The sequence below is a fragment of the Camelus dromedarius genome, chromosome 9 (genome assembly GCF_036321535.1).
Source record: "Camelus dromedarius isolate mCamDro1 chromosome 9, mCamDro1.pat, whole genome shotgun sequence".
Classification (NCBI taxonomy): domain Eukaryota; kingdom Metazoa; phylum Chordata; class Mammalia; order Artiodactyla; family Camelidae; genus Camelus; species Camelus dromedarius.
In genome coordinates, this window is record NC_087444.1 from 4,450 (window position 1) to 148,628 (window position 144,179).

Here is a 144,179-nt window from a genome sequence, read left to right on the forward strand (position 1 = left end):
AAGGTAAGCAATATGATCAACAACAATTGTAAAATACAGAAAAATCACGTCATCCCATCCACTTGATTCACCACAAGCTTTAAACAAATTCCACTCCTACTTCATGGCATAAACACTCGTGAAAATAGGACTAGGAACACATTATTCAGTGTGATACAAAGCAGTATAAAAAACACACGGTAAATGTCAATCATCTGGAACGAGGCCCAGAGAGTTCCTTTCACCTCTGTTATTCACTATGGTACAGGAAATTCCAGGCAAATCCGGGATGAAAGAGAATAAACATAAAATTGTTACATATAAAAGGACGTCTATTCACAAACACAGTTGACATCATTTTACAGATATATCTTGAAAGCATGAGCAATTCATTGACTAGCTCAATTTTTAAACTGTGAGCAACTCAAATACTTCAGCAAGTAGATGATACAAAGTATCAATGAATCAAAATTTGTCTACATGTACACATTAACAATGAATGATCTCAAGAATTTAAGAGAATTGTATTTTACATGATGTCAGTATTACTAAAATAGTTGAGTCAATTTAATCAAGGTACAAGACTAGTAAATTAAAATGGAAAAGACATCACTAAAAGAAATGAAATACAACCTTTAAAAAAAAAGAAGACATCCCATGTTGGTAACAAAACTAAATATGGTGTGAGTGCCCAAAGCGATCTAGGGAGACAAGGTAATTTCTATGACAATTTTGGAATAAACACAGAAGTTGATTTTAACATTCGTATATAATTTTAGGAACCCCAAAAAGACAAAACAAACTTGAAAAGGGAAAGCCAAAGATAGAGCTTCATATTTTCAAATTTCATGTCAATACAAAGCAATATAAAAAATATGATATTGCAATAAAAATATAAATATAGGTAAATGGCAGTACATAAGAAGCCCGAACATAATCCCATTCACTTAGGATCAATACATTTTTGACAAGCGTGAATATTTAGGGTTTTTTTTTTAACTACTCTTCCACAAATGATGCTGGGTAACTGGCTATCCACATGCAGGGGAATACACCACATATACAATTAACTCAAACTACATACATTGGGATATGGCCGATGGTTTTATATTACTGATTGTAGTTAAAAACATTTAAATCACCAAGAATGAAAGAGACACCTCCTAAATACATGGAGGACGTGGCTAGGTCGGCAGAGGCTCCTACGTGGCCAGATTGCCAGCTAGAGGTGGATGTACGCGTGGTTCAACAAGTGCTGGCACCCGCTTCTACTTTTTGCGATATGAGCAGGTGTAAGAATGACGGGAGAAATTGTGAGAAGCTGCTATCATTCAGTCAGAGCAATGTGTTGAATGACCCAATTATCAGTGGGACAAGTCAGTTTCTGGGTCCCCCAATTGTCCTTAGTATAACTAAAAAACACATGCACCGGATATGCGTACTACACATGCATACGCTGTTATGACAACATCATAGATTTGGTCATCTCTGAGGAGCGCTCCAGGTCTCTCTGTCTCAGCGGGGATTGATGACTTTACAGCAGTGCCTACTATTCCAGTTCAAACAATAATATGGTGATATAAAATGCCAATCTTTGTGACTTGTTGAAAGTTGTCAACAAGTTGGTTTGTGAACTTAGGTGGAAGTAGTTGACCAAGCCTTAGACTGTTTGGCCCCTTTTGGGTCAAGCTCTGTGGTGAATCAACATACTGAAATGCAAATTCTAAAAAAAAAAAAAGCAGCTTCAATTTTGCTAGGGCTTCTCCTGCAAATGTTTTCTAGATGACTGGAGAAATAACTGGAAGCCAATTTACCAGAAGATTTCCTGTTAACTAAAATGTGCTATGGTGGAAGCCCACCAATCTACCAAGTCTTTACTTTAATTAACGTGTTTGATTTGCATTCAACTGATGTAGTACAATCTCTTGCAATCCATATTTTCAGAAGTTAAATTGTACCTCCTTGAACATTTGAAAGCCCTTGGTGTATATTAACCTAAATTCCTACTCCAGCACTGATAGAATGGGCGTTAAGGGCAGTAATAGTGTGACTATTAGGATTAGTAACCATCAGATGGTTGTTGTCTATGCTTAAAATCTCATTTTTTTTTAATTTATTCATAAAAGTAGAAGAAGTGATATGCAGAATTTTAGCCAGATGTACAAATATATGTTGAACAGTGCTGTGAGGACTGTTAGTGCTGGTAGGTTGCTGTTACTGGTTTCTGTTATATCTCAAATGATTACTCATTTGAGGAAAAACCCTGATCCTGGTGGGAGGCCTCCTAATAAAACATGATGCTGGGGATGAGGGTCGTGGTTGCAAGAGTTTTATTCCACATGTATGATAACGACAGAGTTGTGGTCCATGAGCAGAGCGTGAATAGCAAGACGACAGTGTGGAATGATATAAGTTAGTACATTTAGGGTCGTCATGGTTGGATTACACACTGTAATAGCTGTCATCCATCCTCTATGGACAACTGACAAGCAGACTATAAATGTGGTAGTTGGGTTTTGTTAGTCTGCCTCGGCTGCTGACGATAATTCATAACACACCTGTGAATAACAGTATGCTTCGGGGGGCGGGTGTCGAGATTTGCTGTAACACTTGGGGGTGCACATTCATCACGTTAATTGCATTGGCCCTGCTGTGTGGGGGATGCCCTGTGTAGCTTCAGTCACTCAGAAAAGAAACATGAGAAGTCCAACTTTGTGACTAGTGCTGTTGTTTAAATGGTGGATCCTGTTGGATAAAAAAATTTTGTACTTGTCCATGGCTGGAGTATATTAGATTAAAAGTAAAATCCCACATAAATAGTATGGATGTGGTGGGTTGTGTTAGAGAACAGTTGTTGGGTGCTTCTATAACTTGTGCATTCAATTTTCTTATTAGAATGGAAATACTTGTACAATGTCAGCTTGCTAATAAAATCATGGAATGGTCAGTAGAATGATAGTAAAAATAGGGTTTATTAGCATAGTAAGGATATCAAACAACACTGATAGCTCACTTGGGGGCCCATCCATCACCACAGAATGTGGTGTAACGTGGCAGCATGAATACTTTTAAGTTCTTAAGGGAACGATCAATTCCTGTGATTCTAGGAATAAGAGTTCTTAGACCTCTTTTATTTACTTTTCAGATAACTCTTTTGTCAAACATATCAATGTTTCGGTGGGATGCCCGATGCACTGATGGGTAGTGAAACATACACAGGACTACTGTTAGTGTTAATTTCTTTTTTCATAGGAGATGTATAAGTTGATCATCTCAAGATTGTGGGTAGGATATTCAAAGTCCAAGGAAGGAGATTGTTAGGAGGAGTGTTTGAATGACAACATTGGCTGTGTGTAATTTGTCTGTATATAATTCTGTTATCTAGGGATTTGAAATGCTCCTAAAAATAGATTATGAAAATATTTATTATCATGATATAGACCTAACCTGCTATAAAGGCCAGAGAAAATAGACCTGCTACATAGTCTACGTTGAAGCTAGATACAACTTTTGAGTCTCCTTCTGTTAAGTCAAATGGAGCTCCATTGATTTCTGCTACACTAGAGGTAAATAAAAATCTGACTAGGAGTTGGGAGGGGGAAATTAATCAGATATTCTTGTGTAATGCCTGAGAGTATAAATGATCTATTTATCAGTAGGAATGATAAACCAATAAATGCTAGTTTACTTCACATGAGATTGTCTGTGCTGCTGCCCACAGAGCTCTGGTGAGTGTGTGTTTTTAGTATGAAGGTAATGCAGATCAGGGGGTGGAATACATGGCTAGGTTTAATACAGCCAGTATGAGAAGTATGCCTAGGTTCACATGAGCAGACAGTGGCTAAGGTATGGGAAGAGGAGCTCCTAATGTGGAAGCCATGGTTAAGGCCAACACTGGTGCAACTATATGTATATAATGTACATTGATGTATTATCTATAATTTAACACTATATATAATATAATATAATATATATGTGTAAATTGATGTATTATATATGTAAATTGATGTATTATATATAATTTAACACTATGTATATAATGTAATATATATATATATTATATATATTATCAACCTATTATAACAGATTATAAACCTATTCTTAGGAAGAGGACTTAGGCTTCAGGAAATAAAGGTTTTGGTTTGATGCAATCGCTGAGTTCTGCTACCCTAACAAACCATGTTCTACAGTAGAGTATGTAAAAATTATTTAAATTGTATTGTATCACCAATTAATTTGAAGGTGATTTTGTAAAGCGGCCCTTAACTCTCCTGTCCTCTCATACTGGGACAAATGTATAAAAGGTAGAAACGAATCAAGATTACTCCAGTCTGAACTCACATCTCACAGAACTTTAATCATTGAATAAACCATTTACAGCAGTTGCAACATTGGGATTTTCTGATCCAGTTCTGAGGCTATAAACCCTATTGTTGAAATGAACTCTAAATTTGGATTGAACTGTTATCCCTAGAGCACCACGTTCTGTTAATCAATGTATTAGATCAATACATGCCACAGCATTTTCAATAGCTGGTCTAAATGTTAATCACTTGCAATTTGGTGTTTGTTTTATTCACCGGGGCCACCAAAACCAAATATTTTAAGCCATTAAAAGCTATGTTATCCCTTAATATTCAGTTATTTACTTTATAGGTTAAATGCTTAAAGCACCATAGGATCTTCTCATTTTATATGGCTACTACCTCTTATTGGGAAGGTCAATCTCACTGATGAAAAGCGATAATAAAACCTTGTGGGGCCATCCTCCCAACTCCTTATGTGCAAAACAAATGATCATGCTACTTTGGCAGGGTCGGGGAACCACGGCCATTAAACATGTCCATGATCAGGCAGTGCCTCTAAGGCCAGAAGTGCTAGAGGAAATCTTGTTGGTAAACAGGCAGGATTTGTGGTCACCACGTTCCTTTTACTTTTTTTTTTTTTTAATCTTTCCTAGAAATTCATACCTGTGTTAGATTAAGAATTGTTTTTATAAATAATTAAATATTGATTAGGGTTTATTTTACAGTAAACTATCAGTAACTTATTCACTCTGATATAAGTGTATGCAAGGAGAAGTATTTCTCGCTGCCTATATGAAGAGTATTGCTTTTACTAGTTAATAGATTAGTCCAGTATTAAATTATGAGGGTTTTTTTTTATATTGGAATTGTGATGAATGTGTTCTTGACCTTGAATACTTGCCATTTTTAGAGGGAGGTGGCAAATAGGTTCATTTGTTTCTTTAATGGAGGTCCTGGGGATTGAACCCAGGACCTTGTGAATACCTTGCATACACTACCACTGAGCTATACCTTCCCCAACCTTGAATACTTTCTTAATGGGTGGCTGTTTTTAAGCCAACTGCAACATTGTTTATATTGGTTCTCTAGAGTTTTTATCCTGTAACTAAAAACCTGTCCCTTTTTAAAAACATTAAAAATTGTATTAGAAGTTATATTCTTAATTAATAATTAAAACTGAACTAAAAGTCTTTTCTGAACAACCTGCTGCCAGCAGCCTTGTTAGGTTTACTACCTCTACTCATGGATCTTCCATTTTACATATAGATGAGTCTGTTCCACTAAACTGTTCCTAAGTACCTCATCTGGGTTCAAGGTACTTAACTTATTTCATCATTCCCTAATGGTACTTTATGCTACCAGATTTAAATGTCTATCTTCTATACTTTAGATGTTAAATGAATCTTTAATTAACTCATGACAGTTAAATTTGGTAGGAAGCCTCAGCTAGTTTTAGTTCAAATTTTTCATGAAGTATGGAATCGACTGGGTGTAAATCAGGTGCTTTTTTTAAAACTACACTTTGATGTAACCAAGCACACTCTCCAGTGTGCCCACCTTGTAAGAACTCTTCTCCTTTTTAATGTCTACTACTTGTTAATGGGTTATGAAAATTTATCGCTATTTGAGGAGGGTGACGGGCTGAGTGTGCCTGCTTTCTGGCCTGACTGTATTGGGCACTCTTAATTTACAACTAAGTTCTCCCTTGGTATTTCATCACAATTTTGTATATATTATTTTGTACTCAAGGTAGAAAATGAAACCCTTATCTTCCCACCCCATAGGTTACACCTAGAACTAATGTTCTTATATCTGATCATTATGATCACTGTTGCTCCTTTGGGGGGTTGCTGAAGATGCTGGTACATAGACATACAGACTGTGTTCATGAGAGTGGTGAGGTTTATCAGGTTTTGTGGATTATAAACACCATAGGAAGCACCACGAATCCTTTTTGTTTTTTGTATTATGCGAGTATTCATCTGGCCAATAATTTTGATTTGGTTTGTTTCCCTTGAGTGACTTCAGGGCTCATCCACATTGTAGCATGTGTCAGAGTTACCTTAGTTTTAAAGGCTGAATTCTACTTAAATGTGTAAAATAATTATAATTATTTTATTTTGATTTAATGATAAGAATAGTTGGGTATCTACACCCATACTAATACATGGACACTACTTTGAATCTTTACTGACCTGTAATAAGGAATGTTAAAGTCATTTTAGTAGCTTATTTTCACTTTAGTTATGGCTTTGCACACCGTAGCTTGGACTTAACTTCATTTTGCAATACTCTTTAGCACACGTCACACTGACTTTCTATCATTTGAGGTTCATGTTATGACAGTGGTACCTGGCATGAAAATTTACCAACCCTAATTAGTTATGATAACCTAGTCAAACTTTCATTTATGGCTTAATTTTTATCAGTCATTTCCCATAGGGGCATGTTTCAGCGAGGCATTGAAAGCTACATCTAGGGTGCTTGATACCTGCTCATTTTACCCTTTTAAAATATTTAGAGGGCATTCTCATGGGAATATAGAAACTTGCATGTGTAATTTTATTACAAGTTATTAGAAAGGCTCAAATGAAATCTATGTGTTTATGGAGTTAGTAAACTCGTCCAGGCATTTTCACTGCCTTGCTTTAATTATTAAAGCTACAACAACAGGTTGAGTAGGATTTTCAACATACGAGATTTATGTATTTAACTGATACCTTGGTATTTGGTATAGTAGTCCACATTGTGTTAAAATTACTATTAAAACATACAATGTTTCTTTTGCAGACTGTTACCATGTACTGTATTTTTAATTTTGTTCAAAGTAAATAGCAGATCTAGGGGTATGCCTATCAATATAAGCCTTACATATCTAAGCAGTTGATGGATACAGTTAAAAGGCCACTTTGTAGTTATAGTAACTGGTTGGGTGAAGTAAGGGCAGTATCTTTGTTAGATGAGTCAGTTGAATCTTACATAGTTACATCCTTTGACTTGTTTGGGGGAGTTGGCAAGGTGATAAGGACAGACAAAGTATGAGATTAAGCAGTAAGTAGAGGGGTAATAAAGCAAGCTATTTACTGATTTGCACATGGATGTGTAATTACTGAATGTCCTGTGACCACTGACTGAATAACACATTATGATGGTCGATGATGTTGGTAAATAGTATTCAATTTAAACTGAGCTACAGGTTACTTGGGTCTGCTAAGGTCTTGATGACCATAACTGAGTCACAGCTTTCCCCCAACAACTATCATTCGGTTCAGCAACTTCCCTCATATATATGCATATATGGCAAAAAATTTAACCCAGGTGTCCAAACAAAAAATGCTACACTACACTAATAATCATGGCAGCATGGTTTGAAACAGCTCAAAGGTAGAAACTATTCAAATGTCCATCAATGGATGAAAGGATATGCAAACTACAGTGCATCAATAAACTGATATAATTCTGCCATTGAAAGAAATACAGTAAAATGGTGCAGCCACTGTGGAAAACAGTATGGTGGTTCCTCAAAAATTTAAACATAGAGTTAATGTATCACCTGTTGATTCAACTTCAGGGTATAAACCCAAAAGGTTAGAAAGCGGAGACTGAAAAACATTTCTACAGCCATGTTCATACCAGCCCTATTCACACTGGCCAAAAGACATAAGCAACCCAAGTGTCCACAAATGGATGATTCCATGCACAGAATGTAGTATATACACATTTAAATAGGGTTCAGCCTTTAAAGTGAAGGTACTTCTGACACATGATACAACGTGGATGAACCTTGCAGTCATTCAAGGGAAACAAACCAAATCAAACCAAAAAACGACAAGTATTCTATGATTCTAAGATAACGTATCCGTATAAGTCTAATTCAATAACAAAACGTACAATGTACTTGCCAGGGGGTTAGGCGTTCCTGCCTAATGGATACAGTTTCACTTGGGGAAATGAAAAAGTAGTGGAGATGAATGCTGAGAATATTTCTACCACAATGTAAGTGTAGTTAATATCCAAAAACTACATGACATAAATGTAATGAAACTATATACTTAAAGCAGTTTAAATGGTAAATGTTATATGGAATAAATTTAATCACAATGAAAACCATGAAGTACTGATATTTGTCACAACATGGATGAACAATGAAAACATCCTAAGAAGAAGAAGCCATACAGAAAAGGCCACCCAGATTACACGCATCTTGTGCCCTTTGATTCAATCAAAGTTGGGAAAATAAGGAAAGTCTCAAGAACAGTTCCAGGAAACAAAAAAACACTGGATCAGATTGGGAAAACCCATTGCCATACAGTTGGAGCAGGTGCTGACAGTGGAACTGAGCCTGTGGACTGCATTATGAAGTGAAAACCATAATGAATCCTCATTTGGGTGATATGTGGTGACACAGAGAGAGTGTCTCTACTCAAGGTAAAAACACACTAGAGATTGTCATGAAAAGTGGCATATGTGCTACATTAGTGATGAGTGAGAAACCTGAGCTTACAGATGAAGAGTACACTGCACTGCTACTGCACATTTTCTGTATGTTTAAAATTATTGTATGTAAAAAATTATTTAAAAGTAAATAATTTTTTTAAATCAACCATGTTAAAATCATTACAGGAAAGCAGAGAAAACATCAAACTTCACTACAGAGCCCAAGCCTTCTCCAGTTCCAGTTGATCCAAAAGTTAAGCTGATCACCCTTGCAGGAATCTACATATTATTAAGAGACACCATAAGATAATGTCATAAGCCACTATGTCTTGGTTGTTGTGAAGGACTTCGATGTGATAAAAAAAAAAAAAAGTGGCAATTTTGAATTCTACTTTTCCACATCAACATACCAAAAAAATGTTAAGAAGTAATAACTAACTTTAGTAAAGCTACATGATATAATATCAATATACAAAAATCAATCGACTTTCTATACACTAATAAAGAAGTTTCAGAAAGAGAAATTAATAAAGCAATTCCATTTAACAATTGTACCAAAAATAAAATAAAAAAATACCTAGGAATAAAATTAACCAAGGATGTGAAAGGCCTACACAGGGAAAGTTAGAAAACACTGATAAAGAAATTGAAGAGGATGCACACAAAATCAAACTTCTGCATGTGCACTAGAAGAACATTACTATAACATTCACAAAGCCTAAGCAGTGTACACATTAATTGCAAACTCTACCAAAATCTACTAAATGGCATTTTTTTCACAGAAACAGAAAACAAGAAATCCTACCATTTGTATGGAACAAAAAAGAACCTGGAGTAGCCTGAGAAACCTCAAGAAGGGAGAACACAGTTGGAGGCATCTCCCTCCCTGGCTTCCCATGACATTAGGAAGCTACAGTCACCAGCAGAGATACAGTAAGATATTGGCACAAAAACATGCACATGGACCAAAGGAACAGAATAGGGAGCACAGGAATAAACCCATCTTTAGGGTGCCATTAATTCATGGCAAAAGAGCCAAGAACACTAATTGGGAAAAGGACAGTCCCCTCAATAAACGGTGCCAAGAACTTTGGACACCATACCCCCAAACAATGACACCAGACACTATCAACACCTAACAGAAAATCAAGTAAATTTGAAAATTTTCCATATCAAGCCCCTGCTGGATCCTCTGAAAATGGACCTCCTTAGTTGTAATCACACACAGGAAGCCTCTCCCCACTTTTCCCTCACTTTTTACTCCCACAGTGATGCCTCCTGGTGATTCTTGGAGATGTCTGGCTCCTGTCTGGGTGGACTTGGCTGGTCGAGTGTTGTCCTGAAGCTGAAGCCACGGTGGGTCCTGAGGAGATCCAGCCTCCACCAGCCCCGCAAGGAGCCAAGTTCCCACAGGAGCCAAACCCCCCAGTGAGACACGTGCACCTTGAGGGTCAGAGAACAGGTGTGGTGCCACCCGCTGCCCAGCTGGGAACTGCAGGCCACAACCACTCAGTTTTTACCACTCACACCAAGACGTACTCTAAATTGTTCACAGACAATTATAAAATACACATCTGGGATTATCCTAAAAGGAAACCTGTAAGGAAATCAACATAACCTTGTCTAGGTGACGAACTTTTACAAAAATCCCCAAGTCTATCCACAGAAGTAAAATTTAAATCATGGAATTTAAAAAATTAAAAATTTAAACTCTGTTTATGACCTTATCCAGAAAACCTAAAGACAAGACACATACTGAGAAACATAAATTTACAAAACACATAACTGATTGAGGATTTGGACTCAAATTACACCAAGAACTTTACAACAAACAACCCCAATAAAAACAGGTAAAGATCTTAACAAACACCTCTCCAAAGAAAACACACAGATAGTAAATAAGCATATAAAAATGTTCTCAAAAATCATACACCAGCAGGAAATTGCAAATTAAAACAACGATGATATAACACTGCACACTTATGAGAACCACGAAACTCTAAAAAATGACATTACTTGTGGTTGATGGAAGATGAAGAAAAACAGGAACTCTCCCTCACTGCAAGTGGAATAATTGTGTGGCTACTTTGAAAGACAGTTTGGCAGTTTTTTCCAAAGCTAGTCAATGCTCGCCTGAGAATCCAACATTGCACCTCTAGTATTTAGATAATTGCTTTGATAAAGTGTCCAAACAAAAACTAGCATGCAATTATTCATAGCAACTCTACTCATAATGGTTAAAAATTTTAAAATATGAGGATGTCTTTCTGTGAATGAATACATAAGCAAGTTGGGGTACACCCATGAAAAGAGGGCAAATGACACCCTAAATTATATCTCTTTGGCATGAAGATTACAATGGGCAGACTTCTTTAAAAATAAGACACATGAGACTCTAGGAAACCCAAATCAAGACTGCCTTTTGTGAGGCAAATTTACATTTATAAGGGAAATCTCCATTTGAAAAGTAATCTCCCTTTCTGTACCAGGAATAAAAGAAAGACTAAATCTCAGAAAACTTATCAATAGAGAAGGCTAAGATTTAAATCTATATAATGAACATAACCTTCCTTTCTTTTGGTATTAGAGAAAGATGGCATTTCGGGTGATGTCGTGGGCCGTCTCAGGGAACTACTCAATTTCCTGGGCACCTCCCAGGCTCAAAGCAGGCACCCAAGTCCTCGAACTTGTTTGTACAATTATGTGAAGGTAGCTCACACCACAGAAATGTGTGCTTGAAATGATTTCAATTAAAAGTGTCATATGTATTTTTAATCACCATGAAAATCATGTAGGAATGTAGAACTGATACAATTTACACTATTCACAAACACTGAAAAGATCCCTAGTGAAAAGGGCCGAAGAGAAAAGTTCTCCATGATCACATGGTCACCGTGTGTGCTTCACATCCATCAAGGTTGTCAAAGTGAGAGTCTCAGTAACAAACCCAGAAAAAGAGAACAAGCAGCTGGACCAAGTGGTGACAGCTGAAGGGGCTGGCGGGTCACACAGTGATGCGGACGCCACACGGCTTCTTCACTGGTGGGTTATATGACGGCTCCTCAGGAGACTACCCCTGTTTGGGGTAAAACACCCTACAGTATTTTGTATAAAGTGGCAACTGTGAGTAGTTTTTACCATCATAGACATTACTGGAAAGTCCATTACTTTTCAGAACAACCATATCAATACCACAGCAGAGAAGCTGATAAGACAGACATCAAACCTTGCTATAGAAGCCAAGACTTACCAGAGTTGTGATGCTGATCACCCTTGTAGGAATCCACTTGTTATTAAGAGGCACTGTGGGATGAGTATACCAGTAGCCAGCAAGTCTTGGATCCTGTGCACGACCTGGGATGCAGGAGAAACAGTGAGATTTTAAAATTACAATTTTCCACAACACTTAACAAACAGTTGGTAAAATAATTCATTAAAGTTCAATATGAAATCAATGTACAAAAATCAGTTGCATTTCCATACACTAATAATAACCCATCAGAAGTAAAATTCAAGGAAACAATCACATTTATAATTGTATCAAAAAGAACAAAATATCTAGGAACAAATTTAACCAAGGATGTGAAAGACCTGTACTCAAAAAACTGTAAACCATTGAAAAAGAAGTTAAAGAAGACACAAATAAACAGAAAAATATTCTGTACTCATGGATTGGAAGAATTACTGGTATTAAATTATTGATTCTACCCAAACCTATCAACAAATTCACTGAAACAACAATATAATATTCAATGATATGTTTCATTGAAATAGAAATAACAACCCTACTATTTATATAGAACAACTAAGGACCTTCAACAGCCAAAGAAGTTCTGAGAAAGAAGGACACAACTATAGGTGTCTCCCTCCCTAGCATCAAATTGTATCACGGAGCTGTAGTAACCACAACAGTGAGGAACTGGCACAAACACAGACACACGGATGAGAGGAACAGCATAAAGAGCCCAGAGATAAACCCGCATGGCTGTGGTCAGTTAATTCATGAAAATAGGTCCAAGGACATACAAAGAGGGTGGAACATTCTCCTCAATAAACATTGCCAGGAAAATGGGACACCATGCACCAAAGAACATCACTGGTCAACATCTCCACTGCACACAAAACTAAATAAGACCCCACAGTTTTCCCCATCAACCTCTTTCTGAGGTTCCTCTGAAGACAGAACTCCCTTGAACAGTCAGCCGCATACAGGAAATTTCTCCCCACTTGGTCTTTTTTTACTCTTATGGTGCCTTTTCACAGCAATGCCCAAGAAAACTCAGCCCATGACAGCATGGACACAGCCCCACTGTCTAGAAGACAAAGCCCTGACAGTCCTGAAGAGACCAAGCCCCTGCCGGCTGTGCAAGGGGCCAAGTCCATGGGTAGAATGCACCTGTGCCCTGTGGGTCAGAGGTGGATCTGGTGCCCCGCTGTGGACCATAAAGAAAAGTTCAGGGGATGCTGAGCTCACAAAGCCCAGAGACCTCATCCTGAATGCAGTTCTGCTCTACATAGTGCCTTTGGAAATCCAAACTGAAACACAGCCAAATAGCTCATTATGCTGTCTCAAAAACTGGTTAAGGAGCAATTAATTAAAAAACGTATAGAATGAAGAGAACATAGACACAAACTTTACAACTGATAGCAAAATTCACTCAAGTTTGCCCATAGACAAATTTAAATGACAAAACTATAAAAATCTTAAAAGGAAAAGGGAGAAAATCTGTAAGACCTTGGGTCTGGTGATAAGTTTTAACTCACAACAACAAATGCCTATCTACAGATCAACACATAATTAATAACCTGGACTTTATAGAAGTATAGACGTCTACTCTGTGAAAGGTCTTATTCATAAAAGAAAAAGAGAAACCACAAACTAGGAGAAAGTATTTGCAAAATGCGCACCTGATAAAGGATTTGTACTCAAGTTATACCAATAAAATCTAGAACAAACAGCCCCAGTAAAAGTGGATAAAGACAGAAACAAACATCTGGCTAAAGAAGGTATACAGACAGAAAATAACCATACAAAAATACATTCAAGATCCTAGTGGAAGACAGGTGCAGCCAACTTTGGAAGACAGTCTGGCAGTTTCTTCCAAAGCCAAACAGTCTCAGCTTAGAATCCAAAAAAAATCATCTCTTGAGTTTAGACAACTGCTTTGAAAAACTTTTCAAACAAAAACGAACATCAAGTAATGCACAGGAGGTCTATGCATAATGGCTTAGAAACTCAAGTGATCAGTACGTCCTGAATTATTTGAGGCCAAGAGTACAACAAGTAGATAGGTTTCTGGCAGATGTTCTGGATGACTTTATCAGATCAAAACTTAGGATTTGATTTCAGGCTGAGATATGATACAATAGGTCACAATTTCTGAATGGGCTCCTGGCTCCATTTGACAGAGCTCTCTTATCAATACCAACTCCATGTTGATTTTCCTTCAAAAAGAGAAAGAATCAGTCTGGAGAGGCTACATATGCACTATGTGACCCAATTTATGTGAAATTTGGGGAAAGGGAAAAATAAGATATGGTAAACAGATCATGCGGGAGTTTTGAAATGTTCCATATGATACTTCATGGTGGACATTTGCCATTATGCATTTGTCTAAACCCATAGGTTTTTATGACCCAACAAGTCAGTTAAGTGATCGAGTAAGTGGTAGTGTCACAGGGTGGAATGCAGGATGTAACACAGGCTCTGTGTTAGAAATGTATGAAAACACTCGCTGCTGCTGGTGGAGAAGGGGCCAGCCTCAGTAACTGCAGGAATGAACAGAACGTGTAGACTACAGGGAAAACGTACTGCACGTAAACAGTGGGCTCTGTAAGATCCATCCCACACAGGTAGGAGCTAAGAACGCTGAAACCACTCATCTGGAGCAGAATGAGAAATGAACTGAATGGGTGGAAGCTAGTGGGAACCAGGATTCTACTGCCTGACTGGGAGTTACAGATAAGTGGGGGGGGTGTACACTGTCCATATGATAATGGATCAAGCTGGAGGCATCAGTATAATACCGTTTTCTGCTTCATATGAATACAGACATTTCCACATATAAATCTTTGTAATTAGGAGTGTATACTATTGGGAAGGGGGAAATTTCACTCTCTCTCCCTCTTGACTTCTTGTGGCTGGACTACTAATAAAACTAACGCAAGACAGTGCCACAGGAGAAAAAGAAATTTTAATTCCTACACACAAAAGTCTCATAGAAATGGGAAGTAAGAGGTAGTGAAAACAGGCAGATTTTATACATCTAGAAAACTATAAATTTATTAGGAATTCACAGCCCAAAGAAATGTAGCTTTTGGGTACTCAATGAAGAATCTGAACAGAGTTTGGGCTTGGGGTTGTAAATTTAAAAAGTTACAAGTTATGTTTATATGTGCCTCTGAACCTTTCACATGACAGGCTTATTTCCTGCTTTTAGGGAGATAGAGCGGGGGTCAGAGTGTCCCTCTTGCTTTGGCCACTTCTAAGTAACTTAAATTTAAAACACTATGTGGTTGTGGCAGATGGGTTGTCCCTGAGCAACAACAATACACTAAGGTGGGAACACATGCACACATTTCCTTGCATTGTCAGGTGAGAGCATTTTCCGTCCATATGTAAGTTCTTAATATCATTCTCTAAAAAGGAATCAGGACTCTTTGAAGAAATGGCTTATACTAGGACTGAGACAGTCAATATATGAGCCAGGATCATCTTGAATCTTGTATCAGAAAGTAAGGAAGTACCAGGGAAGAAAAAACCCCAAAATATGGAATGACCTCAAAGGAAACAGGAGCCAATGAAAGAGTTCTCAATAGCCAAAGCAGGAATGAACTGAGCAACCAAACCTGTAGTGTTGGATTATAACCAAAAGATTTAAATAACTATCCAGGTGTCCACAATGGTGAAGTTAAATGATGACATAGTTTTGTTTTGTTTTGTTTTTAATAAATGAGATTGAATACAAAACTCCTATGCAGAAGTGTTCCTAATAATCCATGACATCCATCAAGGAGGTGGAGCTAAAGCCCCCTCTCCTGAAGTGTCTGTTCCACATTGTGACCTCCTCCAGATTAGGTCAGAAGCAAGAAAAGTCTGAGATCCCACTGCTGCACATGTATCCAGAGCAACACTAATGTGAAAAGACACATGCACTGACTGATTTTTTACCACAGTGGGCAACATTAAATAGCGGGGAAAATTGTGTTTTCAACAAATGGTGCCAGGCAATTGTCTATCCAGTGAAATTTTTTTCATTTCCAAGAGAAATGAAATTGGATCCTTGCTTCATACCACATGCAAAATTAACTCAAGATACATAAAAAGCTTAAATTTAAAGAGTGGTAAAGTGACAATCAGCCCTCATCTGCTGATTCCACATTTGCAGAATCAGTCACCTTCACAGATAAAAAATTAATAATAATCTGAGAAAGTTCCATTAAAAAAAACTTGAATTTGTGGCATGCCAGAGACTATTTAAATAACATTACATTTTCTTCACAATTATTTACGTACCATTTACATTGTATTATTTATTATAAGTTATCTAGAGATGATTTTAAACATACAGGAAGATGTGCTTAGATTATTTACAAATACTACCCCTTTTTATATAATGGATTTGAACACCAACAGATATTTAGTATCCACTGGGTGTCCTGGAACCAACACCTCACAGATAGGGAGGGAAGCTGTATAAACTCTCAAAGAAACAATGGGGATAAGTCATCATGACCTTGGATTTAGCAATTTTTTTTATATCTGATAGCAAACACAAGCAAGGAAAGAAAAAAATAAATCACCTTTCCTCAAAATTAAAGACTTTTGTACATCAAAGATGCTATCCAGAAACTGAAAAGACAGCACACAAAGTCAAAGAAAATACTTGTACATTATATACTTGAAAAAAACTTTATCAAGAATATATCAATAACTTTTAAAACTCATAAAAAGACAAAGCAAATCCATTTTTAACATGGTAAAAGGACTTAAATAGACCCGTCTCTATATGTAAGCTAAAAAAAAAGTACAGTATATGGTATATATATATATTTACATGCAATGTAATTTATATGTGCAGTCAAACAGTAATAATTCCACCTAATAAAATGAAAAAGAAACATGCCAATAAATTTAAAAATTAAATATATTTTTTTAAATAGACCCTTCTCCAGACAAGACAAATAACCGACAAGCACATGAAAAGATGTTAAAAATCAGTCATGATAGAAATGTAAATGAATACCATAATGCCGTCCCTCCCAAGCACACTAGGAGCCCTACGATCAAGAAAATTAAAAACAACAAGTATTGGCAAAAATGTAGAGAGATTGAAACTTTTAAACATTACTTGAAAAATTGGAAAATGTTACACCCCATGTGTCCAGTTTGTCATTTCCTCAAAAAGATAAAAAAAGTACAGTTACGTTATGGTTCAACAAGTTCACTCCTAGATATAGACCCCAAAACATTAAAAACAGGTGTTCAAACAAAAAAAGGCACACACATATTCACAGCAGCACTATTCACAGTGGCCCTGAAGGTAGAACAATTGAAATGTCCATCAAAGGCTAAATAGATAAACAATAGGCTACATCCATAAACTGCCATGTTATTCTGCCATATGAAGGAATAAACTGGTACAGCCAAGGTGGAGAACCATATAGAAGTTGCTCAAAAACTTACACATGGGGTTGACATGTGATCCATCAATGCCACTTCAGGATATATGTTCAAAATATCTGAAAGCAGGAACTGGAAGAGAAATGAGTACACCCATATCCGTGGCAGCACTAATCACAACAGCAAAGGGTGGAAACAACTCACCTGTCCATCAGCAAGTGAATGGATAAACTACATGTGGTGTACACACAGTGGGGTACTGCACAGACTTAAAAACTAACGAAATTATGACATGCGCTGCAACGTGAATAAATCTTGAAGTCACTATGCTAAGTGAAATAAGCCAGACACAGAAGGACAAATATTACAGGATTCCCCTTGTACAAGGCATCCAGAGAAGTCAAATGCAGAGATAGAAAGAGTGTCACTGCCAGGGGCTGAGGGGAGTCAGTGTTTACTGGATACAGGGTTTCACTTGGGGGAAGTGAGTAAGTTCTGGAGACGGTGAGGCATCTGTACAACAATGTGAATCTAGTTAATACCATAGACCTGCATAGTTAAATGGTTTAAGTGGTAAATGTTATCTTCTGTATTTTTAATGACAATGAAAAATGTGAATGAATCACTAATGATTCAAATTGGATAAAGATTGAAAACATTCTAAGTAAAAGGAGACACACAGAAGAGGCCACCCATATCGTATTCATCTTGTGCACCTTAAATCCATTAAGATTTTGAAAAAGAGGGAAACTCTCAGTAATCATTTCAGAAAAAGAAAACTGGCACAGAATGGAAAAAGGATTTCCATAAGTTGGCGCATAGGGGAAGGCTGAAGTGGGCCTGTGGACGGGGTTACAAGATGAACCATGCAATCTCTTCACTTCGGGTTTATGTGCTGGTTCCCTGGGGGAGTATCCCAGTGTTAGGTAAAACCCACTGGAGTGTTCCATGTGAGGTGGCAAATGTGAGCACTGCGTAATGCTATTTAAAGTATTTTATATGCAACTTTATAACAAAACTTTATAAGAAACTTTATTAGAAACTATATTACTTTTGAAAACAACCATGTCAATACCACACCAAAAAAGCAGAGAAGACATCAGATTTCCCTATTTCCAGTTCACCCAAAGTGCTGATGCTCGTCGCCCTTGCAGGAGTCCACATGTAACTTAGAGGCACTGTGGGAAGATTAGGAGCCACTGTGTCTTAGGTATTGTGGGGGACCTGGATGGAGTCCAAACAGGGTGACTTCTGATTTCTAGTTTTCCACATCAAACCATCAAAAAACTCTTAGAACTAATAAATCATTTCAGTAAAGCTACAAGGTACAAAATCAACACACAAAAATCAGTTGTCTTTCTATACGTTAATAATGAAACATCAGAAAGAGACTTTTTTAAAATCCCATTTACAATTGCACCCAAAAAATATCTAGCAATAAATTGAATCAAGGCTGTGAAAGACCTGCACACTGAAAATTCTAAGACACTGAGGAAAGAAACTGAACAGACGCAAATAAATGGAAGGATACCCTGTGCTCACGGACAGAAAGAATTAATATGGTTAAAATGTCCATTCTACCCAAAGCAGTGCTCAGACTCAAAGCAAGCCTCGTCAAATCACTGTGCCCTCCACCAGAAAAAAACAGAACACTGTGAATTGACTATACTTCAATAAAATAAAATAAACTTCAGTGGTATTTTTCACAGAAATGGAACAAACATTCCTAACATTCATGTGGAAACACAAAGGACCCTGAACAGCCAGAGAGATTCTACAAAAGGGAAACAGGCTGGAGGCATCTCCTTCCATGGCTTCACACGGCATTACAAAAGCACAGTCACCAAAACTTTGTGGAATTGGCACAACGACAGGGAAAAGGACCAGAGAGAGTCTGCAAACAAACCTACGGGTGTGTGGTCAATTAACTCACAAGAAAGGAGCCAGGAACCTGCACTGGGAAAAGGACAGCCTCCTTACCGAATGGTGCTGGGAAAACTGGACACCACATGGCAAAGAAGGACATGGCACACTCTCTGCACCACACACAAAACCTGACTAAACCCCACAGCTTCCCACATCCAGCCCTTCCTCCCCTGGGGCCTCTGAGGAGGGCCTCCCCTCAGCAGTCAGCCCCTCACGGGAAACCTCCCCTCACTTTCCCTCATTTTTCTTTCCTCCTCACCTTCCCTTCAGTGCAGCACCTCCTATTGGGCCCTGAGGAGGCTGGGCTCCAGTCAGCGGGGACATAACCCCCTGTTGTCCCAAAGCCCCAGCAGGTCCAGAGGAGAAGCGGCTCAAGTCAGCTGCGCAGAACGCCAGATCCTCAGGCAGAACGCACGCGAGTTCCCGCCACAGCTGGGGGAGGCGGGCTCTGGGCCCCACCAGCCAATGGGAAAGCGCGGACCCAGCCGCCCTCACAGCCATTGGAGGCCATGCCCTGACAGCGGCTCTGCTCAATCCTTTAAACTGGAAATTCAAACTGAAATAGAGCCATCTATTCTATCTATAGAATCCATATCTTCTCCAAATACTTAAGAAACAATTAACTGGAAGCCATACAGAATGAAGTGAATGGAGACACAAACTTTAAACCTTACACCCTTGTTTACTGAGCTTTCATGATAATCTGCCGTAAATGACTTCCTCCCTCCCCAAGGCCTTGCTTTTGTTTTTAGCTGAAGGTGATATTTAAGGTGATGCCTCTGGCCATTTCAGGAAGGGAGTCAGTGTTCATGGGTGTCTCCCCTGTATACAGGAGGTATGCATGTTATTCAACTTGCTTTTCTTTCTCCCTGTAATCTGTCTTATTAGGGGGTGAGGGCGGTGTTAAACAAGAACCTAGAAGGGAAGAGGGAAAACTGATTTTCCTCCCATACACATGCAATGGAATACTACTCAGCAATAGAAATTAAACCGTCAACCCACAGAAAGGCACAGGTAAGTCTTACTTGTATGTTACTAAGTGAAAGAATCCAGTCTGAGGAGGCTGCACACAGTAGGACCCTATTTATGACAATCATGGAAAAGGCACAATTATATACATAAGCAGATCATAGGGTGGGGTTGGGGCGCTGAATTATCCCATGTGAAACTTTAGCTTGGTGTCACTGTAAGTATGTCTAAGCCCACACCTTTGTACAGCCCAAAGGTCAATCATAATCTACTCAAATTTAGCTATTTAGGGTGTACCAGCATCGCAAGATGGAACACACAATGTGACAGAATCTAACTGTATTAGAAATAGGTGTAAAAACTCAGTCGGTGGTGGGTCAAAAGGTGCTGACCTAAGTTAACTTTGGAAATGCACAGAATCATTCTGCAAAGGCAGAATGGACCATTGTTAACCTGTGGGCTTTATATTACAAAGTTCTTTTCAGGGTGTAGTAGCTAACAATTCTGAAACCACTGTGAATGGAACCTGGAAAAGAGAAATGAGTTGATAAAGGGCAGGTGGTGGGAGCCAGGCTTCTCACTGTGGGAATGGGAAGTCACAGATAAGCAAGGGGAGAGCCTTGGCCCCCATATTCCTGAATCTGAGCTTCCTGGACAGATGGTGTGGGGAGTGGACTGGGAGGGGGAAGGCACAGTTCTTTACCCTGGGAAGGTCCTGCAGATGTAGGAACCTCACACCCCTTCCTTCCCCCATACCTGCTGGAAACACTCAGGCCTTTGAAATCAGCTAATGCAGCTTTTAAGACATTCTCACCCCCAGGCAGCTAAAGGAGCATGAGGGTCTTGCACTACCCCAAGCTGTCCCAGAATCCAGGCCCTGGAGGGTGGATCCAGGATGGAGTGCCTGGATCTCTGACCAGCAGTCCAAAGCAAGGAAGAAGACCAGTCCTGAGGGCAGGGGTCTCCTGAAGCCTGTGAACCCGGTGCCCTGATGGGATTCATTCCCTGTGGTGACATGGGCGGGGCCTGCAGTGGTTCTGTTTTCCACCTGTGCCCCTTGAATGAGGTCAGGGCAGAACTGGACTCAGGGATCCCCTGGCAGTGTTTCAGTCTCACACAGTGGCTTTATAAAGGAACAGGAGAGTGAAGCTGAGCACCTGACAGCCAATTCTCTCTGGCTCTGAGCTGCTTCCATCAGGACCACAGTCCCCTGCATGGAGTCTACTGTAACCCACCTGCCGTGACCTGGGCTCTCCCCTTCCTCCCTGGACCCCTCTCCCAGGCCTGATGCATCTGTCCAAACACTGTGTCCCCCTCTCACTTTGGGGTTAGTATGTCTGCTGTAACCCACCAGCCCCCACCCAGCCTCTCCTCTTCCTCCCTGGACCCCACTCCCAGGCCAGATGCATCTGTCTAAACCCTGCATCACCCTCTCACCTTGAGGCTGACAGGCTCCACACAGGACTGTTGTCCTGCCGCTCCCCACACCCCAGGAGGCAGCCCCACCTTCCCTGTTTGCTGAGCCAAGGCACCTGGGGCTTCCTAGTCCCCCACTTTCCTTGTGCCTTGGTGACTGTCAGCTCTTCCTCCCAAAATCCCAGGTGGTGTTTTGCAGAAATTGACAACCAATCTAAAATTCATATGGAAAAGGCAAGGGGCTCAGACTAGATCAAGGAATCCTGAAAAAGAAAAACAAATTTGTAGGTATGGAAAGCCAGGCAGAATCCCATAGTTGGTATAAAGACACTTGAAGCTGAAGACACCTGAGATTTAGATGCAGGAAAAAAAGCCTGCTTGGAGCTCTCCTTATCTGAATAAAAGCAGAAATTGCTGAGGAATGACTACGGGTATCAATTACCTCATCAGAGTGGCTTCTATTCCCAGAAGAGAGACCAACAGTCAACCTACCATAAATCCCTTCGGTGGAATGTTTTAGGACCCGGAAGAAGAGGCAAAGACCACTCATCTGTGTACAGACACAGATTATGTGTGCAGACATAACAACATGGGTACAGGTCCATGTAGACAACGGATTATGCTGCCATCAAGCCATCAGCCACTGCAGCAGCCCCCTTGCAAAGGTGCACCCTGAGGGGAATTTAGGATGGGAAAAAAAAAAAAATACTGACCCTAGACAGTTAAGACCCATTTCAAATGAATAATTTCAGTGAGCCCAGATTCTTGAATCTTCCCATGCACAGAAAAACACTAAGATCCTTAACCTGAGATGTATGTTTTTCATTATTAGCAATATTTTAATGTTTGAAGACTTTTTTTTTTTTTCCAGCAAATCTCTTACATCACCTGGCTCCTCCCTTACCTCTTTGGAGCAGTTCCTCAGAGCTACATGAGGAGCTCTTTCCAAGCTATAGTCCTCAGCCACATCCCCAAGTAAAACATAATTCCCAACTTCTAGGTTGTGCTTTTTTTCATTAGACACCTGCAAACATGAGCGTATCGAATGGGGCCTGGGGCTCCTTTCCAACACTTCCCAAACATGGTTCCACAGAGCACACAAATGGAGAACTACCGGCATCTGGACCATAATCAGCTTTCATTAACAATAAGAAGTGAGCTGCCCACGCCTTTCCAGAGCTACATCTTCCTCAGCCAGCATCCCGGCCCCTGTCTTACTTCTGCATTGCCCTGTTCCTTGTGCTCACATTCCAGAGCTAGCACAAGACAGAAAAAGATGGCAGTACTGAGTCATTCACACTTTTCTTAAATTGAAAGATAGTCCATTACAATGTTGTGTCACTCTTGGGGCACAGTGTAATAGTTCAGTCATACATATACATACATATATTCCTTTTCATATTCTTTTCCATGATAGGTTACTGAAAGGGTATTGAATATAGTTCCCTGTGCTCTACATTAGAACTTGTTTTTTTATACATAGTAGTTAGTATCTGCAAATCTCGAACTCTCAATTTATCCTTTTCCACCCCTTTTCCCCTGCTTCATTTCTATAAGTTTGTCTTCTATGTCTGTGTCTGTTTCTGTTTTATAAATAAGTTCATTTGTCTTTTTAAAAAATACTCCACATATAAGTGATATTATGTGGAATTTTTCTTTCTCTTTCTGGCTTACTTCACTTAAAGTGATACTCTCCAGGTCCATCCATGTTGCTGCAAATGGCATTACTGTGTTCTTTTCTATGGCTGAGTAGTATCTCATTGTATAAATATACCACAACTTCTTTAACCAGCCATCTGTTGATGGACATTTAGGCTGTTTCCATGTCTTGGCTGTTGTAAATAGTGCTGCTATGAACACTGGGGTGCATGTGTCTTTCCAAATTAAAGTTGTCTCTGGATATGTGTCCAGGAGTCATTCACACTTATTGGTGCCTGTAATGCCTGGGCCTGTGTTAGGCAACAGGCAGCCAGAGTCAAACTTTAGATAATTTGTACAATAAAGGGGCAGGTAATTTATATGATAAAATAGACTATTGCTGCTACTCTAACATTCTCTTCCCAAATCTAAGGGGACTCAAAGGTAAATAATGAAACAATTAAATGCTTTGGGAGTGGAAGCAGAGAGCAAAACTATATCTTTCTGTGGCTGTCTCTTTTTTCAAGTCAAAAATTTCCACTTTAAAGGTGAGGAAGTTGAAGCCAGAGAGAAGAAAATCTGCATGTAAGGTCCAAAGCAGTGCACTGAGATCTCTGACATAACCAGCCTGAGACTAGCCCATTGCCATCAGCAACCAGAAAGATGACCAAACATATGAAGCAAATGTTCTCAGAAACTGCACATCAGGCAGAGAGGACTGTGATCCTCGAGGGGAGAGATATAAAATGGTCCTGCTGTGATGGCTTAAATAGGCCCACAAATTCCTTGATCATTTCTTCAAGAGGGAGAGCCTAATTCCTCTACCCTTGAGTGTGGGCTGAATTTGGAGTTTTGCATTTAACAGAAAATCCTGTGACATAGCCAGAAATAGAAAGGAAAATGCTATATGATATTGCTTATATGTGGAATCTTAAAAAAAAAAAAAGTCACAAATGAACTTAATGACAAAACAGAAACAGACTCACAGACATAGAGAACAAACTTATGGTTACCAGGGGGTAAACAGGGTGGGAAGGGATAAATCAGGAGTTCAAAATTTGCACTTCTTGGGGAGTGATGGACATGTTAGCTATCTTGACTGTAGTGCTGGTTTCGTGGGTGTATACATCTATCAAAATTCATCAGATTGTACATTTGAAATATGTGTAGTTTGCTGTACAGGAACCATACTACAGAAAAGGTGTTAAAAACTAAAAATAAAATAAATATTAAAAAGCATGTGATGTTTGAACTTTGGAGAACAGGTCTAAGGCACAGGATATACCTCCTTGCTGTCTCTCTTGGCTCACAGACTCTGGGGGATGCCTGGAGCCACACACTGTGAGTACACTCAAGCAAACACATGCAGGGAACCAGGAGGAACTGCCTTCCACCAGCAATAATGTACCAGGCAAAGGAGTAACACTCACCTTAGAGGCAGATCCTCCAGCACCAGATGATAATGATGACGATGACCTGGCTGCAACTTCGTAAGAGGTCATGGGTCAGAACCACCCAGCTAACCCCCTCCTGGATACGGAACCCACAGAAACTGTGAGAGAACATAAGTGTTTGCTAAGTTGATAAACTGCATGGTAATTTGCTATGCAGCAAATTTCATACAAATTTTGGTACCTATAGCAGTAGGTTGTTATAACAAAAGCCTAAAATGTGGGAGTGGCTTTGATATCAGGCAGCGGGAGAAAGCGAAAAGGATTTCAGAAGTGCTAGTGAAAGCTTGACTTGGTGTGAACATACTATTAATAGAAGCCCTTATTTTGAAGAGCCTGTTGGTGAGGACTTAAAGGATAGTATCAAAAATTCTGACTACAAACTAGAGGAAAGAGTACCTTTGTTATGTAGTGTCAGAAAGTTTAGGAACACTGTTCCTACAGTAATGTGGAAAGATGAAAATGAGCCCAAGCATTGGGTGAACTAGCTAAGATTTCCAGAAAGTACTGAGTGTCTCCTAGCTGCTTCTTCCTTGCTGCTTAAACTAAATGGCAAAAAGGAGAGAGAGAGCTAAAAGAAGGACTATTGAACAAAGAGGGGCCAGGGGATGGTTTGGGGAATTCTCTGTCTCTCCAGATAACATAAAATGCTAAAATTTAGAAATGGACTATAAGCACTTCTCTCCAAGAACCACCCTGTAGGGGAGCCCTCCTGGGAGCAAGATGAATTCACAGGTTGACACCTCATTGCAGAGCTCGGGGTCAGCACTGGCTAAGCCCCGGGTGGTTGTGGCTCCTTATTCATGTCGAAGCAATTTGTCCCTCTGATTATACGGAATCCTATGAGGGTGGTTGTGAGGATTGTCCCACTCTATATGAATATGCCCAGGAATTTTTGAATCATCTTACAAACCATTTCATAGGTTTGGAAGCTGAAACTGAATGGTTTGCACAGTGAATGGCTGTGTTACAACAGATGATGTTTTGCAAGAACATGGGGAAGTCATGTATCAACAGGCCACATCTATCTCAAATCCTCTTACATGAGAGCTAGCAATAGGAAACTTCCGGAGAGTGGCAGTTTCCACCAATTGCTACTTTAAAGATACCAGAATCAATATGAAGTTAAGGAACAAGCTGCAAAAAGGATGAAGTAACTTGACTGTATGCTTTTGTACTCTTCCTGGTAGAACTTTATCTTAACCTGGAGATCAAGGGAACAAATGGACCAGATTATGAGAGCAGGTCTTCTTCAGGCTGTCTTCAGGGGTTGTTGGATGTCCTTTTTTCTAACCCTCCGGGCAACAACTTAATTTGTGCAGTGCTGTTACTGAAGTTGACAGGGTCATTTTGGAAGATGCTGGAAGGAAAAAGGAAAGACTGGTATGCAAGAAATTATTCACAGAATTGAAAATGTCATCCTAGATGCAAATGGCCAGAGAGATAAATCAGACGCTCGTGAAGCTTGCAGAACGCTGGTCGGGTAACTGGGGCGGAGCCCATGAACCTCAGCAGAGAAGTGGCACCTGAAGGTGAGACTATGCTATGCGTGAAGCGATGTTCTGCACATCTGGTGGTTCTCCTTTCCCTGCAGTTCTTCCAGCTTGTTGGGAGAAATACTGAGAATGACTTGAAAGAGAAGACTTTTTTCCAGATTATGAAGAAAATGGAACAGATTTATCAGGGGCTGGTGATCTGCACTTGGGTGATACTGATGATGAGATGGACTCAGAGATCAAAGAAACTTATGAACAGCTTGGTTTGGCATCAGAGCATAAGCAAAAACAGTAAAGCTAAATTTCAGCATATCAGTTTCATAAAACTATTTAGCTTGTGGTGACTTAACAGAACAGAGGAAAGCAAGAACATGTGTTACTCTCAAACCAAGTCAAGGATGTTGAGTTATGTTGCTAATGAATACAACTTTAATTTTGTTTAACAGTATCTCCCCAAATAATCTTTATTACCTCCCCCTGAAAAAAGAATTCTAAACAAAGATAAAATGCAGGGCATGGTCAGGAAAATGTATGAGTGGAAAGTCCTTTGTTAAGACAGCATACATATCAGAGTGGTGCCTCAGTGGTGCCTTACAAAACACAGTCAGACAGAAAGCTCCTTTCACATAAGGAGTCCTAAGTAGCTAGTGAATATTTGTAAAGACTGTAGACTGTCAAGTTGATTTTAAAAACACATGCAATTCTGATTTTTTTCACAGCTATACGACTTCAGGACTTTTCATACAACAGGAAAGGCACAGGGTACATCAAAATGTCAAAATACCAGACTCAGTTGCCCCATGTTCACTCCCTGCCCCTCCCTCGAGCGGAACCCAATTACTCTAATCTAAGGTTCAGGAGGAAGCTGCATTGAGAAAAACACAAAAACTTATTACAACCAACTAGGCCCAAGACTGCAGAGGATCTGACTTCCAGGAGACCTTGAGCCTTATTACACGCTCACTGTGATATAATAGCATGCTAACTGACACACCCAGCAGCACTGGGACAGTTGACAATTGCTATGACAACAACCCAAAACTCCCACACAAGGAGTGAAAAGGAGTTGCATCAGTGTCGAGTCAAACCACATCCCTGTTAAGCTACGAATACTCCTCCCACTCTTTCCAATCTCCACCCACCCAACCCTGACCTGACCCTCAACCGTGCCCCTTCACTTCGACCCTCCTATATATTTGGTGTCTGTAGCCTAATTGGGTTGAGAAGCTGATCTGTGAGCTGGGTTACCAATTTGCCAGCCTTTGGCCACTGAGTAAAGCTTGTGCTGCTCCTGTCTCAGCATCTGTCTCATTATTGGCTGCATGAACCTGATAAGAGAAAGAACCTCCCTGGCCAAGGCAGGTCCTGGCCCCCACTAGGACCCAGGCATGGGTCCTGTTAACCAATTCTGTAACAAATGGGAGGGAGAAACAAGAGGGTGCTAGGTGGGAAACACAGTGGAAGAGCTCTCAAGCCCTGGGGCTGGCAGGGAATCACAGAGGTTTAAAGTTTGGGTTGGGCAGAAACCTGGGGTTGAGACGCAGATGCCTCTGGCACCAGGTGACCATCACTGACATGAGAACCCAGATGCCAGGGGAAAGGACTCAGGGCCCCATAGGAGCACACAGAGACACAATCAACTGTGGGGAGTCCCCCAGCCTCAGTCCACCCTGCAAAAACGGGACAGGCCCATGGCACACCATTTGACCATGTCACTGCAGGTCCGCTCTCATGGGTCCTGATTGCCCACCTTTGAGGGGGAAAATGAGAGCAGGAAAGGGTGGCACCAGAATGGCCACCAACCAGGTAACAAATTGCAGGCTTAGGAAATATGCCTCCACTGACAATGAACCAGGTTGGATTACTGTGGCCCCTGGCATTGCAGTCCAGGGGTGCAAGGAGGATTCTGGGTGCTGAAGTCCCATGGTGGGGGCACACTGAGGATTCTGGGTACTGTAGTACCAAGATGAGCAGAAATGCCAAGGATTCTGGGTGCTGTAGTCCCAGAATGGGCTGAGGTGGGGAGTGGGTAACATACTGAGACCAGTGGGTACTGTAGCCCCAAGATGGGGGCACACCAAGGATTCTGGGTACTGTAGTCCCAGGCCATACAAGATTCTGGGTGCTATGGTTTGGGCCTCTCCAGGTGCTTTGGTCATGCTCCCTGTTCCCCATCTATCATGCTGACAAGCAGTACTCCCCACTCCTCTCTCCTGCATGCTTTTCCCGCAGAGAAAGGGGGCTGTGCAAGGCTGACCCTGTGGAAGGCCTGGTGGGGTGGAGCCCTTGCAGGCCTCAGGCCCAGTATTTCTGCTGCAGGGAGGAGAGGAGACTCCAAAAGCACAGGGAAAGGCGATGGGGTGTGGTGCTGCCAAGGACCCCAGATCTGGGTGCCACCTGGTTTGTTATCTCTCTTAGCAAGCTAAGAGGCTGCAATGCTGAAGGCCCTTTTGTCAGTCCCATGGATGTAGAGAATTGAAACTTCCCAAGGTGCTCTCTACACTGCTCAGGGAGCTGTTGAATTGCCCAGCAGCATAGCCAGCTTAGTAACTGGCAACAGGGGCTTGACAGGCTCAGGCTGGCCTGAGCTGGAGGACCATGAATGCCTGCCCAGATGGTCAGAAGTCAAGGGCTGTCCTACCTGACTTGACTATCCCTTGATGCCCACTCAGATGGGACAAAAGATCCAGCCAGTTCCAGGAGGGGCCCATCAGCACGCACAAAGGGAGCACCTGGGGGCTGGAAGGTCCCTCCACCCAGTTCTGTGTACATCCACACTTGTCTACTGAGTGTTCTGGGTGCCAATGCTGTGCTGGAACCTGGGGCTGTGCAGGCAGAGTGGGGACAGCAATGTCTTGCCCAGGTGAGAGGGCAGAGGAAAACACTGTGTGACTTCTGAGGCCCCACAAGCCTTGACTGAGGTTGAGTTGGATTTGAAACAGTCAGTGACAAGAACAAACATTTCATTCTTCTCTCAGAGCCCAGGACAGGGGAGCAGAAAAACAGTGGTAGAGTCAACTCCCTGACTCATGTGTTCTCCTGGGCTAATCCTGCCCATCCTGGGGACCTCAGAGAGATGGAGAGGAAAGAGAAGGAAGTGGGCCAGTGATGCTTAAATCTAACTTTTCTAACCCTAATGCTCTAAATCTAAAACCCTCACCTATACCCAAATCACCTAACCAATAACCCTATACCTTAATCCCAGGCCCCTAGACCCTTGGCCCTGACCCATAAACTCAAAACACTGACACTTCCCCTCATCCTGACCCTCCAACCCTGACTCTACAATCCCTACAATAACCCTAAATGCCGACACTGGCCCTGACCCAGGACTAAACACTAGCCTTAGTCTAGCCCTGACTCATACCCATGCCTTACCCTAAACCAATACCTTAACCCTAAATTTAACCCATACCCATTAACCATAACAAGTTTAAAAAAAAAAAAAAAAAAAAAAAAAAAAAAGGACCGTGCACTACAAGCATCTCTACACCAGAAACCCAGGTTTTTCAACATATTAAAACCAAGCAATGTAATATACCATAGTCACTATGTGACATAAAAACACATGGTTATGTCAATTGATACAGAAAAAAACTTTACACAAAATTCAGTGCTGTTTCACATTCATAAACACTCAAGACAGTAAAAGGAAATTTGTTCAACATGATAAAATCCATTATGCAAAACCCGTAGCAAACTTCATGCTCAATGCTGAAGAACTGAAAGGTTTACTCCTGAAATCAAGAACAAGGCCATGATGCTGGCTTTCCCCACTGTTACTCAGTATTGCACTGGAATATCTGCACTGAGCAATGAGGAAAGAAGGAAGATGCAACCACATGTGAAAGGAAAAAGTAAAACGGCTTCTATTCAAAGACACAATTCACATCATCTTATATATAGACCCTCCTAAAGAATCAACTAAAGACTATTTGAGCTTCTAAACTAATTCAGCAAAAGAGTTGAACAAAACATCAATCAACAAAAATCAACTTTATTTGTAGACACTAGCAATGAATACTCTGTAAAATATTCTAAGAAAACAAATCCCTTTTAAATAATTTCAACATTAATACAATACTTTGGAGCAAGTTTAATAAGGATGCAAGACTGGTACACTGAAAATCATAAAGCACTGGTGAAAGACATGCCGAGTAAATATGCAGACATCCCACAGTGGTGGAAGCACTTAATCTTGTTAAGATGGCAAAGATGGCAACAGTACATGATGCAACCGACAGATTCAATGTGATTCCTGTGAAAAGTCCCAAGGCCTAAGGGAAGAAACACACAAGCCTATCCTACCTTATATATGGAATCACAAGGGACTCCAAAGTGCCAAAACAATCTTGAAAAAGAAAATCAAAGTTGGAGGCTCACATTTCCCAATTTCAAATCTTAGCACAAAGCAACAGTAAATAAAACAATGTGATACTGGCATAGATATATACTTATAGATCTATGGAACTGAATACTGAGCCCAGAAATAAACCCATCTGTCTAGGATCACCTGATTTTTGACAACCGTGGGCAATATTAAACTGGGAAAAAATAATGTTTTCAACAAATGGTGCTGGGCAATTGGGTACCCAAGTGTAGAAGAATAAAATTGGGTCCTTACTTCACACCACACACAAAACTAACTCAAGATACATTAAAAAGCTCAAATTTAAAAATAAAAAAAAAAAAAATTACAGTCAACCCTCCTTACCTGCAAGTTCCACATCCACAGAATCAACCAACTTCAGATAGGGGAAAAAAACATTTCGAGAAAGTTCCATAAAGAAAAACTTGAATTTGCTGCATGCCAGCAACTGTTTCACATTACTATTTTTCAGAACAATTTACATATCATTTACATTGTATTAGGTGTTATAACTGATCTAGAAATGATTTATAGTAAACAGGAATTTGTGCTTAGATTATTTGCAAATACTACACCATTTTATATAAAGGACTTGAGCACTGGAACCAATACTTCACAGATAGGGAAGGACAGCTGTATAAACTGTCAAAAAAAAAAAAAATAATGGGGATAAATCATCTTACCTTGGATTTAGCAATTTTCTTAGTTCTGACACCAAAACATAAGCAATGAAAGAAAAAAGATAAATTGCATGTCCTCAAAATTAAAATTTGTGTGCATCAAAGATGCTATCCATAAAGTGAAAAGACAGCCACAAAATCAAAGAAAATATCTGCACATGATATACCTGAAAAGAATCTTTTTCAAGAATATACCAAGAACTTTTACAACGCATAAACAAAAAGACAAACAAGCCAATTTTTAAAGCAGTAAAAGAACTTGAATAGACCCTTCTCCAGACAAGACATACAGTCAACAAGCACATGACAATATCATTAGTCATGATGGAAATGCAAATTAGTACAATGCCATACCCCTTCAACACACGTAGAACGCTTACAATCAAAAAACTGAATAAAAATAACAAATACTGGCAAACCTTAGAGAAACTGAAACCCTTAAACTTTACTTGTGGAATTGGGAAATGGCACAGACTATATGGACGACAGTTTGTCATTTCCTCAAAAAGATTAAAATAAAGTTACCTTCTGGTTCAACAACCTCACTCATAGATAGAGACATCAAAGCATTAAAAAGAGGTGTTCAAAAAGACTGTGCATGAAAGTTCACAGCAGCAATACTCACAACGACGGAAAAGGTAGAACAACTGACATATTCGTCACAGGCTGAATAGATAAACAAATGAGGTCTGTCCACAAACTGCCCTATGATCCTGCCAGATAAAGGAATAAAGTAAAACAGTGCAATCACTGTGGGAAACAACATAGCAGCTCCTCAGAATCTTACACATGGGGTTAACAGGGGACCCAACAATTCCACTTCGGGGTGTATGAGCAAAATACTTGAAAGCAGGGGCTGGAACAGACATGGGCACACCCATGGTCATCATAGCATTAATCACAATAGCAAAAGGTGGAAGCAACTCAAGTGTCCATCAACAGATGAATGGATAAACTACATGTGGTGTTGACACAATGGGACACTACACAGTCTTAACAACTAAGGAATTATGACACATACTACAATGTGGATAAATCTTGACATCACTGTGCTATGTGCAATAAGCTAGACACAGAAGGACAAATGTTACATGATTCCACTTAGACAAGGTATCCAGAGAAGCCAAATTCAGAGAGAGAAAGAAGATCATTGCCAGGGGCTGAGGGGAGTTAGCGTTAATGGATACAGAGTGTCACTTGGGGAGAATGAGTAAATTCTGGAAACGGATGGTGAGAACATTTGTACAACTGTGTAAATGCAGTCCGTGCGGGAGTGCTGTGTATTTGAAGTGGTTAAACAGTAAATGTTACGTGACGCATCTCTAATCACGATGGGAAAATGAATGGAGCACTGATGACTCACGTCACAGCTGGGATGAGCACTGAGGGCGCTCTGCGTGCACGACGTCAGAGGCCCAGGCTGTGCCATCTCATGCACTTTAAATCCATTAAGGTTTTGAAAATGAGGGAAATTATCATAATGGTTTCAGAAAAAGGAAACTGGATCAGAATGGAAAAAGACATTTCTGTAACTTGGGGCAACGGTGAAGGTTGAAGTGGGCTTGTGGATGGGATTACAAGGTGGAACCTTAAATTTCTTCATTTGGGGTTTATCTGCTGATTCCTCGAGAGACTATCCCAGTTTTAGTAAAACCCACTGGAGTATTTTATGTCAGGTAGCAAATGTGAGTACTGTGTAATGCTATTTAAAGTGTTTTATACATTTGAAATTACTAGAAACTAAATCACTTTTCAACACAGCCATGTCAGCAGCACATGAAAAAAGCAGAGAAGACATCAGATTTCCTTATAGAGGCCCACCCTTAACCAGATCCAGTTCACCCAAAGTGCTGATGCTAAACAGCCTCTGTGTTTTAGGTGCTGTGGATGACCTGGATGGAGGCAATGTCTGATTTCTAGTTTTCCACACCAAACCATCAAAAAAACTGTTACAACTTATGAATCATTTCAGTAAAGCTACAAGGTACAAAATCCATACACAAAAAACAGTTGTCTTTCTATACATTAATAATGAAGCATCAGAAAAAGGAATTTAAAAAAAATCATTTACCATTGCATCAAAAAAAAAAAAAAAAACCTAGCAATAAATTTAATCAAGGATGTGAAAGACCTGAACACTGAAAATTCTAAGACACTGTCAACTAAAATAAATGCTCAGCCTTAAAGTTGAGAGTTATGTTTTATTTGGCGGGAGGACTTGAGCTGGGATGATAGCCTCTCAGATCATTCTGGGGGACTGCTCCGAAGAGGAAGGGAAGGAGCTAGGATATACAGGAGCTTTACAACAAACACCGGGTAGTTGGAACAATAAAAGATTACTTGTTATCTAAAGAAAACCAGGTACCGCAAGTTAAAGAATTTAGCGCTTTTCTATGTATGGGAGGAAGCAAACATTTGGGCTCATTGAATTCATTCCTTTGACAAGCATCTAGCTATCTAGGGCCAGTATCTTCTCCTTTATTATTCTGAGTCCCTTCACAGTGCACCAAGAGGCTGCGCTGCAGGGTTGTCTTCACTGGGGGGTGGCGGTGGCAGCTGATGACTTGATGGTTTCAACATTCTTTGCTTACTGATATATTTTACAGTATTTTTCATTCACAACACTGAGGAAAGAAACAACAGACACAAATAAATGGAAAGATATCCTGTACTCATAGATAGAAAGAATTAATGCTGTTAAAATGTCCATTCTACCCAAAGCAATGTTCAAATTCAAAGCAAACCTGGTCAAATCACTATGCCCCACACAAGAAAAAAACCAAACATTGTAAATTGACTATATTTCAATACAATAAAATAAACTTCAGTGGCATTTTTCACAGGAACGGAAAAAAGAATTCTAACATTTGTGTGGAAACACAAAGGACCCTGAACAGCCAAAGGGATTCTGCGAAAAAACAGGCTGGAGGCATCTTCTTCCCCGACTTCACACTCCATTATGAAACTACAGTCACCAAAAAAGTGTGGAATTGGCCCCAAAACAAGGACACGGACCAGAGGAACAGAGAGAGAGCCCAGAAGTAACCTATGGTTATGTGGTCAGTTAATTGACATGAAAGGAGCCAGGAACCTCGCCAGGGAAAGGACAGTCCCCTCAATGAATGGCGCTGGGAAAACTGGACAATACACACCAAAGAAGGACACGGCACACTACACCACACACAGAGACTGACTAAAACAGACATTCAGCTGGCAGTGACAGGTAGGCAATATACTGGGGCTACCGCTGGAGCAGCTAGGAGGGGTCTGGCTGCAGCTGTAAAACTGAGAGACGAGGCACAGACACGGTAGGGTGGTCAAGCTGGGTCACAAGGCAACAATGGCGAGCTTTGTGGAGTCCCCGTCAGGGGCCCAATATTCTAAGTCCTAAACTAGCTAGACTTAAAATCTAGTTTATCTTATTCTACATGCTGACAGTAATAGCATTAGCAATGCCTACCTTGAGCTAATACTTTTCTCTCTTTTTTTTTTCAACCATTCAATGACTTCTCACTTTATACTCAGCATTTGTGGCTTTGAGCACCGGAACTCAAACACAAGACGATGAAAAAATAGGGACTAGGTGAGACAGGAAGGGGGCAGGGCACAGCCATTCAAGGACTGCCACAGCAATTAACATCAAAATGGTGAAAGATTCAACCCCCAATAGGCCTTGAGGCTCAAGATGATGGGAGATTTAACTTCTGGCAGATCTGGAGCTCCATTATACACCCATTGTAATACACCAGCATGGTGAATAACGCCCACAGGCACCATGGCAGTCCCAAGGCTAGCCACAGAAGGTCAGAGTGGGAAAAGGCCAACTTCCTGGGAATCCCAGCCCCTTCCCCAGGCCACTTAGACTGGCCCTTCCACTTATGAGCATATGAAGCCACCAAGCCCATAAGAATTGGCAACACTGTGCCTCCGGCCCTCTCTGTCCCTCTTCAGAGACGGCCCACATTCTGTCTATGGAGTGTGTACCTACTTTGAATCTGAGCACCCAACCCCCACACCTGGTGGCCTTCCTCTTGCCTTTCAATGTATCTCTCTGAATAAATCTGCCTTCACTCAACTGTGGCTCCCAGGACCCACACTTGGCGAGGCATACCCCAGGGGCTCAGCGGAAGCCTGGGACAGCCCTTCTCACTCCCCATATCCATTTTTCCTACATCAATAGTACTAGCAATCCCTACCTTAAGCTAATACTTTTTTTCCCCCAACCATTCAATGACTTCTAACTTTATTCTAAGCATTTGTGGCTTTAAGAACCAGAACTCAAGCACAAGATGATTAAAAAATAAGGACTAGGGAGGAAAGACTGAAAATGGATAAACTGCAAAACAACATATTCTTACACAGGCACAAAAATGTGTTTTCGGAGCAGAAGCCCAAACTCCACTTCTGCTATAGTGGTGAGGTTGAAAATGGGAATCCTTTCCGCCTACCCAGGCTGACATTAACAATTAACAACATGGAAACCGAGGAATGGCAGCAGTGAAGGCATAGTTTTTAAATGTCTCTGAATCCACAGAGTCATGAGACAGCAAAACCAAAAGCGCTTGGACAACACACTACAAAATGCAGGTGGGTGAGGACAAACAAGGACTTTTTTTTTTAATTCACGAAACACTGTATTATTAAATAAACTGGCACACAGCATTTGTAATATCACAGTCTTCTGATGGTGCTGCAGAACTTATTTTTTATTATTAGTGCCAAATGCTGTGATTTTCAAAGGTCAGTTTAATTCTGATTTCTTAACTATCATTATATAACGTATGGAGAGAATAGACCAGTCGACCTTTGAACAGCGTGGGGGGCAGAGGTGCTGGCCCTCTATGCAGTATAAAATCTGCCTGTAATAAACTTTACAAGTCAGCTCTCTGCACCCATGGATTCACCTACTGTGGACTGTGCAGTAGTAGGACCTATTTTTGGAAAAAAATTCACATGTAGGTGAACCCACATGGCTCAGACTTGTGTTGTTCGAGGGTCAGCTAACTGTGTTTTCGTATACAGACGTAGCTTGTGTCTCTTCCTGGAGATTTAAAGTTGGCATAGTCAAGTTCAGCTCGGAGAAAGAAAGAAAAATATGCTGCTACCTTGTATTCATTTATTTCATTCATTGATTGATTGTCCTGGGGATTGAATCCAGGACCTTGTGGATAGCAAGCCATCCCCTGCTACCTTGTATTTAATTTCAAAAGGATTTTTTGGGATCATTTCCCCATCCCAGTATATACTCAACCCATCCTTCTGAACTTTCTGCCCTGTAGAATGAGCAATATATGCTGATAGGCTGCAAGAGCTTATATCCGTGTGTACTTTATTTACAGCATAAGCAGCTTGTTAAGGGAAGAAAGAATTGTTACTAATTTAACAAAGGCTTACAGATAGACATTGATAGAAAAGGGGCCCCAAGGCATGTCCTGTAACTGGCTCCTTTTTAAAATCGTAACTTCTTAAGTTTTAGTTTAGGACAGGCTATGAAATTTTTAGGACTTGGAAGTAATATTTTTTTGACAGCTGGGAATCTGAAGTAAGGAAACATACTTTAGCAGAGTGTGTGAAAAAGGGGGAGACCCCGTTTCCTTGTCTCTATGTCTCTGCTTCCTTACCTGTAAGGCACTGAAGACCAGAGAAGAAAGGGGGAGGAAATGGAGGACGTGGGAAGGGGTGAGAGAAGTGAGCAAATGCACATTCATCAAAAGGTGCGAGGGACAAGGAGGAAGGTAAAAACCCGAAAAGAGGCTGGAACCTTTGTAGATTTTGTTTAAAAGGCAGAACTTTTAAAATAAAGTATCAAAATGAAACTATGTAATGAAAAGGAAATAGTGTTTAATATTTTTCTTAAAATGTCCTGCAAATTATATTCTCAAAATCTTTGTTATTGAGGTCAGAAATCTCCTTGAGAGGCATTAGTAAACTTCTAAATTATTATTTGTTGACATGTTTTTCTCCCCATTCGATCATAGGCTTCTTAAGGGCAGACTCTCCTCTGTTGCTTTTCTTTGTATCCTGGGTGGCTAAGGCCAGGCTGTGGCTAGGGCTGCCATGACGCCGTGCTACAGACTGGGTGGTTTGACCAACAGAAACTTATTACCTCGCAGTTCTGGATGCTGGAAGTCCAAAGTGAAGGTACTGCCAGAGTCGGCTCCTTCTAGGATGTGCTCCAGGCTTCTTTCCTTGACTTGCAGGTGGCTGTCTTCTCTGCATGTCTGGTTCTGCATCCAGATTTCTTCTTTTATAAGAGTATCTATCATGTTGGGTTAGGGCCCACCCTCAGTTTAATTCAGTTACTTCTGTAAAAACCCTAGCTCCAAATAAGGTTACATTCTGAGGTGCTGGTGGTTAGAACTTTAACATATGAATGAATGGGGGGGGGGACACAATTCAGCCTATAACAGCCGATGCCAGCACAATGCCTGGCACACATTGGGCACCAAGAAATGTTTGTGAATGCAAACTGTTCTCACAGTCTGGCTGACGTCCTTCCCGGAATTTCATTGGAATGGGCCTTGATTTCAAGGGTACTCCTTTTCAGCAAATAAAATGGGTTACTGAGTGATAAATTCCTGGTAGAGGTTTTATCTATATAAATTATATAGTTAAGTGCCTGTAATTTATGGGTTTATGAATCCATTATACTACCTGAGAACAGTGATAATTATATTTCCTGTCCTATTCTGCTCAGTCTGCTGTAACAAAAATATCATAGACCAGGTGGCTTGTAAACAGAAGGAATTTATTTCTCACAGTTTGGAGGTTGGAAGTCCATACATTTACTTGGTGTCTGGCGAAGACCTCTGGTTCATAGAACCTTCCTGCTGCGTCCTCCCACATGGAAGGGGCCAGGGGTCTCTCTGGGGCACCTTCTACAGGACACTGGTCCCATTCATGAGAGCTCCACCCTCGTAGCCTAATCGCCTCTTAGCACCGTCACATGGGGGATTAGGCTTCAGTGTGTGAGTTTCAGGGGACACAGATATTTAGTCTGTAGCATTCCACTTCTCTCATCCTGATTTACCTTTCTAGATGCATAATAATGTGAAAAGATTGGAAATGGTTTTTGCAAGTAAGTACACACCTTAGTTTTATTAGCTCTTTAAATCAGTGTGGGTTCTTAACGTTATTCTGAATGGTTTATGTTTAATTTTATATTTTGAAGGATAGACAACTTTAGCAACTCTAGATGCTCAGGACACAAAGTAAGTGTTTAGTAAATGTTTACTGTTGTTTCATGTTGTTGTGCCTTTGTACCTGTTGATTTTCCAGACATCATTTTGTCAGTGAATCTTCCTTTCCTGATCAGTACAAAGTGGAGCATCTGTTTTTGTTTTGTGTGCGTGTGTGTGTGTGTGTGCCGTCAGCATACCATGACATACCTCTAATCTAGTGTTTAATTTTTCATTTTCTGGTTAATGAGTGTTGCCTTTCAGAGCACGCATTCCTTGAAGGCAGGAGTTTTCTTTTTGTTCTTGTTTGTTTCCTCAGGGTTTACTGTATCAGAGGTGCTATATTAATATGTATTTAATGAAGCCATTTAACTTCTTTTTTTTTTCTAATTTTATTTATTTTTAAATTTTGGGCGAGGGGTTTAGGTTTTTTATTTATTTGTGTATTTTTTAACGGAGGCACTGGTGTTTGAATCCAGGGCCTTGTGCCTGCTAGGCATGCACTCTGCCACTGAACTATCCCCACCCCCCACCATTTAACTTCTGAGCGTGTTTCCTCTTCTGGAAAACTTGAGTTGTAATGTCTAATTGCTGAATCTCATAGTACATTGAAATGTAACTAAGAGAGGTTTTTTTGGTTTTAGCATTATAACTCAATTATCTACCCAATATGAGTAGAAAAATTGATTTCTATTGGATGTCTCTTCCTTTTCTGATCAGTGTCAGTAAAGTTTCCTGTTGGGACTTCTGGTTCCACCAAGGTGGAGTCACTCCACTCCTTCTAAGTTTCCTGTCTTATCAGAATGGCTAAAATAAAAAATAGTGACCACACCAAATGATGCGGAGAAACTGGATCACTCACATATTGCTGGTGGGACTATAAAATGGCACAGCTACCCTGGAAAACAGTTTGGCAGTTTCTTATAAGACTAAACAAGCAGTTACCACACCACTAAGCAGTTGCACCCTTAGACATTTATCCTAGAGAATGAAAATTACATTCACATAAGATCATGTGCACAGTGTTCATAGCGGCTTCGTTCGTAGTAGCCCCAGACTGGGAAGAACACAGATGTTCTTCAAGGGGTGACTGGTGAAACAAGGAGTGGTCTGTCCACAGTAATAAAAAGAAAGTGACTTTTTTTGTTTTTTGTTTTTTTTGGACTAAAGGTAGATTTATTCAGAGATACACTGAAAGGCAAGAGAAAGGCAACGAGGTGTGGGGGTTGGGTGCTCAGATTAAAAGTAGGTACACACTCCATAGACAGAGTATGGGCCATCTGCAACAGACAGAGAGGCCAAGAAAGTGACTGTTGATACACAGCTGGTGAATGTCCAGGGAATTCAGCTGTACATAAAAAGCCAGTCCTAAAAGGTGACATAGGTGATTACATTTATATATTCTTGAATTGACAAAGTTGTAGAAGTGCAAAACTGATTAGTGGTAGCCAGGGATTAGGAAATGAGGTGGGCAGTGGGCTGTGTTTTTCTTTAAAAAAGCAATACGTGATATACTCTCAGTGATGGAGTTCTCTCTCTTGACAGAACGATACCGGTATCAACATTCTGGCAGTGATGCTGTACTATAGTTTTGCAAAATGTTACCATTGGAGGAACTGGGTAAAGCATACAAGGGCTTCTTCTGTTTCTGACAACTGTATATGAAGCAACTATTTCAAAATAACAAATTTAAGTAAATAAAGTTTTCTTAAGTGTTTTAACTAAATTCCTGCTATCAGGGCTTCTAATATGGCAGAGGAAGCACACAGAAGCATTCCTATTATGCATAAGTATTGGCTTTGCAATTTGTTTTATGCTTTTTTTTTTTCCTTATGGCTTGCTCAAATAGTCTACAAAATCACAGCTTTATAATTATTTCAGGGTTTTGTTTTGTTTTTTTGAGTTTTCATTTGTGCTTTGGTCATTTTCTTTCTTTTATAACTTAATCAGTTCTAATTACTACTTTTTCTTGTCATTTGGCTTTATTTCAAAGAATCTTAGCAAGGTTGTGCATAGGCGTTTAGTCCGGAAGATTTGAAATAAGACTTGCTTTTATTATCTGAATTTTGTGTTATTTGCGACTTTGGAAGAGTAACATGCATAAAACCTCATTTTGATAAGTAACCATATCAGTTGACCATTTTTATATATTTTCTTTTCCTTTAACAGAACCTACTACATCTAAGAGTACCAGTGGGATTACAGCTATAACATGGAGTTCCAGTGGAAGTGATCTGTTAGATGAAGATAAAAATTTTAAGCCACAGATAGCAGACATGGTTCTAGAGTAGACAGATTTTATAACAGGAATATTTCATGTCCACAGGATAGGACCAGTGAAGGTAAACTGATAATTTTGTATGACAGTTAGTTTCTGTTATAGATTGGATTTCAGTATTGGAAAAAACTTATACTCATTTTCCAATACTTAGCATTGATTATGACCGTACTAGGTCACAGCCTCCCAGCCCTTTAGAAACATTTTCTCATAATAATTCTCACAGTAACTCTAAGAGATAGGTATTACCAGTATTATTTTTACAGTTAGTAGTTTAATCTTGAACACGTTAGAACTGGTTGAATTCCACTTTGGGTCTCTTTGGTGACAAAACCAGTTCTCTAAAGTACAGGCACACCTCTGAGATATTGTGGGCTTTGTTCCAGACCACTGTCATAAAGGGAATGTTGCAGTAAAAAGAGTTACATGAATTTCTTGGTGTTCCAGTGCATATAAAAGTTGTTTCTACACTACTGTAGTCTATTAAGTGTGCAATAGCATTATGTCTACAAAAGACAAAGTACCATACCCTAATTAAAAAATGGTTTATTGCTGAAACATGCTAGCCATCATCTGAGCCTTCAGCAAGTTGTAACTTTTTGTTCGTGGAGGGTCTTCCCTCAATGTTGATGGATGCTCACTGATCCGGGGGGGTGGTTGCTGAAGGTTGGGGTTGATGTGGCAGTTTCTTAACATAAGGAAGCAATGGAGTTTGCTGTGTTGATTGACTCTTTCTTTTGCAAATGAATTCTGTGGAGCGTGCAACGCTGTGTGATAGCATTTTACCAACAGTAGAACTTCTTTCAAAGTTGGAGACAATCCTCTCAAACCCTGCTGCTGTTTTACCAACTAAGTCTGTGTAATATTCTAAATCCTTTATCATCATTTCAGCAATCCTCAGAGCATCTTCACCAGGAGTAGATTCCATCTCAAGAAACCACTTTCTGGTGCAGGGGGCATTATAGCTCAGAGGTGGAGTGTGTGATTAGAATGTACAAAGCCCTGGGTTCAATCTGCAGTACCTCCATTAAAGGAAAAAAAGTGATCAAAGTTATTTTTTTTTTAAATAAAGGAAAGAAACCACTTTCCTTGCTCATCCCTAAGAAGCAATTCCTCATCCATTAAAGTTTTATCTTGAGGTTAGAGCAATTCAGTCACAACTTCAGGCTCCACTTCTGATTCTAGTTCTCTTGCTGGTTCCACCATAACTGCAGTTCCTTCTTCCACTAACCCTAGCCATTATCCTAGCCCTCAGCTTAGCCCTCAACCTAGCCTTAACCCTATCATAGCTCTAAACCTACTCCTGACCTTAGCCCTCAACCTAGCCCTAGCCCTAACCCTAACCATAAACTTAGCCCTCATCTTAGCCATTAACCTAGCCCCCATCATAGCCCTAACCCTAGCCCTAGCCCTGACCCTAATCCCCTAACCCTAACCCAACCCAAAGTCTAACACCCTAACCCTCACTCTGCTCCCCCACCCTCACCCTTACCCCTGATTCTTAACCCTTAACCATGACCCTGACTCTAACCTCTAACCTCACCCTAACTCTGACCCTAAACCCTAACCTTTCACTCTCCCCCTAACCCTCACCCTATCCCCCACCCACTAAAAAGCTAATTGAATCAAATCACACAAACACATCACAAAAAGAATACACAACAGGTCTATAAAAAGACAGTCGTCCACACAACAGTACTTAACTGAAATTTACAACACATAGTAAACATGCGGCTCCTGAAAATTTCTCTACATCATATGTTAACAAGGTTTTAACATTTTACACAAATAAATATGTTATTACATGAAATAAGCAATATAATAAACAACAATTTTGAAATAAGGAAAAAACCTCATGTTCACCAGAACCATAAAAATCTGAGAAGAAATTCCACTCCTGTTTCATGGAATCAACACTTCTGAAAGTAGAAGTAGAAACAAATGATTTCACTATGATAGAGCATTGTACAAAATACACTGTAAATATACTCAATGTTGAAGCCTGAAAGTTAACTATCCAAATCTGGGGAAAGGCCCGAATGTTGCCTTTCACGACTGTTTTTCAATATTGTACTGGAAATTCTATCCAAAGCCAGCATGAGAAACAAAAGGTATCGACATATAAAAATCGTACATACCTGCTGAGAAAGAGAGAGTGAGCATTTGGAAGTGCGGCCTTCAGGCTGAGTGTGACTGAGTTGATAACTGTGGTTTCCAGTTCATGATGGAACGCTCATGCATTTTTTCTGTCTATGACGTTTTATCTGCTTTAGGTAAACAAGAAGCAGAAAGGAAGTTTGAAACTCTTAAGTCACTTCTCACACCCTCCATCATTCACAGCTGTCAGAGTAAATACCCATCTAGCCTCAGTACAGTGTGTGAAAAATATCTTATTTGATGAACTTCAGAAGCAGTTTAATAGATTGGTTTCCTGTTCTTCAACATCCTGAGCTTCAGGACGTCTTACTTGTTCCTGTCATTGGACCTAGTTTTAAACCAGTTAGTTACAAGAACACTTCCCAGTGGACATCTCCTGTGGAGGTACACTCAGTGACTCTTCTTCCCAGCTGAAGCACTCCAACCCTGCCTACCACACACCACAGCTCAGAAATGGGTCTAGAAGCCTCTATTCCAGCAGCAAGGGGGCAGACCTGGCACCTGTCAGGGCTGTGAGAACCACAGAACAAAAAAGGAGGCCCTGCTAAACAACAACAATCAGGGCAGGCTCTGATCACAACACCAGCCACACCCCCAATCAAAGGGATAACAGCCAACACACATGGAAGAAAGACATGGCAACCATCCCCACTAATAACAGCCCTTGCAACAAACCTATTAGATGAACAGTCCACACAAGAAAGCTCCCACTTTAAATAAAAACAAACAAAAACAGCCTTTCAAGACCATGGTAGATAACTGATACTCCTAAATCATAGAGCCAGAGAAATATAAGTAAAATGAAGATGCAGAGCAACCACTCCCAATCAAAGGAACAAGAGCAATCCCCTGGAAGAATGAACAGTGAGATAGACCTCGACAATCTACTAGATCATGACTTTAAAAAAGAGGTAATAAGACTACTAAAGGAAATAATAAAGACTATAAATAGCAGAGAATACTATAAAAAGGAAATGGAAACTGTAAAGAGGAGCCAATTAAAAATGGAAAACTCAATGGCTGAGATAATAGCCGAGTCAAAGGCATTCAAAAGGAGACCAGATAATGCAGAGGAATGAATAAGTAACTTAGAAGACAGGGTAACAGAAGTCACCCAATCACAATAGCAGACAGAAAAGCAAGTAAAAACCAATGAAAGCAATATAAGGGACCTATGGGATAATATAAAGCATGTCAACCTATGCATAATAGGGATCCCAGAAGAAGAAAGAAAAGGGAACTGAAAAGGGATTTGAAGAAATCATGACTGAAAATTTTCCAAACTTAAAGAAGGAAATAGACATCCAAGTACAGGAAGCACAGAGGGTCCCAAACAAGAAGAACCCTAATAGACCCACACCAAGACATATAATTAAGATGGCCAAAGTTAAAGATAAAGGAATGATTCTGAAGGCTGCAAGAGAAAAACAAAGAGTTAGTTACAAGGGAACTCCCATAAGGCTTTCAGCTGATTTTTCAAACACTGTAGGCCAGAAGGGATTGGCAAGATATAGTCAAAGTCCTGAGTGACAAAAAGCTGCAATCTAAGATACCCTATCCAACAAGACCATCCTTTAGAGTAGAAGGAGAGAGGAAGAACTTCACAGACAAGCAAAAACTAAGAGTTCAGCAATACTAAACCTACGCTAAAAGAAATGTTGAAAGGTCTATTCTAAATAGAAAAGCAGCAGGAAAACACATAAATGAGAAAACCATAATTGGAAATGTGATAACTACAATGAGTTGCAAGAGAATAAACACGAAGATTAAAAAAAAAAAAAAAAAAAAAAGGACATCAAAATCCGAAAAGGTGGGAAAGGGGTGCAAGAAAATACAGATTTTTTTTTCCCTCTCACTTCTGTTTTCCTCATTCTTTTTAGGATGTATTTGAGCCTGCATGACTACCAGTCTAAAGCAAACAGATATAATAAGGCGTTAACATACTTGAAAAACAAGGTAACCACAAATCAAAATCATACAATAGAGTCACAAAAACCAAAAAGAAACCAAGCTAATACAAAAGAAAATTATCAAATCAGTAAAATACCATATGCTATCACTTATATGTGAAATCTTAAAAAAAAGACAAATGAACTTATTTACAAAATAGAAACAGACTCACAGATAGAAAACAAACATGGTTACTGGGGGTGGGGAAGGGGGTGGAAAGGGATAAATTGGGAGTTTGAGGTTTGTAGATACTAACTACTATATATATAATAAACAACAAGTTCATACTGTATAGCACAGGGAACTATATTCAGTATCTTGCAGTAACCTACGGTGAAAAAGAATATGAAAACAAATCTATGTACGTTCATGTATGACTGAAGCATTGTGCTGTACACCGGAAATTGACACAACATTGTAAACTGACTATACTTCAATAAAAATGAAAAAAAAAATCATACATACAACCAAGTCTATTCACAGACACAGATGACATCATCATATATATACATCTTTAAAACATAAACAATGTGTTGATTAGCCCAATTTTATCAATGAGCTAGTCAAATAATTCAGCAAAATCACACTACAACATATCAGTGTATTGAAATTTGTTTCCTTCTACACAATAACAGTGAATAATCTCAAGAGGTATTTAAGAAAACAATATTTTACATAATGTCAACATTACTGAAACACATAAGAATCCATTTAAGGTGCAAGACTGAGAAACTGAAATTGAAAATACATCACTAAAAGAAGTGAAATAAAACCTAAAAGAAAATGAAGACATTCCATGTTGATAGCAAACCTTAATACGTTGACAAAGTGATATAGACATTACTATGAATATGATTTCTATGAAAATTTTGAAAGAAACTCAGAAGCAGATTTTAACATTCACATTTACTTTCTAGGGACCCCCAAAATATAAACCAAACCAAAATTCAGTAAAGAAAATCAAATTTGAAGTTTCCTATTTCCTAACTTCACATATCAGTACAATGTAATACTAAATAATATATTGTGATATTTCCATAAATATATATGCATGAGGAGCCCAGAATAAACCCTTCCATCTAGGATCAAAGAATTTTTGACAAGAGCAAACATTAAGTTGTAAAATCAAAAAAGGTCTTTTCAGCAAATGGTGCTAGGCAACTGGCTGTCCACATGCAGAGGAATAAAACTGGACCCTTACCTCTGACCACACACAAAATTAATTCAAACTAGATTAAAGTTTAATCAGCCCCTTGTATCTGTGAATGTTGCATCCATGAATTCAAACTGTTGTGGACGTAAAATTTTTCAAGAAAATATTTTCCAAAGTTTCCAAAGCATAAAACTTGAATTTACTTTGTGTGCAACTCTTTAAATAGCATTTACATTATTTAGATATTATATATAAGTAGCCTCCAGATGATTTAAAAGATACAGTAGGAGGGGGTTCAAGATGGCGGAAGATGGGGATGTAGAGTCACCCTATCCCACAAATACATCAACAAAACTTCTACGTGGGGAACAATGATCACAGCAGCCTCTTTCCAGCAGGCAGAATGAAAAGAAACAGGCACAGAGGGTCTGAGTGGTCCCCAGCCCAAAATGCGAACCTGCTGGTGCATGCCAAGAATGGGTACTGAATCTCAGCCTTCAGATTACAGTCCTGGGGAGAGGAATGGGGTTGGCTGCACACAGCCTGAGGGGCCTGGCGTGTTACAGGGTGAGGCTGGGAGTGTGTGCAAGGGAGCCTGGCTCGCCATACAGTGCTCCATTGCTGGCACACACAAGGGGAGAAGGACACCACCATAGTAACCTCAGCTATCTCACAGGGCATGGCCCTGCCATAAAAGCCCCATTGTTAACACTCTCTCCTGAAGGGGGAAAACCCCACCAAGGCAATCTCCTTCTCAGCTTGCTCTGTAAGAAAACAATTATGGGTAGGTTGCCTCCAAGCAGAGACACAGCTAAAATCTGAGCCCATTCCCATGGGCTGTGCTACCAGGGAAGCAAGAGTGAAATCTGGGTCCCTCCTAAGTGTCTTTGATGGATTTAGGCCACCAGTGCTTGTGGGACATCTGAGCAGAATACTGCTGAGCAGCTGGGGCAGATCGAGCATTGGCAACAGATGTGTGCATGCAGAGGCAGGGCTGGGGTTCAGGTAGCAGCAGATGGGGGCATGCAGAGATGGGGCCGGGGCTGGGGGCTGGGGGCTGGGGGCTGGGTAACAGTGGATGTGTGCATGTGGAGATGAGGCTGGGTTCCAGGTAGCAGAGAACATGTGCATGCAGAGGCAGCGCTAGGGTATGGGTAGCAGCGGACATCTGCATGCAGAGGTGGAGCTGGGGTCCAGGTTGACCCTGTAGCCCACAGTGGATCCTGATGAGCAACTACACTTGACAACAGGTCCTGATGGATCTGCTCTGTTGCCTTGGTGACCACAGTGCCTAAGGGAGACCAGGACAGGCTGCCTGCATTCCCGAGGCTGATGTGGGGACAAGGACACTGCCAACAACAGTGCACTTTGTGAGTTAATACAGCAGGTGAAAGGGGACTTCCTAGTGGACATCTCCTGAGGAGGACCACTCAGTGGCTCCTCTCCCAGCAGGAGAACTCCTGTCCAGCCAACCTCACAAGGTACCTCTGAAACAGATGGGGGGCTTCTACTCCAATCACTGGGTCATACCTGACCCCCATCAGGGCTGTGACAACCACAGAGCAAGAGGAGATCCCACAACATCCAGTGCAGGCTCCGGTCACGTCGCCAAACAGAAACCCTATCAAGGGGGTGACAGCCAGCACACACAGAGGAAAGATGTGGCAGCCTTCTGTACTAAAAACAGTCCTCACAACAAAAAACCAGATGCACACAGACTACACAAGGACAATTCTACATAGAACCAGCCCTTCAGGACCGCAGTAGATAACTGCTACCCCTGAACACATAGAACCAGACAAACACAAGAAAAACAAAGAAGCAGAGGAGTCACTCCCAATTAAAAGAACAAGAGAAACCCCCTGAAAAATCAAACAGTGAAACAGACCTCTCCAGTCTACCAGAACATGAGTTCAAAAAGGAGAGTATAAAAGTATGGAAGGGATTAAGAGAAGTTATTGGCAGAAATGCAGATTACTGTGTAAAGGAACTGTAAACTATAAAAAGGAACTCCTTAAAATCAAAAAACTTAGCTAAAGGTGATAAATAGCAGGCTAAATAATGCAGAAGAAAAAATAAGTGATCTTGAAGACAGAATAATGGAAATCACCCAATCACAACAGTGGGCAGGAAAACAAATGAAAATGAAAACAATAAAAGATATCTATAGAATAATACAAAGCATGGTAATCTATACATAATAAAAGCGTCAGAAAGACAAAAAAGAGAAAAGGGAATTGAAAATGTATTTGAAAAAATGATGGATGTAAACTCCCTAAACCTACAGAATTAAACAGATATACAAGTACAGGAAGAACAGAGGGTCCCAAACAAGATGAACCCCCATAAAACTATCACCAGATTTCTCTACAGAAATGTTGCTGCCCATGAAGGGAGTGGCAGGCTATGTTAAAAGTCCTTAAACAGAAAAATCTGCAACCTAGGATACTCCACACAGAAAAATTATCACTCATAATACAAGGATAGAATATACCAAATAAGCAAACACTAAAAAGACAGCAATTCTAAATCTACCCTACAAGGAATATTGAAAGATCTTCTCTAAATAGAAAGCAAGCAAGAATCCGTAAGAGCGACAAAAATCACAATTGGAAATGTGATAAGTACAATGAACAGCAAAAGGATACACATGAGAATGCAAAAGAGGACATCAAAACCATCAAATATCAGGGAGGAAAGTATGAAAATGTAGAATTTTTTCTCTTTTTAGAATGTGTTTAAGCCACACACATGTGATTTGTGATTACCAGACTAAAGCAAATATATAAAGTATTGGGTTAACATAATTGAAAAACAGGGTTTTTCCCCAACACAAAAAAGACTAGAGATAATAAACAATTTCAGCAAAGTAGCAGATTACAAGATTAACATACAGAAATCTGTTGCATTTCTTTACACTATCAGTGAAATATCAGAAAAGTTTTTTTTAAGTCCCTCTTAAAATCACTTACAAAAAAATAAAATTTAGGAATACACCTGATCAAGGAGGTGAAAGAATTATATACTGAGAACTATGAAACATTGATAAAGGAAATTAAAGATGATTTAAAGACATGGAAATCTTTCCCACATTCTTGGATTAAAAGAATTATTATTGTTAAAATGGGCCACATTACCCAAGTAATCATACTATCCAAATAACCCTCCCAGGGGTTCAGAAAATAATACAATGCTACAGTAATTAAAAGAGTGTGATGCTAGCACACAAAAAAAGACACAGATTAATAGAACAAGAGAAACAGAAATAAACCCACTTACCTATAGGCATCTTCAACAAAGGAGGCAAGAGTTTACAATGGAGAAAAGACAGTCCCTTCAACAAGTGGTGCTGGGAGAGCTGGGCAGCTGCAGGTGAAGTGATGAAGTTAGACCACTCCCTCACACCACACACAGAATAAACTAACAAGGACCTAAAGCCTAAACATTAGACTTAAGTCTCCTGGAATAAAATACAGGTAAAACATTCTCTGACATACAACGTAGAAATGTTTTCCTGGGTCACATAGAAACAAAATCCAAAATAAACAAATGGGACCTAATTAAACTTACAATGTTTTACACAACAAAGGAAACCATAAATGAAACTTTAAAATCTATCAGCTGGGAGAAAATACTGGCAAAGAATGCAACTGACAAGGCCTTAACATCAAGAATATGGAAGCAGCTTATACAACTCAATAACAACAACAGCAAAATCCAAGCAAAACATGGGCAGATGACCTAAACAGATATTTCTCCAATGAAGACTTACAGGTGGCCAACAGTCACCTGAAAAGATGCTCTATATCGCTAATGATCAGACAAATGTAAATCAAAACTACAATGAGGTATCACTTCACACAAGTCAGAATTGCCATCATCAAAAAGTCTACAGGTAATAAATGCAGGAGAGGGTGTGAAGAAAGGGAACCCTCCCACACTGTTGGTGGGAATGTAACCTGGTGCAGTCACTATGGAAAGCAATATGGACATTCCTTAATAACTCTGAATAGACTTACCATTTGATCCAGCAATCCAATTCCTATGCACGTATCCAGAAAATACTTTAATTCCAAAGGATATACACACCCCAAAATTCATAACATCACTATTTACAATATCCAAAACATGAAAGCAACCTAAGTGTTCATCAACAGAGGACTGGATAAAGAAGTTATGATGTGTATATCCAATGGAATACTACTCAGCCATAAAAATTGAAATAATGCTATTTATGTCAACATGAATGGACCTAGACATTTTGATACTAAGTGAAGTCAGAGAAAGACAAATATCATATGATATCACTTATATGTGGAATCTTATTCTTTATTTTAAGTACATTTTACTTCCTTGAACATTTGAAAGCTCTTGGTCTATACTAACCTAACTTCCTACTCCAGCACTGATAGAATGGGTGTGAACGGTAGTAACAGTGTCAATATTGGGATTAGTAATAATAGGAAGGTTATTTTCTATGTTTGAATTCTCATTTTATTTTTATTTATTGATAACAATCTAATTAGCAATGTAGATTTTAGCCAGCTGTACAAATATACGTTGAGTAGTGCTGTGAGGACTATTAGTGTTGGTAGAGTGATATTACGGTTTTTTGTTATATCTCTATTACTCACTGGAGTAAAAACCCTGATACTAGTGGAAGATCAAATAAAATATAATGAAGAGGATAAGGATTTTGGTTGGAAGTGCTCTATTTCATGAGTATGATAATGATAGTATTGTGGTCCATGAGCAGGGCATAAATAGTAAGATGACAGTACTATGATGATATGCATTAGTACACTTAGGGTTATTATGGTTGGATTACACATTATAATAGCTGTTACTCATCTACATGGGCAACTGATGAGCAGGGTATAACTTTTGGTAGTTAACTTTGGTTAGTCTGCCTCAACTTCCAATGATAATTCCTAATATAACTATAATGAATAGTGTGTTGAGGGGATGGGTGGTGAGATTTGCTGTAACACACAGGGGTGCCCATTTGTCATGTTCATAGAATTGGCCCTGCTGTATGGGGGATGCCTTGTGTAACTTCAGTCACTCAGAAATGAAATATGGAAAGTCCAGTTTTATGACTAGGGCTATCGTTAAAATGATAGATGCTGTTGGATTAAAAAATTTTGTACTTGTTAATTGACTGGAGAATATTAGATTGATAATAATATCCATCATAAATAGTATTGATGTGGTGGATTGTGTTAGAAAATATTTGCTGCATACTTCTGTACATTATGCATTTTTTATTAGAATGGTGCTAATAACACAGTGTGAGCTTGTTACTAAAATCATGGTTCCTGAGATAAAGGTCTGTAGAATGATAGTAAACATAGGGTTTATCATTACAGTAAGAATATAAAACAACACTTTTTGTGTATGGGCCTGAATGCTTATTTAGTGGTTGATCGATCACCATAAAAATCTGGGTCCCACAGAATGTCAAGTGACACTACTATGAGTATTAGTAAGATAGCCTGTTTCATGAGGAGCTAACAGGGGAACAACTGCTAAAGCTGCAGTCATAAATGGGAGGCTATAGTAGAAGACAGAGAATTAAGGGTGGCTTTATCAACTGCGAACTCTCAGATTCATTTCGCTTGGGTGTTGTCAACGTAAGGAACTGCTGAAAAGAGACTTGCAGTGACTGTCGCTTCTCAGAAGGACATTTTGTCTCATAGTAAAATGTAACCTGTAAGTGCTGTGGCTATTATTTTTAGTATTAGAATGTTTGCAATATTTCACATTTCTAGGACATGGGATCCATAATACAGGCCTCGACATACATGGATAAACAAGCAGATAAAGAACCTCTGTTTCCAGGTAAGTATCAGCTAATGTGCCCACAGTTTACATCCCAGCAGTTTTAGGTTACACTTATTCTATCATATGACATATAATGTGCTACTAGGAATAACACCACTAAGATTTGTAAGATTAAACAAACACCAATTAGGAAATAGAAATTTCATCATAATGAGGTATTTAGTGGGTCTAGTAGATCAATAAATATGTCGTTCACTATTTTGATTAATGTGTGAGATTTTCTAATGTTGGTCATTCATGTTCTTATAGTAGAAATACCATGACAATTTTTCACGGCCATGATCATGGTTATATTCCATGTAAGAATAATGATGACATACATTGTATTTAAGTACTGTGTTCTCATTACTTTTGAAGAGTTTTCTTCAAAGCCTTCACAAATTTAGGACAAGCTTGGGTTAATTGTGACTGTTAGAACTCCTTGTGGTATTGTAATGAATTTTGGTGGCTCATTTGTGGGCTTAATAGTTTTTTTTTTTTAATTTCGTGTGAATTTTAACGATTTTTGGTTATACAACAGCTCCAGCTACTGAGCAGTATCTTCAGGTTTGGGTTTCTAATGAAACTGTCTTAGGTACAGTTCTCTCATGTAATGATATAAATACAAATTAAAACCACAATGCAGTGTCCACAAGAACAAAGGAAAATACTGGCAACAGTGTAGAGAAAATGGACCCTCACACATTGCTCACTGAATGTAAACTGGTGCAGACTGCATGCACAATGGCTTAGCATTTCCTCAAAAAGATAAAAATACAACTATCATTTGTTTCAGCCACTTTCCTCATATATATACACCTATGGCAAAAAAATTTAAAATAGATGTTCAAACAAAAAAAAAATGGTACAGAAATATTCATAGCATTATTTGAAATAGCCCAAAGGTAGAAACTATTCAAATATCCATCAGTGGATGAATTAATATGCAAAATAAGGTGGATCCATAAACTCCCATCTTATTCTGCCATTTAAAGAAATAAAGTAAAATGGTGCAGCCACTAGGGAAAACATTATGGCGGTTCCTCAAAAACTTAAGCATAGAATTAATGCATGATCTGTCATTTCTGTATGAAACCAAAAGACTTGAAAGCAGGGCCTGAAAACACATTTCCACACCCATGTTCATACCAGCACTATTCACACTGGCCAAAAGACATAAGCAACCCAGATGACAATGGATGGATGATGACACAAACAAAATGTAGTATATATACAATAAAATAGGATTTAACCTTTAAAATTAAGGTAATTCTGACACATGCTACAATGTGAATGAACCTGAAGTCTTTATGCTAAGTGAAACTAACCAGAACAAAAAAGGACAACCATTCCATGATTCTATTTATATGAGGTATCCATATAAGTCAATGACACAAAGTAGAATGTACTTGCCAGGGGTGGAGGAGAGATAGTGTCTAATGGATACAGTTTCATTTGGGGAAACTGAAAAAGTAGTCAAGATTAATGCTGAGAATATTTCTACAACAATGTAAATGTTGTCAATATCCTAAAACTCTATGACATAAATGTCATAAACCTATATACTTAAAGCAGTTTAAATGGTAAACATATGGAGTAGATTTAATTACAGTGAAAACCATGAAGTATTGATATTGTTACTACAAGGATGAACACTGAAAACATCCTAAAAGAAGCCACACAGAAAAGGCCACCAAGATCATACCCATCTTCTGTGTTTCAAATAGATCAAGGTTGTGAAAATAAGGGGAAATCTCAAGAACAGTTCCAGGAAAAGAAAACTGCATCAGAATGGGAAAAGACAGTGCCATACAGTTGGAGCAGATGATGACACTTCATCTGGGCCTGTGGACTGGATTATGAAGTGAAAACCATAACAATTCCTCATTTGGGTGTTATGTGCTGACTTGCTGAGAGTGTCTCTACTTGAGGTAAAAAACACACTAGAGATTGTAATGAGAAGCAGCATATGTGCTACATCAATTATGAGAGAAACCTGAGCTTACAGACTGAGCACACTACACTGCTACTGCACATTTTCTGTATGTTTAAAATTATTGGAAAGTTAATAATTTTTTGAATCAACCATGTCAAAATCATTACAAAAAGCAGAGAAAACATCAAACTTCACTATAGAGCCCAAGCCTTCTCCAGTTACAATTTATCCAAAATGGCTAAGCTTATTGCCCTTGTGGGAATCCACATATAATTAAGAGGCACCATAAGTTATTATTATGAGCCACTGTGTCTTAGATGTTGTGAATGATCTGGATGTAATTAAAAACAGTGGCAATTTTGAATTATAATTTTCCACATTAAAATACCAAAAATTTTTAAGTAATAAGTAACTTTAGTAAAGCTGCAGGATACAATATCAATACACAAAAATCAATTGACTTTCTATACACTAATAAAGAAGTTTCAGAAAGAGAAATTGATAAAGCAATCCCATTTAAAAATTGCACCAAAAAGAAAAAAAAAACCTAGAAATACAATTATTCCTTCCACATTCATTTCAAGAATGTGAAAGGCCTGCACACAGAAAATTATAAAACACTAACAAAGAAATTGGAGAGGATACACACAAAATAAAAGTTGTGCTCATGCATTAGAAGAACATTACTGTAACATTCATGAAGCCAAAACAGTGTATACATTAATTGCAAACTCTACCAAATTCAAGTGGCATTTTTTTTCCACATATACATAAAACAAGAAACCCTACCGCTTGTATGTAACAACACAGAACCTGGAATAGCCTGAGCAACCTTAAGAAGAGAGAACACAGTTGGAGGCGTCTCCCTCCCTGGCTTCACACGACATTAGGAAGCCACAGTCACCAGTAGAGATACAGTAAGGTATTGGCAGAGAAACAGGCACATGGACCGGAGGAACAGAATAGGGAGCACAGAAATAAACCCATTTTGTTGTCAGTTAATTCATGGGAAAAGAGCCAAGAACACAAATTGGGAAAAGTTCAGTCCCCTTGTTACGGAAATGACAGGCCAGCCAAGAAACAAGCACCACTCGGAGGGTTGGAGTACTCAGATGTATTACGCCGGCGGGCTCAGAGGGGCTTCTGCTCCGAAGTTCTGAGCACCTCCAAGACGTGCGCATGAGGTTTTATAGGTTAATTACAAGTATGGGGCTATTAGCCAATAAGGTTCAAACAACAAAAAGCAAGGGATCAGTACACTGGAGCTTATCAATTTGGAACAGATCACGTTACTGACACTTGTTGAGCTTGGATTTACGAGTTAGCTTGTTAGCCCAGTAAACTGACACTAAACTTCAGATTTATGAGTTAGCCCGGCAGAACTTACATCAGTAAACCGACACTTATCACACTTAGATTTGTGACTTAGCTCATTAGCCCATCTGGGCTTTTCCTTCACACCCTCTATATAGGCGATGCCAAGAACATGGGACACCATGCCCCCAAAAATGACACTAGACTCTGTCAGCACTAAACAGTAAATGAAGTAAATTCCAAAGTTTTCCACAACAAGCCACTCCTCTGCTGGATCCTCTGAAATGGAAACCCTTAGTTGTAACCACACACAGGAAGATTCTGCCCACTTTTTCCTCACCTTTTATTCCCATGGTGATGCCTCCTGGTGGTTCCTGAAGACATCTGGCTCCTGTCTGTGTGGACTTGGTCCCTCGAGTGTTGTCCCGAAGCTGAAACCACGGAGGGTCCTGAGGAGACCCAGCCTCCACCAGCCCCAGCAAGGAGCCAAGTTCCCACAGGAGCCAAGCCCCGCAGTGAGACACGTGCACGAGTGTCAGAGAGTGGGCATGGCGCCACCTGCTGGCCAGCTGGAGAATGCAGGCCTCAACCGTTCTGTTCAGGCCAGGCCATGCTCCCATTGGGCCAGCCTGCAGAATCCACTAAACCTGGAAATTCAAACTGAAGTGGAACCAAATATCCCATGACTTCCCCAAAAGTAGTTAAACTACAACTAATTGGAAACCATATGCAATCAAATGAATGTAGACAGAAACTTTACTACTTACACCAATATTTACTCTAAATTGTCCATAGACAATTATAAAATGCACATCTATAAATATTCTAAAAGAAAACATGTAACAAAATCTACATAACCTTGTTTAGGTGATGAACTGTTGCAAAAATCCCCAAGTCTGTCCACAAAGAAGTAAAATTTATATCATGCAAAAAAATTTTAATTTAAAAATTAAAAATTTAAACTCTGTATAAGACCTTATTCAGAAAACCTAAAGACAAGCCACATAACTGAGAAAAATAACTACAAAACACATACCCGGATTAAGAATTTGGGCTCAAATTACACCAAGAACTGTACAACAAATAACCCCAGTAAAAATAGGTAAAGATCTTAACAAACGCCTTGCCAAAGAAAATATACAGATAGTAAATAAACATATAAATTATTCTCAAAATCATATATCATTAGGGAATTAGAAATTAAAATAATGATGAAATGGCACTGCACACATATTAGAACCACTAAACTCCAAAAAAATGACATTACTTGTGATTAATGGAGGATGAAGAAAAACAGGAACTCTCCCTCACCACAGGTGTAATGCGTGTATGGCTACTTTGAAAAGATTTTGGGCAGTTTTTTCCTAAGCTAATCAAGGCTCACCTGAGGACCCAACATTAAGCCTCTAGTATTTAGACAATTGCTTTGAAAAAGTGTCCAAACAAAAACTAGCATGCAATTATGCACAATAATTCTATTGATAATGGCTAAAACCTTTAACATGTGAGGATGTCCTTTCTTATATGAATACACAAGCAAATTGGTGTACACCCATGTGAAGGAGGGCAAATGACTACCCAAGATACACCTCTTTAGCCAAAGGGTTACAATGGGCAGATTTGTAGAAGAAGAAGAAGAAGAAGAAAGAAGAAAGAAGAAAGAAGAAGAAGAAGAAGAAGAAGAAGAAGAAGAAGAAGAAGAAGAAGAAGAAGAAGAAGAAGAAGAAGAAGAAGAAGAAGAAGAAGAAGAAGAAGAAGAAGAAGAAGAAGAAGAAGAAGAAGAAGAGGAGGAAGAAGAAGAAGGGGAAGAAGAAGAAGGGGAAGAAGGGGAAGGGGAAGGGGAAGAAGAGGAAGAGGAGGAGGAAGAGGAAGAGGAGGAAGGGGAAGGGGAAGGAGGAGAAGGAGGGGAAGGGGAGGAAGACACATGAGAGTCTATCAAACCCAAGTCAAAATTGTCTTTAGGTGAGGCAAATTCACATTTATAAGGGAAATCTCCATTTGAAAGGTTGTTGCCCCTTCTGTATCAGGAATAGAAGGATGACTAAGTCTTTGAAAACTCTAATCAATAGAGAAGGCTAAGATTTAAATCTGTACAACAAACACATCCTTCCTTTCTTTTGCTTTTAGATGAAGATGGTATTTCAGGTGATCTCTTGGGCCATTTCGGGGAATTACTCAATTTCCTGGGTATCTCTCATGCATAAAGGAGATACACTTGTTGTTGAACTTGTTTCTACAATTATGTAAATGTGGGTAATAGCACAAAAATTTGTAGTTAAAATGATTTAAATTATAAATGCCATATTATGCACTTTTAATCACAATGAAAATAAAGAATGTAGGAATGTAGTACTGATACCATTTACTATATTAATACACAATGAAAAGATCCTTAGTGAAAAAGCCATAAAGAAAAGTTCTCCCAGATCATATGGTCCTCATGTGTGCTTTATCAATGTTGTCAAAATGAGAGACGATCTCAGTAACGATTCCAGAAAAAGAAAACATGCAGTTAGACCAACTGGTGAAAGTTGAAGCGGGCCTGTGGATTAAATAATAATGTGGAAGCCATAAGACTTCCTCTTTTGTGGGTTACATGATGGTTCCTCAGGAGACTACCCCTGTTTGGGGTCAAACACCCTACAGTATTTTATATAAAGTGGCAACTGTAAGTAATTTTTACCATTATAGAAATTACTGGAAAGTCAATTACTTTTCAAAACAACTATATCAATATCATGCCAGAAAAGTGGATAAGATAGACGTCAAAACTTGTTACAGAAGCCAAGACTCACCCAGACCAAGGTCAGCCAGAGTTGTGATGCTCATCACCCTTGTAGGAGTCCACTTGCTATTAAGAGGCACTGTGGGAGAAGTATAGGAGTAGACACCAGGTATTGGGTCCTGTACATGCCCTGGGATGCAGGAGAAACAGTGAGATTTTAAAACTACAATTTTCCACACTTTTCAAACAGCTGTTAAATAAATTCAGTAAAGTTGAATATGAAATCAATATACAAAAAGCAGTTGCATTTCTATACAATAATACTGAAACATCAGAAGAAAATTTAAGGGAACAATCATACTTATAATTGCATCAAAAAGAACAAAATATCTAGGAACAAATTTTTACCAAAGATGTGAAAGACCTATACTCAGAAAATGTAAGCCATTGGAAAAGAAATTGAAGAAGACACAAATAAACAGAAAAATATTCTGTACTCATGGATTGGAAGAATTACTATTACTAAGATATTGATTCTACCCAAAGCTATCAACAAATTCACTGCAACATCAATATAATATTCAATGATATGTTTCATTGAAATAGAAATAACAGCCCTACCATTAATATAGAACAACTAAGGACCCTGAACAGCCAAAGAGATTCTGAGAAAGAAGGACACAACTGGAGGCATCTCCCTCCCTAGCATCAAACTGTATCACGGAGCTGTAGTGACCACAGCAGTGAGGAACTGGTACAAACACAGACACATGGACGAGAGTAACAGCATAAAGAGCCCAGAAATAAACTCACATGGCTGTGGTCAGTTAATTCACGAAAATGGGGCCAAGGACCCACAAAGGGAGGGACAGTTCCCTCAATAAACAGTGCCGGGAAAACCGGACACCGTGCACCAAGCAACACCACTGGTCACCATCTACATTGCACACAAAACTAAAACCCCAGTTTCCACGTCAAGCTCTTTCTGAGGGTCCTCTGGAGACAGAGCTCCCCTCAGCAGTCAGCTCCACACAGGAAGCTTCTCCCCACTTTGTCCTCTTTTTCCCCTATTTTATGGAGCATCCTGGCTGGTGATTCCTGAGAAAACTCAGGCGATGACAGCATGGACACAGCCCCACTGTCTAGAAGCCAAAACCCTGACAGTCCTGAGGAGACAGAGCCCCTGCCAGCCGCGCAAGGGGCCAAGTCCCTGGGCAGAAAGCGCCTGTGCCCTGTGGGTCAGAGAGGTTGGTTTGGCGCCCCCTTGTGGGCCATCAGAGAAGTTTGGGGAACGCTGAGCTTACAAAGCCCAGAGACCTCATCCTGAGCACAGTTCTGCTCTATGTAGTACCTTTGGAAATCCAAACTGAAACAGACCCAAACATCTCACCATCCCATCTCAAAAAATGGTTAAGGAACAATTAATTATAAAATACATAGAATGAAGAGAACATAGACACAAACTTAACAACTGATAGCAAAATTCACTCCAAATTGCCCATAGACAAATTTTAATGACAAAATTATAAATATTTTAAAAGGAAATGGGAGAAAATCTATAAGATTTTGGGTCTTGTGATGCATTTTAACACACAACACCAAATGCCTATCTACAAAATAATACAAAAACTAAATAATGTGGACTTTATTAAGTTATATATACTTCTACTCTGTGAAAGGTCTTGTTCAGAAAGCCAGAAGACAAACCACAAACTGGGAGAAAGCATTTGCAAGATGCTAATCTGATAATGGATTTGTTCTCAAATTATACCAATAAAATCTAGAACAAACAACCCTATTAAAAATGGGTAAAGATAGAAACAGACACCTGGCTAAAGAAGGTATACAGACAGTACATAATCATACAAAAATATAGTCAAGATTCTAGTGGAATACAGGTACAGACAACTTTGGAAGACAGTTTGGTAGTTTCTTCCAAAGTTAAACAGTCTCAAATTTTAATGTTAATTTTCAAGAGAAATGAAATTGTATCCTTGCTTCTCATTACATACAAAATTAACTCAAGATAGATAAACAGCTTAAATTTAAAGAGAGGTAAAGTTACAATCAGCCCTCATCAACTGATTCCATATTTGCAGACACAGCCAACTTCAGATAGAAAATAATAATAATAATTTGAGAAAGTTACATAAAGGAAAATGTGAATTTGCTGCACACCATAAACTATTTAAATAACATTACATTTTCTTCACAATGATTTGCATATCATTTACATTGTGTTAGGTATTGTTAGTGACCTAGAGGTGATGTAAAGTATACAGGAAGATGTGCTTAGATTATTTGCAAATAGTACACCATTTTATACAATGGACTTGAGCACCCACAGATTTCAGTATCCACAGGGTGTCCTGGAGCCAATACCTCACAGATAGGGAAGGAAGCTGTATAAACTCTCAAAGAAACAATGGGGGTAAATCATCATGACCTTGGATTTAGCGATTTTCTTAGATCTGATAGCAAAAGACAACCAAGGAAAGAAAAAAGATAAACTGACTTTCCTCTAAAGAAACTTTTGTACATCAAAGATGCTATCCAGAAAGTGAAAAGACAACACACAGAATCAAAGGAAATATTTGCACATTATATACTTGAAAAAAAACTTTATCAAGAATATATCAAGAACTTTTACAATTCATAAACAGACAAAACAACCCAATGTTCAGCACGGTAGAAGGTCTTAAGTAGGCCCTTCTCCAGACAAGACTGTTAGTCAAGAAGCACATGAAAAGATGTTAAACATTAATTATGATGGAAATGCAAATTAATACCATAATGCCATAGCCTTTCAAACATGATAGAAGCCCCACGATCAAAAAAACTAAAAACAGCAAGTATTGGCAAAAATGTAGAGAAATTGAGACCCTTAAACATTACTTGTAGAATTGGAAAATGGTACAGCCCATGTATATAGTTTGTCATTCCCTCTAAAAGATCAAAAATACAGTTACCTCATGGCTCAACAACTTCACTCCTAGATATAGACCCCAAAACATTAAACACAGGTGTTCAAACAAACCAAAAAAATTGTCCACAAATATTCATAGCAGCACTATTCACAATGGCCCAAAAGGTAGAACAATTGAAATGTCCATCAAAGGCTAAACAAATAGGGTATGTCCATAAACTGCCATATTGTTTTGCCATATAAAGGAATAAAATGGTGCAGCCACAGCAGAGAACCATATGGGATTTCCTCAAAAACTTACACATGGGGTTAACATGTGACCCAGCAATTGCACTTCACAGTATATATTCAAATTATTTTAACGCAGGAAATGGAAGAGAAATGGGTACATCCATATTCATAGCAGCACTAATCACAAGAGTAAAAGGTGGTAACAACTCAACTGTTCACCAGCGGATGAATGGATAAACTACATGTGGTGTACACACAATGGGACACTACACAGCCTTGACAACTAAGGAATTATGACACATGCTACAACATGGATAAATCTTGAAGTCACTATGCTAAGTGAAATAAGCCAGACACAGAAGGACAAATATTACAGGATTCCCCTTACACAAGGCATCCAGAGAAGCCAAATGCAGAGATAGAAAGAGTGTCCCTGCCAGGGGCTGAGGGGAGTTAGTGTTCACTGGACAGAGTTTCACTTGGGGAAAATGAGTAAGTTCTGGAGATGGATGTACAACAATGTGAATCTAGTTAATACCATAGAAGCGTATGTTTAAATGGTAAACGTTATGTTCTGTATTTTTAATCACAATGAAAAATGTGAATGAATATTAATGATACATGTTGCAACTTGGATGAACATTGAAAACATTCTGAGAAAGAGGCCGCACGGAGGAGGCCACCCAGGTGGTGCTCATCTCGTGTGCTTTGATCCATTGTGATTTTGAAAAAGAGGGGGACTCTCAGTAATAGTTTCAGAAAAAGAAAACTGAATCAGAATGAAAAAAGGATTTCCATAAATTGGGGCAATGGTGAGGCTGAAGTGTGCCTGTGGATGGGATTACAAGGTGAACCATACAATTTCTTCATTTGGGGTTTATGTGCTGGTTCCCTGGGGGAGCATCTCAGTTTTAGGTAAAACCCACTGGAGTATTCTATGTGAGGTGGCAAACGTGAGTACTTATTTTAAGTTTTTTATAGGTTTGAAATTACTATAAAGTAAATTACTTTCCAAAACAACCATGTGAACACCACACCAAAAAAGCAGAGAAGACATCAGATATCCTTACAGAGGCCAACCCTTAACCAGATCCAGTTCACCCAAAGGGCTGATGCTCGTCGCCCTTGCAGGAGTCCACATGTAACTTAGAGGCACTGTGGGAAGGTTAGGAGCCGCTGTGTCTTGGGTGCTGTGGATGACCTGGATGGAGTCCAAACAGGGCGATTTCTGATTTCTAGTTTTCCACATCAAACCATCAAAAAACTATTAGAACTAATGAATCATTTCAGTAAAGCTACAAGGTATAAAGTCAATACACAAAAATCAGTTGCCTTTCCGTACATTAGTAATGAAACAACAGAAATTTTTTTCAAAAAAAGTTTTTTGAGGGAAAGATAATTTGCCTTATTCATTTATTTCTTTTTAGAAGAGATACTGGGTGGGGTTTGAACTCATGACCTCGTGCATGCTAACCATATGCTCTACCACTTGAGCTACACCCTCCCCGCAAGAAAGAAATTTTTTTAAAAATCCCATTTATAATTGACTCCAAAAAAAAAAGAGAGAACCTTTTCTCTTTCTTTCCAAAACTGAAGTCGCTGTTACCTTGCTTTGGCCTCAGTGAATTTTCCAGGTACTCGTCTGCTGTGATAAGTTGCCCATGTGCTTCCAGGTCAAGGTAGAAATCTCTCAGAGTCCACACTAAGTCTGGACAGATGCTCACAAAGTCAGCTGCATCTTCTATCCCATCAAGATCAGGTGAGGATACTGTTCTGAGCAGACCTGACAGCTCCGTCACATAGCTGAGATGCAATCAAGGAAAACTGTTGCAAATAGGGCTGCGTCTAAGCCGCACCTAGCTCCGCGCCTGCCTGTACTTTTATATGCCCTTTGAGTTGTACCAATTCCTCATTTCATCAGCAAACATAAAGAGTCTTTATCCTGTGTTTTTAACGTTTGTAGTGTTTTCATTTTATGTTTGATTCACAAGGACTCATGAACACAGACGGTGAACAGAGGCGTTCTCTCTGGCTTTGGTGCCGTCCTGAACCACAAAAGGATACTGCAAGAGGTCGATATCCCTCTGGTCAATTTTGTTCATGGTATTGTATACAAAGGTGCTACTTAGTAGCAGTGCCAGTACAAATATCTGGGTGTCATTCTTCTTGTCACCCTAGAGGTCAGAACAAATCTCAGTCATGTCTCATGGCATTGCCATATGGACAATTATTAAAAACAGGCCCCTGAGCTACAAGTGCGAAACAAGATAAACAAAAATGGTTGTGAGAAACATGTGAACTTTGAATAGTTCCATCATTAGCATTGATCATTTTATACAAAGCCGTATACTGTTAACTTACCAGTCCCTCTCACAACTGGTTAGGTATTTGTAAAATGGATAGTCAAAGTGTATTAGGCACATGCTTTCTATGCCCAAATGGTCAGCTCCTTGACCCAGCCCCTCCAGACACCTGACCAGAGCTGAGGTAATTCTTTTGTAAATAAATACTTTCAGTCAGGAATTCTATAGTCTATTCTTTCAAGTGAAAAGTTAGCATCTAAGCAGCAGGCTACTGACAGATTAATAGAGTGGAAGAAATAACAAAAAGAAAAAAAAAAAAAACGTATTTCCATAACTCTAAAAATCACCTGCAAAGGTAGATGTGTAACTCTCACATCTTCAATTCGAGGGGAAGAGATTAAAGAAATGATTTTACTCCTTCATGTATTTAACAATTACTTAGAAATTTTCTCCTATGTACTGGGCACTTATTCTAAGCATCTAGCAATAGCCAGCAAAAAAATGTATTAGGAGAAAATAAACTTCAGCAAATTCATCAAAGCTGAAGTTTTATGGAATCACATTATTATCTTTTCTGTCATGACCTATCCAACTCTTGACCTCTTCATTATCTTTCATAAATCTTTCTCTTAAGCAGAATTAGTTCCTGTTTTACCCAAAGAGCCTTAAGTAAACGTGGGTTGCTGGTTTTCTAACCCTTTTGGTATTTTCTGATTAAAACAGCTGAATCCCCTGAAAGATTATACCTCAAGGACTAGACGTGAGGGTGAGGACAATGCAGGTCACGGTGACTTCTTGGAGAAGAAGAGTTTTGCCTGAACCCTGATCCCTTCTACAAGGTGATGCAGCTGAGATATTGCCAAGGACACCTATTGAGACTGCAGACCTTTGGGTATCACCAGTTGGGGAGACATGGATGCCTGAGCTCTTATCTCAATGGCTTTTGGTTGGGGACATCGAGTGGGTTGCTGAGTCCCAACCTCATGATATTCTCAAGGACCAGAATGGAGACCTCGTGACTCTATTGACAAGAGAAGGGAGGAAAGCTGCCCTAATGCTCAGACAATGATTCCTTAGACATTATTTCAGTGAGAAATTGAGCCTTGGATGAAAAGTACGATTTTTATCTCAGGAAAAGTACCCTCATCTAAGTGAAGGACAAGGATGGACTTGAGAGATTTGCATGACTAAGATACTTTCTTTCATATTTAACCCTCACAAATGAACTGTGAGTCAAAAATGAGTGACATCATTCATAAATATTTGTCATAAGAAACTCAAACTAAAAACATGGTGAGTCCACCCTTTCCTTAGGAACAACTTTTTAGCAAGCCTCAATTAGCCTTCATGTCCTTGCAGTCCCATTTTCTAGAAATTGCAGTCTTCATTAATCCTGCCTCCTTTCTATTAGGATCTTAAAAATATACCCTTTGTTTTTAGAGTTCCTTGAAGTATCTGTCATAATGAGCATATATAAAAGTGGGCAACTTTAGGGTCAAAGATTATTTATTCTTTCAAGGAATATTCCTCTGTTACACATTAAGAGCTGGATGGGAAAATTAGAGCTGAGGTTACAATGATAGAGATAAACCAGTCCCTGGTAGAAGGTGTCATCAGGGAGACAGGAGTACATTGACCATTTTAATTTTCAGAATCACATGGTAGGTTCAATGGGAGCACAAAAGAGGACCACCCCACCCAGTTTAGGGGAGTCAGGAAATCCAAGATTTCAAGGAGAAACTAGTTAGGTAAAATAAAGGTAAGGATCTATAACACAGGATGTTTGATGAAGTGAAGGCTGAATATTGTGTACACATACCTAGAATAAAGAGATAACATATCAAGATTTTGCAATAGGAAATAGTTCCTTAGATAAATAACGTACAATGCAAACATTAGTCAAGTGACAGGGAATTCCAAAAACACTGAGAAGCACTGCAGACAGATGGCACATATAACTCCTTAAAACTCTAATTTGTGGTTGGAAAGCAGAAGACACACAAGCAGGCATTTCAGTCATAAAGTATGATTTTTATATGATTTCAGTATCATAAAGTATGATACTTTATACTTTGTTAGTGACTGTAAGGCGGTAGAAATGAGCTCCATAATACAAATAAGATTAGGATATAAATTCTTTTTTTCAGGTATCTGGACCACTCCAACAACCTCCTCTTTGAGCTGGCTGATTTTCTGGGAATACAAAGTTCCCTACCATCACCATCACCATCATCACCATCACAGTTATCATCATCCTTGTTGCTTCTCTTACACTGCTGAACAAGTATGACATAGTTCCTAAAAATTTCAAAAGATACAAAGGTTTATACAAAATAAAGTAGTATTCCTCTCATTCCTGATCTCAGAAACCTAGCTTCCTCTAGAAGCAACCAATTTTCTAGTTGCCCATGCATCACTCCAGAGATTGTCTAAGTGTATACATATATGTATATACGAATTGCATCTCTTTTTGCAGAAATAGCGCACTATTCCTATTGGTCAACATCCTACTTTTCACACATCACAACGTATCTAGTAAATTGTTCTACACTTGATCTTAGCCAAAAGGCCGAGAAGCTCTAGTAAATTGTTCTGCATCGTTACAAATGAAACGCTGTCTCCCAATCTGCTGGATACATAACATTCCATTGTATGAGTATGCTAAAAGTCATGTTGGCAATCCCATACAGATGGCCATGTAAGTAGTTTTCAATCGTTAACATTATAACCAGTGCTGCAGTGGACATCATTTCTGTGAGTGTGTGTGTGTCCTAAAATAGAACCTGTTGGGCCAAAGTTAACATAGGCATTTAGTAAGTATTAGACATGATTTTCAGTAGATATTGTACCATTTGTACTCCCATAAAAGTACATGTTTTCAAAAACACTGAGAACACAGTTTGATGGCTTGTGAAGGGAAACACTGTATCTCATAGTTTTAGTTTCATTCCTCTTACTTTGAGTGACTTGGGTATTTCAGTTTTCTATAAGCTGTCTACTCAACCCATTTCTATTGACTTGAGGCTCTTTATGATACATACGATGATGAGACTGACGCGCTGCCCACTGCACTAAGAAGGCGTTTCTTTATGATACATAACTGGTATAAATTAGCTCTCTTCTGTGATATAAATTGAGGTTATCTTTTTGTTTCCTGAGTTTCTTTATGCTCTGATACCGCAACAAATTTACATTTATTTTTATGTAGTTTTGTCAGTATTTTTATGCCTTTGAGTTGTATGTCACTTAAAAATAAATTCAATGTTCCAAGTTAACATAATAACTATCTTACTTTTATTGTTTTTATGGCATTTTTTTTAATGTTAGATCTAAAGTCAAAGTGGAATTTATTTGTGCAAGGTTTATCAGAGATCTAGTCACCCTTTATTCTATGACTCTCCAGCTGGCTGACAACACTTACTGTACTGTTTATATTTTCTCACTGATTGTAAATAATACTTTTCATATAGACTTAATCAGGTATGTTGTTGGTTCTATTTTTAGACTATGTAGCATTTTCTTTTGCTATGTTTTTATGTTTCTGCCTCAGTGACACGTCCTAATTGCTGTAGTTCTATAAATTTCATTGCACCTCTTCAGATTGTCTTGGCTCTTTAATTTTTTTTGATTAGCTCCACTTCAAATTTGCTATCAGCCTTTTTTTTTTCCAGGTTTTAAAACTTTGTACTTGCATATTAAAAATTGTGTATTCCAATAATTAAAATCATTTGAACAACAAAAAAATGGCAGTCTGATTAAACTGCGTTTTACAGCCTGCAGGGCCTCTTGGATCACCTTACATTTCACTCTAGATTTCACTGTTGACCCACCCAGCTTCCTCCTTCACCAACGTGCAAGTTCTTTTCCTTCCCTGCCTGCCAGACAGGCAGATGGGAGAGGCAGGCGCGGCCTTCGTTGTCAGTAGTTCACCATTTTTGATGAGAAAAGGGGCAGCACAGTCATTTCAACTTGATCCAACCTCTTTGCATTTTACAAAGTTGAACAGCTAAAAGAAGTAAAATAAGAAGGCAATGCTTGTGGAATGTACAGTGTACACTGGCGGTGCACGTCTCATCACGACTCGCTTGCTTGCTTCTCCTGTTCAATCGTCTCTTTGGAAGGCAGTGGATTTTTCTCTTGCATTTCTGTCTTCTTCAATTTCAACTTATCAACTTTCTCAATCTCAGCCATATCGGGTTTGTCAGACATGGTGGCAGAGGAAGCGGAGCAAGGAGCGAGCGAGCTGAGTCCGGTCTACGCAGTGGCACCGCCAAACGCCTGCAATCAGACTTTTTGAAATTTTAACTCAAAACACATAAAATTTACAGGTGAACTAAGAGATATTTGTTTTACACAGGGAATTGGCCCTTCGTTCAAGAACACACTATACATATTCCATTTGTATAATTATTCATGTGTGACTTTCAAGAGCATTTATTAATCATTATAATCTAAGGGGTTTTTTTTTAGGATATTTAAAATTTGACCTCTTTATCTTCTAATCAGTCATTTACATTTCCATTTAAATTAAATATCCAGCCACATTTATTCTATTCATTCTTTGCCATTTGTTGATGACATTTTGTAGATGCTGTTTCAACCTGATATAAAGATGTCAAGGAAAACTAAAGTGCTTAAAACCTTTGAAACAAGCCAGCCAAAGACCAGTTGAAAACTTGTAAACAGTACCAGAAGTTATTGGCAAGAAAAAAAACGGAGACTTTAGTGATCCCATGTATTTTACTGGCTCCTCAAAAGTGACCAGCAAAAAGCCTGTGATATATATTCTTCATCATTGTTTTCTGGGTCTCTGAAGTGCAGTCATTTCAGTATTTTGCTTGCTCTCATTATTATTGTTCATTTTGGCCTAAAAAGGTATATAATGTGTTAGAAAAGATAAACTTTTGAAAATCCCAGTGTTTTTAAACTTAGGTCTTCCATTAACAATTTATAAAATTGTCTGTTTTCCTTTTAAAGAGTTATTTCTTATCAAATCATGAGAAGATATTATTTACATCAGGAATAGGTTGTGGTTTAGGCTTGGAAGGTGAGAGGACGCACAGCACAACCTCGTTCACACTCACCCATCACTAGGGTTTGGCCAGGTGGCTAACCAGGCACAAGGACTTCTGCTATAATAAGACATTCCAGCCACATTCATGCTACTTGGGTGAGAGCCTTCCCTCTGGACAGTACAAATTCTCATACACCTTAGAAATACTATGAACGCCCATGCTTACCTAGAAATCTAATATAAATACTTCCAGATGGGATAAGAGAGAATTCCTGGAGAGGGGCTTCAGGATGGTGGAACAGAAGTATGTAGAGCTCACCCTCTCCCACAGATACATAAAAAAATACATCTACATGTGGAAGAGTTCTCACAGAATACCTACTGAACTTTGGCAGAAGATCTTATACAGAGGAACTACAAGGGAAACCATCCTGAAACCACACAGGATTAAAAAAAGAGAGAAAGGAAATAGGAAAAAGACCTGCTTCCTGGGGAGGCAGGGTGAAAGAGGGAAAGTGCCCTAACCTGGGAAGACCCCTATCCAGGGGAGCGGTAAGCTGGGACAGAATGGGAGCTTCAGAGGCACGGAGGAGAGCACAGGAGCCACTCTGCAGATAGAATAGAGAGAAACCAGGACAAAGGGTATGTGAGGTCCCTAGCCCAAGATGTGGGCCAGCTGGTGCGTGCTGGAGCCCAGGCTTCGGAGGATGGATCCAGGGAAAGAACTAGGGTTGACTGCACAGGGGCATCTTCAGTGGGTGGTGTGTGGTACAGGTTGAGGTGAGGAGCGTGTGCAAAAGAGCCTGGGTCTGCCATAGGAATCTCCACCACTGGTCCACATGAACAGAGGGGTGCAACACTGCCTACAGGGTGTGGCTTGGACTTAGAATCTCCACTGTTAACTCGCTGTCATGAAGGGAGGGAGGAGAGGGACACTGTCATAGCAAATGCCTTCACAGCAGGCCAACAAGGTGTTCCTTGGCAGTAAAGCCCCCATAAAGGGTGATAGTTGACACCACAGAGGGCACTTCTCAGTGGACACCTCCTGCATAGGAATGCTCAGCAACTCCTCTCCTAGCAGATGTGTTCCAGTCCTGCTTACCATGCATAGCAGCTCAGAAGTGGATCTGGGGGCTTAGACTCTAACAGGAGGTCAGACTCAGCCTCCCACATGGCTACAAAAACCAAGAGCAAAGAGGAGGCCCTGCTTAACATTCAATACAGGCTTCGGAAAACACAACACCAACACATCCCCAATCAAGGGGGTAACAGCCAGCACACGTGGAGGAAAGATAAGGTAGCTATTCATACTGGGAGAAAATGTTTGCAAACAATATGACCAGCAATGGCTTAATTTCCATAATATACAAACAGCTCATACAACTCAATAACAAAAAAAACAACAAACAACTCAATACGAAAATGGACAGAAGACCGAAACAAATATTTCTCCAGTGAAAACATACAAATGGCCGATAGGCACATGAAAAAAATGCTCAATATTGCTAATTATCAGAGAAATGTAAATGAAAAATACAATGAGAAAAATACCATATGATATCACTTATATGTGGAATGAAAAAAGAAGGACACAAATGAACTCATTTATAAAACAGAAAGAGACTCACAGGCATAGAAAACAAATCTATGGTTACCAGAGTGGAAAAGGTGTGTGGGGGTGGATAACTTGGAGCTTGGGATTTGCAGATACTACTACATTTAAAATAGACAAACAACAAGGTCCTAATGTATAGCACTAAAAGCTATATTCACTACATTGCAATGGCATATAATGAAAAAGAATATGAAAAAAATTATATGTATATGTATAGAAGAATCACTAAGGTGTACCTCAGAAATTAACACAATATTATAAATCAAGTGTACTTCAATAAAAAAAAGAGAGAGAGGATTTCCCCTGTGCTGTGTGCTGACTCACACAGGTTATCCTTACCAGGAGACAACTGCATCTGGATTAGGAGATGTCAGCCCCTCTTATTTCTAAGTCTTTGTGTATTTGATGCTTTTAGGTCTGTAAGGACCTACCTTAGGGTCTTAGGGTGGTAGTAGCGTTCCTAGTAACTGGCAGTAATTTTGGTCAATTGAACCAATTCCTGCTTATATTAGACACAGCTGGAATAACTACTTGATAATCCTGGAAACCCCATTTAATACCGGCTACCAGAGGTTATCCAGGAATCCATCAAAACAGCAGCACAAGCCCTGAGAAAGTTATTTATATCTTATAAATGCTTGAAAGTACCAAGGTCCTCCTGGATGGTCCAGAAGCTCACTCAACTGCCTGGACACAAATCACTAAAAAATCAAGGCTTCTAGTGAGTTAAAGCATTAAATTATTGGTGCTTCCCCCTGTGACTTTGCTTTAATTTTCATCCATAGCTTCTTGAGGCTCCAGAGCTTTGTTCCACAGTCACTGCCCAGACCCAGACCAGACTTACCTTGAGCATCTTAATCCTCTCATTCATCTCCTTCAAAAGGCTCTCTCTCACTCTTATCTCCTCTGTCATTTTGGCTTTAAATTCCATGAAAGCTCTCGTTAGGTTCTCACATTTTTTCAGCAGCTTTTTAACCTTTTGCTCATGAAGTTTCTTTTCCTTTTCAGATGACTCTCTTTTGGCTTTCTCTTCTGCTCCAGGTAGATTTTAGAGAAAAAAGAAAACAAGAGTCAGCCCTGAGAGCTACAAACCCCATTCCTTAGCTGTCTATGTTTTCAGTTACCAAACTGTCTTGAAAAAGCAGATGGAAATGACTAGGTTTGCCTATGATCACATATCAAGGGAAACTGTTAGAACCTGCTGGGAAAGGCCTTTCCTGACTGGCTGGACCTACAAACACAACTTGCATTTATTTTCAGATTAAGCAGAGTGTGTTCACGGGAAGAGAAGAAGCTCCTTAGTTCTGGAAGTGCCTGCTGTGAGGGTTCTCAGAGGGCACTGCAGGAACTTCCCCATCCCACTGTGAGCTGAACCCTTCCCTGTACCTGCTAAGGTCTTTTCTGCAACACGAAGGAACTCATTTATCTTCATGCAGATTTCTAGTTCCTCTGTTATCTTCCATAAGATCTGGAGACCACAAAAGGGCAAAGATATGTCAGGAATTTCAGAGCTGAACTTGTGCTGAAATAGTCTGAGAAAAAGATCTATTCTGAATAACATTCCCTGGTAGCCTTCTACAAATAAAATTTCCAAGATCCTGCCTGCCTCCCTGTTCCTCCAGCCTTCTTGCCAGTGTTGCTCCTTATCACCCATGCTAGCTTTAGCCAGTCAGAAGAACATGCAGTTTTACAAATATGTAACCTTGGGTGCTTTCAAATTTTTCATATGCTGTTTTTTCTGCTGGTAACATCCCACCCTGGATAATAAGTACAATTTTTTCAAAATTTATATCACACTCCTCTTCCAGGAAGATTTCCTAAACTGCCTGCCCCATGTTAAATCATTTTTCATTTACATTGGTACATTTGTATCAACTGTATATTTTAAATGCATGAAAGTTATGGTGCATAAATTATATCTCAAAAAAACTGTTCATAAACTCTTGGCCACCAGCAAACTGGCGGCCAGTGCCATGCTGTAGCCCAAGGGAGAATCCATCTTGGCATGAGGCAGAGGTGTGTAGAGCTGAGTGCTGTAAGAAGCCAGTTTCTGGCCTCAACATCTTCCTCTCTGAGGAGAGCAGCCAAAATAGTAGAGTAGAAAGAATTTGAGTTCACCTCCTCTCATGAGCACATCAAAATCGCCACTAACTGCAGAACCACCATTGATGAAAAGGACAGGAAACTATCACAAAAGACCTTCAATTAAAGGTATAAAGAAGGAAGACAACAATATGGATAAGAAAGGCAGACTTGCAATAAAATCAAATCCTATACCCCTCAGTGGACAATCCACAAAATAGAGAATGATTATATTGAAGAGCTTCTCCCACATGAGGGAGAGTTCTGAGCCCCATGTCAGGCTCCCCAGCCCAGGTGTCCAGTATCAGGAAGAGGAGCCGCAAGAGCATTTGGTTTTGCAAGTCAGTAGGGCTTAACTGCAGGAGTGCCACAGGAATGGAGGAAATAGAGACCTCACTCTTAAAACACAAATTTTCACATGCACTGGGACCAAGAACAAAAGCCGTAATTTCATAGAAGCCTAGGTCAGACCTACCTGCTCATCTTGGAGGTTCTGCTGGAGAGGTGGGGAGTTGTTTAGACTCACAGTGGAGACATAGAAACCGGTAGAGGATATATCAGGGGGTATTCATTTGCATGAACTCTCCTGGTGGCTAACATCTTGGATCATTAACACCAAGCCTGGCCCCACCCAACAGCCTGTAAGCTCCATGCTGGAACACTTCAGGCCAAACAACACATCCCCACCCATCAGCAAGCAGGCTGCTTAAAGCCTTCTTCACCTCACAGCTGCGTTTAGACTTGCTCCTAGATACAGCCCTACCCACCAGTAGGCAGTCACTGGCCCCTCCCACCAGGAATCCTGCACAAGCAGCTGGACCAACCTCATCCACCAGGAGGCAGATACCAGAAGCAAGAAAACTACAATCCCACTGCCTGTGCAATAATTTTGCAAACACAGACTGAATCATACTCTGGGACCAGATGGCCCCAGGCCCTTGTGTGACAATAGGGGAGTGCACTGCCAAAATGCAGAGGATGTCTCCTACATCGGGCCACTTCTCCAAGGTCAAGAAGTGTAACTAACCTACCACATATATAAAAACAGAAATAGAAATTTAAACAAAAATGAGGCAACAGAGGAATATGTTCTTGACAAAAAAAAAAAAAAAGATAAAACCCCAGAAGAACTAAGTGATGTGAAGATAAGCAATCTACCTGAGAATGAGTTCAGAGTAATAATCATAGAGATAATCAAAGAACTTGAGAGCAGAATGGATGCACAGGGCAAGAAGTGAGCAGCTCTTAACAAAGAGTTGGAAAATATAAAGTACAGCCAAACAGAGTTAAAGAATACAATAACTGAAATGAAAAATACCGGAGAAGAAATCAATAAAAGACTAAATGAGGCAGAATGGATCAGTGAGCTGGAAGACAGAGTAGTGGAAATCAATACTGCAGAGCAGAAAAAAGAATGAAAAAAAAGAGGACAGTTTAAGAGACCTTTGGGACAACAATATTCACATTACAGGGGTCCCAGAAGGAGAAGAGAGAGCGAAAAGGCCTGAGAAAGTGTTTGAAGAGATAATAGCTGAGAACTTCCCTAAGTTGGGAAAGGAAACAGTCATCCAAGATCAGAAAGCACAGAGGGTCCCATAAATCTAAAAGGAACACATCAAGATACATTGTAATTAAAAAGACAAAAATTAAAAATAAAAAGTGAATATTAAAAGCAAAAAGGGAAAAACAGCAAATAACATACAAGAGAACTCCCATAAGACTATCAGCTGATTTTTCAGCAGAAATTCTGCAGGCCAGAAGACAATGGCACAATACATTTAAAGTGATGAAAGGGGAAAACCTACAACCAAGGCTTTCATTCAGATTTGATGGACAAGTCAAAAGCTTTACAGACAATCAAAAGCTATAAGAATTCAGCACCACCAAACCAACTTTACAACAAATGCTAAAGGAAATTCTCTAGGCAGAAAAGAAAAGACTAAAACTAGAAACAAGAAAATTACAAAGTGGAAAAGCTCATCAGTAAAGCAAATACAGTAAAGGTAGGAAGTCACCCACGCATGAACTATTAGAAAGATTAAAAGATGAAAGTAATAAAATCACCTATATGCAGAATAAGTAGTTAAGGGATGTACAAAACAAGTAGATGTAAAATAGGACATCAAAAGCAGTAATCATGAGCGGAGGAGAGCACAAATGCAAGGTAGTTAACGTGCCCTCAAGGGGCTTCAAGAGGGCAGAAAAGAAGGATGTGGATCTCACCTTCTCCCACAATTACAACAAAAATAGATCTACATATGGAACAATTTTCACAGAATATCTGCTGAACTCTAGCAGAAGATCTTATTTAAGTAAAGCTTCAAGAAAAATCTCTATGTAACTGGATAGGACAAAAAAAGAAAAAGAGAAGAATCAGAACAGGGCTTGTGTCCTGGGGAAGGGGCAGTGAAAGAGGAAAAGTTCCCTCACACCGGGAAGCCCCTTCACCAGTGGAGTGATCAGTTTGGACAGAAAGTGAGCTTCAGTGCTCAGAGAAGAGTGCAAGAACCACTCTGCAGCAGGCAGAATGGAGTGAAACCTGCACAGAGCATACGTAGTACTTAACCTGAGATGCGAGCCTGCTGCTGCATGCCAGGACTGGGTGCTGAATCTCGGGCTTCAGAGGACCCAGGGAGAGGACAGAGGTTGACTGTGCAGAGACAGTGTGAAGGGGCTGGAGTGTGGTATGGGCTGAAACTGAGAGTGTGTGCAAAGGAGCCTGGGTCTGCCATTAAAAGCTCCATTGTTGGTGTTCACAAAGTGAGGGGCAGACCCCACCATAGCTGCTTCCTTTTTGGCATCATCACAGGGCATGGCCCTGCCATAAACACCCCACTGTTAACACAGGTTTGCAAAAGAAAAGGAAGGACTCTGCAATAGTGGTCTCCAACTCAGCTTGCTCTGGAAAGGGTGCAATTATTGGCAGGTTTCCCCCAAGCAGAGGTGGGGCTGACATCTGTGCCCATTCCTATGGCCACACAACTTCAGAATCAGGGCTGAAATTATGTTGTCTCCCAAGTGTCTTTGGCAGACTTATACCAGTGGAGCCTTCGTAAACTCAGTGTCTGTGAGACACCTGAGCAGAATACTGGTGCACAGCTGGGAGACGTCTGGTGTTAACAGCTGGCAAGTGCACACGGAAGCAGTGTTGAGGTCAGGACTGACCCTGTAAATCCAGGTGAGCAACTATGCATGACTATAGCAGTTCCTGGTGCCTGACTTCAATGGATCAGCCCTGGTGGCTTTGTGAGTACAGCTGAGGGACACTAGAGCACACTGCTTGCATTCACATGGCTGAGGCAGGGCCCAGGGGAGTGCCAGCAACAGCATATACTTTGTCTTGAACCTGCACAACAAATGACAGACATTACAGAGTGCACTTTCTGGTAGACAGTTCTTGTGAAGGAATACTCAGTTGCTCCTCTCCTGTGGAAGCCCTCCGGTCCAGCCTACATCACACTGCAGCTCAGAAATAGATCTGGGGGCTTCCACTCCAACAGGGCTGTGACAACTGCAGAGCAAAGAGGAGGCCCTGCTTAACATCCAGTGCAGGCTCTGGTCACCACAACACCAACCACATGCCCAATCAAAGGGATAACAGCCAGCACAACACATGGAGGAAAGATGTGGCAGCCATTCATACTAAAAAGTGTGCTCACAACAAAAATATTAGATGCACACAGGCTACACAGGGATGTGCTCACATAAATACAGCTCTTCAAGGCCACAGTAAACAACTGCTACTTCTAAATTCATACAGTCAGAGAAATAGAAGCAAAATTAAGAAGCCGCAGAACCACTCCCAATGAAAAGAACAAGAGAAATTCCCTGAATGAACAATGAAACAGACCTCTCCAGTCTACCAGAGCTTGATTTCATAAAAGGGATAATAAAAATACTGAAGGAATTAATAAAGGCTATCAACAGAAATGCTGGTGCCTGTAACAAGGAACTAGAAACTCCAAAGAAGATCTAGTAACATTAGAAAACTCATTTGCCTGATGAAACTGACAAAGGCTTGATCTCCAGAATACATAAGCAGCTCGTACAACTTAATAAGAAAAAAACAAACAACCCAACCCAAAAATGGGCAGAAGACCTAAACAAGCAATTCTCCAAGGAAGACATACGAATGATCAATAGACATATGAAAAAAAAAAATGCTCAATATCACTAATTATCAGAGAAATGCAAATCAAACTACAATGAGGTATCACCTCACACAAGTCAGAATGGCCATCATTCTAAAGTCCACAAATGACAAATGCTGGAGAGGCTGTGGAGAAAAGGGAACCCTCCTGCACTGCTGGTGGGAATGCAGTTTGGTGCAGCCACTATGCAAAACAGGATGGAGATTCCTCAAAAGACTAAGAATAGACTTACTGTATGACCCAGGAATACCGCTCCTGGGCACATATCCAGAAGGAACCTTACTTCAAAAAGACACCTGCATCCCAATGTTCATAGCAGCACTATTTACAATAGCCAAGACATGGAAACAGCCTAAATGTCCATCAACAGATGACTGGATAAAGAAGAGGTGGTATATTTATACAATGGAATACTATTCAGCCATAAAAATTGACAACATAACGCCATTTGCAGCAACATGGATGTCCTGGAGAATGTCATTCTAAGTGAAGTAAGCCAGAAAGAGAAAGAAAAATACATATGAGATCACTCATATGTTGAATCTAAAAAACAAACAAACAAACAAACAAACAAACCAAATGCAAAACAGAAACAGACTCATAGACATAGAATACAAACTTGTGGTTGCCAAGGGGGAGGTGGGTGGGGAGGGATAGACTGGAAGTTCAAAACCTGTAGATACGGACAGGCATATGTAGAATAGAGAAACAAAACTATACTGTACAGCACAGGGAAATATATACAAGATCTTGTGGTAGCTCACAGAGAAAAAAAAATGTGACAATGAATATATGTATGTTCATGTATAACTGAAAAATTGTGCTCTACACTATAATTTGACACAACATTGTAAAATGACTATAACTCAATTAAAAAATGTTAAGAAAAAAAAAAGGAAACTCATTTGCCAATATGAAAGCCAATGTATAGGCAATAAAGAGCAAACTGAATAATGTACAAGAACAAAAAAGTGATCTGGAAGGTAGTATAATGGAAATCACCCAATCAAAACAAGAGCCAGAAAGGCAAATGAAAAAAAATGAAAGTAATATAAGAGACCTATGGGATAATATAAATCATGACAATCTGTGCAAAAGAGGGGTCCTAGAAGGCAAAGAAAAAGAAAAGGGAATCAAAAATATATTTGAAAGAAGTATGGCTGAAAATTTGTCAAACTTGAAGAAGGAAACGAATATCAAGGTACAGGAAGCACAGAATGTCCCAAACGAGATGAATCCAATCAGACCTAAACCAAGACACACTATAGTTAAAACGGCCAAGCTAAAGATAAAGAGTGATTTCTAAAGGCAGCGAAAGAAAAACAGAGTTAGTTACAAGGAAACCCCCGTAAGGCTATCTTGGTTTTTCTACAGAAACGTTGCTTGCCAGAAAAGAGTGGCAAGATATTTTCAAAGTCCTGGAAGAGAAACACTGCAACAAAGGACATTCTCTCCAGCAAGACTATGACTTAGACTAGGAGAGACCACAATATCCTCAGACAAGCAAAAGCTAAAAGAGCACAGCAACACTAACCCTGCCCTAAAGAAACACTGAAACGTCCCCTCTAAACAGAAAACAGGCAAGAATCTATAGACAAGAGTAAATCACTATTGGAAATGTGACAATAACTGCAATGAACAGCAAGAGAATAAACATGAAGATGTCAAAGAGGATGTCAAACCATAAAATATGGGAGAGGGGAAAAAGAAAATATATATTTTTTTCTTTTTTTAGAATGTGTCTGAGCCTATATGATTACAAGTGTAAAGCAAGGTATACTAATGGGTTAACATACTTGAAAAACAGAGTAACCACAAATAAAAAACATACAATAGACACATAAAAACAAACAAAAAAAGAACTGAAGCATAATACAAAAGAAAATTGTATAGAAAAACAAAAAGAGAAAGAAGCAAACAAACAACAAATACAAAATCAACTGGAAAACAATGTTTAAAATGGTAATAAATATATATTACCTTAAATGCCAGTGGACTAAAAGCTCCAATCAAAATACAGAGTGGCAGGTTGGATACAAAAGTAAGAGTCTACAATATACCGCTTAAAAGAGATCCACTTTAGGGTGAAGACACACATAGTTTGAAAATGAGGGGATGGAAAAAGTTATTTCACGCAAATAGGAATAACAAGAAAGATGGGGTAGCAATATTCATATCAAATAAGACAGACTTTAAGAAAAAGGCCATAAAAAAGATTTTTAAAAAGACACTATATAATGATAAAGGGATCAACACAAGAAAAGTCTATTATATTCGTCAACATATATTAACCCAATATAGGAGCACCTAAATACATGAAACAAACACTAACAGACATAAAAGGAGAAATTGATGAGAATACAGTAATAGTCGGAGACGTTAAACGCTCACAAACATCAAGGGACATATCTTCCAGACAAAGAATCAACAAGGCAACAGAAATCCTAAGTAACACAATAAAACAGTTAGACTTAATTGATATTCTCAGGACATTACACCCCCCCCCAAAACACAACGTATCTTCTTTTCAAGTGCTTATGAAACAACCTCTAGGATGTTGTTAAACAAATTATAGTGCTTATGTTGTGCAAAGCATCATTCTAAACACAAATATTGACTCATTTATGTCAATACCCTTGCAAAAAGCTATCATTACCATCTCCAAACAATCTATTTATAAGTGGTGGAGCTGAGATTCTTACCTAGGCTGTCTGATTCCAGAGTCCTTGACCTGAGCCACAATGTTACGCTGCCGTTCACACGTTGTCAGTGCTGCATGTTCTCATCAATACAGAGAGGAGAGATAATGATTAAAATCCAGAGATGAAAGAACTGATTAATACCTGGCAATGATGCCTCAGGTCCAGGGCCCTCTGTTGCAATGGATGCTGGAATATCCTGTTTCTCTCCATTTGTCTGACTTGTTCCTGAAGGATTCTCTGCCTCTGCTCCATCATTTGCTGGTACTGCCTTAGAACTGCCACCCACATTCTTTGTTCTTCAGCCTTCAGAACCTCTGCTTTTACATGTGCCTCTAAGAAAAAGGTAAATGACAAACATCTCTAGGATTAAAGTACCCTTCCTTCTGCCCCCACTCTTGTTTGCTATTGCTGCTACTGCATAGACAACATTCCCTGGGGTCATTTTCCTCTCCAGGTAATCATATTCTAGCTGACAGTACATGCCCTATTCAGATACAGACTGAGGACCTAAGAGTGGCACATCTTTGCCAGTCTTGCTCTAGTTTAATGATCCCATGTGAACCAAGCCACATTAATTAAAAATGTGTAGGATTTCTGTCTTGCATCTTTTCCCATTTTCTTCTCACCTTCCATCTCCTTTTCTCTTTCTATAAGAGCCAGGTCTGTCTGCAAAATGCGATCCCTCACAGACTCCTTGGACTGTAGATATTTCTGCAGAGCTTCCTCAGCCTAGGAACCACAACAGATGCAGTTAGAGGTAGGAAATACTTAGAAATGTTGTAGACCTCTTTATTTCTTTTTCTTCCTAGCACCCTTTCCTCCCTGCAAGTGCTCAGCCTATATTTAGTGAAACTGTCAATGAAGCCTCTTCTGTTGAGAGGTGGGCACATGCTCTGGGCTGGCCTATCAGAGCATCCAAGGCCACTAGACGCAAAAGATTTGGGTACAGACAGAAACATACTGCAACTTGGGTGTTTTAAAGACTGATATGGATACTGGAAAGATGCTTTCTCTCTCCTGAGACCGAGGCCACAAAGGACTAGTTAAGCTGGGAGCTGTTGGTGTCATCTTTGCTGCCGTGCAGGGTGAGCCTGCCTGAGAATGAAGCCAATGGTGAGGAAAACAGAACAGAAAGCTGCAGGTGGGATTGGAAAGAAAGAAGGAAAGGGGGGAACTGATTGCATTATTACATGGCATAGACTGCTTATATTAAGCCCTTGACATACCTACACTTACAACTAAATTTAAGCGCTTTGCTTTTAGCTTATGTGAGCCAGTGAATTATTTTCTTAAGTCAGTTCAGTTATTGGGATTCTGTCCTGTATAACTGAAAAAGTCCCTTTGTTGCAGCAAATGTTGATGGTTGCAGTAAGAGTCTGGCAATTATGGTGATAGCATTTAGTTCTTTCTGTCTGTGATCATAGATCTTTGAAAGAAGACCCCCAACAGTTTAATTACTTACTTAAGTTAATTATACAATAAATTAATTAATACATGAAACTGGGGATACCTGTATTCCTTTCCTGGGCTCCTGATAGTACTTTGCCTTCAGCTCTTCTGTCTTCTGAACGTAGAGACGATGCCCCCCTGCTGTTAAATAAATCCCCCGCTTCACATCTCCTTCCAGAGGATGAAAAATATCCTGAAGTAAAGCTGAGCAACGGTCCAGGGATGCCTCTGAGTTCCGTTTATGGAAGTCATCCTGTCTGGCTTCTAGCAGGGTCTTCAAAGGGACAAAGGCCCATGGAAAGGGTGTTAGCAACACTTCAGTTCTTCTAGAAGTGACTCACAAAAGGAATATCTCTATCTTTCTGGAAGTTTTAGAGGACTACAAGCAATAATATATCCTCCCTAGCAAACCTAGAAGTTTCAAGGATGATACACTATAGAAAAATGACCTGACTTCTGTTTGAAGTATCCCGAAATATCTTTCTTTTCCATTTCTGCTTTGGGTATAATCTTCACACTGCAGATCTCTAACTTCATGCCCTAATTTTAAATGCAACCTACAGTTTTACAATCATCCTAGTTTCAGTATTATACTAGGCCTGGGATTCCCAATGAGGAGGTAGAATGGAATGACTGGTCAGAATGATGAGTGTGTGCTATTAAACCTGGGGACATAATCTTTTAGTAGATCCATTTGGCAAATCTGTATACTTGATTAATAAAAATGGAAAGGTAATATATTATGAATATAATATTTTAAGGAATAAGATTACTTAAAAAAATTAGTCCATGATTGTAACATGGTAAGTTAAGTTGTTTGTGTGTGAAAGTTTCAGAATCTATAGGGTCCGGAGTGGTTACAGGTTTATTTATTTGTTTTCAGAAAGATAGTGATATCTTGGCCACATAGTGATAGTCATTATCTTCTAGTCTAGTAAGAATTGTTTTTCTTAGTTAAGTCCTCATTTTGCCTTTCATAGCAATGCTTTGCCTTTTATTGCCCCTAAGCTCCATGAACTAGAGCCAAAAAGACAATTACTTCCAGTTTTTTCTGGAAACCTTGGTCCACATCCTTGAAAGAGTTCTTCATGAAGACTTCAATGGCCTCTCTCTCACTGGCCCTGTGCAGGTCCTGCAGCTCCTGGAGGGTTTCTGTGGGAAGCTGCACCTTCTGGAACATCTGCTGGTCATAGTGGGCAATGGCCTTTTGCACTGCAGCTAAGTTCTTAATCTCTGCTAAGGCCAGGACTGCATCCTCCATGCAGGGCAGATCACCACTGCTGATGGCATTGACGTAGGTCAACACCAGGCTCTCTAGACCTTTATAGGAGGAAGAGATGCTTGAATTATTTGCAGAGTCAAAGGACATGCTTTGAAGTGAGTAATTCTGAGAATGCTAATTTAACATATTCAACATTTCTGCACAGTATTCAAGTGGTCCAAATAAATTCCTTTGAGAAATTATGTGACCAAGAAGATATATCTTTCATTTTTTGAGAAAAGAAAGTCTTCAAAGGGGAAAGTTCAAGATCTATGTGAGCATGCACATTTCATCATTTTCTCATAGAGAATGAGCAAATGTTTATATAAAGTTATGTGTATTCCTCTGATTAGAATACTATGACCTTTTGCCTTTGACTCTTCCCTTTCTTTCTCTCTACTGCGGGTTTCTGTTCCCTTCAGAGTTCCCTTTTCTCTTCCACTTCAACATGTAAAGCTGGTATGAGTGTTACCCTCATCAGAAAAAACACAAAGTAGGCAAATTAGACCAGATCACCGTACTCTTTGTTGCAACGTTCCTGTTTGTCTTCATTGTCCTTTGTACACTTTCGTTCCCTCTAGAGCGCAGCAATAATTTATAGAGTTCTGAAACATACAGTATTTAGGAACAACTGAATCAAGAAGTCTGTCTAGACTTCTTTAAGGTTTCTAGGCACACTTGGCATCTATTTGCTTAATGTTTGTATCAGGTACATTCCATTTCTACAGAAAATGTTTGTGTCTTCTTCTTCTTCCTCTCAAAGGCTGTGACACACAGTAAGTATCCACCATTTTGGTGTACGAAATGCTGCCAACTGCCATGTGGGTCAGTCAGGTTCAACACTGGACCACTTACAGGTAGAACTTTTTAAACTTGACCTTTTCTTCCGATTACATTCCTATTTTATCTTACTTTGGAGGCACTGCTAAAAAGCACTAGAAATACTTTTGTGACTGACTGAAATTTAATCAATATAACACATATGATTTTCTTGGAAGTAGCTAACAATGCATTTCCAGCATTGACAGTGGAAGGGGAAAGTTACAACAGTGCTCCCATTCTCTATTTTGAGTTAAAAGAAAATCCTTAAAAAGGTACTCACGAGATCCATTAACCTTAATGCCTCCCAAAAGAGTTTTAGCATTAGAATGGCTGAAGATGTAGGAACAGAAATCTGCCACTTGTTGTACAAATTCAGGATCCAGGTCGTCATCACGCAGTGTCTCAAGCTGGGCAAGCTTCTTTCGAAGAGTGGGTAAATAAAAAATAAAGCATTTCTTCACTGTAAAGAATTTCTGTATACACAGACGGGGCAAATTAAAATTTTGAAGACCTTGATCCGTGCCTGAGGAAGGAAAAAGAGCATTTATTTATATAAGAGTAATATTCATTTTAGTGCATTTCCCACAAATAAATGTGCCTTCTACCAGATCTTATTTGTTTCACTGTATCTTTACAAACCCTAAGCAAAAAGTTAAAATGGGGATCAATCAGGAAATCAAAATGGAAAATGGAAAAGTAATTTGCTTCAAGAAGAGGTGGGCACACAATTTAATACTGAATCTATTAGTTCACTTTAAGTTAATAGTATTAATTATTTATTTGGTAGTTTAGTCTGTTTTAGTCAATATAGGAAATTATAAATTTAACCAGAAACACACAGGAGGTAAATCTTGTGTTACTTTTCTCTCTCTTTCCAAAACTGAAGTCGCTGTTACCTTGCTTTGGCCTCAGTGAATTTTCCAGGTACTCGTCTGCTGTGATAAGTTGCCCATGTGCTTCCAGGTCAAGGTAGAAATCTCTCAGAGTCCACACTAAGTCTGGACAGATGCTCACAAAGTCAGCTGCATCTTCTATCCCATCAAGATCAGGTGAGGATACTGTTCTGAGCAGACCTGACAGCTCCGTCACATAGCTGAGATGCAATCAAGGAAAACTGTTGCAAATAGGGCTGCGTCTAAGCCGCACCTAGCTCCGCGCCTGCCTGTACTTTTATATGCCCTTTGAGTTGTACCAATTCCTCATTTCATCAGCAAACATAAAGAGTCTTTATCCTGTGTTTTTAACATTTGTAGTGTTTTCATTTTATGTTTGATTCACAAGGACTCATGAACACAGACGGTGAACAGAGGCGTTCTCTCTGGCTTTGGTGCCGTCCTGAACCACAAAAGGATACTGCAAGAGGTCGATATCCCTCTGGTCAATTTTGTTCATGGTATTGTATACAAAGGTGCTACTTAGTAGCAGTGCCAGTACAAATATCTGGGTGTCATTCTTCTTGTCACCCTAGAGGTCAGAACAAATCTCAGTCATGTCTCATGGCATTGCCATATGGACAATTATTAAAAACGGGCCCCTGAGCTACAAGTGCGAAACAAGATAAACAAAAATGGTTGTGAGAAACATGTGAACTTTGAATAGTTCCATCATTAGCATTGATCATTTTATACAAAGCCGTATACTGTTAACTTACCAGTCCCTCTCATAACTGGTATTTTCAAAATGGATAGTCAAATTTAGTGAAGATAACCAGAGTACTTAAAATCAAGATTTCCTATTGTGTAAAACAAAGTTGGCCTGTATACGTAAAACATACATCAATTTTACAGTGTAATTTTTCCACACAGGGCAGTTCACATTACTGATCTTATCTAATATTCAAAACGACGCTGTGAGAGAAGTTTTTACATACTATCTCCACATTACAGATGAAGAAACGAAAGCAAAAACGGGTTGACCATTTTGAATTGTAGTAAATCAAAAGCAAAATGAAGACATAAAAAACAGGAGAAGTTCAAGGGAAAGATCCAGTTTCGTGCTCGAACCAGCTCCTACCGATTCACATTGTGCACATCGACTCCGAGCCTTGAGTCTGGCGACTTCTCTTTGGCAGCCTGCATTCAGCTGTGATGGGAGTATTTAGAAAACTGGCAAGTGCTGCAAATCGAGGCTTTTTCCCCAGGGGGCCGGTTGTTCTGCACTTCCCAGCACAGAATGGAAAAGCCCCGTTTATCTCCTGTGCAAGTAACAAAATGGACAAGAAAAAAGGGGAAATCGAAGATTTGAGGAGACTTAATGTTTCTTATCAAAGTCTGACAGCTCCAAGTTCCAGGGTCCTGATTTGGACTCAAGTCCTGGTAACCCAGCGCTCACTGCTAATCTCCATCCTCTGCAGGTTCAGACTTGTGACAGTGATTTTGTTTGCACCATCTTTCTGCATTTCGGTTAACTGTCTAGCTCTTTGTTAGCCTCCCAATCATGATTCTGGTATATCCATATATTTTTCTTACTTCAGGTTTCTGAACTTTGCCTTTTAAAAGTAGAAGGGGAAAATAAGGTGGAAAATAAAATCAAGTGGAAGTACAAAAAAAAAAAAAAAAAAAGGAAATCTCCCTGCGTAACGAACATTGAAAGATGAGGAGGTTGATTAAAAAGGAACCCTAGTCCCTTACCTTCTCTACGTCACCAAGTCCCTCGGTGTCAAGAAGAACCAGGGTGTGGTCTGGCTTCTTGGGGTGAGGCACACACCACATCCAGATGCCCTTGGTGTGAGGCTGCACTGTGGATCCGATAGAGAAGCCTGCAGGGGGAGTGCAGAGGCTGTAACAGATGAGTGGATTTGGAAATTGGACCCTTTCTTGACAATTGAGCCAGAGTTTGAGGAAAGCAACAAGGGAAGATGGCAGAAAATATAAGCGGCATTGGTCTGAATTACCGTAGAGGGATGAGATAAAGGAATATGAAGTACCATAGATTGGAAATTGTATGGATTGTTAATAAGAATACTACGCTACTAAAATTTTAATTGTTTGTAGTTACAAGTGTAGAAGTCATTTCATTGATGTCTTACTTCTTATAATTGGAAAGTAGTATGATTTTTCCAAGAAGAGACTAAGAAAAAAATTAAAAAGAGGTGATATGTTAGAGACAGACTTCTTACACTTTATCTCCCAGGAGATAATTAGCCAGCTATGGCCCAAACATTCGCTTTCCCTATTCCCCCAACCCCACCCCAGTCTAACTTCCTCTCCTCCCGTCGTCGTCCTCAACGCTGGGAGTGTGGGTGGACAGGAGGGACTCAGGGGGCTCTGCTGTTGTCGGTCACTCACCCTTGCTCTTCCCAGCCAGCCTGTTCATCAGGTAGGATTTGCCTGTGCGGCAGAGGCCCACGATGGCCACCACCACCACAGGCTGCGTGATGGCAGACAGGATGGTCAGAGCTTTCGGATTAGCCACCAGCCGCCCATTAGTGTTCTTAACGAGGCACAAGGGTTCTGGCATGTGGATCACTGGGGCCATGTCCGGGTGTCACCTGATCTGCAGGGGAAGAGAGGGGATAGGTTGAAATTTCTAGTTTTTAACCAGAGAAAAGTCACTTTGCTTCCTCAATTTGCAGACATACTACTCCCCAGCATGGTTTAAGTTTCTGAAGAAATTTTTTTAAAAGACAGCACAGAGGGTCAGGGTAAAATAAGTCCTAGGCCTTCCGGAGTTCTGCTGTAGGCCACCCCACTGGTTCTGAATTATTTGATGGGTGTGTGGAGAACCATTTTCTGATCCACTGCTAGTCTGAGTCTGACTCTTCCCCATTGGTGTTTGGCTGGCTTCTGTGCCTCACTTTTGGTCTCCCTGAATCCCCAGATTGAATCTTTATGATCACTATTTGTTATATTACACTTCTTGCTTTTACCCAATATCAGCTTGATTTTCTCCAATTTAGGGCTATGTCCAGTCACAGTGTATTATACTAAATCCTGCCAGGTCATTATGTAGCATTATCTAACAAATAGTTGCTTACTTCTTAAAGCTTTAATTTATAGTTATATATATATACATACACACACACATATATATGTGACTATTAATGTGCATTATTCAATCAAAATTTTAATGAAAACAATTATTTTATAAATGGGAAAGTGAGTGAAAATACCTTCATAAATAGTATATAACCATTTATTTTCTAATTTCTAGGTGTCAATTCTTGTAACCTAAGGAGTCCCTGATAAAACATTTGAAAGCTATCTGAGATTTAAACAAATGCTTGCTTTTCTGCCTTGCCACGCTGTAAAGAACAATTTTCTTCCATGTTAGAAGTGATTATTTCCAACAGAAGCTAAAAATCCACCATCTGCTTGCCTTTTTTAAACTGAAATATTACAATGAAAAGGTCTGGATTCCCTTGCTAGCAAACTGTAAAAATGGCTTCTTAAAAAATTATAAAGCCCCATACCCTCCCCATCCTCAAAGCCCATGCCCCAGAGATTATCCAGGTGACAGATAAATAAAAACAGAAAGTACCTGGGAGCAGATAATAGATCTACTGCAAATGGCACAGCATGAGGGCATGGGAGCCAGGAAATGTTCAGTCCAAGCCAAATCCAAAAAGAGGGGATTCTACATAATTTTACATTTTCAAATGCCAAGTCTCTTTTCACTCTAGTCCACTTACAATGCAATATTGGCACCATATGTTTGTTGAATTCTGTGGTCTGATTTGCATATAGCAAGGGTCATAATCATTTTTACGTTAGAAAGATATGGAGACCTGGCAGTGATGAGCTACAACAATCAGCTAGACAAACAGAAGATACACAATCTAAACCTATTTGCAGATATTGGGAGTTTATCGACTCCTTAGCTTTGGGATTATATCACTAGTGGGAAAGGAAACTAATTTGTCTGAATTTTCAGACCTCTTAATGAATCCATTAATGCTGTATAACTATATTAATGGAAGTATTTTATATATTGACCCCAGATGTTGTATGTAACATCTGTAATGGCTTTAGGACAGCCCAATCTCCAAAACATCTTTGCATATTCACTGTGTTTGAGCCCCATATTTAACTGTTGCTCTGCCATTATAACTCAGCCTGTGATGTGTGCTCTGAGATGCACTCACCCTAACTCTATTAGAGCCCTATAACTTTTTGTAAGTAAAAACCATGCAAGAATGCATCTGAACACACACACACACACACACACACACACACACAAATACACATTTTGGCTTTCAAATAGGACAGACATGATTTCTAATCTCAGAGCACCTGGCTGTCTGTGTGACACTGGTATTAAGTGGAATGCCTGGCACTCCACTAAGCCTATCTTCAAAAAAAGTTAGTAAATAAATATTCATTTATGTCAGTATAACTGCTAGCTTTCAAAACAGAGAGAATGCTTCAGGAAAGGAAAAAAATGTGTAAAGAAGGAAAATGCCAAGAAATATAGAAGAAAAGGCTCAGAAGAGTTACTGATGTTACTGATAGAGTTTCTAGCAGAAAACTTTGTTTTCAGTATTAATGCTACATGGGTTTTGTGTTGTTTTTGTTATTGTTGTTTACTTTCACTTTGCTTTGTGCTGTTTTTAGTTTGAGTTTGTAGGAGAAGGGAAAAGCTCTTATTAAGGAGAAAAATGGAAATCAAACAAGGAGATATGTGAAGTATGTACCATGGTAAGAAATCCAAAGAAGGAGAGAGTTCCAATGAGTAAGCAAAATTGGCAGACAGTATTGAGTGGTCAAGGGGGGCAACTGTTGTATTAAGTGATCATAATAGTAGAGTCAATATAGTGGTAGAAACAAGGTCCAACACAAAAGGCCTTATGGAGTGAGTGAGTGTCGAGAAATCAAAACTAATTAATTCAGGGTTTTTTCTAAAGGAAGAAATCTATCTTCAAACAAAGTGCAGGACTATGGCTAAAATATACAGCCTTTTTCTTGAAACCTCTTCATTGTTCATTCTAGGTTTCAACTTTTTTCTTCTCTTGTTTTGTCCTTACCAATGTAAGTAAGCCATATACATTACATCTCATTCATTGCTCTTTCTCATGAAAATAGTATGGTCATAATTCTTGAAAAGTTCAAGCTGCAATTTGAAGGAACTTAATTGGGCTTTATCAAAGACGAAGGTAACTTCAGTAGCAATTATGATCCCCATAGACCTTAGGGTGGCAAAGGAAGAAAAATAGTGTGAAGACAATTCAAATCCTCAGTCCCTGCACATGCTTGTGTCTAACTCAGCCACAAGAAAATGGAACTAGCGCTTAATGAATTCTGCTCCCTGTCTGCCCACACCACAGTTTAGCCTTTAATGAGGTGTTACAGTCCACGTCAAGCTCAGCAGCACTGTATCATAAGCAGACTTGTTAAGACTTCCTGATCCTCGCAAATGTGTTTCCACCCTTGCCCCAGTCTTACCTTAACTATAAAATCAGGAGCAGGAATCTTTTAGAGCTGGTAAGGAAGATGCTTCGATGAGAGCTTGGTAAGAGTTCTAACTCTGTTCCTTAGTTTAGCTGTGTTGGTTTCTGATACACTATTTTCTTTTCCAGTCCCAGGGATTTCTTTTCTCTCCATGCCACTCCACTCCCTGCCAGAAGGCAGAGGATTAGAATAGGAAACAGAAACCAAAAGTGGAAAGGGTTTATGAAACAAACGTCACTGCAGGAAACTGAAACCACACGCCAAACTCAATGACTAGAAGATTCTAAAGGGCATTTCCTGGTGGGTGGGCTGGCTGTTATTCGGCTGATTTCCCAGAAACTGCACATGGTTGATGGAAGAGAACTTTGAACCCATTTGCACTTTTTCTACTCCAAACTGTCCTCGGGGCTGTAAGAAACCATAATAAGCCCAATATTAACAGTGACTATAACCCCAAAGTATGTCTGAATTATGTGACTATACCACTTTTGTTTGTTTTTAAAGAGCCAGCCATCCTATGCAATTCAGGTCATCTCTTGCTAAGCAATTAGGGATTCTGATATAATTTTTTTCTGAGAAAACTTGAGTTTGACACACAGAATATATTGCTGTATAACTTCAATGAAAAAAATCAACTACCTAAATAGATAAAACAAATGCTAAATAATTTTAAAGAAATTTAAAAATAATCAGTTATTATATGGTCAACAGATGTTTGCAACTGCACCTTTCTTCAGTCAGGCAAATATTCAGAGCCAGCACCTTGAATACCTGCTGCATAGTGCAGTGTTCACAGAGAAGCAGGAAACAAACCAGAAGCATCATAACGCCTATAAGGAGACTTCAGTCTAGATGAACGCAATCTACTGCCTCCCTCGCCTCCCTCAAATCCAGTCCTCCTGCACATGCAAATATTTATTTGGTTTATCTTCCTTATTTTCAATCACTGTCTGGTAGCGTTGGCTCATTGTTTTCCAGAGCTTCGTGACTTAGCTCTACTTAAATCTATCATCCACCCAACATATTAATAATAGAAAGTTCTCTATGTTTTTATTCTTACTATTAATGAGATCTAGTTGACATGTAACACTGATTAGTTTTAGGTATACAACACAATGATTTATGTATATATTGCAAAATGATTACCAGAAAAATTTTAGTTAACATCTATGACCACATATAGTTACATTTTTTTCTTATGAGGAGAACTTTTAAGATATGCTCTTTTAGCAACTTTCAGATATGCAGTATAGTATTATTAACTATAGTCACCATGCAGTGTATTACATCCCAGGAACTATTTATGACCAGAATTTTGTAAGTTTTGACTACCTTAACACATTCTACCCTTCCTCTCCTCACCTCTGGCAACCACCAGTCTGTTCTATGTGTTCAGCTCATTATTTTGTTTTGTTTTTAAGATTCCTTATAGAAGTGAGATCACACAGTATTTGTCTTTCTGTCTGACCTATTTTTCACTTGGCATAATACACCCAACGTCTATCCATGTTGTCACAAATGGCAGCATTTCCTTCTTTATTATGGTTGAGTAATATTCCATCATATATACACACTCCACTTTCTTTATCTAGTCATTCGTTGATGGATAATTAGGTGATTTCCACATCTTGACTATTGTGAATAATCCTGCTTTGAACATGGAGGTGAATATGTCTCTTCAGGACAGTGTTTTTGTAACCTTCAGAGATGTACCCAGAACTGGAGTTTCTGGATCATATGATAGTTCTGTTGTAATGGGAGAATTCTGCCGGGAAGAGACAGACGGCACGCGCTCGGAGAATCAGAAAAAACTGGTTCAGCACGGGTGTGGAATAAACCAGTTTTTTCTGATTCTCCGAGCGCGTGCCCTCTGTCTCTTCCAGGCAGAACTCTCCCATTACGCTTCTGGGGCACCGGCCAGGAAGCCGGCAGCCGCGCTGGCCCCTTGAGCCACCGCTGCCGGGGGCCAGCGAGGGGCCGCTAGTGTCGGGCCCTTGCGATGGGAAGGAAAAGGCGCCTGCCAGCGACTTTGCTGGACCCCATCCCTCGCCGGGCTCGACACGGGCGGCCGCGGCTGCGCGCGCGCGCGGACTCACTGGAGGACAGAAAACTCTGCCGGATGTCAGATCGCGTAAGTGTCCCCGGGGACCCAGGACCGAGTTCAGGCCCGCCTTTAAGGCGGAAGGGGAGCTGGATCACCTCCCAAGCGGCGCGCTCGCCGCACAGGCCAGGGAGCTCCTGGGGGGACGCCTTAAATGCTGTGCGGCTGTGCGTGTGAATGACCGCGCCCCACGGCATCCGCTGCGGAGCCAGCGTGAGTCCCAGCCTGTGGTTCCGCGGCAGCCGCACACGGCTAAGGGCCGTGTCCGAGTCCGGGGGGCACTGTCCCTCCCGGTGAGCCCGAGCGGAGTCAGGGGCGTGTACAGACCTGCCAGCGCCAAAAGGCGCCTAAATCCCGGCGAGGGGAGCGGCCGGGCGGACAAACGGAAGTCCCCCCTTGCTTGTCTTGGCACCGCTCACTGTGCGAGGGCGCTAGCCTGCTAACCCCGGGGCCGCTGTTCTGGAATGTATGATTGGGAACCGTAAGAAGAGATTCTCGGGAGACTGTGAGGCAGAGTTGACCCCCGGGAGACTGCATACTCTACACGGTAGAGTGGCCCCATTCGGTGTGGGATGGCCCCCCGAGGGCACCCCAGATGTCCCCCGGGCCAGAGCAGTATATAAGGTGGTCACTGGTGACCCAGGCCACCCGGACCAGTTTCCATATTTAGACCAATGGCTGGAAATAGCCCAGATTAAGCCTCACTGGGTCCGGTTCTGCGTCACTAGTCAGGGACAGTGGAAGGTCCTCGTGGCTCAAAGCGAAAGTAAGACTTCGCGGCGAAGACAGAAGCCCCCAATATTACAGGGGGATTCAGAAGATACCCTTTCATTGCCGCCACCATATGTCCCCAGTGCCCCACTACCTGAAAATGGGGAGCCTCATCTACCAGACAGTCCTCCTCCATCTGTCTCACCCCCGCCAGCAGCTGCCCCGTCTTCACTGCCAGGGTCACCAGAACCCATAGGAAAGCATCTCAGATCAGCAGCTCAGGGACCAAGACCCCCGGCAGCAAGGCAGATGCCTCTCCCGGAGACAAGGGACCCTCAGAGAGTAGGCCCTGACGGAACCCTACAAGAGGGGGGATAAACTTGAATGTCAAGGTCCCACACTCTGTCATCACTCTAATGGACACTAGGGGACAGCATTGGCTAACTCATGCCCAAATGACCCAATACCAAGGGCTACTATGTGCAAACCCACAGGTGAGGCTGGAAGCTGTAAAGACTCTTAATCCTGCCACCTTCTTGCTTACAGCAGCGGGGCCCCCAGAGCATGACTGCCTGGAAGCACTTGATGAGGTCTACTCCAGCCAGGCAGACCTGTCAGACAGACCCCTGCAAAATCCCGACTTCATCCTGTATACTGACAGCAGCAGTTTTATACAGGAAGGCAAAAGATACGCTGGATGTGCTGTGGTCTCCGACTTTAAGGTCCTGGAGGCAAAAGCTCTTCCTTAGGGATGGTCAGCTCGAGGGGCAGAACTCTGGGCCTTAGGAAAAGCCCTGGAGCTCGGTGAAGACAAGCGGGCTCACATGCACACAGACCCTTGCTGTGCCTTTGCTGCGTTGCGTGCGCTTAGGGCTGCATACAAGGAAAGAGGACCCCTCGCCGCCGGGGGAAAGGAATCAGAAACCAAGATGAAATCTTAAACCCGTTAGAAATAGTTTGGGAACCAAAGGAAGGAGCAGTCATCCACTGCAAAGGACACCAGAAGTGAAATGTCTTGGTGTCTCAAGGGAATTGTCGAGCAGACGGATTGTCACTGAAGCTAGAAAGTGGCTCCAAACACAGGCACCAGCTGGGCATCTAGACATAGAAGCTGGGGCGCGAGAAGCCCTGCCAGATGAGGAGCCACGCTGGGACCCAAACACGGAAGAACCAGCTTGAAAGATACCGACTAGCCTTCCTCCAAGGGGTGAGGACAGGGGCCAAAAAGGCCCACAAATATGGCTAAGACCACCGAGGTCCTGCAGAAGCCAGATGAGAATCCAGCCGACTTCTATGAAAGGCTGTGTGAAGCCTTCAGAATTTATACCCCTTTTAACCCAGAAGCCACTGAGAAGCAGCATGTGGTTAATGCTGCCTTTGTAGGACAGGCCCAAACTGACATGAGACTAAAACTTCAGAAACTGGAAGGGTTCGCAGAAAAAGTGCCACTGACCATGGGATCAGACAACGGCCCTGCCTTCGTGGCTGAAGTAGTACAGCAGGCGGCAGAAACCTTGGGCATACAGTGGAACTTACACACGGCCTACAGGCCCCAGAGTTCAGGGAAAGTAGAACGTATGAGTTGGACCCTCAAACAGACGATGGCCAAACTCTGTCAAGAAACCAACCTGCCCTGGACTGATTTGCTGCCCATGGCTCCCCTGTGGGGGTACTGCACCCCCGGGCAAGAACAGGATTCTCCCCTTTTGAGATCTTGTATGAGAGACCACCCCCACTGGTTAAACTCAAGGGAGATGTTCAGGAACTAGGAGACTTAGAGATCCGTAAACACTGGCAAGGACTAGGAGAGACTGTTCTCGAAGTACACAGATGGGTAACAGATAGGAGACCCATGTCATTGGGAATGACTGTTCACTCCTACAAGCCAGGAGATCAGGTCTGGATAAAAGATTGGAAAAAGGAACCCCTCAAACCAACCTGGAAGGGGCCCTATTTAGTCATACTAAAGTCTCCCACAGCCCTCAAAGTTGCAGGTCTAAACACCTGAATCCACCACTCCTGAGTGAAGTCAGCCCACCTGCCAGATGTTGACCATCAAGAGTGGAGGGCGATTCCCCAACCAGGACAGTCCTCTACAAGGCACTCTTAAAAAGACAGCAAAGCCCTGCTCCAATCACAGCGGAAGCTGATGGGTCCACGCACGGCTGAAGCCTGAGGACTCCATCACTGGACCCAGTAACCACTGTTTGCTGGACTGATCCCAGTACTGGACTTTGTCTCCTTGCTTATATTTTCCTGTTAGGGATTTGCCTCACTATAGTCCTTGGTTGCTGCCTAAAAAGAACCAGCCCCGACCAAAATGAAATAACCCATTATGGGATGTCCGATGGGGAAAGAAAAAAACAAGACCAGGCCCATCAAGAGGCAGTCCAAAAAACAGTTGATTGGGTAAGGCAACAAACACCAGCAAACACCTCTTGCCCTTCCCCAACATCTGGATCTGCTGGGCTTTATGACCAGCTCTGAACCTCCCTAAAACAAACACTAGGGTTGCCCACTATCGGAGGTAGCCTCTTCATACATCTGGGAGAGGAAATAGCCAAAGAACTGAATGTAACTAACTGCTGGGTATGCGGGGGAGCCCTGATGAATGAAGCCTGGCCATGGAAAGGCATGGCCACAGACGCCTCCCTCATTGTGCAGTGGAACCAAACCACCAACAAACGGGAAGGTGGGCTCAGTCGCGTCTGGACACTGGCCTCTGGGGTCGAAGGCCGGGACTGTCTGGTGCGACAAGGAGCAAACTACACTTGAGTAGGAGGTGCTCCATGTAAAAGGGTCCTTATCCGCAAGGGCTCAGGGAAAACTCAGTGCTGGCCAGAGGCCCCTACTTGGCTCTGAGCCCCTCAAAAGGACAACCAGAAATATAATTTTAGCAGCCCTAACTCAGATCCTGTTATACTTAGCTGCACCCAGAACTCAGGTAACATTACCCCCTTCCTAGCTGTTCCAGGCCGAGATTGGTACTGGACACATCTGAACCCTTCCCACTCTGATGTCTGGCCAGCCCCGAGGATGGCTTTTCTGGACATGTGGGAACAGAGCCCACTCCTGACTCCTGCCCAACTGGGGAGGCACGTGTACAGTAGGGTTCATACAGCCAGGGTTCTTCCTCCTCCCCAAGGCCCTGCAAGACTCGCTGGGAGTCCCAATCTACGATGACCTGATCAGAACAAGACGTGCCCTTAAACTAGGTGGTAGGCAGAGTTGGGGAGGGGATGAGTGGCCCCCAGCAAGTCATTAAATACTGTGGACGGCCACTTGGGCACAAGATGGCAGCTGGGGATACAGAACCCCAATATACATGCTACATCGAATTATCAGACTCCACGCAGTCCTAGACATCATTACTGATGAAACTGCCACCGCCCTGGAACTGCTAGCGAAGCAACAAACTCAGATGAGAAAAGCCACATACCAGAATCGCCTGGCACTGGATTATCTGCTGGCTGAGGAAGGGGGGATATATGGAAAGTCTAACCAAATGCATTGTTGTCCGCAAATAAATTACAATAGGAAAGCAGTAACTGAAATAGCCAAAAATATCAGAAAAACAGCTCACGTCCCTGTCCAAAGACGGAAAGGCTGGGATGCAAATAATCTCCTTAGGGGATGGTTCCCCTTGATGGGGGGATTAAAGACCCTGGTGGTATTACTCCTGGTCATACCGCCTGGATGCCTCCTGCTCCCCTGCTTACTGCCTCTCCTAACCTGAATAGCGACAGGCTTCACTGAGGCCACAGTAGAAAAGAAAACCACCTCACAACTGTTTTTAAAGGGGAACCGAGAGCTGAGAAATCAAGAGGAACTGCATGATGATATTCTCTAAGTCTGCTAAAAGACAGCTTGAGAATCAAGAGCGGGGAATGAGGGGGGAAATCAAGCAAGGACAAAGCCCGCACGCTTGCTCAGCGGGCACTGCCCGCCGCTGGCTTCTGTAATCTTGCTCTGCTTGCATCCGCCAGCAGCGGGAAAGGGGAAAACCTACTGCTCCCAGCCCCACTTTGAATGCACAATACCTGGGAGCTTGGCAAGTGTAAGTAAAACCGTCAGAACCCGGCCGGGTGCTCAGCCTTTGGAGGTGGCTCCGCTGGGCCGGCACCGGGGCGGAAAAGCCAGTCGTTTCTGATCCTCTGAGTGCGTGCCTTCTGTCACTTCCCACCGGGCCAATTCTTCTGTTACACTGTGAACTAACTTTTGAGAAAGCTTCTTACTCTTTTCCATGGTGGCTGTATGAAATTTATACCTGTGTTTCCTCACACCCTTATCAACACTTGTTATTTATTGTCTTTTTGATAATAGCCATTCTAACAGGTGTGAGGTGATATCGCATTGTGATTTTGATTTGCATTTCCTTAATAATTAATGATGTTGAGCATTTTTCATGTAACTGTTAAGCCTTTGTCTTCTTTGGAAAAGTGTTAATTCAGGTTCTCTGCCCAGATTTAATCAGATTTTCTTCTATTGAGTTGTACGAGTTCTTTATATATTTTAGGTATTAACCCCATCAAATAGATGACTTAGAAATATTTTCTCCCATTCTGCTTTTTCATTTTGCTGATAGTTTCCTTTGCTGTGCAGAAGCTTTTTCATTTGATGTAGCTACATTTGTTTATTTTTGCTTTTGTTGCTTTTGCTTTTAGTGTTAAATTAAAAAAAAAAAAAAAACAACCTTTGCCAAGACCAATGTCAAGTAGGTTACACCTATATTTTGTTTTAGGAATTTTATGGTTTCAGGTTCTTCAAGTCTTTAATGCATTTTGAGTTTATTTTTGTGTATGGTGAAAGATAGTGACCTGGTTTCATTCTTTTGTATGTGGCTGCCTAGTGTTCCTGACACTATTTATTGAAGAGACTGTTCTTACCCTGTTGCATCTTCTTGGCTCCTTTGTTGTAAAATGATTAACCATATATCTGTGGATTTGTTTTTGGGCCCTCAGATCTGTTCTGTTGATCTATGTGTCTCTTTTCATGCCAATACCGTACTATGTTGATTAATATATCTTTGTAATACATTTAAAAGCTAGAAGTGTGATGCCTCCATCTTTATTCTTCTTTTTCAAGATTACCTTTGCTAATCAGGGTTTTTTGAGATGCTATACATTTTAGGATTATTTGTTCTATTTCTATGAAAAATGTTACTGGAATTTTGATAAGAATTGAATTGAATCTGTAGATTGTTTTGGGTCACAAATCAAAATAGTATGGTACTGGCACAAAAACAGACATATAGATCAATGGAACAGGATAGAAAACCCAAAAATAAATCCATGTACTTATGGTCAATTAATCTATGACATAGGAAGCATATACAGTGGAGAAAAGACTTTCTGTTCAATAAGGTGTTCTGGGAAAACTGGAGAGCTACATATACAAGAGTCAAATTAGAAAATTCCCTAACACCATATATAAAAATAAATTCAAAATGGATTAAGGGCAGATAAGATAAAACTCCTAGAGGAAAACATAGGTAGAAAACTCTTTGACATAAATCATAGCAATATTTTTTGGATTCATCTCCTAGAGTAATGGAAACAAAAGCAAAAATAAACAAATGAGACCTAACCAAACTTAAAGGCTTTTGCACAGAAAGAAAACCATAAACAAAATGAAAAGACAACCTATGGAATGGGAGAAAATATTTGTAAACAATGAGACTGACAAAGGGTTAATTTCCAAGATGTACAAACAGCTCATACAGCTTAATATAAAAGAAAAAAAAAAAACCAATTGAAAAGTGGGCAGAAGGCCTAAATAGCTTTTTCTCCACGGAAGATACACAGGTGGCTAATATGTACATGAAAAGATGCTCAATATCTCTAATTATCAGAGAAATGAAAACCAGTGAGGTATCACCTCACACTGATCAGAATGGCCATCATCATAAAGTCTAAAAACAATAAATGCTGGAGAGGGTGTGGATAAAAAGGAACCTTCTTGCACTATGGGTGGGAGTGCAGTTTGATGCAGCCAATGGAGAAAAGTATGGAGGTTCCTTCAAAAACTAAAAATAGAATTATCATGTGACCCAGCAATCCCACTCCTGGGCATATAAGCAGAAAAACCTCAAATTCAAAAAGATACCTGCACCTGTGTTCACAGCAACACCATTTACAATAACCAAGACATGGAAATATTTCTATATATAATATGTATATAAAATGAAATATTATTCACCTATAAAAATGAAATGCCATTTGTAGCAACATGAATTAACCTAGAGAATATCACATAAGTGAAGTAAGTCAGACAGGGAAAAATGAATATCATGGTATCATTTATAAGTGGAATCTAAACAGTGATAAGAATAAACTTACTTACAAAACAAAAACAGACTCACAGATACAGAAAACAAACTTATGATTATCAAAGAGAAGAGTGGAGGAGAGGGATACATTGGGAGGATGGAATTAGCATATACACAATACTATACATGAAATAGATAAACAAGACCTACTGTATAGTACAGTTAACTATATTGAATATCTTGTAACAACCTATAATGGAAAAGAATCTGGAAAATAATTTATATATATATATATAACACATACAAGAATATATTCTCTGCCATACAACAGAAACTAATACAACTTTGTAAATCAACTATACTTCAATTTAAAAAAACTGTTTAAAAAAACTTGTGTTACTCTCATCTGAGAAAAAATTCTGAAATACTTTCTTTAAGGCTGCTAGTAAGTTTCTTAACTCCCTGAGCCTTCCTTATGAAACGTTGGGTTTGCATTATTTAATCTCTGATTCCTCACAGCTGTAACATCCTGTGATTCTATCTACACGATATGATTAACAATAATAAACCAAAAACAAGAAAAAAGATAAAGAAAGGTCCAGTAAAACAATCTTTCCAGAGAAACCTGGGTTACTATGAATGGGAGAGAGTGCACAGAGAAAGAAAAAAGCTTTAAGTAACTTAAATGCGTTTCACGCACATAAGGAAACTTTGCAAGGAAGGTATCTGTGTGTCTGTAACTGACTTTATCTCAGAGGTCAGACAGATTTCCAGAAAAAGTGCCTGAGCTTGGAAGAGAAGAAGAGAGAACAGAGCAATATAGTCTTTTAGAACTCTGTTACTGGAAGAATCTGGCCCCTCGGGCTCAGGATGGCAGTGACCCGCCAGCCGCGAAGGGGCCTCCAGGCCGAGGAGGCAGCGTGCAGAACCAGCTGTTAAGGCAGACTTCCCCGTCCTGCACTGGGGGCCCTGCGCTGTCACACCTGGTGAAGCTCTTCCCCGACTCCTGTGCACAGGCCTCCTGTGACGGTTTTTGAGCCGTTTCTGTTGGAACTTCACTCTGCAGAGTCTGAGCTCTCACACTGGGACAGATGTTTTCCAGAGATGGAATCATCCTGCTGAAGATGTCCACGAGGATCAGTCCTGAATGAGGCAGGAAAGTAAGGAAGTCAACCATCAGTGGGGTTTAAAGTCAGAAACTATAACTCTAAACGATCTTTAAAATTGTATGCACTATGAGACCCTTCATAAGCCACCTCTCCTCCACTGAGTTAGTACCTTCTCCCCTATCAAGTCTTTATTCTATGGGTCTTAAGGACACTACGTTTAAAATATTAAACTATCTTCCTTCAGCTAACATGGTCTGCTATATTATGGAAAAAAAATTTCCCAGGAAAGCATAGATGCAAGTTTAAAAGAGATTGTTTCTTTATGTTCCTTTTCTGATATTTCATTGTTAGTGTAAATAAATGCCAGTGATTTCTGTATGTTAATCTTGTATCCTGCTACCATGCCGAATTCCTTTATCAGTTCTAGTAGTTTTTGTGTGGCGCTTTCAGGGTTTTCTATGTATAGTATAGTGTCATGTCATCCACATATAATGCCAGTTTTGCTTCTTGTCTTCCAGTCTGGACACCTTTTATTTCTTTTTCGTGTCTAATTGCGATGGCCAGGACTCCAATACTACATTGCATAGAAGTGGTGAGAGTGGCTTCCTTGTCTTGTTCCAGATTCTTTAGCAAGAAGGCTTTCAGCTTTTCACCACTGAGTGTTACGTGGGCTGCGGGTTTGTCATAAATGACTTCTATTATGTTGAGATATGTTCCCTCTACACCCACTTGGTTAGAGTTTTTATCATAAATTGGTATTGAGCTTTATCAAATGCTTTTTCTGCATCTATTGAGATGATCATGTGATTTCTGTTCTCTCTTGTTTGTGGTGTATCACATTGATCGTATCTTGAACCATCCTTGTGTCCCTGAGATTAACCCAGCTTGATCACAGTGTGTAATGTTTTTTATGTGTTGTTGGATTCTGTTTGCTAAGATTTTTTGAGGATTTCTGCATCCATGTTAATCAATGATATTGACCTATAGTTTTCTTTTTTGGTAGTGTCTCTGTCTGGCTTTGGTATTAGGGTGATGGTGGCTTCATAGAATGAGTTTGGGAGAATTTCCTCCTCTTCAGTCTTTTGGAAGAATTTGAGAAGTATGAACTCTTCTTTGTATGTTTGATAGAATTCCCCAGTGAAGCCTTCTGATCCTGGACTTTTGTTGCAGGGAGGTTTGTTATTGCTGATTCTATCTCACTTCTAGTGATTGGCCTGTTCAAATGATCTGTTTCTTCTTGATTCAGTTTTGGTGGACTGTATATTTCTAGAAACCTGTCCATTTCTTCTGAGTTGCCCAATTTATTGCTATATAGTCATTCACAGTATTCTCTTACGACTTTCTGTGTTTCCGTGGTGTTGGTTGTTATTTCTCCATTTTCATGTCTTACTTTGCTTGTTGGTGTCCTCTCTCTTTTCTTCTTGGTGGGCCTGGCCAGAGGTTTGTCAATTTTGTTTATTCTTTCAAAAAACCAGCTCTTGGTTTGATTGATTTTTCTGTTTTTTAAATCTCTATTTTATTTTTTTTCTCCCTGATCTTTATTATTTATTTCCTTCTGCTGACTTTAGGTTTTGTTTATTCTTCTTCTAATTCTTTTAGATGGTAGGTTAGGTTGTTTATTTGAGATTGTTCTTATTTTTTGAGGGGTGGATTAACCTCACAGTTATATTGAGTAAAACAAACCACACGCAATAGGATACGTACTGTTTGATTCCATTTACATAAAGTTCCCAAATAGGTACACCCAGCCCAAGGGCCCAGAAAGTGGGGCACACCAGAGCAGGTGGCTGACATTGCTGCAGTTAAGGCAGAGACAAAGGCAGCATCAACAGAGTACTTTGTAAGCACACATAACAAGTGACAGATAATATCACAGAGGGCACCTCCCAATGGACATCTTCTGCGGAGGCATAATGAGTGACTCTTCTTCTCAGCTGAAGTGCTCGAACCCTGCCTACCACACTCTGTAGCCCAGAAACTGGTCTAGAAGTGTGTATTCCATCAACAGGAGAGCAGACCTGGACCCTATCAAGGCTGTGACAACTACAGAATAAAAAAAAAGGAGGCCCCACTCAACAACAACAATCAGGGCAGGCTCTGATCACACCACCAACCACACCCCTAATCAAAGGGATAACAGCCAACACACATGGAAGAAGGACATGGCAACCAGCCATAGTAAGAACAGCACTCACGACAAAACTATTAGACACAAACAGTCTACACAGGAACACTCTCACTTTAAATAAAAACAAACAAACAAACAGAAAAAAGAGCACTTCAAGATCACAGTAGATTACTGACACTCCTAAATCCACAGAGCCAGAGAAATACAAGTAAAATGAAGAAGCAAAGGAACCCTTCCCAATTAAAAGAACAAGAGAAGTCCCCTGAAAGAACATAAAAATTAGATAGACCTTGACAGTCTACTAGATCACGACTTCAAAAAGTGGGTGGTAAAAGCACTGAAGGAAATAAGAGAGACCATAATTAGAGACAGAGAATACTAAAAAAAGGAAATAGAAACTCTAAAGAGGAGCCAATGAAAAACAGAAAACTCAAAACTCAAAAAACAGAAAAACACAAAAGTGTTTGAGGTAAGAGCCAAGCTAAAGGCAGTCAAAAGCAGAATAGATAATGTAGAAGAATGAATAAGTGACTTGGAAGATTTCCAAGTATAGGAAGCATAGAGGTCCCCAAACAAGAACCCAAACAGACCTACACCAAGACAGGTAAAGAGGAGAGACAGGTAAACTGTTGGGTTATTCCCCAACTTCTCTCAGATATAAGTTGCATACAGCCCCTGGCATTGACACACTGTTCATTTTCTCATCTGAGCCCGTATTCCTGATGGCTGGGTAAGAATCTGAATTTCAGATCAGGTTTTAAATTGTCCAGGGTTTCCACAAAAGTGTCCAGATTCTATTTGCTAACTGTGATGTAAAAGAGGCAACAGTTTTCTTTGTTGTTTTCTGTTTGCTTTGCTTTTGAGGTACAGCATTTATAACTAGATGTCATACATCACCTTTTTATTATATGAGAGCTTTTGTTGTAGTTTTTAAAGCTTTAAATGAAAGTGTAACATAGAAACAGAAAAATGTTCAGCTTAAATGTGTACAGGTCCTCTTGACTTCTCTAACCTTCTTCTAATTAATACTTTGTAAAGGACAAGGTCTAAGTTTATCCTCACCTTCTTGTGAATGTGGAATTTCTCAGTCAATTTCAAGACACAACTTGACACTCTGTATTCTGCTAATACAACTGAGAATGAAAGTGAAAGTCGAGCAGGGCTGCTTTGAAATGTGACCGATGCTCAGAAACCAGCTGCTTTTTCTTCTGACCGATAAAGCCCTTGTTTATGCCAGGGAACCAAAAATAGTTTCAGAGACAATTGAATGTTTATATGAACATTGTGAACTGAATTTGCTGCCTATTCTTGCAGCCCCTTCAGAGATAAACCAAAGTGGTTTATTGCGTGCAGGGAAACTTTGAAATGTTGGTAAGAATCATTTACTTTGTGGTATGGAGGGTAAGGGTCTAATTTCAAATAAAAATTATAAATCAATAAGGTAAGAATAAAATCCAAGAAGAAATAGTACACTACAATTAACAGCATCTCTAGGTCATTGAAGGGGATAAAGTTTATTTTTATAGTTTTGTGCAAAGGAGGCAAAGCTTCATGACAGTAAGAGATGGGGACTGGGAAGAATTGTTATTTTTAGCCCATGTGATGATTTAAAGTACACAGTTCCCACATCTTTCTTCTTTTCACTTCATAAGAAATCCTGGAGATTTTCTCTTATTAGTCAAAATAATATTTACCTCTTTATTTTAGTGACTGTAGAGTATTCCTTTATACATATGTCCCTTGACTTAAATTACTAGTACCTGACAGATGGACTTTAAGGTTATTTCAATCTTTTGTCATTTCAATCTTTTGCAGGATTGCATCAATCCTGCAACAAATATCCTAGTACATAAGTCACTTTGCACCAGGGCAAATATATCTATAAGATAGAATCCAAAATCTGCACTTGCTGGGTCAGAGTTTTGTGTTCATTTAAAAATTTTAATATATAATTGTACAATTTGCACTGTAATTAGCAAATATGAGAGATTTGTGTTTCCCCAAACCCTTGCCAACCCAGTGTCCCAGCAGATGTGTTCTGTCTTGATAACTTTAGAAGCGAAACACATACCTCATAGTTTTGATTTGCACATCTTCTTGTTAATCAGTCAATGTGAACATCTGTATTTTTTTCTACCATTTTTGCCCATTTTTGCATGTGAAGCGATTGTTCTTTTTCTCACTGGCATATGAAGGGCTCCTTATAACATAAAGAAATTATCTCCTTGTCTGATATAAGTTGCAGATGTTTTCTTCATCTTGCCATTTGTCTAACTTTTTTTTATCTATTAATTTTTAAACTTTATTTTGGGGGGGTAATTTATTTATTTAATTCATTTAATTTTTTTGGAGGAAGTATTGGGAATTGAACCCAGGGCCTCATGCATGCTAAGCACACAGTCTACCACTTGAGCTATACCCTCCCCCACTATTTGTCTAATTTTTTAGTACAATTTTCTTATTTCAAATTGATCCATCTGAAATTTATTTCAGTGTAAGTCATAAGGGATTTTATATTTTATATAAATTTTACATTTCATATTTTTCATATGGCTACCTATAGTCCAATTACCATTTACTGAATAGTCTACATTCTTTCATCAAGGCAAAACATCAAATCCATCAAATACTAAAATTCAGTATGAATTTGTGACTATTTCTAAACTTTCATTTCTGTTTTAGAGCTGTTTGAATATTCAGCTGTCAGTATCAGTGTCCTAATTGTTGGAATGTTTTATCATATAATTACAGCCAGTTTCCGCTCATGTGTCATCAGTGTTTTAGAGTTGCATTGGATATTCTTGCTTTTAGTTTTTACATGTCTAGTTTAAAATAAGTTTTTCTACTTCAAAAAGCATTTTTGCCATAGTTATTAACTCGGAAGCATTGATATTTTTATTTCTAACCATTTTTACAACTTTCTATTTCCTATAATAGGATTTTAACATTTCTTCATATACAGACTACATAGTTCTTGATAACTTAATTCTAAAGTATTTTATTTGTTTTCATGATATTATGAATTTGGTCTTTCTTCTGGTACATCTTCTAGCTTGTTTCCCATTTCTTTAAATTAATTATTTCCACCAACATGCAATTTGTTTTCTGTATTACAGGTCCTAATAGTCTTTGGAACTCAGTTTTTATTTTTAAAATCTTTGTTAAATGAAAAAAGCCTAACACATATAATTCAAAAGTGAGCCACCACATTACGATATTGAAACGATAGAAGCTTCATTTTATAACTTCTTTAACAGGAATTTTCAAGTCTATTTTATTTATGGGCTCAGAATTCTTTTACCTACACAAACAAGCATAACAATGCCATATAGTCCAGAATGAACCATCGCCAGCTTCATCAAGAAACTGAAAACTCTGAGCTTTCATTGTTATTGTTTCAGTCTCTCTTTGTCAGTTGATTTGCTTCTTCACTTACACCTCAGATTTCCTGTTAAATCCTTCACTAAGCAGTTGCTCTTAGACATATTAAAAAAAAGTCCACTTTTGAAAATCCACAACTGTCGAAAGTTGGGATTTTGCATTTAACTACTTTAGCAGCTAAGTGTTCATCTCTATTTCTCTGCCCTCCTAGAGTACTCTTTGATAGGATCATCCAATATTTTCATATTTTTAGAGCTAGATACTGAGAACATCAATGATTTGGACCTTCTTAAGATTTCCTCAGCAACATCTCACTGTGAAGAGGAGAGGCTGATGAAAATTCAGGCCTGAGAACTATTCGTATAATCTGTTCCAGTCCAAATGATACCCTTTAAGAGGTAATGTAGGTTTGATGCTAATTCATTCTCAATTCTAATTGAGGTGGCATGACCACCCCCATCTAGAAAATAAAGCAGTGCTGATCCTGTGTGTAAAATTATCAATCTACATGTCTGTTCAAAGAATTTTCTTCCATGCTTTATAGGGTGACACAGGCAGATCTAGAAACAAGCAAAGCAAAATTAGACCATCAGCACCCTGTATTTCATATAAGATCAAATCTAAGACTTTCAAGATTGAAAGGCTCTGTTTCAGATCTCCTTGATGATTGTAGCAGGGATCCTGTCAAATGCCAGTTTAAGATTATGGATCAAGAAGACTAAGGCCCTATTCCACTGAGACACAGTAAGACCATCCTCATCACCACCACTCCTTCTTCCTTTGCCCAAACCATGCTTTTGCCATGTGTCCATGGGACAGAGTCATTCTAGAAAATCCCATTTTGGGAGCCAATTGGACTCTAGTCCTCAAGACCACCCTTCTGGTTCAATGATTCACTAGAAGGATACAAAGAACTGAGAAAAGTGCTATGCTCAAAGTTACAATTCATTATAATGAAAGGCTACAAACGAAAACTAACAAAAGCAAAAGGTGCATAGAATGGAGTCCAAGAGAGACCAGACACAGACTTTCAATTGTCCTCTCTTGGTGGAGTACATCTAAGTCTCCCAGAAACAATGTGTGACATCATATGTGGAATATTGCCAACCAGGGCAACTGACTCAAGCTTCCATATTCATTGTTATAATTGGAGGCAGTCATATGAGCATGGAGTCCTCTTGGTTACTCAGACTGTTCTTAGATACTCAGATTCCAGTCCCTTTAGAATTAAACTGATCCACTGTGGCCCAGGATCCTCAGCATGTGTCACAGCATCAGCATGAACTACCTGGTATGGCCCAAAGCTTCCATATAGGTATACAAAGAACTCTTACTAGACAGGATGTGCCACGGACTTAGAGGTTTTCTTCCAGGAGCCAGTCAAGGGTCAGACCTTTGTCTGGAATTTAAAGAAACCTCAAACCTACTGAGTTGGCCTTTATTGTACAGGCTGTAAGACTGAAGAAGGGGATGTCATGAGAAAGGTAAAATGAAGAATTTGGTTATTTGACTGGAGGGTATGTCAGGGTTTAACTCTTGACTTGTAATCTTTGCATATGTTTCCTTGATTTATTCCCAAGTGTTTTAAATAAACTTCTATGAGCATAAATATACCTACAGAACCCTGTACATTTCACAAATATACAACTCCGTGAATTTTCAGAAAAAACACATCCACATTGCTCAAACCAAACAGGACCGTGTGGGGCCCTCTCAGGTACAAATCTTTTCTGTGTCCCCCATTTCTTGTTAGTAGGAAAGGCTTCATTCAGCCTCCTTGACATTTCCTGAGTTCCAAAGAGCAGATTCAAACCGTTGCTTATTAGGGAATGCAGGGGAAGCGGGGGGGGGGGGGGGGGAGAGGAACAACCAAGAAACAAACAAGAAACAGTCCTATTTCCTACTCAAGGAATATGTGTAACAGTGTATCTTTGAGTTCTTCTGCAGGACCTTAGACCCCCACCTCAGTGGAGGTTGGTAACTTCAGGCTGAGCACAGGATTCTTGAAATACCACCCTGTTACTTCACCACCAAACAATCAGAAGAAAGTCTTACACATAGTGGAAGATAACCAAGATTCTGATCCCCCAGATGGTTCTCCCTTTAAAAATTTGCATGGTTCAACACAATTTTTGGAGTTGGTTTTGAATAGAAGTCTGCCTTCTTCCCAGGTTACCCAACTCCTGAATAAAGCAGCCTTTCCTTTCCAACCAACACTTGTCTCTTGAGTGTTGGCTGTAGAGTGGTGAGCAGCCAAAGCTGAGTTCCATAACTGAATAACACATTGTGAGTTTAATGACATATGTATGAACATTTTCCCACATGTTTATTGGCCCTTTTATATACTATTTTGTTATATTGTTATAAAAATGGTATCATTTACATATGCAGCTGTTTTTAACATTTCTTTTTTCACATGACATTTTGTTTGGTTTTGAGATCTGTGTGTGAGTGTATGTATTCTGGAAGAGATGTTTATATGTATATAATATTTGGATTTGCCCACTGAAACACATTTAGGCTGGTTTCATTTTTAATTATTTCTAAGACCAGGTCTAGTTTTGGCAGCATATGAGTCTATAGCTCATCCTCCAGTACTTATCTCAGAGCCAATCTCATGCAAGGAACCCAGTCTTCAAGACAGTCTGTCTTGACACATGAGACATAATAAATAGTTTAGAATAGTCCAAGATTATGTGGCATGGACCTCCATTTCCTTCCCTAGGAATTCACTTTCAAAGCTCTTTTCAGCTGGCAGCTTTCTTCATTCTTCTAAGATAATTTATTGGAATAAAAACTCATTTATCTAATTCAAGCAGACCGTTCCAAATTACATAGCTTTCCAAAGGGGAAAACAAATCAAGGAGTGCTTTCCATTATTTTCTGTGGCATTTGGATGGTTTCTAGGGCTGGCTTACATCATGCTGTGTCCTTATCTAATCCTTTGCAACATGACTTTTATAGTCCTGGGGAAGGCAACCTCTCATCTTTTGGATGTTAATTCAATCAAACAGAGCTGCGTACAGCAACTTCCTATAACCCCACTGAAAAGGCAAGACCTTCCAAAGAGCTTGTGTGTGAGTGTAATAGATTTTACTGAAGATGGGGAGAACATCTTTATCTCCCTGAGGTTTGTTTGCCCATCACAGCTTTTTTTTTTTTTTACAATAATGTTAGATTTTATAACTGCCCTTTACCTTTATTGAGATCTTTATTTCTTCTTTTCTTTAAAACTTTTTTTATTGAGTTATACTCATTTTACAATGTTGTGTCAAATTCCAGTGTAGAGCACAGTTTTTCAGTTATACATGAACATATATATATTCATTGTCACTTTTTTTTCACTGTGAGCTACCACAAGATCTTGTATATATTTCCCTGTGCTATACAGTATAATCTTATTTGTCTATTATGCATTTTGAATTTCCAGTCTGTCCCTTCCCACGCCCCACCCCCTTGGCAACCACAAGTTTGTATTCTATGTCCATGAGTCTGTTTGTTTTGTATTTATATTTTTGGGTTTTTTTTTTTTTTTAAGATTCCACATATGAGTGATCTCATATGGTATATTTCTTTCTCTTTCTGGCTTACTTCACTTAGAATTACATTTTCCAGGAACATCCACGTTGCTGCAAATGGCGTTATGTTGTCGGGTTTTATGGCTGAATAGTATTCCACTGTATAAATAAATATACCACATCTTTATCCAGTCTTCTGTTGATGGACATTTAGGCCGCCTCCATGTCTTGGCCATTGTAAACAGTGCTGCTATGAAAATTGGAGTGCAGGTGTCATTTTGATGTAGGGCTCCTGCTCCCTAAAGTGGGTATCTTGAATGCAGCATATTGAAGGTTCTTGCTTTATTATCCAGTCTGCCACTCTACGTCTTTTGACTGTAGCATTTAGTCCATTAACATTTACAGTAATTAATGATAGACGAGTGTTTATTGCCATTTTAAACTTATTTTTGCAGTTGATTTGGTATTTCCTCTTTGTTCCTTTCTTCTTCCTTTTGTGGTTTGGTAATTTCTCTTTGTATTATCTTGGATTTTATTTAATCTTTGTGACTCACTTGTAAGATTTTGTCTTGTGGTTACCCTTTTTTGTAAGTCTATTAACCCATAACTATAACTGTTTGTATTAAACAGATAGTAATATAATCTCAAACCCATCCAAAGGAGAACAAAAAATTAAAAAAATATATATATTTCCTTGCTTCCCTCTCCCACTTTTAATGATTTAGATGTCTTCTTTCACAATTTTGTATTTATTCTATTTGTAATTCATGGTGGTTTTCACCTTTCCAGTTATGAGTTTCTCATTTTTGTAGCATTCTGCTTGTTTTCTATTTAGAGCAGACCTGTCAATATTTCTTTCAGCGTGGGGTTAGTGATGCTAAACTCTTTTAGTTTTTGCCTGTCTGTGAAATTCTTTGTCTCTCCTTCTATTCTAAAGGATAGCCTTGCTGGATAAAGTATCCTAGGCTGCATCTTTTTTTCATTCAGGACTTTGAATATATCTTGCCACTCCCTTCTGGCCTGTAGTGTTTGTGTAGAGGAATCAGCTGAGAGCCTTATGGGGGTTCCCTTGTAACTCACTCTTTGTTTTTCTCTTGCTGCCTTTAGGATCATTTCATTATCCTTGACTCTGGCCATCTTGATTATGATATGTCTTGGTGTGGGTCTGTTTGGGTTCTTCCTCTTTGGGACCCTCTGAGCTTCCTGTACTTGGATATCTGATTCCTCCTTTAGGTTTGGGAAGTTTCCAGTCATGATTTCTTCAAATACATTTTCAATCCCCTTTGTTCTTTCTTCCCCTTCTGAAACCCCTATTATGCATAGGTTGGCATGCTTTATAGCCTCCCATAGGGCCCTTATAATGTTTTCATTGTTTTTTATTTGTTTTTCTCTGAGCTGTTCTGATTGGGTGCTTTCTGTTGCCCTGTCTTCTAGGTCACTTGTACCCCTGCTTTGTACAGCCTTTAGATCAGTTCTCATCTCAGCAAATGAGTTTACCAATTCTACTTGGCTCTTCTTTATAGCTTCAATTTCATTTTTGACATATTTTATATCTCTAAACACTGTCTCTTTTAGTTCCTTCAGTACTTTGATCACTCCTTTTTTGAAATCTTGTTCTAGTAGGCCATCAATGTCTACTTCATTGGTTCTTTCAGGGGATTTCTTTTGCTCTTTTAATTGGGAATGGTTCCTCTGCTTCTTCATCTTGCTCATATCTTTCTGGCACTGTGGCTTATGGAGTATCAGTTATCTATTGTGGTCCTTAAGGAGTTTATTTATTTATCTATCTAAAGCCTATGCAGGAATAAAACTTTAAAAACAAGAGAGAATTTTAAAAGAATGGAGAAAAAAGATTTGAAAACAGAGTATAATCAATAATAGAAGAGCAAATTGAAGCAGAATAGCAATTGAGTTGAGATGTCTTTTAAAAACCTTAAAAAAAGGAGAAAAAATCAGAAAACAATATTTGAAACCTGTGTATAATCAATAACAAGGGATCAAAACCAAGAGAATTAAAAATGTAATGAAGTGGATTTTTAAAAATAATAATAAAAAGATTTTAAAAGACAAATTTTAAAGGGATTAAAACTGGAGACATATACAATTGTTTAAAAAGTAAAATTTTAAAAGGTACTAGAAAACAGATTTTTAAAAAGATAAAACAATAGAGAATTTTTAAAGAAGGGAGAAAAAAAGGCTTGAAAATAGTATATAATCAATAATAGAAGAGCAAGTTGAAGCAGAATAGCAATCAAGTTGAGACATCTTCTAAAAACCTAAAAAAAGGAGAAACAATCAAAAAAACAATATCTGAAATCTGTGTATAATCAGTAACAGGAGATCAAAGCCAAGAGAATTAAAAATGAAATGAGGTGGATTTTTAAAAAATAATAATAATAAAAATATTTCAAAAGAAAAATTTAAAAGGGATTAAAACTGTAAACATATACAACGGTTTAAAAAGTAAAAATTAAAAATGTAATAGAAAATAGAACAGATATAAAAAAGTCTTTAAAAAAAAGGATGTGTTCTGAAGACTCAACGATTTTATTGAGAAGTCTTTCTGTCTTCGCCCTGTTTCCTGAACTCAGCTTGCTGCTGCCAGAGGCCCTCCATTGTCGCCCTCGTCTGTGCTGCTCCTAGTGCCTGTTGGCAAGCAGATCATGCCCCCTCCCAACACTGGGTCAGGTGCTGCTCTCCTTCGCTGTGGGTGGGCGGGTCACTCCCCCTCCCCCTCCCCCTCCCCATGCCACAGTCAGATGTTGCAGACTGGCAACATGTGCAGGCGGATCACGCGCTCTCCCAGCACCGTGGTCCGGTGCTGTGTTCCTGCCAGAAAGGCGGGGGCCGCCCACCCTCTCCCAGCGCCGGTTGCTCCGCTGCTCTGTGCAGCTGCCCGCTCCGCCTCGGGTGGGAGCTCCGTAGGCGGGCTCAGGGAAGACCGCGGAATGGCCCCAACCCTGCTCTGTGGAAAACTCAGCTCCTTGCTTGTCTTGGCAGCACAAGTTCTCTGAGGTACCAGGGCAGAAAGATCCTGCCTCCGGCTGTAAACAAGTCTCAGTCCTGCCCAGGAGGTTGCAGAGCCCCCAGGTACAGATTCAGGGCTCGGCCCCACCCCGGCCCAGGCGCAGCGCACAGGAGGAGATGGCGGCTGTGGCCGCGCCCCGCCTCTCTTCTCGCGAGAAGTGCCAGTAATGGCGGCGCCGGTCTGAGGAGACAAAGGCTACGGCGCCCCTCCCCCCAGGGCATACCAGCTGTGTTGCTTGCTTTTTTCGCAATTTATGGGGGACCGAGGTGGTCCTGCTTCTTATCCCCTCCCAGCCACAGCGCGCAGCCCCCTGCATTCCCCGGGGGCTGCCTCAGCGCAGTCGCCCTAGTCCTCCGCCCCGCTCACGCAGCTTTTCCTGGCCCCCAGCTGCCGGCTCACCTCTCAGGCTGGGTGTCACGGGGACCCCTTGTGCCTGTTCAACTTAGTTCTGTCGATCAAGGGCTGCTCCGTACAGATCTGAGCCTCGGAGGCTCCCCCTCCGTCCCGCTGGCTTCTCCGTTGGAGAGGGGAGACCCAGCGAGCGAGCGCCAGTCCTCCTCTGCTGCTCCCTCCCCGCGGGACCGGTCCCGCACTGTTTTGCTTTTTCTTCTTTCTTTTTAACTTTTCTCTTACCAGATTCGTGGTGTCTTTGTCTTTTGAAGAGGGCAATGTTCTGTTGGAGTTCAGCAGGTGCTCTGGTTGGCTGGGTGGGTCCGCGGATGTGAGTTCTGGTGTATTTGTGGGCGAGGGTGAGCTACGACCGTCCTTCTACGCCGCCATCTTGGTCCTGCCTCCGAGATCTTTATTTCTTCATATTGCCCATCACAGCTTTGAAGGGAGCCATGAGCTCTTCATTCCACCAAAGCCCAGCCCCTTTCTATCTTACTGGTTCTTCCCCATTTTATTCTTTCCTTTACTCATTATCTTGTTTTGGGGAGCAATTAAAATTTCTATGACAAAGCAATTTAGCACCATTTTTTATTGGTTAGTTTTCTGCTGTTGAAACCTAGCAGAACCCTGCATGATCCTCCCTCATGCAAAAGTCCCTCGATGTCCCCTGTTTCTTGTTTGTAGGGGAAAAAAGAGTTTTTAGTCTCCTAGGCCTTCACTGCATCCCAAAGTGCAGGCTCAAGTGGTTAATAGGACAATAGAGTCACAGAACTCCAAGTTCCTCCTGAAGGGATATAGATGACAGTTGGATACATATCTCTGAGTTCTTCTACAGAAACAAGTCCCTCAACTAAGTAGAAGGTGGTGACTACATGCTGACCATAAGGACATATACATCAGACTAGTTGGAATCAGAAGATTGAGATTCCATAGATATCACCCTATTACCTTACTACCAACCAATCAGAAGAATGTCACACATTTCCAGGGACAAGTGGACCAATGTCACGGGCAGTAAAAGAATTTACCAAAGACTAAGAAAAGCTTAAAGGACAAAGAAAAGTTTAATAGATATGCTGCTGATACAGTGAACCATGCAGATGAGAAGTGCCTGTGTGAGCTCTGGGGGTTGGTTGCTGAGGCCTTTTATGGGGATGGAGGAGTTGGTAAACACAATGGCTTGGGGGCTGTGTAATCAGCTCCTGCACAAGCTTTTGATTGGTTGTAGGTGACATAAGAAGTTTAGGGTCCCTGAAAGGTGGTGGGATTTATGACTCTGATAAGGTAGGCTCAAACAAACTAGCCTGAGCGATTGTGAGATTAGACATTACCTAGGGCTATTCAAACATGCCCAGTAAAAAATGTACTTTATCTTTTAAGAGATTACAGGCAGACATCTGAGAACCCAGGAATGAGGGTCATTGGATATTGAAGGACTCCACTTGGCCCCACAACACACCCTGTAAACTTTACATTTTAGAACTCTTCCAGGAAAATGATGGGGGAGTTGGGGCCTTCAGAGCAGAAGCCATCCATTCTCCTTGCATGGCCCTTACATTAAACTGAGACATGGGAAGGGGGCATGTACCACCATTAAAAGAAAGTCACAATAGCTAGGCCCAAGCTGGCAGAAGATTTAAATCTCAGTAGACCCGGAGCTTCATCATACGTTCATCCTGATTATTAGCATGCTAGATGGCACTCCCACAGGTGCCATGACAGTTCCCAGGCCAAAAAAATGGGTGATGGCCCAATTCCTGGGAACCCTTGCCCCTTCCTCAAAGTAGCTGGAAAAATCCTCCTACTTGTTAGCATATGAAATTACTGAGCCCAGAAAAACTAACAACCTTGCAGCCGATGGGGGCTCTGTCTATCTTGCCTTCTGAATCGACCCTCACTCTGTCTGTGGAAAGTGTAACTACTTTTCCTTTAAACTAAACACCCCCATGGCTTATGGCTTCTTTGGCTTTCTGAGATGGCCCACCCTCTATCTATGGAGCGTGTATCTCCTGAATAAATCTACATTCACTCTACGATGGCTCGCTTTTGAATTCTCTCCTGAGCGACACCAAGGACCTTCACTTGATGGGGCACATCCCAGGGACTCACCTGAAACCTGGGACTTGGCCATTCTCCTGCCCCATTTTCCTGAGACACCTTTTTTTGCCAGCAAGGAAGGAACCAGGAATGGGCTCCAAAAGCATAATGCTAAAATATGTCAAGAGACTTACTTAACTTGGGATGAGGCCATACCAGTTGCCCTGCTATGGATCAGAGTGGCCCCCAGAAGCAGGTTTAAATTAAGCCCCTTTAAAATACTGTACAGTAGGCCATTTCAGGTATTTTACCCAGGCAAGAAAATCTTTAAATGCTCTAAAAGACCTAGCAGTTGCCAATATGCTAAAACTTTAGGCACTATACTAATCTCTTTTTACGAGTTTGCCTCCAGCAGGTCTGCCTGGTAGCCTTGCATCCTTTCTAACCTGGAGACCAAGTCCTCCTTAAAATCTGGACAGAACAGGGACCTGAAACTCAGCTGATTACAAAGTGGATAGGACCGCACGTGTCATTATCGTGTTCTCATTGGTCAGATTAGCTGGAGTAAAGCCATGGATTCATCACACTCAGATTAAAGCAGCACCACTGTCATCAGAATCAAAACATGCCCCGACTCCTGGGAGGCCTGGAGAGCAATGGGTTTGTGAACCTCTAGAAGACTTAAGGCTGCTCTTTAAAAAAGATAAATATTGAGATTGTAATTTCATTGTAGCTGGAGAAGGGTCAATCTATCTGTTTATTTTGTCCAAATAAATAGCACAGGGATCTAGTGTAATTATGGTACAGTAGGAAAGTTAACATTAATAGATATATATTGGGAACTGGAACCAAAACCCCAAGTTCAACAAAGTACTGAGGGGTTTCATCAGGTTCAAGTAGTTGTAGATAAAGAAAGAGGACTGCACTACTGACTGAAGAGTCTAAGGGATGTCCCCTGTCCAAGGCTGACCAGTTCCCTTCCATGATCACCCTCTCACCACCCCTGTTCAGCAGGAAGTAGCCAGGACAGCTGTTGCCCCTTTTCCCTCAAGACTGCAGAAAGGACCTTGGCAGTGGGGAGTTGTAATAGAGAAGACCAAATCTGACTCCATGTAAGATCTGCTCCTTTAACTCTAACCCTGTGCTCTGTTTCCTGTGCTTACTCATCCTGGTTCTGCACCTTTTGTAAAAGAATATTGTCTACTGCCTGAAATGTACAGAATAGCCCATTCTCAAGTCTCTGACCTTTAAGGGCTTAACACTTTTCCATTCATATAGAGATGGGAGGTTGCAAAGCAGAGAATAACATTTGTCTCATTGGAGGTTTACAGGAACATCATGACCTGACCTACGTGGACAGCTGCAAGGACAAAGGATTCTGACACCAAGAAATTTGCAACAACCAATCACATTGCCTCCCTTTTTTAGTATAAAAGGAGCCTGAATTCTCAGTTGGGTAAGACGGTTCTCCAGGACATTAGTCTGCCATCTTCTCGGTCTGCTGGCTTTTCAAATAAAGTCATTATTCCTTGCCCCAACACCTGGTCTCCCAATTTATTGGCCTGTCGTGCAGTGAGCAGAATGGGTTTGGACTCAGTAGCAAAACACTTTCTCATCATTTTAGTTTCATTTTTCTTATTTTGAGTGACTTGAATATCTGACTTTTCTATAAGCTGTCTATGCAAAGTCAGCCCATTTTTATTGACTTGTGGCTCTATATGATTCATACCTAGTATAAATTTTGTTCTCTTCTATGACTTAAATTGAGGTGATCATTTTGGCTTCTGAATGTCTATGCTCCTTTTACCACAACAAATTTATTTTTATGGAGTTTTGTCACTATTTTTATATCTTTGAGTTTTATGTCACTTAAAAATAAATTTGATATTCCAAATTTGTTTTACAATTATCTGACATTTATTATTTTTATGGAGATGTTTAAATGTTTCAGTCTAAGGTTAGGCTGGAATTTACTCTGTGCGAGGTTTATAAGAGCTCTAGTCACCCTTTTACGCTACGTGGCTGTCCAGATGGCTGACGACACTTGATGTATGGTTTATATTTTTCCACTGATTTGAAATAACACTCTTCACATACTTTCAATCAAGTATGTTCTCAGTTCTATTTTTAGACTGTAACATGTTCTTATGCTCTGTTTTTATATTTCTGCCTTGGCAACACATTGTTCTAATTATTGTAATTCTGTACATTTCATTGTGACTCTTCCAAATTGTCATGGCTTTTTAATTTTTTTTTTTTTTTTGATCAGCTTCATTTAAAATTTAGAAACAGTCTTTGTGAAATTTTAACTTGGAACACATAAAATTTACACGTGAACTAAGAGACAGTTATTTTATAGGCGGAACTGGTTCTTTCCTCTCAAGAACACAGTGTACATACCCATTTCTATAACTATTCATATGTGATTTGCAGCAGCATTTCTTAGTAAGTATATTCCAATATTGGGCTTTTTAAAAATATATCACGAATCTGAGCATCTCTTTCTTTTCTACTCAGTTGTTTCCATTTCCATCTAAATCAACTTTCCAGCCACATTAATTCTATCATTTGTTTGCCAGGCACTGATGTCCTATATTAGGTGATTTTCCTATTTCTCTACAAAAATTTGATTTAAAAAAAGAGAAAGTGTACACACAAATAAAAATAGGTCAGATCAAAAAGCTGTTATAAAAAGTTGTAAAACTGCCAGAATTCAAAACAAGAGAAAAACTGGGTAATTAGTGACCACGCATGGTTTCTCTTCTCCCAAATCCAAGATCAAAACAAAAGGCAGTGAAGTACTTTCTTCCTCACTGTCTTCTTCTATCTAGGACGTGCAGTCATTTTCAGCATTTTGCTCATTATCCGATCATTTTCGTTGTTTATTGTGGCCTAAAAAAGAATGATGTGTTAGTAAAAGGAAAACTATTTAAAATCCCAGTCTTTCAAATACAAGGTTTTCTATTACCAGTTTATAAAATTATCTGTGTTTTCCTTTTAAACAGTTATCTCTTATCAGATCATGAAAAGATACTGTTTACATTAGGAGTATCTCCTGGTTTAGGCTTGGAAGGTGAGAGGACGCACAGCACAACCTCGTTCACACTCACCCACCACCAGGGTTTGGCCAGGTGGCTAATGAGGCACGGGGACAGTTGCTATAATAAGACATTCCAGCCACATTGATGTTATTTGGGAGAGAGCCTTGCCTCTGAATGGCACAAATTCTCACCTATGTCTTAGAAATACTGGGAATTCCTAAGCTGATTTAGAACTCTGATGTAAACATTTGCAGATGGGAGAAGAGAGAACTATGCTGTGTGCTGACTCAGGCAGATTCTCCTTACCTGGACACACCTGCAGCCAGGTTAGAAGCTGTCAATTCTCCTTATTTCTAAATCTGTGCATATTTGACAGATTCAGGTTAGCAAGCTCTATCTTAGGTTCTCAGGATGGTAGTAGTGTTCCTGATAATTGGCAATAATCTTGGTAAATTGAACAGGTTCCTGCTTATAGTATATATACTTTGTTAGAACATCCACTTGATGACCCTGGGAGCCCCATTTAATACTGAGCACAGGAGATCATCCAGGAATCCCTCAGCACAGCATCACAAGCCCCGGGAAAGTCATTTATACCCTATTAATGCTTAGAGGTACCGAAGTCCCCCTGGACTCTTCAGAAACTCACTGTGAACAGAATTCAAGTGAGTGGATATAAGCCATTACAAACTCAGGGCTTTCAGTGAAACAAAAGCAGTAAAAGAACATACTTCCCCTTGACTTTGCTTTAATTCTCACCCATCCCCTCCTGAGGTTCAAGAACTTTGTTCCATAGTCACTGCCCAGACCCAGACCAGACCTACCTCGAGCAATTCAGTACTCTCACTTATCTTTCTGAGAAGGTCATCAATTCCTTGGATCTCTTCTGTAATTATGACTCTGTAAAACTCAAACGCTCTTTCTTGGTCTTCCAACATTTGCTGCAGTTCTCTAACTTTTTGTTCAAGATCCACCTTTTCTCCCTCAGCTGCCTCACTTAGGTCCCACTCTGCTGTGCCAGGGAGATCTCAGAGAGGGAAGGAAACAACAGTCAGCCCCGAGAGCTACAGCCCTTCATTCCCAACTCCCTGCCAACTCGGTGGGCAAACTGTCTGGAAAAAGCAGATGGACATGCCTGAATTCTCCTGAGGCCACACCAGGAAGGCCCTGGCTGGCTGGCTGGCTGGCTTGACCTGCAGCCACAACTGGCCCTATTTTCAGACATAGCAGACTGTGTTCACAGGAGCAGAGGAAGCTCCCTGACTTAGGAAGCACCTCCTGTCAGGGTCTCCGAGGGCACTGCAGGAACCTCCCCGCCCCACTGTGAGCTGAGCCCTCCCCTGTACCTACTGAGGTCTTTTCCCTTTTGCTGATCCCCTCTGTCACTTGGGCTTTTAATCCATTGACGTCTGTTTGTCGGTCCTCCAACTTCTGCTGCAGCCCTTTAACATTTTGCTCAAGAGACTCCTCTTCCCTCTCAGCTTCTTCTCTTTTGTTTGGCTCTTCTTCTCCAAGAAAATTTTAGAGAAAGAAGAAAGCTACAGTCAGCCCTGAGAGCTACAGTCACTCATTCTCCGACCTTCCACTTTCTCAGTGAAAAAAAGTCTGGAAAAAACAGATGGACATGTCTGAACACACCTGTAACCACACTTAAGGGTGAGTGTGAGAATCTGCTAGGAAGCACTCTGACGGGCTCGCTGGCCCTACAACAACAACCTGCCATGTTATTTTCAGATGGATCAGAGTCTATTCACAGGAGGAGAGCAAGCTCTCTGATTCTGGAGTTCCTCCCATCAAAATTCTCAGCTGTCATTGCAGGAACCTCCCCACCCCACTGTGAGCTGATCCTTCCCCTGTACCTGCCGAGGTCTTTTCTCTTTCTTTCATCTCCTCTGGTATTTGGGGTCTAAATCCCTCGGAGACTCTTTCTTGGTCCTCCAACATTTGCTGCAGCTCTTTAATCTTTTGTTTAAGCAATTCCATTTCCCTCTCAACTTCTTTTTTGTCCAGATCTTCTGCTCCAAGAAAATTTTAGAGAGAGAAGACAACAGTCAGCCCTGAGAGCTACAATTGCTCATTGATCAACTCTCCACTTTCTCAGTGACTAAACTGTTTTGAAAAAGCAGACGGATATGTCTAAAGTCATCGCTAACCTGGCATTATGGTCAAGTTTAAGAATGTGCTGGGAAAGACCCTGACTGGCTGCTTGGACCTACAACCACAACTCCCTTTATTATTTTCATACGTAGCAAAGTGTGTTCACAGGAGGAGAGGAAGGTTCTGGAGTTCTTCCCGTCAAAGTTCTCAGCTGTCATTGCAGGAACCTCCCCACCCCACTGTGAGCTGATCCTTCCCCTGTACCTGCCGAGGTCTTTTCTCTTTCTTTCATCTCCTCTGGTATTTGGGCTCTAAATCCCTCGGAGACTCTTTCTTGGTCCTCCAACATTTGCTGCAGCTCTTTAATCTTTTGTTTAAGCAATTCCATTTCCCTCTCAACTTCTTTTTTGTCCAGATCTTCTGCTCCAAGAAAATTTTAGAGAGAGAAGACAACAGTCAGCCCTGAGAGCTACAATTGCTCATTGATCAACTCTCCACTTTCTCAGTGACTAAACTGTTTTGAAAAAGCAGACGGATATGTCTAAAGTCATCGCTAACCTGGCATTATGGTCAAGTTTAAGAATGTGCTGGGAAAGACCCTGACTGGCTGCTTGGACCTACAACCACAACTCCCTTTATTATTTTCATACGTAGCAAAGTGTGTTCACAGGAGGAGAGGAAGGTTCTGGAGTTCTTCCCGTCAAAGTTCTCAGCTGTCATTGCAGGAACCTCCCCACCCCACTGTGAGCTGATCCTTCCCCTGTACCTGCCGAGGTCTTTTCTCTTTCTTTCATCTCCTCTGGCACTTGGGCTCTAAATCCCTCGGAGACTCTTTCTTGGTCCTCCAACATTTGCTGCAGCTCTTTAATCTTTTCCTCAAGAGCCTCCTTTCCCCTCTCAGCTGCCTCTCTTCTGGCCCACTCTGCTGCTCCCGGAAGATTTTAGAGAGGGAAGAAAACAAAGTCAGACCTGAGAGCTACCACAGCCCATTCACTACCCTCCACTTTCTCATTGACCAAAAGTTTGGAAAAAGCAGATGGACGTGTCTGAATTCACCTGTGGCCACATATAAGAGCAGTTGTGAGAATGTGCTAGGAAAGGCCCTGGCTGGCTGGCTGGACCTCTGGCCACCACTCGCCTTGTACTCTTCAGATGGAGCAGAGTGTGTTCACAGGAGGAGAGGAAGCTCCCTGCTTCAGGACGGGCCTCCTGCTAGAGTCCTCAGAGGGCACTGGAGGAACCTCCCCACCCCACTGTGAGCTGAGCCCTCCCCTGTACCTGCTGAGTACCTGCTAAGGTCTTTACTGCAACACAACAGAGCTCATCTTTCTTTATGCAGCATTTCTCTCGTCGCTTTATTAATATCAATAAGGCCTGGAGACCACAAAAGGGCAGACAAGTCAGGCAGGTCAAAGCTGAACTTCCACTGAAATATTCGGAGAAAAGAACTGTTCTGATTAACATTCTCTGCTTGCTTCCCACTACCTAGAGGTAAAGTTTCCAAGATTCCACCTACAATGCTACTCTTCAAGCCTCCTTTGACAGTCTTGCTTTCCACCACCCATGCTAGGTTCTGCCGGTTAGAAGAATGGCCAGTTTTACAAATATGTAAGAGTGGTACTTTCATATTTTTCACATGCTTTTTTTTTTTCTTTCTGCATTTGGCTTTTCTGGTAACAAGCCATGCTAGACGATATTCAGAAACTTTTCAAAATTTACATCACACTCCTCTTCCAGGAAAACATCTTAAACCACCTTCCCCATGTGAAATCATTACGCATTTACATCGGTCCATTTGTATCAATTATACATTTTAACTGCATTAAATTTATGGTCTGTGGATTATATCTCAGTAACATTGTTTATAGAAAACTGAATTTCTCCAAACTCAGGAAAAATACTGAAACACTCTCTTTAAGGACACTAGTAAGCCTCTTAACCCCATGAGCCGTCCTTGTGGAGTGCAGGGTTTGCATTATATAATCCCTGTGGTGCCTGGCAGCTGCGGCATCCTGAGCATCCATTTACAGCTTGTGATTAACAGTAAACAACTAAAAGCAAAATAAAAGAAAAGAAAGGTCTGGTGAGAGAATCATCCTAGAAAATCTTGTGTTACTATGGATGGGAAAGAGTGCACAGAAAAAGGAACAACCTCAAGATCACTGAAGTGTGTTCCAAGTACATAAGGAAACTTTGCAAGTGTTCAGGCAAGGAGGACTTCTGAGCGTCTGTACTCACTTTGCCTCAGAGGTCAAACAGACTTCCTAAAAAAGTACCTAACTTTGGAAGAGAAGGAGACTAACTGGAGTAATATAGTCCTCTAGAACTCCCTTATTCAGAAGAATCAAGGTGCTTCTACTATGAACGATAGTAAATCTACGGCCAAGAGCGTGGCCTTTAGCAAGAGGAGAAAACATAAAGCATGGCCTGCGCTGCTGCAGCCGCCCCTCCTGCTTAGTTAGACACACTCCGTTAGAACATCTGCCTGACAGCCCAGGAAACCCATTTAATACTGGCACCAGGAGCTCATCCACGAACCCCCAAAACGGCAGCACAAGCCCTGAGAAAGTTCACTATATATTTTTTTTCACGAGCTAAAAAGGTACATATATATATTTTTTGAAGTACAGTCAATAACAATGTGTCGGTCTCTGGTGTACAGCACAATGTCCCAGTCATGCATGTACATACATGTATTGGTTCTCATATTTTTTGCAGGTACCAGAGACCTCCAGGTCTTTCAGAAACTCACAGTGAACAGAATTCAAGTTTCTGGATATAAGCCATTAAGACTCAGGGCTTCTAGTGAGTCAAAACCAGTAAAGCGCAGGGGTGCTTCTCTCTGACTTTGCCTTGATTCTCCCCCTCCCCCTCCTGAGGTCCCAGGGCTTTGTTCACAGTCACTGCCCAGACCCAGACCTGACCTACCTCAAGATTCTCAATCCTCTTATTCATCTTCTTCCGAAGTCTGTCTCTTTCTATTATCTCCTCTGTCACTTGAGCTCTAAACCTCTTGAAGGCTCTTTCCTGCTTGTGCAACTTTCGCTGCAATTCTTTAACCTTTTGCTCTAGGGTCACCTTTTCTCTCTTGAGACACACAGAAACTGCTCCTCTGGCCCACTCTTCTGCTGCAGGAAGATTTCAGGGAAGAAGGAAAACAACAGTCAGCCCTGAGAGCTACAACTGCTCATCCCACAACCCACCATTTCTCAGTGACCAAACTGTCTCGAAAAAGCAAATGGACGTGTCTGAATTCACCTGTGGCCACATATAAGAGCAGTTGTGAGAATGTGCTAGAAAAGGCCCTGGCTGGCTGGCTGGACCTGCGACCACAACTCGCCTTGTACTCTTCAGACGGAGCAGAGTGCGTTCACAGGAGGAGAGGAAGCTCCCTGCTTCAGGACGGGCCTCCTGCTAGAGTCCTCAGAGGGCACTGGAGGAACCTCCCCACCCCACTGTGAGCTGAGCCCTCCCCTGTACCTGCTGAGGACTTTTCTCTTTCTATTATCTCCTGTGTCATAATGGCTATAAGTCCTTCATGGACTCTTTCTTGGTCCTCCAACTTTTGCCAGAACTCTGTGTACTTTTGTTCAAGACACTCCATAACCTTCTCAGCTGCCACTCTTCTGGTCCACTCTTCTGCTCCCGGAAGATTTTAGAGAGGGAAGAAAACAAAGTCAGACCTGAGAGCTACCACAGCCCATTCACTACCCTCCACTTTCTCATTGACCAAAAGTTTGGAAAAAGCAGATGGACGTGTCTGAATTCACCTGTGGCCACATATAAGAGCAGTTGTGAGAATGTGCTAGGAAAGGCCCTGGCTGGCTGGCTGGACCTCTGGCCACCACTCGCCTTGTACTCTTCAGACGGAGCAGAGTGTGTTCACAGGAGGAGAGGAAGCTCCCTGACTTAGGAAGCACCTCCTGTCAGGGTCTCCGAGGGCACTGCAGGAACCTGCCCGCCCCACTGTGAGCTGAGCCCTCCCCTGTACCTGCTGAGGTCTTCCCTGCATCACAAAGGAGCTCACTTTTCTTCATGCAGCATTCTTCTTGTTCATCTGTTATCATCACTGAGGCCTGGAGACCACAAAATGGCAAAGACATGTCAGGCAGGTCAAACCTGAATCTCCATTGAAATATTCTGAGAAAACTGTTCTGAATAACATTCCCTGGTTGCTTCCCACCCACTACATGTAAAGTTTCCAAGACCCCTGCTGCCTTGCTGCCCTCCAGCCTGCTTTGCCAGTGCTGCTCCCCACCACCCATTCAAGGTTCCACTAGGCAGAAGACTGTGCAGCTTTACTAATATGTAAACATGGCGGCTTTCGTATTTTTCACATGATGTTTTTTCTGCTTGAAGCTCTTCTGGTTAACATCCCACTCAGGGTAATATGCACACATTTTTCAAATTTTACATCACACTCCTCTTCCAGGGAGATCTTCTACCCCATCTTCCTCATGTGAAATTGCTGAACGTTTACATTGGTACATCTGTACCAACTGTGCATTTCATTTTTTTCCCTTTTTTAGTTTTATTAGGTAGAATTATTACAGTTTGACTGCACATACACGTTATTTTGCATGTAAATACATGTATACAGTATACTGCACTTTTTTAGTTGACATCTGTGTACTGATTGTTTCTAAGAACAGATTAGAGCTTTAGCTTTTTTAACTTACATAGTTACCAAAGGAATAAAGCCAACCACAAAATGAGAATCAGCACAATGAGGTAATACGATCATAAAGGACAGTCAGATGTGCTCACACGCATTCAAGAGATCAGTCATCTAAGTCATAAATAGTAAATATTTCATTTGTGTCCTTATTATTGTTGTTGTTACTTTTCAGATTCTTCATATAAATGATGTCATCTGGCATTTTTCTTTCTCTTTCCAACCCACTTCACTTTGAATGACAGTCTTCAGGTCCATCCATATTGCTGCAAATGGCATTATTTTATACTTTTTATGGCTGAGTAGTGTTCCGTTGTATATATGTACCACATCTTCTTTGTCCAGTCATCTGTTGATGGACATTTGGGTTGTTTCCATGTCTTGGCTACTGTAAATAGTGCTGCTATGAACACTGGGATATATGTGTCTTTTTGAATTTTATTTTTCTCTGGATATATGCCCAGGAGTGGGATTGCTGGATCACATGGTAAGTCCAGTTCAGTTTTTTAAAGAACCTCCATACTGTCTTCCATAGTGGTTGCACCAATCTACACTCCCTCCAATAGTGTAGGAGGGCTCCCTTTTCTCCACACCCTCTCCAGCATCTGTTATTTGTAGACTTTTCAATGATAGTCATTCTGGCTGGCATGAGGTGATATCTTATTGTAGTTTTGATCTGCATTTCTCTGACAATTAGTGATGCCGGCCATTTTTTCATGTGCCTACTGGCCAGTTGTGTGTCTTCACTGGAGAATTGCTTATTTAGGTCTTCTGCCCATTTTTGGATTGGGTTGCTTGTTTCTTTGATATTAAGATGGACAAGCTGTTTGTATATTTTGGAAATTTGTCCCTTCTCAGTCACATAATTGGCAAATATTTTCTCCCATTCTGTAGGTTGTCTTTTTGTTTTGTTGATGGCATCCTTAGCTGTGCAAAAGCTTTTAAGTTTAATTAGATCCCATTTGTTTATTTTTGCTTTTATTTCCATTACTCCAGGAGCTGTTTCAAAAAATATATTGCTGTAATGCATGTCCACAAGTGTTCTAAGTTTTCCTCTACGAGTTTTATAATTTCTGGTCTTACATTTAGGTCTTTAATCCATTTTGAGTTTATTTCTGTACATGGTGTTAGAGAATGTTCTAATTTCAGTCTTTTACAGGTAGCTGTCCAGTTTTTCCCAACACCACTTATTGAAGAAACTGTCTTTTCTCTATTGTATATTCTTGTCTACTTTGTTGTAGATTAATTGACCCAACTGTGCACTATAAATGCATGGAATTTATGGTTTGTGCATTATATCTCAGTAACATTGTTTAAAGAAAACAGAATTACTCCAAACTCAGGAAAAATACTGAAACACTCTCTTTAAGGACACTAGTAAGCCTCTTAACCCCATGAGCCGTCCTTGTGGAGTGCAGGGTTTGCATTATATAATCCCTGTGGTGCCTGGCAGCTGCGGCATCCTGAGCATCCATTTACAGCTTATGATTAACAGTAAGCAACTAAAAGCAAAATAAAAGAAAAGAAAGGTCTGGTGAGAGAATCATCCTAGAAAATCTTGTGTTACTATGGATGGGAAAGAGTGCACAGAAAAAGGAACAACCTCAAGATCACTGAAGTGTGTTCCAAGCACATAAGGAAACTTTGCAAGTGTTTAGTCAAGGAGGACATCTCAGACCTTTGTACTGACTTTGCTTACAAGTCGGACAGATTTCCTTAAATTGTGCCTAAGATTGGAAGAGGAGAGAAATTGGAGTGATACAGTCCTTTAGAACACTCCTATTCAGAGGAATCATGGTCTTCAACTATGAATGGTAATTAATCTATGGCCAAGAACATGGCCTCTAGTTAGAAGAGCTAATAGGAAGAATCAACTGCTGAGGTAAATCACCATGTGCTGCTCCAGTAACTTCTCCTGCTTGTATTAGATACACACTAATAGAATGCCTACTTGATAAACCCGGAAACTCAGTTTAATATTGGCTCCATGAGGTCAACAAGAATCCCTCAAAACACAAGTCCTGGGAAAGTTCTTTATATTCTATAAATGCTTGGAGATCCAGAGACCTCCTGGACTCTTCAGAAACCCACAGTGAACAGAACTCAAGTTTCTGGATATAAGCCATTAAAGACTCTGGGCTTCTAGTTAAAAGTACTAAAGCACGACGATGCTTTCCTCTGCGATTTTGTTGAATCCTCATCCATCCCTTCCTCAGGTTCCAGGGCTTTGTTCCATGGTAACTGCGTAGACCCAGACCAGACCTACCTCCAGCTCCTTAATACTCTGGTCCACCTTTCTCAGAAGATCATCACACTCTCGTATCTCCTCTGTCATTTTGACTCTGAATTCCTCAAAGGCTATTTCTTCCTTATCCAGCTTTTGCTGCAGCAACTTAACCTTTTGCTCAAGAGGCTCCTTTCCCCTCTCAGCTGCCTCTCTTCTGGCCCACTCTGCTGCTCCAGGAAGATTTCAGAGAGGGAAGGAAATGAAAGTCAGTTCTGAGAACTACAACCCTCTGCCCACCAACCTTCCACTTTCTCAGTGACCATGTGGTCTGGAAAGAGCAGATGTATGTGTCTAAATTCCCCTGGTGACCACACATGGAGAGCAGGTGTGAGAATGTGCTAGCAAAGGCCCTGACTGACTAGTTGGACCTGCAACCACAACTCGCCTTGTTATTTTCAGATGAAGCAGAGTGTGTTCACAGAAGGAGCGGAAGCTTCCTGCTTCAGGAAGTTCCTCCTGTCAGAGTTTCAGAGAGCATTTCAGAAAACTGCCCAGCCCACTGTGAGCTGAGCCCTCCCCTGTACCTGCTGAGGTCTCCCCTGTATCACAAAGGAGGTCACCTTCCTTCATGCAGCATTCTTCTTGTTCATCTGTTATCATCACCGAGGCCTGGAGACCACAAAAGGGCAAAGACATGACAGGCAGGTCAAACCTAAACTTCCACTGAAATATTCTGAGAGAAGAACTGTTCTGAATAACATGCCCTGGTTGCTTCCCACCCGCTACATGTAAGGTTTCCAAGACCCTGCTTACCTCACTACCTCTCCAGCCTCCTCTGCCAGTGCTGCTTCCACCAGGCAGAAGAATGAGCACTTTTACAAACAGGTAAGCTTGGGGGCTTTCGTATTTTTCACATGCTGTTTTTTCTGTTTGGGGCTCTCCTGGTAACATCCCATGTTGGATTATATGTACAAATAGTTTCAAATTTACAAAACACTCCTTTTCCAGAAAGATGTTCTAAACTTTCCATGGTGACATCATTGTACATTTATATAGGTACATTTGTATCAATTGTACATTTTAAACGCATGGAATTTATGGTGTGTAAATTATAGCTCAATAAGACTCTAAAAAGTCCTTGAATTACCCATCTTAGAAAAAAATACTAAAATACTCTCTTTAAGGCTACTAGTATGTTTTTAACTCCCTGAGCCTTTCTTGTGAAATGCTGAGTTTGAGTTTGCATTATATAATCCCTGTGGTGCCCGGCAGCTGCAGCATCCTGAGTCCATTTACAGCTTATGATTAACAGTAAACAACTAAAAGCAAAATAAAGATAAAGAAAGATCTGGTAAGAGAATCTTCCCAGAGGACTGTAGGTTACTATGAAGGGGAGGGAGTAAACAGGAAAAGCAACAACCTCAAAATAATTTAAGTGTGTTCCAAGCACATGAGGAAACTACAAGTGTTCAGTCAAGGAGGATGTCTGAGTGCCTATACTGACCTTGCTAAGAGGTCAGACAGATTTCCAGAAAAAGTGTTGTAAGCAGATATGGTAGGGGCTTCCTGGAGAAAAAAAACCAAGAATGACTTTCTTGACATAAGAGAAGCCATTTTTTGGCCTAAGCCATTTTGTGATCTAAGCCTGGCCACAATACCTGCCTTCGAACAAGTCTCAGTAATAATGCTCTTAAGAGAAGAAAAGGACAAACTTATCAGGCAAGTGATGTAACAATAGCAAAGACAGCAAATAGTTGTAAAGACTCCCAGTTCCATTTTAATGTAAAGACTAACTTGGAGATATTTTGCAGAATCTAAATCCCAACTTGGGCACTCAGCACCCAGATCGGCTGAAATCTGACAGATGATGATATTGACATTTTCTGGCTCTCATGACTCCATTCAAATAAAGCTTGGACTCTGACTGCTGCTCAAGACCCTGCATGAATATGCATGTACCCATAGCTCAAGACTGCCCTAGTTCTGCTGGTCAGTGAGACGGCTTTGGAAAAGCTCCCCGGTGTCCTCCTTATTAGCTGCAAGTAATGAATCCTTCCTTTTCCAATCTTTGGCTTGGTTGTGTCTTTTAGCTCGACACCCACCAAAAGTTTCCAGGTAACAGCACATATTTGGACTAGAAGGAGATAAAATAGAGTAATCGCATCCTTTAGATCTAGCTTACTCAGAAGACTCAGGATCCATCCGCTACGAATGGGAGTTAATCTATGGCCAGGAAGGTGGCCTCTAGTGAGAGGAGAAAACCTGAAGAATGGACTGTGCGGTAAATCGCCATCTGCTGCTCCAGTAAATTCTCCTGCTTATGGAGAATTTAGACACACTCCGTTAGAACATCTACTTGATAATCCTGAAAACCCCATTTAATACTGGCTCCATAAGATCATCCAGGAACCCCCAAAACAGCAGCACAAGCACTGGGAGAGTTCTTTATATCCTATAAATGCTTGGAGGCACCAAGTTCCTCCTAGGCTCTTCAGAAACTCACTGTGAACAGAACTCAAGTTTCTGGATATAAGCCACTAAGACTCAGGGCTTCTAGGGAGTCAAAGCCAGTACAGCGCAGGGGTGCTTCTCTCTGACTTTGCCTTGATTCTCCCCCTCCCCCTCCTGAGGTCCCAGGGCTTTGTTCACAGTCACTGCACACACCCAGACCTGACCTACCTTGAGCCACTCAATCTTCTCATTCATCTCCCTCAGAAGTTTCTCTCTCTCTCTTGTATCTCCTATTATTTTGAATACAAATTTCATGAAGCCTATTTTTTGGTTTTCCAACATTTGCTGCAATTCTTTAACTGTTTGCTCAGGAGGCTCATTTTCCATCCCGGAAAAAATAGGCACCTCTCTTTCGTCCAGATCTTCTGCTCCAAGAAGATTTCATAGAGGAAAGGAAACAACAGTCAGCCCTGAGAGCTACAATGCCCCCATCCCCCAACACTCACTTTCTCAGTGACCAAACTGTCTGAAGAAAGCAAATGGACATGTCTGAATTCACCCGTGACTACACATGACGGACAGGTGTGAGAATCTGCTAGGAAGGGCTCTGACTGGCTGGCTGGACCTGTGTACTTTTCAGATGAAGCAGAGTGTGTTCACAGAAGATGAGGAAGTTCTCTGCTTCTGGAAGCTGCTCCCATCATCGTTCTCAGACGTGACTGCAGGAAACTCCACACCCCATGTGAGCTGAGCCCTCCCCTGTACCTGCTGAGGTCTTTTCTCTTTCTCTTATCTCCTCTGTCATTTTAGCTGTTAATCAATCACTCAGAGACTCTTGGTCCTCCAACTTTTGTCACAGCTCATTAAACTAATGCCGTAGAAGCTCCTGTTCTTTCTCCAGTGCCTCTCTTCTGGCCCACTCCTCTGCTTCAGGAAGATTTTAGAGAGAGAAGAAAACAACAGTTAGCCCGGAGAGCTACAGCCCCTCCATTCCCCAACTATCTGCTTTCTGAGTAACCAAACTGTCTGGAAAAAACCAATGGACGTGTCTGAATTCACCTGTGGCCACACAGCAAGGGCAGGTGTGAGCACGTGCTAGGGAAGACCCTGACTGGCTGGCTGGACCTGCAGCCACAACTCGACTTTATTTTCAGGTGAAGCGGAGTGTGTTCACAGGAGGAGAGGAAGCTCCCTGACTTAGGAAGCACCTCCTGTCAGGGTCTCCGAGGGCACTGCAGGAACCTGCCCGCCCCACTGTGAGCTGAGCCCTCCCCTGTACCTGCTGAGGTCTTCCCTGCATCTCAGAGGAGCTCACCTTTCTTCATGCACATTCTTCCACTTCCTCTCTTATCTTCAGTGTCTCCACAGTGGCGTATCTTTTTACATTCCCATCAACAGCACACAAGTGTTCCAATTTCTCCACATTATCTCTGACATTTATTCTTTTCTGTTTTGTTGATGGTACTCATCCTAACAGGTGTGAGGTAGCTCCTCATTTTAGTTTCTACTCATATTTCCTTACTGGTTAGTGTTGTTAAGCAACTTCTCATAGGCTTATTAGTTATCTGTATATCTTCCTTGGGGAAATGTCTATTCAAGTCTTTTGTCCATTTTTAAATAGGGTTGTTTGTATTCATGTCATTAAGTTTTAGGAGTTCTCTGTGTATTATGGATGTTAATCCCTCACCAGATATGACTTGTAAATATTTTCTCCCACTATCTCAGTTGCATTTTTACTCTGTTGATAGTGCCTTTTTATGCATAAATGTTTAAATATTCATATGTAGGCTACACTTCAGTCGTCTCTGAGTTCATTCTTCCTTGCTGTGTTCCTGGCACAGTTTGCATAGACTAAGGCCTACAATTAAAAATTCATCTATTTTTGGTTCTGCCCTGACAATGAATCTCTGGAATGGCCAAAGTGCTCCCAGTGCTGTGAGGATCTCAGAGTGGATGTTACTGCTGGCACATTCTGTCATACAGTACAGCGGCTCTACCCAAAGCCGAGGAGGATACGGTGGGGGTCATCATCACTGAGAAGCAAAGTGACCACCTCATCTGATCATCCTCTCCCCAGACCTAAAGTTTAAGCATATGGTAAGAGAAAACTGAGCAGTGGAGCCAATGCTGAGGGAAGGTCTGGGAGTAGGATGACCTGGGAAAACAAGCCAGGAAATGTTAAGCCATGGACTTCATGCATCTCTTCTGTCCCTTGATCCTAGTTGTTGAGAAGAGCTGTAGAACTAGTGATGAGGATCGCAAGTATTTATAAAAATCTGAGTTTTTAAGCTGATAAATTCTAGTTTCCCATATGACAGATCAATGAAGCATAATATCTATGGAACCATTTATAATATTCAAAGGATTGAAAGAGTTTGGCTTCAAGAAAGGAAACAGCTTTTGGTTTTTCTCCTTTTTTAGAAGTCATAAAAATCCTTTTGGCCACAAATTTTAAGAATTATCCTCTGTGTGGGGAAACTGAGCCACTGGGAAATAGATTTTGTTTTTCCAAACAGAAATGCGCAGCAACATCAAGAAAAGGATGTATGTTATAAGCCAATAAAAAGTATATCTTAATTTAAAAGTCAGTGAAGAACAACAAGAAGACCAGCTTCTGCACCATCCATGTAATTGTTCAAAAATGTTCCTGTGAAAAGACTCAGAACCAACTCTGCCCTCAGGTGGGTCTGCATAACCCCTGGACATGTCTGCCACTGAGCTTCATTAAGGTAGGAGACAGAAGCACTTACTTCCCAGGAAGAGCTGAGTTGGTCCTTCCCAGTTTTCAAGAAGTACCAGAAAGAAGCTGCCCTACGGGGTGTCACAGGCAGGCTTGGCTGAGCAGTGACTTAGAGCCAAGGCCAGGAGACAATATGCTTGTTTCCCAATTTTTAAGGGTGCAACTGGGGGTGACAGTAAGGATGCAATATTTAGGTTGCCCGACTTGTTTTGGGATCTCACCACCACCCCCCCATTCAAAAAATAAAGGCAGCCAGATCTTTCTGAGCAACTATGGTCTTGACTCAAAAAAGAAAGGAAAAGAAAAGAAGTGTGTAGAAGGTGAATCTAGTGTGGAGCCTGGGTTGAGAACCAGTGATGAGTCTTTCCCAATGTCTATACAGTGAGGAAACTTGAGGTCATGGGTGGAAAAATTGCTTCCCCACTCCTGCCCAACAAAAGATCCAGGAGAAGACCCTCATCTCTCATCTCTCGGGCAGGACTCTTTCCACTCCGCCTGCTGCTGCCCTGGTTACGTGACATGGTGTGAAGCGGTCACCATGCAGCTACCACTGGTCCAAATTAAAAAGCTGAGCTTTCTCAGAACGAAAGCCAGCGTCTGAACCCTGCAGTCCAGACTATCAGGCTACATTCTCCCTGACCTCTCGACTCCGCAGATACCATTTTCAATCAGAAACTGAGAGTTCTGAGGTCAAGATTAAGTTGTATTTAAAAGAGAGCAGACAAATTGGCATTTCTGCTGCACAGCTCTTCAGGTCAGCGAGTTTAGGGAGAAGCTCCCAGCTGCTTCCCACTCACCTTGCTCTTTCCTCCTCCCGCTTTTCTGTTGCTATGTTATAGACGTTGAAAATGAACTAAGGGATGTCTTTCTTCTTTCTCACAATGGAAACAGAGCAAAAAAACTGAAACTGAAAATTAAAGTAATTTTTCTTTCTGGAGTAGGGACCACACATTTGGTAACAACAAAGGATAAAAAACAGGCTTAGATCTTATACTTAATTTTTAAGAGTTGATTAGAGAAAGTGAGAATGAATTATTTTATACAAATACAGCTTTGTGCAATCTTTAGAATATTACATATGGTTAATACTGGAATTCTATAAAAATTTAAAGTGCACATCAAGGACTATCCTTCCTGTTTTTCCAGCGCCCAGTAGGGCACAGTCGGGACCCGTCGGAGGAGGGGAGGAGGGGCAGGAGGGAGCGACTCCACCCACAGCCGCTGCCAGGAGGCGGGGATTGGCCCCTAACCGTTTCCGCGGGTGAGCGGGGTGCAGCCCTCCTCCTGCCCTGCAGGGCTCTTTGCCGCCTGCGCCCGTGGATGCTCCCGGAGGAGCGGCGCATCCCATTGCAGCCGCCACGGATCCAAAAGGGGACGCTGAGCCTCCCCTGCAAAGTGCCCCGCCCCCCGCAGCCTTCCCTCCGGCAGCCGGTGTCTGGGCCTGGGAACTTACTTGACGGAAAGGTTCTTGGAAGTAAGTTAGGCGCAGACTTACTTGGCGCGGGCGGTGCACCGCGAGGCGAGTTCTCAGCTCCCCTGGCTCGCCTTCCGCGCGCCTCCGGCGCCTGGCTCCTCTAGAAACCTGCTGCTCTTTAAAAGATGAGAAGGAAGCCTGATGTGAAAGCCACCCAGTAATGAGGCGGGTTTACGAGAAAGGAAATCGAAAAGACATGCGCTTCTGTTACGGAAATGACAGGCCAGCCAAGAAACAAGCGCCACTCTGAGGTTTGGAGTACTCAGATGTATTACCCCGGCGGGCTCAGAGGGGCTTCTGCTCCTAAGCCCTGAGCGCTTCCAAGACGTGCGCATGAGGTTTTATAGGGTTAAGTACAAGCTTGGGGTGTTCGGCCAACAGGCACGCAATAGCTTTAGAAACATCATTATCGCAAAAGTAGAGGCAGTGAGGCAGCAAACCAACATTTCAAGGCCAGGTATGTCTCTTTGAAAATCCAGCTGGCTAGCAAAGCATGAACAGGGAATCAGCAAACCGACACTTACTAATTTACATTTACGAGTTAGCCCAGCAGAGCTCAGATCAGTAATCCGACACTTGTTACGCTTAGATTTGTGACTTAGCTTGTTAGCCCAGCTGGGCTTTTCCTTCACACTTCTCCTGAGTTTACCTGGAACAGGTTTTGGTTTTTCTTTTTAACGGAGGCCAGAGCACTCAGGGGTGTGGGCGAAACCCAGGCTCCTCCCTCCTCCCCGGCTGGCTGGGTGCCCTTGACCCCGCAGCGGAGGTGGAGCTGGAGCTGGAGCTGGAGGCGGGAATACGAACAAAGCAGCTGTAGCCGAGATCCTGCCACAGCCTGTCTTGGAGGGTACTTTTGGGGGAGGAAACAGAGGATTTAGGGGTTTTAATTTTTTACTTTGCATCTTTTTCTCCTTTCTCTCAGCCTCCTTTCAAAGTATTCTTGTTATTAATATAAGTACTTTTTCATTAACAATAAGTGTGTGTATGAGACTCCTAATTTTACGGTCCAGAAATAATCACCACTGTTTTGTAGCATATTTTCCCACTTACCTGGAGGGAGGAGGTGGATCTACGAGGGATTATGGAGGTCTGGAGTTTATATATTTTGAGTGTTTGTTTCAAACGAAATAACATGAAGGTACAAATTCAAAAGTGAATATTGATTCAAAATGAGCAAAGAAATCATATCAACAAATCTTTAAAGCTGACAGATGTTTAAAAGCTGACAAATACATTCTGTCAGTTTTCTAGTTATATTGTCTGTTAAGTTTCTTGCCTCATAGTCGAGCAGCTTTTATAAATTGTCTTGACTTGGTACTTTTTAATACTTGCTGCTTTTTGCTGCAACACTTGGTGGTGCCCTTTACTGGTACATGTAATACACTCGTGAGGCCCATCGCTACTGTGTATTTAAAGATGAGCGGAAGAAAGTTCTCACCTAGGTCTGATCTACACCTAGAAAGCAAATATTATAAAATGAAGCAAGAAGTGATTGAGTGTTAAAAAAGGGTGTTACAGATAAAGTGCTTATTTTCTACAAAAGCAACGGTTACTTATATTTGGAAGGCTATAGACAGTGTCACTGAGGAGGTATCATTTCTGTTGGAACTTAAAGAGTGATTCAGATCTGAAAAAAAGGTAATTGGGAGAAATAACCTTTAAAGCAAAAGAAAGGAATGAGCAAAGGTACAAAAGTTGGGGCTAACTGCTGGGAATCAGCCAGGTCCAGGTAGCCAGTACAACAGGCTCATTGAGAATAAAGTTGGAAGTCCTGGCTCATGGACCATGTTCCACAGGCAGGTGGAGACTTGGAAGCCTACTCCGCATGCGCAGAGTCCTGTTGGAGCTCCTTCTCTCTGACGGCGGGAAGACAGAGAACAAAGTGAGGACACTGGAGACAGAGATGGTTCAGGAGGCTGGTGCCACAGCTAAGAAGACATATTACAGTCCCACCATTCTAGGTTCCACAGAGTCATTCAGAGACTCAGGTTCCTTCCATCCTGTTGTTCGGTACCCACTAAGACATGTATACACCTGTGTGGGTTCTGGCCAGCAGAAGTCCCACCAAGACAGAATGAATTACTCAAGACCCTGTGGAAAAAGTCAAGAGAGCGAGAGGGACTTGGGGACCAACTCCACGAGCCTCTCAAATGCTCCCACATTTATTGTGTATAATCAAAGGAAAAATCATTAACAGTTGTGTGATGGTATGCAGGAATTTAGGGAAAGACAGGATGGGATTGAGATTGTAGAAGTCACAATGAGTACAAAGGCTTTATCTTTAGGGAAGTCATGGGGAGAGGAGAGCAAGATACATACGTATAGATGTGCAGACCACCAGACCAGCCAGTCCCTTGTCTGGGGGATAACAGACTATCTAACAGCAGGCACGCCAGCATTTATAGCTGAGGGCCTGGGTCATTGCTTTGCAATGAGCGGAGTGCTGTCTAAAACCTCAACTATGCAAGCAAGGCATTGTCTCTGCTTTTCACGGCAAGGAGACAGGAGTGCGGACGGACACACAGGCGCCTGCTTGTAAAGCAGTTACTAAGCACATTTGTTCTTCTTAAAGGAGACAAGCGGCTGGGGTCTGTTACAGTTTGTTAACCCAGTCATGGACTCCCACACACCTGCAAGTTCAGAGGTCGACTGCTGCCACATCTGCTGTCCAGATAGAAAGATGGATAAGAGTGACTGCTGGAGAGCAGGCTCAGAGCTCTCTGGGCCAGACCCACAAGTTGCCCACAGACACTGCTGCTCATCCACCACGAGCGCATGGCAACGCTGTGACGCAGGAGAGCTAGAGAAGTATAATCTCCACCTGGGTTGCCATGAGCTCATCTCACAGAGCAGAATCATACAGTATTTACAGCTGAAAGTCTGTCATGGCTCTAAAGGTATTTCAACAGTATTAGAGACAGCTTTTTAAAAAAATACCTGAAATTAAACTTGGCAGTTTTTAGAGTTGAACCTAAACTGGGTTAAGTATAGTGACCCTGGACTTACTGAGACACAGCAGCTGTCTATGGGCTGGGCACCGACCCAAGCACAAAGAGAGACCGTCCTCCCTCAGTAACTGGAACAAAGCAGCCTGCCTGCTCTCTCTCCCTCTCCTTTTTTTTTTTTTTTTTTTAATTTTGTTCCATGAGGCTATAAAATAAAAATGTGACTAAGAGTCAGCTGGCTCGGCCCCTTCCTGGCCTGCCGCACACGTTCTGCGTGCAGACGAGTCAGTGCCCTGCTGAGGCCACACTCCCTTTACGCATTTGCAACATTTCCAAAGCCTGGTCCGTTTAAGTTGTACACAGTTTGCTTAGAGGAAAATGTAAGGTTTTTGACTGGGGTTTCATGTCTCACTCTTAGACAGTGTTCACTCTAAAGCCTCTTTAGTTCCCATTTTTAAAGGGGAAAACATTATTTCTGGCTTAATGTTTCCTTTTATCTTATCTTTGGAACCAGAGAGTTCACGTAATCAACGCTGAGAGACTTTAAAATTTGAAAGGGTGTGTGTGTGGAAAGGTGAGGGTTGTCTTCTAGAGTTTCCCCAAAGACTATCCCATAATGACACCGAAACATTTAACATACATGCATGCTACATGCTACATACATTTGACTGGAATAGCAAAAGTAGAAGAGGGAAAGAAAAGACATCTATAATTTTTCCAAAATTAATGAAAGATAAGAAACCACAAATGCAGAAGTTTAGAGGACCCCACGCAGTATAATTAACAAACAAAAACACAATAGCTTAAGTTTGAAACCGAGATGCATGTTTCCAAATTGCATTTCTACATTCTGTGACTTTGTGACCTTGAGTCATTTACCTAACATCTTTCTATCTTATTTTTCTCATCTATAAAATGGTAATAATAATAGGACCAATCTCAGAATCTTGTCATAAGAATTCAGGAGTTAATATCTTTAAAGTACTGGCCACATAGTAATTAATGATTAATTTACAATTAGCAAAAGCAAAAATGAACTCAAGTTGAAATGGCTGTCCAGCTTACTAAAGTTTTTATTGGCCTTGTGTGTGCTCACCCTGCCCTCCATTCAATTCAGAAAGGACCCTCCTTTCTCATCACATCTATGTTCTGAATAGGAGCTGCCAGCTTCTCCCTTGACCTTGTCTCCATTGTCCATGGTGACCATCCAAGGGGTGGATACTCTCCAGCCAGAATACTCAGTTGCCCAGCCTTCCCTGCAACAGACACTCATTTTGGAGGAGAGAATACGTAAGACAGAGTATTCAGAGAGCTCCTCTAATCAGAAAATCCTCTTTGATGATAAGGATGTAAACATTTTTGTATTGAAATGAAATAACAAAAGGAAAAAATAAATTAAGAGTCTTTCTTTCAGCTTCTATGGCTTGCAATTTCTACTAGAAGCATGTTTTTAAATATAACATTCCATAAGGCTAACTACACTAAACAGCATTGGTATACTGGTAAGATTCTATTGGTAAATGAAGAATTATAAACTGAACAGTTTTGAAAACTGATAGAAAACTGATAGTATGTAATAAACCTGACTGAACTGAAAAAAATATTATTTCAAGCCCCATGAGCTTCATGAATTTCCAACACCATAAAAGGTGATTGAACCCCTGACTTGGGAACAAGTTGTTCTCTGGCGCCTAGTTTTCTCAGCTTTAGGTACTTGCTGGACATTCCCAGACAGGAAGAGCACCACTCTAACGTCAAGCAGCCTAAGGAGAAGGAGCACAGACTGGTGACGTCCAGACCCGCATGGCGTCCCCGGAATCACCGCATTTAAATGCTGTTTAAATTAAATTAAATTAAATTAAAAGCACCTTCAGGTCAGGAATAATTTTAGTGAAATTCCTCAGCTGAGAAAATCTGGGGTTTAAGGAAGAAGCGTATTTTAGAGTCAAGGTGTTAACTCCACAAACAGGACAAAGAGACAGTAGCCACTGTAACATAAGCTGAAAAGAACAGAATGAACACTTTGGAGATTGCTGGGCAGGAAGAAATATAGAAAAAAGGAATAGGGAACTGGTTCTATCAATGACGGGCAAGAAAGTGTGCCCTCAGTTCCCCGGTTACTGTGCACAGGGCCTGGAAGCTAGTTGGAAATGAGAACTTAACAGGGTTTAACATTTTTAGGATACACACTTGAAGGAAGAAAGAGGCTCCCTCCAAGAACTGTATGCTGGCTGCAGTAGAAACAGTTAGGCATTTGGCCTCCCTCCAGGGCCTGGGACATCTGGTTTGTGATGGCTGACATGTATGTACATAGATTGTTGTTCATCCTCACTGCAGGAAATGCCCATTAATACATCTGTCCAAAATTTTCAAGGATTGTCTATTTGGGGCTAAAGAAATTTCCAGTTTGTGACCTTGGCTTCAGGTCAGACTCTGAGGGCAAAAGCTATCAATTCACATTTGTTCTACTTGTCATTTTTACACCTCGAAGACCTTCAAAACCTGCACCTGAATTGTAGACCTGCACCTGAATTGTAGAAAAAGTCTTGGTAGAAGTAACATGGTCTAAGCAAAAGGCTCGCACCAGGATGCGTACGGGCTCTGAATTCCCTGATTCAGGCTCCACCTAAGTGGTCTCTGAATAGTCCAGGGCCCCAGGTGCTAGTAGGTTCTGGTTGTCAGATGGGCTTCTTCTGTATAACCGGAGGTGCCAGCCCAACCCTAACCCTAAACACTGGAGACAGGTCGCCAAGTTCCAAGCCACGCAGGAAACGCCCTTCCCAAACTGCAGGAGAAACGGTCACACCTGAAGAAGGATGTCAAGCCCTTGTGACTGAGGAGAGCTGTAGCCGCTTCGGCTAAGACTGTGTGTCAAGTATACTTCACCAAATTTGACAGAATCAGCATCCTTCTTGTCTTTTTACCCGTCTGTTCCCCTTCCTCTGTCTTATCCTCTTCCTCCTCTCTTCTTTCCATCCATTTTGTTCCTCCTGCTTCTTGGGATATTATACAGAATCTGTTGAATCAGAGATTCCCACTGGGAACAAAGTTCATTCCACACATTACTTTGCTAGTTGCCATGGGTACCTCATATCCAAACAAATACAAACTGTATTTGCTATCCGCCACTAGGAAGAAGTGGAACCATCACGTACATTTCAGACAAGTAATGCTTGTCTGAAAACCACAAACCATTTCAGACTAGTAATGCTTCCGAGTGGCGTTTCTCTTTTAGGAACCGTTGTGTGTTTCAGGATGACTTGAAGTACATTCAAGAAAACAGTGTGGAATAATCTACATAAGTTGAACTTAAGTTCCCTATGACCTGGCTATTTCACTCAGAAATACACATCCAGCAGAAATGTGGATACATGTGCACAAAAAATTAGAGAGAATGATCATAGAAGCAATGTGTGTAATAGTTCCAAAGTGAATGTAACCCAAATGTTCAGCCATAGTAAAATAGCTAAATAATCTGTGATATATTTGCACGTTGGAATGCATTTTAGTAGTGAAAATAAAGAAACTATAGTTAAAACCAACAATGTAGATTAACCTCACAGTTATAATATTGAGTAAAACAAACTGCCCACAATAGGATACATATTGTTTGATTCCATTTACATGAAGTTCCCAAACAGGTACATCCACCTCTGATGAGAAAAGTAAGGAGAGCAGGTAACTCTGAGTAGGAAGGACGGGTGATGGAGTAAAAGGGACATAAGAAAGCTTCTGGGGTACTTTGAGTGCTCCCTTTTTTTTAACCTAGGTAACAATTACAGGAATACTCATTTTGTGTGTTTCACCTGCTGTACACATTTAAGCTGAACATTTTCCTGTTTCTATGTTATGCATTCATTTAAAACTTTAGAAACTACAACAAAAGCTCTCATATAATAAAAAGGTGATGTATGACATCTAGTTATAAATGCTGTACCTCAAAAGCAAAGCAAACAGAAAACAACAAAGAGAACTGTTGCCTCTTCTACATCACAGTTAGCAAATAAAATCTGGACACTTTTGTGGAAACCCTGGACATTTTAAAACCTGATCTGAAATTCAGATTCTTACCCAGCCATCAGGAATATGGGCTCAGATGAGAAAATGAACAGTGTGCCAATGCCAGGGGCTGTATGCAACTTATATCTGAGAGAAGTTGGGGAATAACCCAACAGTTTACCCGTCTCTCCTCTTGACTTCTCTAACCTTCTTCTAATTAATACTTTGTAAAGGACAAGGTCTAAGTTTATCCTCACCTTCTTGTGAATGTGGAATTTCTCAGTCAATTTCAAGACACAACTTGACACTCTGTATTCTGCTAATACAACTGAGAATGAAAGTGAAAGTCGAGCAGGGCTGCTTTGAAATGTGACCGATGCTCAGAAACCAGCTGCTTTTTCTTCTGACCGATAAAGCCCTTGTTTATGCCAGGGAACCAAAAATAGTTTCAGAGACAATTGAATGTTTATATGAACATTGTGAACTGAATTTCCTGCCTATTCTTGCAGCCCCTTCAGAGATAAACCAAAGTGGTTTATTGCGTGCAGGGAAACTTTGAAATGTTGGTAAGAATCATTTACTTTGTGGTATGGAGGGTAAGGGTCTAATTTCAAATAAAAATTATAAATCAATAAGGTAAGAATAAAATCCAAGAAGAAATAGTACACTACAATTAACAGCATCTCTAGGTCATTGAAGGGGATAAAGTTTATTTTTATAGTTTTGTGCAAAGGAGGCAAAGCTTCATGACAGTAAGAGATGGGGACTGGGAAGAATTGTTATTTTTAGCCCATGTGATGATTTAAAGTACACAGTTCCCACATCTTTCTTCTTTTCACTTCATAAGAAATCCTGGAGATTTTCTCTTATTAGTCAAAATAATATTTACCTCTTTATTTTAGTGACTGTAGAGTATTCCTTTATACATATGTCCCTTGACTTAAATTACTAGTACCTGACAGATGGACTTTAAGGTTATTTCAATCTTTTGTCATTTCAATCTTTTGCAGGATTGCATCAATCCTGCAACAAATATCCTAGTACATAAGTCACTTTGCACCAGGGCAAATATATCTATAAGATAGAATCCAAAATCTGCACTTGCTGGGTCAGAGTTTTGTGTTCATTTAAAAATTTTAATATATAATTGTACAATTTGCACTGTAATTAGCAAATATGAGAGATTTGTGTTTCCCCAAACCCTTGCCAACCCAGTGTCCCAGCAGATGTGTTCTGTCTTGATAACTTTAGAAGCGAAACACATACCTCATAGTTTTGATTTGCACATCTTCTTGTTATCAGTCAATGTAAACTGTAAATTTTTTTAAAAATCTGTGTTTTCTACTATTTTTGCCCATTTTTCACATTTGAAGCAATTGCTCTTTTTCTCACTGGCCTATGAAGGACTCCTTATAACATAAAGAAATTATCTCTGTGTCTGATATAAGTTGCAGATGTTTTCTTCATCCTACCATTTTTCTAACTTTTTAGTTCAATTTTTCATGTTTCATATTGATCCATCTGAAATTTATTTTGGTGAAGGGTATAAGGGATTTTATATTTTATATAAATTTTATATTTTACATTTTTTCATATGGCTACCTATAGTCCAGTTACCATTTACTGAATGTTCTATATTCTTTCATTGAGGCAAAAACACCAGATCCATCAAATACTAAAATTCAGTATGAATTTGTGACTATTTCTAAACTTTCACTTCTGTTTTAGAGCTGTTTGAATATTCAGCTGTCAGTACCAGTGTCCTAATTGTTGGAACGCTTTATATAATTACAGCTGGTTCCCCTCATGTATTATCAGTGTTTCTGAGTTGCATTGGATATTCTTGCTTTTAATTTTTGCATGTCTGGTTTAAAATAAGTTTTCTACTTCAAAAAAAAAACATTTTTGCCATAGTTATTTGAATCATATAATTTATAAGGATTGATATTGTTGTTTCTGAACATTTTCACAACTTTTTATTTCATTCAGTAACATTGTAACATTTCTTCATAAGTATGCTGTGTACACACTTCTTGATAATTTTCTAAAGTATTTTACTGGTTTTCAAAATATTATGAATTTGTCCTTTCTTCCATTACATCTTCTAACTTGTTTCCTATTTCTTTAAATTAAATTGATTCAATCATAATTAATTCACTTAATTAATTAATTTAATTATGTCAATCAACATGCAACTTGTTTTCTGTATTATAGGTCATAATATTCTTTGGAAATTAGGTTTTCTTTTTTAAAATCTTTATTAAATGAAAAAAGCATGACACATATACTTCAGAAGTGAGCCACAGCATAACAGTATTAAAACAAAAGAAGTTTCATTTTATAATTTCCTCAACAGAAATTCTGAAGTCTTCATTTTTGGGCTCAGAATTCTTTTCCCTACACAAACTAGCATAACAATGCCACGTAGTCCTGTAGTGAACCGTTGCCAGCTTCTTCAAGAAATTTTGAAAACTCTGAGCTTTCATTATTGTTTCAGTCTCTTTGTTCCAGTGTTTTTATCTCTTCATTTACTCCTCAGATTTTGTTTTAAGTCTTTCATTAAGCCGTTCCTCTTAGACTTATAAGAGAGAGTCCACTTTTGAAAATCCACAGTCATCAAGAGTTGGGATTTTGTGTTTACAAATCAGCAACTAAGCATTCATGTGTATTTCTCTACCACCTTAGCGCACTCTTTGATGGGGTCACCCAATATTTCCATACTTTTGGGTCGAGATACTGATATTATCCATTGTTTGAACCCAGCTGATATTCCCTCAGCACCGTCTCACTGGTGCGAAGAGAGGCTGATGACAGGCTAGGCCTAAGAACTATCCCATGATGTGTCCCGGCTCTTTGAGAGGTAGCGTAGGTTACCTCTTGATGTTAATTTATTCTCAGTTCTAAAATATATAAGCAGCTCATACAACTCAACATCAAAAAAACAAACAACCTAATTTTAAAAATGGGCAGAAAACCTGAATACATCTTTTTCCTAAGAAGATATACAGATTGCAAATAAGTACGTGAAAAGATGCTGAACACTGCTAATTATCAGACAAATGCACATCAAAAGCACAATGAGATATCACCTCACATCTGTCAAATGGCTATCCTTAAAAAGTCTTCAAATAACAAGTGTTGCTAACGTTGTAGAGAAAAGGGAACCCTAATATGCTGTTGGTGGAAATGTAAATTGATGCAGCCACAGTGGAAAATAGTATGGAAAGTCCACAAAAAACTAAAACTTGAACTACCATGTGATCCAGCTATCTCTTGTGTATATAACCAAGAAAATTAAAACACTAATTTGAAAAGATACATGTACCCCAATGTTCATAGGAGTATTATTTATAAAAGCCAAGATATAAAAGTAACCCATGTCTATCAACAGATGAATGAATAAAGAAGATGTAGTATATATAATGGAATATTACTCAGCCATAAAAATGAAATTTTACAATTTGAAAAATTATGTATACACCTAAATAGTATTATGCTAAGTGAAATAAGTCAGAGAAAGACAAATACTCTGTGTTATCACTTTATGTGGAATCTAAAAAATGAAACAAACAAACAAATATAAAAAAAACAGATGCAGACTCACAGATATAGGTAACAAACTAGTGAGTACCCGCAGGGAATAGGGAAGGAGGGAGAGACCAGATAAGGTCAGTGGTTAAGTGATACAAACTATTATGTATAAAAAAATAAGAAACAGGGATATAGTACACAGCACAGGGAAATATAGCCATTATTTATAATAACTTTGTAAACTACAAAAGTATTGAATCACACTGTGTGTATCTGAAACTAATATAATGGTAAAAATCAACTATACCTAAAATAATTGACAAGTTTGAAAAACAGGTGAATGTTGGTGTCAACGTGTGTGAAATATTTCGAGTGCTAAGAAGAGAGTAAATGCGCAGGAGTAAGTGAGCGATTTTTTAGGAATTTTTTTTATCAATCATGGGCTATATTAGGGACACTAGTGCTATAAATTAAGTCCAACAAGTATTCATTGAGCATCTACTAAATACAAAGCACTGTATTTTGTTTGTTAATGCAAGTTCAATATCACAGTCCCTGCCCTCAAGAAGATAAATTTCTAGAGAAGCAGATAAACTTGAAAAACAAAATGCACCCAAGATGATAACCTCTGCTTGGCAGAAACAAAAGCTATAATGTAAAGGAAAACGTGGCCAGTTCAATGAATGGGTTCAAACGCTCTCTGAGATCAGAGCTAGGAGAGAATAACTCTAACTGGGAAATAGTTGAAAATGCCCGTTCTTCACACAATTTATAAAATGTGGACGTGTAAAGAAGAAGACATCATGCAAGTGGAAGGACCAGCACAGTCCAAGTCAGGTTGTCAGAAAGCATAGGTCTGCCACAGGTGTTGTAGAATTACTTAGTTGACCAAAGCAGCACGTGAGTGTACGAGAAAGGAAGACGAGACTGGAAACAAGATTCAAGGCAAAACAAGAAGGGTCTTGAAAGCCATGCAAATAGAATTAGCCATTCCTCCAAAACACCACAATTCTAAAGTCAGTAAACAGTTCTCCTGGCATCAGCAGTTTATAATTTGGTACAATTTTGGTCCTTGAACAAATGCTTAGCGGACTGTATATGGAAGATTGGAAACATTTCTGTATATGGGGGAAAAACAGTTCTTCCATACCCTTTTGTGTAATTCATAAATTAACCAATTTAGAAAAAAGAAACAGAAGTTAAGACCAAAAAGCTTATTGGCATATACTAAGATTATTATTGAAACTTAAAAAGAGAATAAAATCACTTTTTTTTTAAGTAATAGAAGCAAAACACCTACTCCTGCTACTTTCAATGTAAAATTAAAAGGAGAAATGATTCATCACACCTAATACTATAAAGACAAAATATCCAGTATTATCTCTTTTGCAGTTTTTTTTTTTCTTTTTCTCATGAGTCAAGTTCATGCTTCATTGAAGTCAGTAAAGAGTTCATTGCAAACGCCAAGAGATTTGGACTAAAACCTTTATGACTTATATTTATTGCTGTGTAGTTTTCTGTTTTATGAAAATACCACAATTGTTTTATCCATTCTACTGTTGATGAGAACCTGGAGAATCA

The 144,179-nt window shown here is 40.4% G+C and overlaps 2 protein-coding genes, 1 long non-coding RNA gene and 1 pseudogene across 14 annotated transcripts; 2 read left to right on the forward strand and 2 right to left on the reverse strand.

The window, feature by feature from the left end:
• Positions 1–22,738: 22,738 nt before the first annotated feature.
• On the forward strand, positions 22,739–26,537 carry LOC116154735 (polyadenylate-binding protein-interacting protein 1-like; annotated as a pseudogene).
• A 14,741-nt stretch (positions 26,538–41,278) lies between these two features.
• LOC105085616 (guanylate-binding protein 5) lies at positions 41,279–88,926 on the reverse strand. Of its 9 annotated transcripts, none has more exons than XM_064488656.1 (19): positions 88,742–88,926; positions 85,649–85,856; positions 84,992–85,119; positions 83,716–83,825; positions 83,258–83,454; positions 82,642–82,884; positions 82,061–82,144; positions 81,318–81,598; positions 80,340–80,552; positions 79,456–79,558; positions 78,971–79,161; positions 71,281–71,362; positions 70,739–70,926; positions 63,027–63,136; positions 62,569–62,765; positions 57,876–57,995; positions 55,421–55,511; positions 42,886–43,011; positions 41,279–42,666 (listed from the first exon to the last, which is right to left on the reverse strand). In XM_064488656.1, the coding sequence occupies exons 2-18, from the start codon at positions 85,836–85,838 to the stop codon at positions 43,008–43,010; spliced, it is 2,532 nt and encodes an 843-aa protein (XP_064344726.1). In that variant the 5' UTR covers positions 85,839–85,856; positions 88,742–88,926; the 3' UTR covers positions 41,279–42,666; positions 42,886–43,007. The 9 variants fall into 9 exon arrangements, with proteins under 9 accessions (XP_064344726.1, XP_064344725.1, XP_064344728.1 ...); XM_064488655.1 differs by having other exon boundaries at positions 42,886–43,014; XM_064488658.1 differs by having other exon boundaries at positions 55,421–55,727.
• A 26,386-nt stretch (positions 88,927–115,312) lies between these two features.
• Positions 115,313–131,428, reverse strand: LOC105085589 (golgin subfamily A member 6-like protein 24). Of its 4 annotated transcripts, none has more exons than XM_064488665.1 (14): positions 128,675–131,428; positions 128,138–128,334; positions 126,043–126,127; positions 125,498–125,685; positions 122,584–122,632; positions 122,037–122,195; positions 121,485–121,684; positions 119,846–119,930; positions 119,323–119,481; positions 118,821–118,976; positions 118,319–118,474; positions 117,806–117,964; positions 117,284–117,486; positions 115,313–116,310 (listed from the first exon to the last, which is right to left on the reverse strand). In XM_064488665.1, the coding sequence occupies exons 1-14, from the start codon at positions 128,712–128,714 to the stop codon at positions 116,242–116,244; spliced, it is 1,905 nt and encodes a 634-aa protein (XP_064344735.1). In that variant the 5' UTR covers positions 128,715–131,428; the 3' UTR covers positions 115,313–116,241. The 4 variants fall into 4 exon arrangements, with proteins under 4 accessions (XP_064344735.1, XP_064344734.1, XP_064344736.1 ...); XM_064488664.1 differs by having other exon boundaries at positions 122,548–122,632; XM_064488666.1 differs by lacking the exon at positions 122,037–122,195 and having other exon boundaries at positions 122,548–122,632.
• LOC135321982 (uncharacterized) lies at positions 126,127–128,291 on the forward strand. The gene is made up of 2 exons (XR_010382136.1): positions 126,127–126,343; positions 127,270–128,291. It is a non-coding gene; the product is annotated as an uncharacterized LOC135321982 (long non-coding RNA).
• Positions 131,429–144,179: the final 12,751 nt, after the last annotated feature.

What these genes read in the sequence shown, in the direction of transcription:
- LOC105085589 (XM_064488664.1), bottom strand. Translation starts at nt 128,714, where the DNA reads ATGACAGAGGAGATAAGAGAAAGAGAAAAGACCTCAGCAG. An exon ending in AGAGTATTAAGGAGCTGGAG is followed by an intron (nt 122,633 to 125,497) that starts GTAGGTCTGGTC and finishes TGTGGTCTCCAG; the next exon opens with GCCTCAGTGATGATAACAGA. An exon ending in AGAGGATTGAGAATCTTGAG is followed by an intron (nt 119,931 to 121,484) that starts GTAGGTCAGGTC and finishes TGTGGTCTCCAG; the next exon opens with GCCTTATTGATATTAATAAA.
- LOC105085616 (XM_064488655.1), bottom strand. Translation starts at nt 85,838, where the DNA reads ATGGCCCCAGTGATCCACATGCCAGAACCCTTGTGCCTCGTTAAGAAC. An exon ending in GACTTGGTGACGTAGAGAAG is followed by an intron (nt 83,826 to 84,991) that starts GTAAGGGACTAG and finishes TCTGACCTCTAG; the next exon opens with GGTGACAAGAAGAATGACAC. An exon ending in ACCTGAGGCATCATTGCCAG is followed by an intron (nt 71,363 to 78,970) that starts GTATTAATCAGT and finishes TGTGGTCTCCAG; the next exon opens with ATCTTATGGAAGATAACAGA.